This window comes from Anabrus simplex, chromosome 5 (assembly GCF_040414725.1).
Source record: "Anabrus simplex isolate iqAnaSimp1 chromosome 5, ASM4041472v1, whole genome shotgun sequence".
In the NCBI taxonomy this organism is placed as follows: domain Eukaryota; kingdom Metazoa; phylum Arthropoda; class Insecta; order Orthoptera; family Tettigoniidae; genus Anabrus; species Anabrus simplex.
The window spans coordinates 23,938,859-24,054,878 of NC_090269.1; the positions used below are offsets into that span (position 1 = coordinate 23,938,859).

The 116,020-nt window shown below is 40.0% G+C and overlaps 2 protein-coding genes across 4 annotated transcripts; one reads left to right on the top strand and one right to left on the bottom strand.

The window, feature by feature from the left end:
* Positions 1-8,954: 8,954 nt before the first annotated feature.
* Positions 8,955-65,546, bottom strand: LOC136874276 (protein twisted gastrulation). 3 transcript variants are annotated; one of them, XM_067147905.2, is made up of 5 exons: positions 65,468-65,546; positions 23,172-23,396; positions 19,116-19,316; positions 17,422-17,623; positions 8,955-9,303 (listed from the first exon to the last, which is right to left on the bottom strand). In XM_067147905.2, the coding sequence occupies exons 2-5, from the start codon at positions 23,392-23,394 to the stop codon at positions 9,195-9,197; spliced, it is 735 nt and encodes a 244-aa protein (XP_067004006.1). In that variant the 5' UTR covers positions 23,395-23,396; positions 65,468-65,546; the 3' UTR covers positions 8,955-9,194. The 3 variants fall into 3 exon arrangements, with proteins under 3 accessions (XP_067004006.1, XP_067004004.1, XP_067004003.1); XM_067147903.2 differs by lacking the exon at positions 65,468-65,546 and adding an exon at positions 24,381-24,706; XM_067147902.2 differs by lacking the exon at positions 65,468-65,546 and adding an exon at positions 24,344-24,706.
* On the top strand, positions 42,199-112,060 carry LOC136874277 (malate dehydrogenase, mitochondrial). The gene is made up of 4 exons (XM_067147906.2): positions 42,199-42,696; positions 98,737-98,900; positions 107,796-108,024; positions 111,665-112,060. Exons 1-4 carry the CDS (start codon positions 42,199-42,201, stop codon positions 112,034-112,036), a joined length of 1,263 nt encoding a protein of 420 aa, XP_067004007.2. The 3' UTR covers positions 112,037-112,060.
* The last annotated feature ends 3,960 nt before the right edge of the window (positions 112,061-116,020 follow it).

Genomic DNA, 116,020 nt, shown 5'->3' on the forward strand with positions numbered 1-116,020 from the left:
ATCCTCAGCCCTAAGGCTGGTTGGATTCTCAACAGGTCTGCCATCAGCTGTCAGAGATGGCCTAGGCATCACTGAAGAGGCATACTAGGGAAATGAGGAGTGAGGTAGTTTCTCGTTGCTTTCTTTACTGAGCCATAAGTTGCTATTACACATCAGTCTGCCAAGCCCACTGAAATGCATGCATCAACCGATCCTATGAACAACATTTTCACACCATTCATAGCAGGGACTGTCTGCATAAGGAATGGCATTACTAGCATCGCTCAAACCTCAGTCACTTTCACATTGTCAAAGCCAAGGATAAGACTGAGACAGGTCAATGAAGGTAACAAAATTGCTCTAGCCTATACGAGAAGACATAGTGCACTGTAAACACTAGGTCCCGCCAGCAAAGGCACTGCAGGGAAATGATCGCCCAGGAGAGGTTTGCCTATCAAAAATAGTATTGATATTGCCATTTCAAAAGTAACTAATTAATTACTTTAATTCGTATCGAAAGAGAAGAAGCCGTTTTGTGTACAAAAGCAATGTGATCAGATTAGGTAAAATAAAGCAACTATTTTTATGTCCATGTTGTCTGCTCGATTACTACTTTTACGGATAAAAACAGGCCAAGTAACAAATATATTTGTATTAGGTATACTTATTAATTCTGCATGAATTTTCTTTACTTTTGAGGGGTTTGGTTATTGAATTACAGTGATTAAAGAAATGATACAGTATAGCCTATTACCAATAATTTGGTTCTCAAAAGGGAGGAGCCATGGAGGGGGGGCAAGGATCACCTGGGGGGGGTGATCCTTGCCCCCCTCCTCCCTCAAATAAAAATGCTCAAATAACGCCATGACCAAAGATGACAGAACCTTTCCTGTTAAGAGTTCTAAGCTGAAATATGATTACCTGGCTGGCCATGTATGTGCAATGAACACAGGGGGATAGACGTTCAATGGTGTTAAAAATCTATCTAAATCTTATTTTCATTTTTCAAGAGACTTGAAAGGGTATGCATACTTTACATAATTATGCACATTTTATTTGTTCCTGACTGACTGATATTGGGCTACATTTATATTTTATGCACTTGTTTCTTCTGTCAGCCCCAGGTCTGACATTACTGAGCCTACCTCTCAGCTGGAGGCTCTAGGTTCAATTGCCCGTCAGGTCAGGGATTTTTACCTGGACCTAATGTTTGGTTTGAGTTTCACTCAGCCAAATAGAAGCTATTTGATGGCAAGATGGTAACCCCGGTCTAGAAAACCATGAATAAAAGCCGAGAGGATTCGTCACACTGACTGAGTGTCATCTTGTAAAATCAATCAATCAATCAATCAATCAATCAATCAATCAATCAATACTGATCTGCATTTAGGGCAGTCGCCCAGGTGGCAGATTCCCTATCTGTTGTTTTCCTTACTTACTTACTTACTGGTCGGCGCTACAGTCCTTGTAGGTCCTTGGCCTCCTTTATCACCTGCCTCCATTCATCTCGGTCCTCAGCTTTTCTTCTCCAACGTTTAACTCCTAACTTTCTAAGGTCATCCTCAACATCATCAATCCACCTTTTCCTGGGTCTTCCTCTTCTCCTCCTTCCATCAAGTTTCCCTATAAACACCTTTTTTACGGTGCAGGTTTCTGCCATTCTCTGAACATGACCGGCCCACCTAATTCTTCCCTGCTTAATTTTAGCAACAATATCTGGCTGGCCAAACAGTCCTTGCAGCTCTACATTTGTCCTCATTCTCCACCCATCCTGCTCTCTTACTGCACCGAATATCTTTCTCAATATCTTCCTTTCCCACCGTAACAGCCACTGTTCTTCTCTGGAGGTCATTACCCAGCATTCTGAGCCATACATAACTATTGGTCTTAGTACTGTTGTGTATATTTTAATTTTTGTATTCCTGCTGACATTCCTGGATTTAAACATATTTTGCAAGGCGTAAAAGCATCGGTTTCCACTTGTTATCCTCTCCTGTATTTCCACGGAGGTTTTATTGTCCTCTGTTATTATAGAGCCTAGATATTTGAAAGATGTGACTCTTTGATATTCCTTCCCATTTAATCTTACTGGGGTCCTTCCTCTTACTCCCTCTGTATCTCCCATCTTCATATATTTTGTTTTGTTTATATTCACTTCTAGTCCTAGGTCCCGTGCTTTCCCTTCTAATACTGAGTAGCTCTCTTCAAGAGCTCTTTCATTTCTTGCAATTATTGCTACATCATCAGCATATGCTATCACTTGTACTAATCTGTTCAAAATGGTTCCCCCTGGGTTGATGGGCAATTCACGGATTACTTTTTCCAATGCTAGGTTAAAAAGAAGTGTGGAAAGTACATCTCCCTGTCTTAGTCCTCTCTCCACTAAAAACTCCTCTGACAGATCTTGCTCCACTCTCACCTTGCATACCGTTGTTTTCAAAGTCATTTCTGTTAATCTAATCAATTTCCTTGGGATTCCAAATTCTTTCATAATCTTGTAAATTTTACCCCTATCTAGACTGTCATATGCCTGTTTAAAATCAACATACAGCTGATGTAGCTGTTTGTCATATTCATAAAATTTCTCTAGCACTTGTCGTAATATAAATATCTGATCCAGAGTAGAGCGATGTTTTCTAAAACCTGCTTGGTAATCCCCTAATATTCTTTCCATCCATAATTCCAATCTTAAGGCTAGTACCTTACCAAAAACCTTGTACGTTCCATCCAGCAAGGTGATCCCTCGATAATTTCCACATACTGCCTTATCTCCCTTTTTATGTAATGGGTAAATTATACCCAATGTCCAATCCTTGGGTATTTCCTCCTTTGTCCAAACCTCCTTAATCAATTCATAAACAGCCATTTCTATTCCCTCTCCCCCATATCTCAACAGCTCTGACTCCATTCCATCTTCACCTGGGGCTCTATTATTCTTTAATGCATTAATTGCAGCTTTGACCTCTTCTAAGTCTGGCTCTTTTACTGATTCCTCTTCCAATTCTCTTTCTTCCCCATCAACATTTATATTTTCCTCCTCTCTATCATCTTCATTATTTCCATTGAGTAACTCGTAAAAATACTCCTGCCATCTTCCAAGCACTTTGCTTTTATCACCCAGAAGGTTTCCATCTTTATCCTTGAAGAAAACAGCTCTTGGTTGAAACCCTCTCTTAATGTCTTTTGTTCTTTCATAGAACTTTCGTACCTCGTTTCTATCCTTCATTTCATCCAGTTCTTCGATTCTCTTTCTTTCAAAAGCTCTTTTCTTATATCTACATATCTTATCTGCTCTTCTTCGTTTCTCTCTATACTCTTCTACTGTTTGTCTTGTTCTCCTTTGAAGCATTCTGTTCCTAGCATCATTCCTCTCTTGGATTAATGTTGAACATTCCTCATCAAACCATTCTGCTCTCTTTACCAATTTCTTCTTTCCCAAGGTACTATCTGCAACTTCACTGATAGTTGTTTTCAGTATCTCCCATTTATCTTCCACTTCTCCTTTCTCCCATAATTCCCTTTTTATTGCCAAAGATTCAGCTATTTTCTTTTTGTATTTCTCTTGCAATTCCTCATTTTTTAGTCCTTCAATATTGTGCTTTGCCTTTCTTGTTACTTTTTCCGTTCTTGCCAAATCTATTTTTTGTCTGTACTTGACTCTAACAAGATAGTGGTCTGTATCTGCATCAGCACCTCTGCAGCTTCTAACATCCATAATATCTGATGCATGTCGCCTGTCTATGATAACATGGTCTATTTGATTTCTTGTCACACCATCTGGTGAAATCCAGGTCTCCTTGTGAATGTTTTTCCTAGGATGCCAAGTACTTTTAATTATCATCTGCTTTCCACTCACAAAATCAATCAATCTCAATCCGTTATCATTACTTACTTCATGCAGGCTTTCTTTCCCTACTAAGTGTTTGTACACTTCTTCTCTTCCAATTTTTGCATTTAAATCTCCAAGGATAATTTTTACATCATGCCTTTGAACTTTATTAATTTCTTCCTCCAATTTGGTATAAAATGCATCTTTCTTCTCATCTTCTGCCTCCTCAGTAGGGGCGTACACACAAAACACAGTTACGTTGAAGAATTTTGCCCTAATTCTCACAGAGCACATCCTATCATTGATTGGAGTAAAGTTGATCACGCTTTGCTTTACTGACTTATGTATGAGGAATCCTGTGCCATTACTGCCTGCTTTTTCTCCACTGTACATCAAAATATGTTGTCCAGACATCATCATCCCTTGCCCTTTCCATCTTAGTTCCTGTAGAGCTGCTATTTTCACTCCATACTTATCCATTTCATTCCTTAATACTTTTAACTTGCCAGGTCTCTTCAATGTCTTAACATTCCACGTTGCTAATATAATATCATTTTTCCTTCTCTTTAGCCGTTTTTCTCGCCGGTTCGTCACCAAGTTTTCCAGTCCTGCATTATTCATTCTTAAGGTATCCGTAACAGTTGGTTTTTTTACGAGGTAGGGGAGTTAACCCTACGCTCAACCCCCAACCTGGAGGACCAGGGTATCACTCTTAGTCTGGATCATCACCTTAGACCTGTCCGGCTTGGGTGGCCCTACCAGGAGCAGATGCTCCTGCCGGCATAGCTCTAAGGATCATTTGACCACGCAAGCCTCCAATAAACACCCGGCAAAATATATTTTGCCTTCGTCAAGGTGGTGATACCTTCGGGAGGCTGTTGTTTTCCTAGTCTTTTCTTAAATGATTGCAAAGAAATTGGAAAATTATTGAACATTTCCCTTGGTAAGTTATTCCAATCCCTAACTCCTCTTCCTATAAATGAATATTTGCCCCAATTTGTCCTTGAATTCCAACTTTATCTTCATATCTTTCCTACTTTTAAAGACACCACTCAAACTTATTCGTCTACTGATGTCCTCCCACGCCATCTCTCCTCTGACAGCTTGGAACATACCATTTAATCGAGCAGCTTGTCTCCTTTCTCCCAAATCTTCCCAGCCCAAACTTTGCAACATTTTTGTAACGCTACTCTTTTGTCGGAAGTCACCCAGAACAAATCGAGCTGCTTTTCTTTGGATTTTTTCCCATTCTTGAGTCAAGTTCTTGGGTCTTACCAGAGACTTATATGCCCTCTCCTTCACATCCTTACTACAACCCCTAAATACCCTCATAACCATGTGCAGAGATCTGTACCTTTTATTAACAATCATATTGATGTGATTACCCCAATGAAGGTCTTTTCTTATATTAACACCTAGGTACTTACAATGATCCCCAAAAGGAACTTTCACCCCATCAATGCAGTAATTAAAACTGAGAGGACTTTTCCTATTTGTGAAACTCACAACCTGACTTTTAACCCCGTTTATCATCATACCATTGTCCACCGTCCATCTCACAACACTATCGATGTCACCCTGCAGCCGCTCACAATCTTGTAACTTATTTATTACTCTGGACAGAATAACATCATCTGCAAACAGTCTTATCTCTGATTCCACTTCTTTACATATATCATTGATATTGTACCGTGTTGGCGGGGTAAATCTATATATAAGAGTTTTGTCTGTACATTGCTCAGAATTTGAAAAGAATTATATTTCTGTATCGGTCATGTCCATAGCAGCAAGGAAATGCACTTTTTACTTTTCCGTAATTTCTGCCTATCTGTCTGTCTGTCTGTATGTATGTACACGCATCACAAGAAAACGGCTGAAGAGAATTTAATGAAAATCGGTATGTGAAGTCGGGGGATGAGCCCCTACAATCTAGGCTATACATCATTTTACTCACGCTGAGTGAAATGGTAGTTTAGGGGAAGGCCTAAAATTTAACCATCAAATATTTATATTATTAGTGGTCCTATCGATAAATACTACATAATTAAAGTTGTACAGAGTTAAATTTCCGATCATTTATGTCATACATTGTTACTGCATCGGCTTTGATAACACAGATATTCATGAATTTGTATTTTTGTTGGCAAGTCCATATCAACGCCGAGCCACGAGAAAATTAACAGAATTTAATGAAAGTTGGTATATAGAGTCGAGGAATAAGAAACTACAGTCTGAACTGTAAACATTTTTATGCGCCCTGTATGAAATTGTAGTTTAGGGGAAGACGCCTAACATTTAATTTTTTAAATACCTATGTTATTGGTCCTATCGAAAAGTACTACAAAACAAAAGTTATGAAGAATACAATTTCCGAGCATTTATGTTTTATTCAATTTTATCGTACCGACTATGATAAGAGTGGTATTTCAGAGTCGGAAGAAAACTAAATGTGAAGGCCTACAATATTGAAAGCACGTAACATTGATCAACAATAACATTACATTGACCATTGTTTGTTGTAGTGGGCATTGTGTCTTCTGTTGCCACACATCTACGATAGTTAGGATGAAAATTGCCTTACGTCGCACCGACACAGATAGGTCTTATGGCGACGATGGAATAGGAAAGGGCTAGGTGTATGAAGGATGTGGCCTTGACCTTAATTAAGATACAGCCCCAGCATTTGCCTGGTGTGAAAATGGGAAGCCAAGGAATACCTTCTTCAGGGTTGCCGATAGTGGAGTTCGAATCCACCGGATGCAAGCTCACAACTGCGCGCCCCTAACCACACGGCCAACTCGCCCGGTCGTACCCAGTGTAACAGCCTGCCTGAATATTACCGGGAAGTAGCTGGGGAGTTAGATAACTTTCTTCTTTAGCATGCCATTCCTCTGGTTCATAAATTTTCTGATACTACTGGTACATAACACACTGGTTCATCATAGCATTCGAGCTGTTCAATCCTCTGAGGCACTGATTGCTACGAGGAGTTTACATATTTAAGAGAATTATGGCAGAGGAGTGATGACGGATGTCTGTGGCCTGGTCATTCCAGCTCTGGAACTTTGAACTGTTAGATCGGCACCGTAGTACTGTTCGTTAAAAGTGAGAAAATGTGCGGTTTTTAATTTGATTGAGTATTTTATATGATAACATTGTCCGGCTACATGGCTATATGATTAGCGTGCTGGTCTTTGGTCCAAAAGTCCCGGGTTCGATTCCCGGCCGGGTCGGTGATTTTAAACTTAAATGGTTAATTCCCTTGGCTCGGGGACTGGGTGTTCGTGCTGTCCCCAACATCCCTGCAACTCACACACCACACATAACACTATCCTCCACCACAATAACACGCAGTTACCTACACATAGCAGATGCCGCCCACCCTCTTCGGAGGGTCTGCCTTGCAAGGGCTGCACCCGGCTAGAAATAGCCACGCAAAATTATTATTATTATTATTATTATTATTATTATTATAACATCGCTACTTTCCTACTGACGTTTTTGTAATGGCCTTTACCGAGCTCAATAGCTGCAGTCGCTTAAGTGCGGCCAGTATCCAGTATTCGGGAGATAGTAGGTTCGAACCCCACTGTCGGCAGCCCTGAAAATGGTTTTCCGTGGTTTCCCATTTTCACACCAGGCTGTACCTTAATTAATGCCACGGCCGCTTTGTTCCCACTCCTAGCGCTTTCCTGTCCCATCGTCGCCACAAGACGTATCTGTGTTGGTGCGACGTAAAGCAACTAGCAAAAGGAATGGCCTTTGTTTATTTCAGTTAGGAAATCCACAAGGTCAGTCTTTCTGAGAATCCCGTAGCAAAGCACGGGTACATCAGCTAGTAAGTAAATAAATGAGTACAGAACCTGGTAGCGTCCTATTTCTAAGATATATTAACTAAGCACTAAAATTACAGATTCACACACAGACAATATCCGAACTTACAACTTACACAAGTACACTTACACGGTTCGTGCTCTCTCTCGTAGTTTCTCAGTTTCTCCATCTACAATGACACACACACGGAGTCATCGATTATTTACACTACACTCACTCAGCAACTCAGTCGCACTCGTTAGCGTTGTCACGGTCCACAGCCTACACGTCAGTCTTGCAGGTCGGGATAGTATCCGCTGTTCACTCAATCCGTCAAACCCCGTTCGCAGTCTGCACACGTCGGCACCCAGTGTTCCTGTGTTGTAAGAATGAGACCATTGGAGTCATTCACAAGAAGTTGAAACAACTGTATGGAGACGATGTTGACAATCGCAGTAAAGTAAGTCATTGGACAGGGAGGGAGATTATCGGGAAACAATTGTCACATCAAGATTCAAGATTCTCCTTACATTACCGAGCGAGCTGACCGTGCAGTTGGGATCGTGTAGCTGTGAGCTTGCATTTGGGGGATGGTGGGTTCGAATCCCACCATTGGCAGCCTTGAAGATGGTTTTCCAATATTTCCCATTTTCACACCAAGAAAATGTTGGGGCTGTACCTTAATTAAGGCCACCGTCGCTACCTTCCCAATCTTAGTCCATTCCCATCCTTCCGTCACTGAAAATTTCTGTGCTAGTGCAATGTTAAACCATTAGTGCAAACAAATCCTTGCACAAACACCTGAGTATGTACAGAGTGTTAACAATATGGTTTGAGACAAAATGATTCTTCATGGGGGCTGCTACACAAGGGCTTAGACAGGCTGCACCAGAATTTTGCCATGCAGGCATACATGCACTCATTCTGAGGGAGTGTACGACCATTGAAAGGCATGGGGATTATACATGAGTGACACTGCTGACTAAACGATACAGCAATGTACTGTAAAAATAACAAATTGGCTGTGTACATAAATGTGGAGCATTAGTTTTAGAGACCTTCATATTAAAACGATTTATTATAGCATGCAGCAAATCTGATACACATGCACATAAGTATGGTACACACGTTTTATTTATATATTAAGGTATTGTTATGAGTACCATGCTTTTTCATTCTCATGTGCTTCATTCTGAAATCAGTACAGGCTTGATAATGTCTGATTGATAGATGAATCTATAATAACTTTATTTCCAATTACCTCCATTTGGCTTCATATGTGCCTGTCAATATAGTCCTTGTAACTAAAAATGCAAGAGAAATAAGTCACAAATATGTTCAAATTCATATCTTTAATAGATGTTAAAAATGTTTGCTCAGCATAAATATATTCAGTATGACAAAATTCCCTAACATCAGACTGGCCACATATGAAAGAATAAAAGAAGCTTAAAACAATATTAACAAATCTCACATATGAGTAGTATGTAATATAAATAAGAAAAATATTTGCATTGCACTGATATGTATAGTAGTCCGTAATACCACAAACATCCATTGTATCTTTATAGTCCTATTTTTCATTATCCATCATGTCATCATCTTCTGTATCATATATTAAATCATTTTTTTCTTCCTCATCTTCTTCTTCATCATCTCCTGTTGCTGGGCAATTTTTGCATCTGTAACAGGTAAAACAATATACAGTCTGAAACTAGTTTGGTCTACAATATACATACAGAAATAATTCTACAAATTTTAACTGGCTAGGCAGAGAGAACAAATGTTATCCCACTTCTGCTTGAAAAAATGAATTCATGGTTTATAAGGATAAATAAAGGTACAAAGGGCACTAGGAAAGTTTTGCAATGTGAGTGAACGCTTTAGACTTTTTCAAAATAATTTCCACCACACTCAATACATTGAAACTAGTCACTGAACCAACACTGCCACTTTTCTTCGGTTACATTTTCACACTCTTGATCCCATGCTGCCAGAAGATCCTCATCGGATGCAAAATGCCGCCCTTTCAGCTTCATCATCACTTCTGGGAAGAGTGCGAAGTCACATGGGGCACGATCAGGACTGTATGGAGGGTGATCACAGTCAACCCTGATCTGGCCAGAAAATTCATTGTTACATTAGCACGATGTGCTGGAGCATTGTCGTGATGCAAGAGCCAAGTGATGAGCCGTGACCTTGGACGGAGCTGCTTGAGAGCCTGGATGACCTGAGGCAGACAAGTCTCACTGTACCACTTCGCAGTAACTGTCCCTTGTGTTTCTAGCACAACCCCAATCAGGATGCCCCGTTTAGTGAAGAATACTACAATCATCCTTTTCTTCACTGACCTTGACTTTCGCACAGTCCCAGGAGTACCCTCATCTTCAAACAGCGACACCTTGTTCTGGGATTTTGTTGGGACACTGTAATAATAAAGCCAAGTTTCATCACCTGTAACGATGCTACTGACATTATGCGAAGTCCTATTTTCAAACTGTTTTAACATTTTTCGGCACCATTTCACTCGATGTGCCCTTTGTTCCCCTGAAAGTGAACGGGGCACCCAAAGAGAACAAAGCTTTCTAACATGGAGATGGTCATGTAGAACTGAATGAATAGCTGGTGCAGGGATGTGGAGGATCTCTTCTACCTGCTAATATGTCAACCGCCTCTCTTGCTGCAATATTTTCCTCACAGCTCCGATGTTTTCCTCAGTCACTGATTCAGAAAGTCGCCCAGAACGAGGATCTTCTCCAACCCCAAAATTTCCTCTCTGGAACTCTTTGTACCAGCGGAAAATTGTTGTTCGATTTGGACAGTCTTTCCCCACACAAGAGTCATTTCCTCCAGGCAATGGTCAACAGTTAATCCACGAGCAAAACTGTAGCTGATAATTGCGCGGTATTCACCTTTAGACCACAGTGACACCTTAACTTGCTTTCAATCCCACTGCCTGGTAACAACTGGTGTGAAGGTCGTGCCTTGCTGTCTTCTAGACCAGTTTTCACCCCTCATGATAACAGGGGTGTCCAGCCAACTATTTTTGCATGTTGCAAAACTTTCTAGTGCCCTTTTTTATATGAAATTTTGCACCACAGTATTCTAACAATGACAATAACAACCTTAGAAAAAGGATAACCAGTTAGAACATATAAATAAGAAAAATATTTGCATTGCATATTCAATAATAATAATAATAATAATAATAATAATAATAATAATAATAATAATAATAATAATACAGTAGAACCTGTGTTAACTGAAACAAAGGGGATGGGGGGGGGGTTTCAGATAATGATAATTTCTGATAATAATTAAAATATCATTTTTATAGTTATGAAATGTTTTTGACGTTTTTAAAATAAAGTAAATTAAGACAATACATATACAATAATAACAAAGCATTTTAATAAACCCAAACTACTGTACATGTTTAGAACAAACCATGTTCCATAGTACATATACTTATGCCCATTGCCCACAGTAAAATTTGTTGTACAACTAATTTTATAAAAATATGATGAAAACAAGTTGTATTGTTCATAGTAAAATTATTTTATAAAATCCACGGAAGCATCAGGATGGCCATCTATGAACTAAATTCTGAACTAAGATGTGTATGTGCTGCCAAGGATTGAGTTCAAAGCCCGTTTATCTTCGCCTTCACATCAGCCTGGCTTGTGTTCAGCCGAACGTTTGACACAAATTTAGTGATTAAGTTTTCTGCCTCCCTTCTTGCACTTCTGTTGTGATACATTGGCGTTTTAACCTCATACAAACACTAACAACTTCTTTAGTCCATCCAGATCTCGTCATTTTAGAAGTTTTTGTTTATGTTTACGAATGAGCTTCACAACCTTCTCAGTTCGTAGCGCCAGCAGTGCATCGTCATGTCAGCTTTGCTAATTGGTTCATTCTGCAAAATTAATTTTACAGAATGAACATGTCCTATTTTATGAAAAGTTTCATCAAAGGTTTTATAAAACTTGAATATGACCGTGAGCAACATAAATTTTATAAAATTAAATTACTATACAATAAATTTGAAGGAAAATTTTACTGTAAGCAACAGGCATTATACTGTACTATATTTTGAAAATGTCTTCTATTTTCTTTTGTTTTTTTTTTTTCACATAATTTTCTAGCCGCTATGTTATACCACGATTCGTTCGATGAGCAGAACGTCAGAAGATATTCATTCGTCACAACACAAACTGGGCTGGCAACAGAGAAAGGAATGAGGCAGTCAAGGTTGGAATCCACACATTCCATTACTCATCTCCTTTTTCATAAATTAATACAGCAAACAATGGAATTAATGAAAGAGCCAAAACAAACTGCAGCAGAAACACTTTTTCACCTGAATAAACAATCAAAGACTGACAAGACTTCAGAAAATTGAAAGGAGGATTGGAAGAACCTGCATCAACAAAAAATACCAGAAAGATGGACAGTGGCAGATAATACCTAACAAAGTTGTGTACGAATAGCTAGAACCCATTACAGATACTATGCGTAAGAGGAGACTGGGATTCTTTGGACATATCTTGAGGATGCAAGATTCGAGACTTCTGAAACAACTAGTACAACACAATCTCGTCTCAAAAAATACCACAACAGGATGTAAATGGATCAGAGAAGTAAGAGAGGATCTGAAGGAAATAGGCCTTACAACAGAAGACACCACAAATAAGATAAAACTGAATACAAAACTCAAGTATTCAAACCTCCGCTTTACCCTTACATGAAACAAACCAACAACACACATATTTTCAACCGAGGAAAGGACACAAAGATCGGAGCGTCTGAAGAAGTATTGGGAGGACCACAAAGTCCGAACAATCCCTTCAAAGAGACCTGAACGATGGACTGACTAAAGTAATCCTATGCAGTCATAAAAGACGAAGAAGAAACACAAAATTTTTTCATCCAAGATGTTTTAATTGCAAATATTTTACAGCATGAGGAGCTGAATGGACGTTTTCCCACCATTTAAAAATTCAGACTACCTTTGACAGGTCGGAACCCTGGTCTTGGAATCCACAGGCCAACACTCTAACTTACAGGCTTCAAGTCTTTCTATCCATACATGAAGCAGATTTGGAAAGAAAGTTCTGAACGGCATTACATCAGACGAAAGGTTACACAAAAGCTCCATGAAAAAAGACACGTAGTTTGGATAGTGGGAACATCACCAAGGTAGAACAAGGACAAACTTTACAACTTCAAACATTCACAATATCTATGCCTGACTCTATGCTCATTAATTCCTTCTCATCCTCTTTCCTGATTTCCTCTAATTTCTTAACGTTCCAGGGGTAGCCACTTTGTAAACAGATGGTGTTTAACCCTAGAACTAGCAATATTAAATCTTGTGGTGACAGCCATATTTGGCAGCTTTTACTTGTCTCAGTAAAATACAAAATATCCATGAGGTATGAAATAAATTTATGGAGTTGTATGTACCTGTGTAAAGCTAATACACTGAGGATTGTCATATTCACACAAAATTCCATAAATTTTTTGACTAGAAAAATGTACAGCCTGTTTAAAAATTGCAATGCCTAAATTAGTAGTAATAATAATAATAATAATAATAATAATAATAATAATAATAATAATAATAATAATAAAAGCTTTGATTATATGTACACAAAACGGAAACATTTCACAAAGAAACTGAGATATATGGATTGTCAATAATATACCTGTAATGCACTAGCAAAAGTGTTTTTTTTATTATTTACAAGTTGCTTTATGTCGCACCAACACAGAGACACAGACAGGTCTTTATGGCGACGATGGGAGAGGAAGGTGCTAGGAGTGGGAAGGAAGCGGCCGTGGCCTTAATTAAGGTACAGCCCTGGCATTTGCCCGGTGTGAAAATGGGAAACCACGGAAAACCATCTTCAGGGCTGCCGACAGTGGGGTTCAAACCCACTATCTCCCGAATACTGAATACAATACGACGATCCATCAGGAAATTATTCTTGCTATTTATAAAACTGTTACTTTTACTTAGCGTCGGATATAACCGGCTACCGCTACACGCACGTCTGGCTTGCCAGGTTCAACCAAATTCAGTGGCTAGCGATGTATAGGCCTAATCGTGGACGTTGAAAGTCAACAAACGAGTTTGTTGTGCCACGGTATGGCCATTCCGCCCTTGCGTTTTTCGTGCATATAGTTCACAATTTCATCTTCGACTTCTTTAAAGCGTCCTTGTTGCGGACCACTGAATGCATTTTTTGTACAGTACGCATCTTTTTAAACTCTTTGTCTTCACGCTAACGCCAAATATTGGCTTTAGTTAGGCCTATGCCGTATTTTCTTGCAGCTGCACAATTATTCTACATTTCTGAGTGTTTAATAACCATTAACTTAAAATTGGCATCATATTATCGAAGAGAACTCATTGAAAATTTGCTGCCATTACCTTTTCCATGTATCTTTACAATACGACTATCCATCACAAAAATATTCCTGCTGTCTATAAAACTTAATTTTACTAAGCATCAAGTACAATAGACACGTTATAACTCTGGCACTGGGTAGCCGTGGCCTTTCTAAGAATTCGAAGGCTCGCATGTTTTGATGCCATTCTGTAGATTGGAGAAACGTTTTTGTAGTGGCTAATAGAATGCCATTCTCAGTTTACTATTTCCTGAGATCCAGTGACGTTACACACAGGCACTGTACAACCGGTTGTCGCGGCTAGCGATGTATAGTAAAGAGGCGGTCGTTTATTGTCAACAAGTTTTGTGTGTGCGTGCACGTGTGAAAAGAAACAGCATGGTTGCGGCGGTAGTTGCCAGTGGTTCCATTAACTTACTGTTAGGCTGCGAATGCAAGACAACCCTCGAGTTTTCACATGAGATACTGAGAAAAAAAGACTTGGATTCGGAGAAATACGGTATCACTCCAGAGATTTCTGTGGCAAACACTTCAGTTTTCTTCTTCAAACGGCATCACCTCACCTAACCGTATATGTATCATAAAAACATATTTGAAACGCATGTAAAGAAATGATAACCTCCTCGCGAAAAATTTACATGTAAATAGCCTTTCCGAAATTTAACTAGACACAAGAAGACATGAAATATCCTCTGAAATCAGTGATGTACTCTGCCATATCTTGAGGTGTATCACATTCTTACTTAATTTCCATATACAACATTAAAATTAAGATATCATTTACTTCAGTCTTTATTTTTAACGAGTTAACAACTGCTCTCTGCCATGTTATTTACGCATTTATTATAAAAACGTGTTATCGTCTTTCATTTCGAATTTTCTTTAGAGAACAGCAGTCGACGGGTATTACTAATCAACTCCAACATCGCCTTTGAATGTCGACGAGAGAGCTCATAAATGCACAAAGTGAGAAAACTACCGTACCGAAGATGAACAATCGCATTTTGTTGTAAACGTTTCTGTTTTCTTATTCAAACAGTGTCATCTATCCTAACTTAACCGTACTATACGTATGATGAAAACACACTTTAAGTGCCAGTATAGAAATGATAACCTTCTCGCTATAAATTTTTATAGTAGCCTTTCCGTAATTTAACCAGACGCGAGAAAATATAAACTAACCTTTGAAATCAATTAAGCACTCTGCCATATCTCGAGGTGTATCCCATTTTTACTTAATTGCAGTATTTAGCCTCAAAATTAAGCAGTCATTTAGTCAGCCTTCATTTTTAACGAGTTAACATCCGTTATCGGACACGCTACTTACGCATTTATTACAAAAATATGTTCTCTTCATTTTGAATTTTTTTACGGAACAGCAGTCGACGGTATTACTAATCAACTCAGATATCGTGTTCGAATGTCGACGAGAGAACTCGCTAATGCACATAGCGAGGAAACGATGCCAAAGGTAATTGATCACATGCAATATCATCGCTGGGGTGTATAAATATCAATAATGGAAAAAATCGCGCGCGCTTAATCGCTCGTAATAACGGATGCCGCAGTGATAGGGCTCTCGCTGTAACCGAAGGACGATACACAGTTTAATATAGGAATTTTGAAGGGACAGAAAAAGGCCGTCGCTATAACGGAGTTCTCGTTATATGCCGTACTCGCTATAACAGACTTCTACTGTATATTCTTGAAAATATAAGGTAAATTGTATTGACATGACTTGCTCAGGAGGAGTGACCTTAGACCACGTTGTTACAATAGGTCACCGTATGGTAGGCTTGTCATCACGTTTACTTTCTGTCTGACTCGATGGCTGAATGGTCAGCGTACTGGCCTTCGGTTAGAGGATCCCGGGTTCGATCTTAACTTTCATTGGTCAATTCCAGTGGCTTGGGGGCTGGGTGTTTGTGCTGTTCCCAACATCCCTGCTACACACACACCACACATAACACTATCCTCCACAAAAATAACACGCAGTTACCTACATATGGCAGATGCCGTCCACCCTCATCGGAGGGTCTGCCTTACAAGGGCTGCGCCCAGCTAGAAATAGCCACACAAAATTATTATTACTTTTACTTTCTGATATTTGATGCGAAGAAGAAATAGCAGATATACATTCCAAATCCAACTCAAAATCTGTTGGTTCATTCTCAATATCCTCAAAGCCAGATTCGTCACTTTCATCTTTCAAGAAATTTCGCCATACTTCATCATTAATTTTCCGTAATGAAGATGCCATACTTAGGCTCACACTGTACTAAAAATAATACAAACAAGAATACATATACAGAAGTAAATATCCCGCACCGAATGTAAAACTACGAAATAAAATGAAACAGAATAGCAAAGCAGACCCTGGGAATTAACAGCTGTATTATCACTACAGCAATGGCGTTCAAAAAGGTGGTCGGCATACTGCACTCATTTATTTCCATGAAATTGTGGCCAAAGAGGTTGTAACTATGAATGAAACTGACGACTGCTGTGGACATCGAGAACAACAAAAAGTAGACCATCATGACATTGTTGAAGAATTGAGAAAATTACGTGATGAAAGACGAACATATAGTAGGAATTACTCAAAGGATGTTCAACCAATCAACACTCTAAAAGGTACTTTTACACAATTTAATAAATGAGTACCAGTTTTGGTTTGCCTAGAACCATCCTCAACTCAATCAATACATAAACTAAGTTAACACACATTACAAATAGATACGCATAAAAATACACATGATATAGCCAACATATACTATATGTCAGTGAAAAGCATTTTAATCTTGAATCAACTTCCTTAAAGTTGTAAAAACCAAGTCCACAATTAATCAAAGTTTGTCTTACAATGTTACAACACTTGTGACTACAGTTCTTGTAAAGTTCCTGTAAAATAGCAGCATTATATTCGCGAGAAAAATAGTTTGACACACTTATTTACTGTGACTCCAAATAATAAAACACACATTTGTATTGACACTTTTAAAATGTTGTTAAAATGTGTAAAAGTGCCATTGAAACCACTCGAATAGACAATTGTTATTAATGTATGTTGTGAAGACTATGAAACTGAATTCGACCAGCTGATAGCAAGACTTGGGAGAACATCCTTCATTATGCAGTTAAAATGGAACAGCCGATGTGTTGATATTAGGTGGTCTTATCCTATACATATGACGTTCCATACAACTACAGTCGCATCATCATACAACAATCCTTGTCACTTATTTCTGTAATTCCCTCTGGCCAGCATCATATTTATCCATTGTGTTATGTTTTTATCCTCCTATGTAACTTTCAGTCTTTGAACCACTCTCACATTTCCTTTAAGCACCTATATACTGTATATGGTACAAAATGAGACTTACCTACTTTCATTGATACCATAGTTAATGCAATATGAACCAACACATTCACAACATCCATCATGAAACCACCGGTATGAAGCAGAGCCCATAGTTTCACAAGTCTCCATGCATTTATTCCATGTACTACACTGATTCATATACACCACTGTACAGTTTTCTGAAGTACTATTCTTGCCTAGTACAAGATCTTGATCAGCACTTTCTGTAAAATGGCAGGGGAAAAATAAATAGAAACAAAAAAATTCAATAATTTTATGAGACCAATTAATTATCTCTATGTTTAACTTTAAAACAACAAATGTACTATACAGTACAGGAAGATAATGCAATATTATCTTACTCTCACCACATTCATAAAACAAGGAATGTTTATCTTCAGCTAGACAAAGAACGTAGGCTACAAGATACAAAATGAATAGAGATACTGTTAGTGAATATCCTTGATACATATGATAACAGCATATTCACTACAAATGTGTTTAAGTGATGTAGTAATATGACATAAAAGTGGAAACTTAAGACAGTAAAGGAGATTGATTAGAATATTCATAAATGATTATAATCGCTTACAGAAATGTACGTTACTGAGCTGTAGCAAAATACTACTCATGATTTGTTAGCCTGTGTTTTACAATCAAGGGATTTGGAGTGAAGTATATGTAGCATGCTGTAATGCATGCTAAATTGTGAGTTCTCCTACTCACCTTTAGTGTCAAGATTTCAAGTCTCTGTAGGGTAAAATATTTTTGTTTATTTTTTATGTAATTTTCTTTGTTTAATCATGCCATTATTGAGAGAGTGGACTTATATGTGGCTCTGAAAAGGGCCATTGGGTGCACTGCCATTGTGCACGAACTCTTCCAAGCGTGTGGCCACGGAATCAATTAGGGCAGAAGCATACATATTGTCGTCACCTACAACCTCGTCCCAGGTTGCTCTGACAACATCCCAGAGAACGTCATTTGTTGTATTTGACGCAGGATCGGGCCAGGTCTCCAACATTACTCTCTTCACCTCAGCCAACACATTCTCGGTGGGATTCATGTCTGCACCACAAGGAAGCCAGTCAATAAGCTCGACCTGACCTTGCCTTGTGAATCTTCCCTGAATTAATCAGAACGTGAGGTTCAGAGACAGGTACCGCTGAAACTGTATAACAACAGTGGGATGAAGCACCTGCATGGAAGGGCGCCAGAGCGCTAATGCTCGGCCATGTAAGCTGAATTGTGTTGGGTGCCGAAAGGGTGAAACATGTGTACTGACCCATCGTTTGCCGAGTAAAATATGCTCTTATCAGAAAACATGACATTGACAAACGCTTGTTTATATTAAATAACAATGAACACAAATTTTTTTTTTTTATATTGAGGAATTATATTTGGGACATCTTGCATGTAGGATCACATCTGCCGTGATATGGCCAACGAACTAGTTTCATGTCTCCGCGTAGGTGTCCCGCAACAGCACTAACCAATAAACATTAATCCAAGCACGTGCTCGTGTTTACACCATGACTGGTTCTCTGGGTGAAGTCTGTATAATAACAACCATCATCCACAGATGGTACTACATATAGTAATTGTAAACTTATCAATCCTGAAGTCTTGGAACACAGTGTCGAGTTCTGCCTCACCACCAGCACAATGCAAAATTATCACATTCCTCTCTAAGTAAATATCAAAATGCATACATACGTGTCCGATATTTAACTTCTTTCTCTGGTTTTGGCAGGAATGCCATCAAATTAGCATCAACTGGAAACGTAATTGTTTGCCAGCGGGGATCAACATCAGCTGTTAGAGCAGCAAACAGAGAAGGAATTGGTCCATGGAAGTCTTCAACAAGACTCTTTGTGCCCAAAGCACTTCCAGTTTCATTGGGCTTTGGACACATATCTGGAAAAAAACCAATATTTCCATAAATTTCTATACTACAAACATAAGTGACAGAAAATAGTTACAATAATAATGTTTAACAATTACTATAAATAGTTTGCAAAGATATTAGAGTACTGGAACTCTGTTCTGAATTAAGTTTTTCCATACTAAGCAAGTAGGTCACGTAGCTGTCAGCTTGAAATTTGGGAGACAGTGGGTTCGAGCCCTACAGTTCCCCATTTTCACACCAGGCAAATACTGGGGCTGTACCTTAATTAAGACCAAAGCTGCTTCCTTCCCAGTCCTAAGCTTTTCCTATCCCTCTGTTGCTCTAAAACCTGCCTATGTCAGTGTGACATAAAAAGATAAAGTTCTTCCATGAGTTAGTGAATCTATAGACACCAGTCTGTCACATTTAAACATCCTTAAGCTGGGTACAAGTGCTTCCTTTCCAAATCTAGCTCCTATTAATTAAGTAATTTTTAACTAGATGGCACACCAAACAGGTAACATGTATGACCTTACACAGACTAATTAACATTAAACTGTTGGTTGACAAAGTCTCGAAAGTGATGATACTGCTGCAACAATGATAACATAATTCATAATCATTTCATTTGGAGGTGAACATATAAGGGCTATAAGCCTTCTAAATTTATAACAGCACTAAATATATTTTACTACAAATAGTCTCTATATAACAAGGCTAATAGTAAAGTCCAGTCAACAGAAATTAAATTCATCAGAACAACGAATCAAAAGACCAGAAACAACAAGATTAGAAATGAAGCAAACAGGAAGGAGCCTGGCATTAAAATACCTGTTACCAAGCTTTTAGGAAGACACAGGCTACAATGGTTTGGACATGTTATGAGGATGGACAGAAAGAGAACAGCAAGGAATTACTTTGACAGAGAAGTGAAAGGGGAGAGGCCAGTAGGGAGGCCAAGGAATTGATAGATAGACACAGTGAAATCGGAGGTCAGCAAGAGGAATGTTGAGTGGGCGAACATAGAGGAACAAAAACTACACTTTAAAAGGAAGATGTGGCAAATGCTTGTACACCACGCCCGGGAAACTGGAACTGGAAAATTATGATAATGAGTCCCAAGACACATGGATCATGATTTAAACATTTAAAGAAACCTATTGTAATGTTTCAATACTTCAAAATAGAAACAATGTATTTTATCTGCCTTCCATTTAAAGAACAGACAGGCGTCAAGGAAATTGCAGTTAGTATGGGAAGATACTCAACTAGATCACTGCCCAACACCTAAATATCTAGGTGTAACATTGGATCGTGCTCTCACCTACAAACAACACTGCATGAACATCAAGCAGAAAGTGTCGGCTAGAAACAACATCCTTCGCAAGTTGTCTGGAACCAATTGGGGTACACATCCAAAGACGTTGAGAACTACAGCCCTGGCTCTGTGTTACTCCGCTGCAGAGTACACTTGCCCTGTTTGGTACAGATCAAGTCATGCTAAACAAGTTGACATTTCTCTAAATGAAACATGTCGACTCATTACTGGCTGCTTGAGACCAACTCCACGAGATAGAATCTACTGTTTGGCTGGAATCGCCCCACCAGATATAAGAAGAGAAGTTGCAGCCATGAATGAGAGAACTAAAGCACTTGCCTCATGTGCACACCCACTGAATGGATATGAACCTGCCCACCGAAGATTGAGGTCTAGGAGGAGTTTCCTGAATACAACCAAAGATTTAAACGAATCTGCTCAATCCACAAGGTTGAGATTATGGAGAACTAGAAATCCGCAACTTGCTGATTGGATGCTACCAATTGAACATCTCCCCCCAGGACACGAGGAACATTGGTCTACGTGGAAATCGCTGAACAGGCTTCGCACTGGGGTTGGTAGATCAAGAACCAATATGGTAAAGTGGGGCTTTCCTGGCACATCCAGGCAATGCGAATGTGGTGAAGACCAAACCACAGCCCATTTCACGAACTGTAGTAAGTGTCCTTTAAGTTGCACAATAGAGGACTTGATGGCTGCAACACCTAATGGCCCGTGATTTGGCAAAATTCTGGGCAGACACCATTTGATATGTATGTCATTAAGTACCATTATGCTATGTAAAATGTATGCTTCTGATACGAATAAATAAAATCTGCTGAAGTAATGCACAATTTGCCTATGAAACACCAGCACGAAGAAAAATCACAACGCAAGTCTGATTTTCAGGGTAGTTAATTAACAGGAGTGTTCTGAATTGAGCAAAAACAAAAGAAAATTATTGGTAAAACTCTCAATATGAGAGTTACAATTCATTGATGTGATGAATGCTGGGTAACACAGTCAACAAAACTATTGCTTCATTTCAAGCAAACTGAAGCACAAGTGTAAGGGGAGAGACCAGTAGGGAGGCCAAGGAATCGATGGATAGACACAGTGAAATCGGAGGTCAGCAAGAGGAATGTCGAGTGGGAGAACACAAAGGAATAAAAACTATACTTTAACAGGAAGAAGTGGCAAACGCTTGTACACCACACCTGGGAAACTGGCTTCTTTTAGATATATGTGTGTTTATTAATTTACCACCACTGGTTTTTGGCCTTTTTATTAGCCACCCCTGCGGTGTAGGGGTAGCGTGCCTGCCTCTTAACCGGAGGCCCCGGGTTCGATTCCCAGCCAAGTCAGTGATTTTTACCTGGATCTGAGGGCTGGTCCGAGGTCCACTCAACCTACGTGATTACAATTGAGAAGCTATTTGACGGTGAGATGGCGGCCCCGGTCTAAAAAGCCAAGAATAATGGCCGAGAGGATTTGTCGTGCTGACCACACAACACCTCATACTAATCAGCAGGCCTTCTGGCTGAGCAGTGAGCACTTGGTAGGCCGTGGCTCTTCCGGGCTGTTGCACCATGGGGTTTGGTTTTGTATGGTCTTTTTAATGGTATAGGCCTATATGCCAAACAAAGCATAGCACTAGGGGTCAGATTTTGTTGAAGTACCGGTATCTCTCCAGTATTTCCAGACATGACACTTATTCCAAGGACGTTCTTAAAATTAGGTATTCCTTCAATTGCCCCTGTAAGGCAATGCAAAGTAAATACACAGATGCACTTTCCCGCAACAAGGTTGGAGCTTAGCAATGAGAATTTTTTAAAGAACCAATTATTTTATTTGTAAAATAAATGCCAAGTTATTAGAAAAACTAAAGGTCATTACTAAAGTGAAAATGAGGGTAAAAGATAATTTCACAAGTTCCGACCTATCATGTTTAGTCCATCTCTGTACTAAAATGCAAAAACACCATTATCTTTTCCTTGCAGTCGTTTATATTATTCCAGCCCCATGCAAAAAAAGTCAAACGATTTTCTTAAGACTGGCGTTTACTCATTATTAGTAGAAAAAGTTATTTGTAATTGTAATTGAGTATCTTTCTCAGGTAACTATAATTCAGCCCAATTAATTTTTTTCTTGTAGGCCTACTTTTCCCATCACTGTCAATATTGCTGTTGGTCAAAATGAGTAGTTTCCAGTGAATACCAGCAGCACCCACCGGTTGAGAGTTTTCTTGTGTCTGTAGCATGATGCTCTGTATAGTACGCGAACCTTTTCTTGATACCTGAGCTTCCTAGTGCTGAATCAGAACTTGGTATCAAGAAAAGGTTCACGTACTGTAGATCAGTCCATGAAATCTAGCTGTGTTACTAGTTTTTGTCCAAAAACTATGAAGTATCTGAAAATGAAACTGTACTCTCTAAGAGCACAACTTGAAATCAGCATGTGTTGGTCATTATTATAATACCTGCTGATTAACTATAATACCATTATTGTCTAACTCAAACTCTTAGGCCTATAAATAAACCCATCCATAAAGAATATTGTTACCTACCTACACAGGAGCAACATTCACTGTAGAGATGATTAAGGCAGCTGAAACATTCTTTACAACAGGAGCAGTTCTTAAGGTCGCACTTGCAAGACTGTGTTAGCATACATTTACTTACAACACTTGCACATACTGCTTCGTTGCAACCACTTATCTGTCTACACATGGCCAATATAAGAACAAATACTGTCACACCCAGAAGATGGAGCTGCAGCATTCTGAACATGACTGAAACATAATTACATCAATATTTTATTATCAATTACATTTTTGAAATTACAAGATGGAGTAAACATTATAAAGACCAAATACTTAAGAAAAAATCATACACATAATACAGTAACAATAACAATGTGTTGTACATTAAAGTGCTGTAGTTGCAATTTTTCTCTCATTTACAGGTCTCTCTTCGAATGAGAGCATATGGTTGGCTTAAAAACTAGTATGTATCTATTCAGGTAGCATATATCTACTTTCAGTAACCTAGTTCAGAAGCAAAATAAACCAGGAACCACCTACTGCACACAATGGCCACTTGTTTTTACCATTGTTACCTATACCAAATTAAACCGACACACATGCATAATCCATTTGGGAATGAATAAGATTTGGCAGCATTGATAGGATTAATTTCACTCAAGTTGCAAAAAGTGAGTTATCCATAGTATTTTGGAAGTTCGTATTTTTATTATTTCTACGAAATGTTCACCCATACAGGACTAAATGGCATACCATACTTTGCAAAATATTCCTTTTCGAAACTAACAGCAAACTTCAAATTTGAAGTCTCAACTTAATACCGGTATGTGTAACTACAAATCACCATGCGTGTCAGGGTTTTTCAACAATGCGAACCCCATTCAATTCAACAATTAAATATTTAAAATTAAATCATTAGTTTGGTAATGCTACATTGAATTTCTAAAAGTATTCCACAGTTAACATAGAATTCAATTAAATATATTTGTACGAGACTCAAAATCAATAAATCGAAAATTAAAACCCATGGCTAGGATTTAACCGGGGTTGGCCTTTACTTTCTCTAAAACAGATCATCTCAATAGTAGTTGTCAACGGCGTTCAATTTAGGCCTACTATCATTGACATTTCTGAGACGAGTTCAAAGAATACCCATTAGTGGAACTTTGTTAAATTAAAAAGAAGCATGCACTTACCTGAAACAAAAATATGCAAAATAAAGCGATAACGCACCTAATAACAAAACATCAATTTCATATCAGACACTTTTAAGGAAAGAAGTCCTGCGGTGGGAGAACGTCAGGTAACAAATCTCACATGTTTCCAAAATTCCTGTTACTTTTCGAGATGTATACCAAGCCTTTAATCTCTTCTGATTAAAAACACTGAAGATTATAAGCAGTTCTCAGTTTGTTTCGGTACATAAAATATCTGATTTACTCAACGCTTTGACGCATCACGCAATAAACAAATGCACCGCACAGATGCCTACAAGTGGCCTCGGACTCTCGGAGAGAGCTACCCAGAAGCCACCCGCTGACCGCCGCTGGCGATATACCCCCTCGTGCCCTCGACCTTCCATCGTCATTCCTTGTGAAGGGGCGGAGTTTCTTTCATAAGATGACACTGCTGCCAACTTGGCCGTAATCTCACATGTTGCCTCCATTACAGCGATGCAATTATGGTAAACGCAGCCTATCATATGTCCATTTCCCTGAACCGCCACTCGATCATCGCCAATACAAAGACACTGTAAGACAGAGAATTTAATACATTCTGTTCTGTTGATTTCTCGAGGAAAACCCCTGAATTACCGACAGATGTTTTGAGATGATGAACCATAAAAAGTAATCTACCATTTCAAAGTATCTGTGCGGATTACCACAGTTAGCCTAAGTACGAGAAATTCAATTCTCATGGTAATGATGGGCGGATGGTGCTGAGTAGGCCCTAATTGCATTCGTAGCACGACTGGTGCGGTGAATCTGGATGTTAGGATCGGTCGTGCTGCAATAGCACTTTCTGCCCAATAAAAGAATCAATGACAGAATACCTCACTTCTCGTTCTCATTATGCCTTAAAATAGAGCCGCATAATCTTTGTGGTGCCGTTTGAGCTCCTTGAAGAGTTAACCAGCCTCCGGGTTGTTTTGGCAACGTTGCCACCTCGGTGTCTCCGAAAACAATAAATACAGGCAACCGGAATTGAATGTTAAGTCTTCAACCTGAAAGTGGGTTGGATCCCCAACAGCTCCAATATCAGCTATTGCAAACAGCCTAGGCGTCACTGAGGTGGCACACAAGGGAAGTGAGGAGTGAAGCAGTTTCCTGTTGCTTTCCTCAGTGAGCCAGAAATCTCTATTTAATAACAGTCGGTCAAGCCTACTGAAATGGACTTACCAACTGAATCTACGAGCGTCACTTTCACGCTATTCATAACATGGACTAACTGCAGAAGAAATGGCATCCCTCGTATCTCTCACTCAATCACTTTCATATCGTCAAAACCAAAGATGGTCAGTGAAAGCTATTTCTAGCCGAGTGCAGCCCTTGTAGGGCAGACCCTCCGATGAGGGTGGGCGGCATCTGCCATTTGTATGTCACTGCGTGTTATTGTGGTGGAGGATAGTGTTATGTGTGGTGTGTGAGTTGCAGGGATGTTGGGAACAGCACGAACACCCAGCCCCCGGGCCATTGGAATTAACCAATGAAGGTTAAAATCCCCGACCCGGCCGGGAATCGAACCCGAACCGAAGGCCAGTACGCTGACCATTCAGCTAACGAGTCGGACAGAAGACATAGTGCAATGTAAAGACTGTCTTCTGCCGCTGCTTTACCCACGCTCTGGTGGGGACTGTGGCTAATATGAGTATTTGGCCCTGTTTCAAGGCCGGTTGCCCTTCCTGACGCTAGAGGGAGATGTATTCACTATAGCGTGTTTCTGTAGTGGCTGGTCGTGTTGCGTGTTGGCTGTATGTGAGGAGGTGTTTTGAGACAACAAACACCCAATCTCCAAGCCTGATGAATTAAACAGAGGCAGCTAAAATCCCCGATCCGACTAGGAATCGATTACGGGGCCCTCTGAACAGATGACGACGACGTTGACCAGTCAAAGAGCAGGACTGCACTGAAAAATCTCTCTCTCACCAGAAATGAGTCTGGGAGTGATTAACAGGATGTAAAACCTATAATATGACCAGAGTTGGGAAATAATTGAGTAAAAGTAATTGAATTGCTGGTATCGAATACTTTTGTTAGTAATCTAATTTTTACTTGTAATCGTTGCTTTTAACAAAATGCAATTTTTGATCGTATTTTACTTCTTGAAATAACATTGTAATAGTTATAATTATCACAAATAATGTTATTGGTTTCTACGTCCCACTAACTACTCTTACGGTTTTCGGAGACGCCGAAGTGCTGGAATTTTGTCCCGCATGAGTTCTTTTACGTGCCAGTAATTCTACAAACGCGAGGCAGGCGTATTTAAGCACCTTCAAATACCACCGGACTGAGCCAGGGATCGAACCTGCTAAGCTGGGTTCAGAAGGCCAGCGCTGTCCGAGTTCCTCAGCCCGGCATAATAGCTATATTCTGAATTTTTTTAAGGAAAAAATTAAAATCCACAGTATCATGATCTTTAGTCTCACTGATGATAGCAACTTAATGTCCCTATGCTAAAAAAAATCCCCACCAAAATGAAGTAATGTATTTTTTTCCTTGCAAACTTTGATATCATTCCAGCCACATTCCGAAAAAGAATGCGAGTTCTTTGAAGTAATTGTAATTTTACTGATTACCTGTTGAAAAAGTAATGTGTAATAGTAACTGAGTAAAATATTTCTCAAGTAACTGTATTTACATTTTTGTTTGCACCTTCCCCATCACTGAACTGACATATGAAAATGGACTTACCCTGTGGCGAATATTATTTTATTTTACCTAAGTGCATTAAACTTAAATAATCGTCGCCATGAAACCTGTCTGTGTCGGTGCGACGTAAAGCAGATTGTAAAAAATAAAAATAAAAATAAAAATAAAAACTGAAATAAGACACAACTTTTAAAATTCTAAAGTGAATATGAGGAACTGATCACCTCCTGAATACAAGCTTACAGCTACATCCGATTCGTTGATTCAGCAGAAGCAGTTTACATTCGCTTCACAAATGTTTTTATGCGCCTTGACAGCGTTTTCTCCGTGTATAGAAAAATAGTATCACATGGTGAAAATGCAACTTATGTTCTTTACAATTCAGAACATCTTCTGAATGATTGCGACTTGCGAGTGAACTTGGCTGAGTTTTCTGCCCAATGTCATCTTTCAAAGAATTTCGTAGGACACATTACATGAAACTAATTATTTTTGTATCATGCACCAAAGGAGATGGTGTGGTTTTGTTCAGTTAATGCCATGTCATTTTATTAGACCATTAAACATTATGTACCATGTAGCCTACTTACAGTATGTAGGTGGTGTGCGGCTCCATGGCTAAATGGCATTTGGTTACAGGGGTCACGGGTTCGATTCCCGACATGGTCGGGAATTTTAACCATAATTGGTTAATTCCGCTGGTACGGGGGCTGGGTGTATTTGTCACCATCCTCATCACGACGCGCAGGTCGCCTACGGACGTCAAATCAAAAGACCTGCATCTGGCGAGCCGAACTTGTCCTCGGAAATTTCATGTCATGTAGACGGTAAAGGCGTGCTCCGTTCACCTTGAAGGACGTGGGTTCCATTCCCCATCGGTAAGTCGAAACATTTGAGAAACGAGATATCCACTTCTGCAGATGCAGATGGCCCTGAAGTTCACTCAGCCTGCATTTTAAAAAAATTCCGGAGAGCAAAGGCTGACCACTCTGCCCCACCATGTTCCTAGGTCACGGGTAGTGTATGGATTTTTCTTCGAAATGTGATTTTTCTGTTCCGCCAGAACAACATTTTTGCAAGACGAACTCACTACTTAGGAAGTTTTAACATTTACCTTGTTAACTCGTATCCTGAAATACTTGTAGCAGGGAATAACTGAATAGATGAATAGTTCACTGCAAACAAGCTCTCGGTAAATGATAATTAAACATGCAGAGTAATTTCCATACAGTCCATAAAGGCCCTTGGAGTGTGGAAGAGAGAGAAAGAGAGCGAGAGAGAGAGGGGGAGAGAGAGATTGAGAGAGAGGGAGCGAGAGAGAAGGGTGGGGTGGGGTGACTGAAGTGCTCTCAAAATGAAACATTTTACAGTGGACACAATCTCTTTATCATGTTTTCCAGCAACCGTGTTACAGTATAAAGAGTAGGAACAAGTTGAATGTGGAGGAAATTAGTTTGTTTTGCATGATTAGGTGGAATATAACGGTTAGAGGCGCCAACTCTATGGGGTCCTGATCCAATGGTCCCTTCGGACCTCCCAAAACTATAATAGGCAGTTAAGAACATGAAGACCCTGCTTCCAGAGTTGTAGGCCGTTCGTCTCCTACGAACTAAGCTATATCAACTTCTACATCAGTAAATCTGTTCATATTTTTCGAGTTGAGTGTGACGCTGACCTCGTGTACTCCAGAATCTGTGCCATCTGTCTGGGCAGCAGTCGTCTTGGTAGGTCAAGGCCCTAATGGCTCTTACGCCACATGTTGATTATAAATATAGCGGCCGTGGTTTATATTATGTTTATTCATTTTCTACCCGGTCCATATCTTTCAGTTTATTGAGGTCGACAACTGATGTGAATTAGGTCCAGTTTTGATGATAATGATGATGGTGATGCTTGTTGTTTAAAGGGACCTAACATCAAGGTCATCGGGCCCTAATGGTATGAAATGCGACGAAATGTAATGACAATTTAAAAGTACAAAATTCATCCACTGAACAGTATTCAAAACGTGATGATAAAGAATGAATTGATGAATATGAATTTAAAACGATCAGCAAACCCAATTCACAATACTGAAAGTTAAAAATAATTCCAAAATCGATCCACTGACTATAATTCAAAAAGACGACGATGAACAATGGTTATGAACTTAAAACAATCAGTGGGTCCGACCCGCAATGCCCCTCCTTCCCAGAAACAATCTTAAAACTGACCAAGGGACGGCTTCCAAAGCACAGTCCTGAATCGATGATACTTGTTGTCTAAGGGGTCCAAAATCCAGGTCAACGGCCCCTCATAATGGTACTTATCGCTAGTAAAGTAGATCCATGGTATTTCTCATGTTGCGGTACTAATCAAAGGTAGCGTAGAGACTCACGGTGTTCCACACATTATGGTACTACTCACAAGTATTGTACGCCGCACTGGTAACCTAGGGTGTTTCTCAGATAATGGCGTCACTCATACACAACACAAACCCATGGTGTTCCTCGGTGTACTAAGCACGGGCGCCGGTATTCCCATGCTGATCCTCACATAGTGTGTACTAATCACAGGCAACGCAGACCCACGGTGTCGCTCATATAGTGGTACTAATCACAGGCAACGTAAGCCCGTGGTGTTCCGCATATAGTGGTACTAATCACAGGCAACGCCTAGACCGTGGTGTTTCTCACATAATGGTACTACTAATCACAGGCAACGTAAGCCCGTGGTGTTCCGCATATAGTGGTACTAATCACAGGTACTGTAAACCCACAGTGAACTACTCTCTGATGCTACTAATCACAAACCTACTGTGTACCTAACATAGTGGTACTACTCGCAAGTAAAGGCGACCTATGGTGTTCCCCGTGTGATGGTACTAATCACAAGTAGTTTCATGGTTCTAATTCAATCACCCTTTGGTCGTCTCTTTTAGTTGCCTTTTACGACAGGTAGGGGATACCGTGGATGTATTCTTCGTCTGCGTCCCCCACCCACAGGGGGTAGGTCCAGTTTTAAGGCCGGATGTCCTTCCTTTTTTTTTTTGCTAGTTGCTTTACGTCGCACCGACACAGATAGGTCTTATGGCGACGATGGGATAGGAAAGGGCTAGGAGTGGGAAGGAAGCGGCCGTGGCCTTAATTAAGGTACAGCCCCAGCATTCGCCTGGTGTGAAAATGGGAAACCACGGAAAACCATCTTCAGGGCTGCCGATAGTGGGGTTCGAACCTACTATCTCCTGAATACTTTTCGTAACACTACTCTTTTGTCGTAAATTACCAAGAACTAATCGTGCTGCTTTCCTTAGGACCTTTTCCAGTTCTCGTATCAAATTATCCCATACATTAAAACCATATCTACCTTTATTTTTACAATCTTCTTTACTTCGCACCGACACATGTCTTATGGAGACGATGGGATAGGAAAGGGCCAGGAATAGGAAAGAACCGGCCCCAGCATTTGCCTGATGTGAGCATGGGAAACCACGGAAAACCATATTCATGGCTGGGGTTCGAACCCACTACAGTTGAACCTCGATATCTCGAATCACCTCGGGATCTAAATTTTATATCGAGTTATCGAAATGTCGAGATATAGAAAATACCGTTTTTGAGCATGTATAGAACATAATTGAATCATACGTATCTACGGGTTTATACTGAATACAGTATTTAAAAATATACACATTCGTATTATACGGCATCGCTTTAATCATAACCCTTATTATAGTGACTGTTTAGAAGACAATACAGTGCATACAGTAGTGAATCAAGAAACATACCTCCGTTAACATCTTTGGAAAAAATCAGTTAGTCTCTTCCAGTGCCGGATTAAGGTGTTTGCGGGCCCTGGGTTATTTAAAAATATGGGGCCTCTTCTTCGTAACATTACGTAAGACTAACATACTGAAGTCGTTATAGAATTACTTCCACTTAAATTGATGAATAGGGAAGTGTTCAAATAGACTACAATTTTCTGTTTTTCATGTTAATATTTCATAATGCCAAAACATATTTTACATTTGTCTCATCATCACTATCAAATCGACATACGTTTTTTGGCACTGCTAGAATATTTCTATCCATTTTACAAGAACATTACAGTTGTAACTTATGAATGTTTCAATAATCAGAGATGAACTGGAAGTTTTCTTCCTGATGCAAAGATATAGTATAGCATGCGCATTCCACCGTGCTTCCCCTGTCCCCTCCCGCTCACTTCCTAGACCTCTTCCCCCCCCCCCCTTCCCCCTCTGCCCGTACTCGCAAGCTGCCAGATTTAAATTAAATTTTCGTTAACAATAACCTTTACAATAATTACAGTGCGTAAGTAGCGATAATTCGTGTTTCCAGACGGTAATTGATTCTAGCAGTGATGAAGTACTAACGCGGACAGCTGATAAGAAGGAAGGAAGAGTGCATGTTCGATATTTTGCGAGCGTAAATATTCATATACGTGCACGGAGGTGGAGCAGCAGGCCTTTTTATACAATTTTAGGTACGGCCAAGGGCACGCGGGGCTGCAGCCCCTTTAGCCCCCCCCCCCCCCCTAATCCGGCCGCGGGTCTCTTCTGTTTTTTTTTGTTTTTTTTACTGTTAACCTTCATTTTTCCATATACTTTTCAACAACGTCTATTGCTGTGAAAAAACTGTCATTTACATTTGACTGACTCTATATATAGGGTCGAAGAAAATGCATTGCTTTTAACGCCTGGTCTGCTGATGGTACAGGCGAAGGCAACTCTAACTTCTTCTTTTTGGATGTTAAATTCGGTGGCAGAAGACCACGAGCACTGCCTTTACCTCCTGAACGAGCATATTCAAATGAACAGGGACTTATCTACGAAAAGGAGAAATTTCCTCCTTTCGCGTTGAAACTTGTCGTCAATACCTCGCAGCCAAGATTCGTAAATGGAGCTTGTCATCCACCGCTTCCGTGGTTGCTTTCGTACGTGACCGTTAATGAATTCACATCCCAGAGACAGCGAGGCTTTGTCGAGTTTCCGATGATTTAAAGTTTTAGTGTTTCGCTTCCCATTATATTTACCTCCCAGCATCACTGTAACCCTTTCTTTACTTGTTATCTATTCTTCGCAAACCACATATGCTGTATTGCATAGTTAATGTTGTCCAAAATTCGAGTTACAGAGTACATTTTGCTTTAAGAGAGGAAAGGTTTGCTTCGAGAAATCGAGAAATTCGTGGAACCGAATTATGAGTAATACGTGAAGAATAGGAGAAACGGCCGGGAAATTGAAGTTACTTCGAGATATTGGAAATTCGAGTAATGGAATTTCGAGATATCGAGGTTTGACTCTTATCTCTCGAACGCAAGCTCACAGCTGCGCGCTTCTAACCGCACGCCCAACTCGCTCGATTCAAACCACACTTTATTTGGGGTCTTACCTGAGACTTATATAATTGACCTTCTCCTTTACATCCTTACTTCAACCCCTCAATACCCTCATAACCATGTGAAGAGATCTGTAACCTTTCTTTAGTATCTCGTTAATGTGATTAACCCAATGCAGCTCTTTCACACCTAGGTACTTACAGTGATCCCCATGAGGTATCAACACAGTTATTAAAACTGAGAGGCCAGCCTGACTTTTCATCCCGTTTAACAGTCTGCTGTCCATCTCACAACATTGTCTAAGTCTTTCTGTAGTCGTTCACAGTCTAAAGGCCCTTAAAATCGTCGATATTTTACGACCAGAGTAGTTATTTTATAGAGTCCCCGGCCGAGAATCGAACCCAGGGAGTGTTGTGAGTCGAATGCCAGTACGCTGACCATTCAGCCAAGATGGTTATTGCTAGTCCCGAGCACTTTTTATTTTATTTGTGGTTTTGTGTATATGTGGATGACCAACAACTCATCTCGTCACCAGCATTCGTTGTTGCAACCTGCGAAGGCATTTCAAGAGAAATCCTCTTTGCTATGTACCTATTAGCATTCCAGGGTATCCGATGGACCTCTATAGCATGTCCGAGAAGTCTCGTTTTTTAAAATTTTATTACCATCATGTTTCTAAAATTCATTTCAGGCCATTTGTTCTCTGCTCAATTCCTAAATCATTTAAGGGCGATATAAGTTCTCTCGTGGGTTGTTGAAGGGTATTTACTATGCTCTTATTGAAAGCCACATCTCTTATATGATACATATCTGGGCATGCTGCAATAAAGAATCCTTAGGAAGAGAGCACTAAAAATAATTTTCAAACTGCCGATTCTGACACCGACTAAAGATCTGTATAAACATTGTAATATATTATCACTTCCAAACCTCCGCATAAAGGCTTCTATAATTATGATCTATAAAATTCAAAACAAATTGGTCCGCTCAAACACATCAGTAATTACTAATTCACAGATTCATAATTATGAAACAAGAATTATTTATAATATTCACTACAATCAGATTCATTCCACTAGTTATGGTCAAAATTCTCTTCGGCATTTTTCTATAACTATGTATAACTCGCTTCCAAAAAATATTAAAATGTTACCAACTTTATCTATCTTCAAGAGTAATGTAACTAAATACTTGAAGTAGTATGGTAATTGTGGTTAGGAAGCTTTGTCCTATCTTATCTGTTACATCATGTTAAATTATATACTTACTGTACCGTATTTTATTTTTTAATTACATTGTGAATATAGCTGCCATTGTAATTTATTTGTATTGCACGAAGAAGAGCCTTGGCTCAGGTGCATGTATTGAAATGAAATAAATAAAATAAAAAAACATTCGTTTTTGATGCTTTCCGGTCGGTTTTTAAGTTATTTGTGCTTTCTTTGTATTTTATAATTATGTTACTAGACAAATATCAACTATTGTATACTGCATGTATTAAAAATAAGAAAAGATTACAGAAAACAATACCCTCTTCCAGGCCTGTGGTTTCCTATGTTATGGGAGACGGGTATTATGTATTAGCCTGCTGGTCAGCTTTAGATATTCACAGTATTTTTGTGTGTCAGTACGTATTATTTGTCGACAATTTTTTTTTTTTTTTTATGAAACTTTCTTTGTTAAAGGAAAATTTCTTGTAACTTTTAAAAATTGATATGGCCTTTGGTGAGGTCTATCGAGTTGACGCCTGATAGCCGACCTACCTATGAAAATGAAATGGCGTATGGCTTTTAGCCTCCTCGGTTCCCAGGTATCATATATGATAGGCCTAATTATTATCTTTCATTCTTGTCACTGTCCGCCTCCGTAGCGTAACGGTTAGTGTTATTAGCTGCCGTCCTCGGGGGCCCGGGTTCGATTCCCGGTACTGCCAGAAATTTAAGAGTGGCAGGAGGGCTGGTATGTGGTTGAAATGGTACATGCAGCTCACCTCCAATGGGGGTGTGCCTGAAAAGAGCTGCACCACCTCGGGATGAGGACACGAGTTTACTTTATTCTTGTCACTGCTCTGAATGTGAAATTGTGGTTGGGAACTGTAGTAAGTATCATAATTATACGATACGCCGTACGGATTACGTTTTTTAACTGTTTGTAGTACGGTATACTAGAAACATCCAAGTAGGAGGCAGGAGTGAGCAACAATGGACGTTCTTGGCTGTTCCCGCTACCTTGATGGAAATAAAGGTAAATATTTATATCTACGTGTCTGTTGCTTGTATTCGTGTTGTATAATTATACATTTAAGTTAACATAACATGGGGTTATATATAAAACGATAATTATGACAAAATACAATGAAGGATATATTTAAAAAAGTATATAGGTATCACCAGTGATACTTTGGTACTTAAACTATACGAAATATTACTGCAGTTCTTTACAGATGGCAATATTTCAACTCTGCTCAATCACATTGACCCTGATGTTTCAGATTGTGATTAAGATGATAGTGAGGATGAGTTTGAACATCAAATTACGCCAACAGATGTGGTATATGATTCTTCATGGGAATCTTCTGATGAGCAACCTCTAGGTCTAGCAGAATTCCTAGGAAAGTATCCTTTGTGAATGATTTTGCACTGCGAAAGGCCGGCCGCAGGAGCCATGGCCAATTAGTACTCGAAGATGGCAACGTAGCGTTCGTATATGACAACAAAGGAGTTTACTTGGCCTGTACACAGTTTGGTGTTCAGCCTGAAGGCGGGTGCAAAAGATGGTCCAAGAAGGACAATAAATATCTAATTATCAAGCTCCCAATTTTGTGTTTCAGTACGATATCTACATGGGTGGACTAGACTTACTGGACAGAGTGGTAGCTAAATATCATATGCGGACAAGAACTAAAATGTGGGCCAAACGAACATTTTCCATTTCTTTGACGTTTGTCTAGCAGCAGCCTGGCTTACAATATCGAGCAGATGAAAGGAACGCTGCGAGTGGGCTGCAGAAGAAAGACGTCTTAGATTATTTCCATTTCCGGGTCGACATGGCAGAAAATCTTATACATTCCAAAGAGGCTACATTTAAAGATAGCTCCTCAGATGAAGAAGAACGACCTGTTAACAGCCCCGCCACCAAACGACGTAAACCAGTCCCAATCCCACACCAAGCAGCAAGGCAATAAAAAGGAATGCACTTAGTTAATATATCCAAGAAGCAAAAATCCCGCTCTAAATGTCCGGCTCCGTGGCTAAATGGTTAGCGTGCTGGCCTTTGGTCACAGGGGTCCCGAGTCCGATTCCCGGCAGGGTCGGGAATTTTAACCATCATTGGTTAATTTCGCTGGCACGGGGGCTGGGTTTCTGTGTCGCCTTCATCATCATTTCATCCTCATCACGACGCGCAGGTCGCCTGCGGGAGTCAACTCAAAAGACCTGCACCTGGCGAGCCGAACATGTCCTGGCACTAAAAGCCATACGCCATTTCTTTTCCCGCTCTAAAGGGGCCCATAGACGTGCAATATTATTGCGCAATATCGGGGTTTGTGCAATAAAATTGATAGTGTGTATTTAATATTGAAGGGTTGTGCAATATATTGTACGAAATCAAGAAAGTTTGAAATATATTGCGCAAATTGCAAAATACTGTGCTGTGTGTTGGCAATATTGTGCAATATCCCGTCCTCCCGTTAGTTGGTATCAACAAGCGTTGGAGAAGGTATCGTGATGGCAGGCAAAAAGGAGGAGAAAAAGTGTACCATGGCCTTCCGGCTCTGTGGGATGTTAAGAGCAAAGCGAGGAGTTCATCATACAATTCACCATTCATGCGCAGAAAGTTTCGAAAATCATTTGGTTCCCATTTTCTCAGTTCATTGAGTAAATTTTCATGAGTGTACTTTTCTCTGTCTAGAAACCACTGTTTGGTCCTTGTGCTTCTTTTCCGTTTCTGCTTCTTTTTGGCACTTACGCCCACGGCGATCAAAACGCAGCAAAGATCAGTGTCACTCTATATAATCACCAAATAAAATACCGGCATGGACTGACTATATATTGCAACGCATATTGTACGTCTATGACCGCTTTGCACAATATATTGCACAACTATCAATATTATCTCCACACGATTTTATTTATTGCACAAACTCGATTTTTGTGCAGTAATATTGTATGTCTATAGGCAGCTAACAATATATTGTACAATCTATTTTGCGCAATAATATTGCACGTCTATGGGCCCCTTAAATGTATAGGGTGGCCACAAAGTCCCGTTACTCCCTTATAAATGTTAATGCACGTTCGTTTTGTTCTATGTTTCAGACTGTGTGAACTAAACGATGGCTGATACGTCCAGTTACAGTATTGAATTATTGCAAGTTGTTGGGTGCATGAGAGATGGCAAACAGGGAAGACAAAGACAAGAGCACTCGTTCCTACTGACTTTCGGGCACGATTTCAACGAGAGCTTCCTCCAAAACAAATACTTCTGCGTTGGGTGAAGAAACTCTTCGCCACAGGAAGTGTGAGAGATAAGGATAGAAGTGGGAGACCCTCCACAAGAAGAAAAACATGTCAGTTTGTCGAGGAGTCCGTGGAGAGGTCGCCGAAGAAGTCGACGCTTAAAAGATCGGCGGAATTGCAAATACCCCGGTCGACAATGCAGAAGCACATGAAAAAAGACTTAGGCTTGCGCCCATATCGGCCTACGCCCGTCTAGGAATTATCGGATGCTGACATGGACCGGAGAATGGAGGCATGTGCGGCACTTCTTCAGAAAGCAAGCAAGCAAATAGTTTGTTCAATTCCTTCACCATACGGTGAAGGCGGGCCATCAGCCGAACGAGCGGCTCTTCAGCCTTCGTAGTGGGAAGAGTATATGGAGTATACAGAGAAGTATGTTCGTACATACGTAAAGGGAGTGAGTGATAAAGATTTTCTGGCGCAGGAATCCACCGCAACCCTCAAGTGAGCCCCCAGAGTGCACCCGCATCGCACTCGCTATAGTTCCCCCCGCTAGAACCCGTTTATTTGCCAAAGAGAGATACATATTACACCAAAAAATACAAGAAAATAGTGTACAAAGTTGACATAGTGCGCCTCTTCGTATGGCACTGACAGAAAAGAGAAATCAGAGTTCAAAGTAAGCCTTTTGCCGCTTCTTTGGCAGAGAGAAAATCACAAAGATATATACACACAAGATATCACACTAAAGTTCGTGCCACTTCTGCGGCAGAGTAATCAAACGGAAATAAACAAATACATTAGATTACTAAATAAGCACTTCTTCAGATGTTCGACACAATACCAAAACGAGGCAAAGTGGTTTTTTCCTATGAGTGTGCGATTTACAAGAGCTCTCGCGCACGAAATGTGGTCTTCTGGAGCAAGACAAATCCACGCTTTTATGAAGAGTTGGAAAATAACCCGCCGCATGTCATGATATGGGCAGCCATGGACAGCAGACGCTTGTTTGGGCCGTTCTATTTCGACGGTGATGTGAATCAACACAGTTATCTGAACATGTTGCAGGACTGGTTTGTTCCTCTCTTGGAAGAGCACGGAATTAAAGAGACATGTTGGTTCCAGCATGATGGGGCACCTGCCCATTTTGCCATCGCAGTGCGCAAATATCTTAATGAGTTCTTTCAGGACGATCGTGGTCCTCCTGTGCTGCCGGCTCCACTTGCCTGGCCACAACGAAGCCCAGACCTTACCACGTGTGATAATGCTCTATGGGGGTTCATAAAGGGTATCGTTTCACAATACCACGGATGAACTGAAAGTTGCTGTAAGACAAGCTTTCACTAAAGTCACACCAGCAATGCTCCGAAGAATGTCGCACAGTACTTGGCGCCGTATTATCCTTCGCTATGAAAATGATGGTACACAGACTGATGCTTTGGACTCGTAATGCCGTATATTCCTAAGAAAACCTCTCTTAGAAATGATGTACAACTTATTTAACTAGGTTTAGGGGTTTCTATTGGTTATAACAGGGGGGTATCGGGACTTTGTGGCCACCCTGTAGATTGCCATGCTGCATGTCACTTACCTGCATGCAGTGTTCCACATGCAAAGTTTTTCTTTGTTTTTCTTTTTGTTCCTTTAAATGCTATTTGTTCGGGGCGTCGACCCATGTGGATCTTTTGCTCCTACTGGCACCATATTGTGTGAACCTGCGTGTAACTGGAATGGCGGTAGTGTGGAATGTTGTGTGTGAGGAAAGGAAGATTAAGGACGTCACAAACACCCAGTCCCCAGACCAGGGATATTAATTATTGCAATTAAAAACCCTGACCAGGCCAGGAACCGAACCCGGGGCCGCCGGATGACAGGCGGACGCGTCGCCCCCTACACCACGGGGCCGGACGTTTCTCTGTTTTAGTAATGACAAAAATTGTTACACAGTCATTCATTTAGGCCCTTTGTAAGAAAAAGATCGGCATTTTTACATGCTAGTATATGTTTTGTAATCATTAAGGAATAAAAAATCCAAATTTCATCATTTCATTCGTTTTCATTTTACCATGGGTCCGAGGAGAACATATTTTACATGGCTTTACGTCGCACCGACACAGATATGTCTTATGGCGACGATGGGATAGGATGGTAAGGGTTATTCTGCCCGAAGGCAAGTCCGAACCTCCGCAGAGGTGTTCCTGAGCCGGAGTTTACGTATGGTAAGGTGGCCAGTTCCTTTCCGCTCCTCCATTCCCTTACGATGGAATAGGAAAGGCCTAGGAATTGGAAGGAAGCGGCCGTGGCCTTAATTAAGGTACAGCCCCGGCATTTGCCTGGTGTGAAAATGGGAAACCACGGAAAACCATCTTCAGGGCTGCCGACAGTGGGGCTGGAACCCACTATCTCCCGATTACTGGATACTGGCCGCACTTACGCGGCTACAGTTATCGAGCTCGGTGACACAATTTTTAAATATTTTTGAATAATTACTTAGAAATGTACAAATATGTTACATTCTTCACATAATATGTAAAAATATGTAATATTACTAAGAATAGCTGTGCAAAAATATGTAAAATGAAGCACAGGTAAACCATATCAGAATCACAATTCGCCGACATTTTCTGTTGTCTACAAGGAAAGGAACGGCATATGTAATTAAATTACATAAGAATCCGGACCTTAGTTTTCTCTATTACTTCTCAAGATTTTAATTTTTATGTTATTATACATTCAGTATTATAATACATTCACGCTGTATTGAAAAATTAAAACAAGATTACGGTACATCAGTAGGCCTACTCCATGAAAAATGTTTAGAGAATATTCCTAAACTTTCAGGCACGTTTGCAGCATGAGATAGGTCTATGTTAGGCCGCAAATTCTTGAGTCTCAAATTTACGAAGACCAAGAGACGCAACGGCATGATGTCAGAAAAGCAAGGAAACATTTTTGTTAGTTTATAACTTGCTTTACATCACACCGACACAGTTAGGTCTTATAGCGACGGTGGGGTAGGAAAGGCCTAGGCGTGGGAAGGAAGCGATCGTGGCCTTAATTAAGGTACAGGTCCAGCATTTGCCTGGTGTGAAAATGGGAAACCACGGTAAACCATATTCAGGGCTGTCGACAGAGGGGTTCGAACCCACTATCTCCCGAATTCAAGTTCACAGCTGCACGCCCTAACCGCACAGCCAACTCGCGCGGTAGCAAGGAAACAGCTCAGAGGAATCAACTGCTGTACGGTTTACCCTATTCTTCTCACTTCAGGTAAAAGGACGTGGACAAATATTTTAGTACTGGGCTGGTCAGACCGGAAGTGTCTGGCGAGGGTCGACTGGTAAATGGAATGGGGTTACTCAAACGCTGCCGACTTCTACCTGCCGTGAATTGAGTTCTGAGAAAAGAATATATGACCTCTCTGAAAGCCTTTCAGGTACGGACAAGATAAGGTATGCTTGTGAAGCTTCGTCCCTTTTATTATTGCACACATAAATACCATAGGTTGTAGGCTAATTTCGATGAAAACAAAGTGTAGGGCGCCGGCCTTCCAAACTCAAGTTGGCGGATTCGATCCTGGCTCAGTCCGGTGGTATTTCCGGGACAACATCCCGATATACTGGCGTCTTCAAAAACCGTAAAACTGGTTTAGTGGGACGTAAAACCAATAACATAAATTTTTACAATGAACAGAACGTACAGAGCTCTATAAAGTAAAATATATAGTTTTATTTTCACTAAGCTAAGTGGCTCGAGTCGTACAGAGACCTGGTTTTCTGAGCCGGAGGTGGCGGGGTTTGATCCCAGCTCAGTCCGGTGGTATTTCAAGCTTCTCAAATACACCAGCCTCGTGTCAGCAAATTTCTTCTCCTTCCGACACGTTTACGTTTTTTTTTTTTTTTTTTTTAATTTTAGAATTTGCTTTACCGACACAATTAGGTCTTATAGCGACGATGGGATAGGAAAGGGTTTGGATTGGGAAGGTAGCGGCCGGTGGCGTTAATTAAGGCTCAGCCTTGTGTGAAAATGGGAAACCACTTAAAACTATCTTCAGGATTGCCGACGATGGGATTCGAACCCACTATCTCCCGAATGCAAGCTCACAGCTCCGCGACCCTAACCGTGCGGCCAACTCGCTCGGTCGTGTGAGAAGTGAAGTTGCATTTCGTAATACTGAATATTTCTGCCTCTGTGGTGTAGTGGTTAGTGGGATTAGCTGCCACCCCCGGAGGCCCGGGTTCGATTCCCGGCTCTGCCACGAAATTTGAAAAGTGGTACGAGGGCTAGAACGGGGTTCACTCAGCCTCGGGAGGTCAACTGAGTAGCGGTGAGTTCGATTCCCACCTCAGCCATCCTGGACGTGGTTTTCCGTGGTTTCCCACTTCTCCTCCAGACAAATGCCGGGATGGTACCTAACTTAAGGCCACGGCCACTTCCTTACCTCTTCCTTGTCTATCCCTTACAATCTTCTGCGGTTGTCACATTCCCCCGCCGCCTTTAAATATCCGAGAAAATGCAGGGGTAATATACAGAGTGGTCGGAAACAACATGAGTTTTATAGGGTTGGTCATAATGATAAATAATTTGAAAGAAATAATTCGATACCTCGCGCCGTTGTAATTTTATCAGCTGTTGAAGTTAGCCAATCAGATCGCTTCGCGGGCGAATTCAAATGGGCTTTGCGGGGCGGTGTTGCTAAATCTGCACATGACTTAAAACGGGCTTGAAAGCACTAATCGAAGAAAACTAACTTTGCCAGGAGAAAGATTTGAAAACGGACCTCAGAGTTGACAGGATCGCGCCGTAGCAAGTGCGCTACGCTGACACCGGCTGAAACCCTTGGTGCTGATTTCTCAACAGGCTCTCAAGCCGGTCTTAAGCCACATGCAGATTTAGCAAAACACCCCCGCAAAGCCCATTTGAATCTGCCCGTGAAGCGATCTGATTGGTTAAATTCAGTAGATGATAAAATTATAACGGCGTGAGATATCGAATTATTTTTTCAAATTATTTATCAGTATGCCCAACGTTGTTTTCGACCACCCTGTACATCAATAATGGTTCTTTCCGAAAACTGATTAATTGCTCCGTTGAGTACCGGTAGCAATACAAGTTATGTTAACACTCGCACAATAATGATATTCTTGTTGCATTTGTTCTTTAATATTAAGGGTTAGGAATTTCATTGTCACCCCTCCCATGTCACCTACATTCGAGAATACTGGCCACACCCAATATTGCTTAACTCCACAGCTGTAAGTTAAGACACTAAATAGTCGTGCAAATACTGCGGCAGAATCTAGGATATTTTATTTTATTGGTGGTTCTCTGGTATTGTTGATTGTCGTTGCTCGGCAGCGGTGTCTTTAAAATGATTGGGATGACATGCAAGCGATCTTCCGTAAGGCCGCTGGCCACCTGTGGCGACTGGCGGCCATTCCGAGAGCTTTTTATCACGATGACTCGATGGACTGTTACTTCAATCCTCCTGCGAAATTTCCGACACGACGTAGGGAGGCTGGAAAGGTGATCGTTTCCTCCATCAATCCTGCTGCCGTTGGCCCGTGCATTAAACGTTGTCAAGAAGTAAAACAATGTAGGCCTACGGATCGTGCTATGGACAGTACGGATTGTGATGAGGAGGCGGAATGCGAGTCGACTGATTGTCCTGAACCTCGTCGTATTAAGGTGACCCTGTGTGGCTGCAATGGTCGAGTTGGACGGTACGTGGCACTACTACTCAAACAAAGTAGACATATTTCGCAACTGCGCCTCCACGACGTTACTCCAGTGCCAACATATCTAAGTGATCTTTCCCTCATTGACACCGCCTGCGAAGTATTAGTGTTTGCTGGACGACACCAACTTAAAGAGTCTCTTTCGGTGAGTTTTACCATCTTGAGCTATCACTTTTCAGATTACCTCTTCCGTATGATAGATAGCCATTTCTGTTGTGTTAGCCCTAAGCAGTGTAGTGAGTTTTGTGTCACAAATGATGTCGAAAATGATACCATTTTATATGACTGTGAAAATACGTCATTTTGTTGTTATAGAAATGTTGATCAATTATATTTTAAATTTCATGTTTTTTAACATAACGTAATAATATAGGAGAAAATAGTACCACAAAATCGTAAATTGAGAATGTAAAACACCTCTACCGTAAAGTGCGGAAAAGCCGATCAATTATCAATGTTTTTAATCGGGCGCGGCTCCATAATACGATCTGCAGAGATGCAGAACCACCAAAATGAAACACAATATACGGCGATGAGCGATTCTATCCTTCATATTGTGTGTTGTTATCGAGCCAAAGATCGATACCCATTCAGATACCGATGATCTGGCAACCTTGCTTAGATCTGTGAACGGCAGAATATTAGGTTGAAAGCATGAGGGCACGCTTAACTACAGCTTTCTTCGATAGGTGGCTAAGAGTCGCTCATAAGGTTCTGTATGATCTACACGCCTTGCAGGACGACTGGCCTATTCAGTGTACTGGAGGAGCTGTGTCGCTGAGACGTCGAAATTCTCGGAATCATGGAAATTCCTCCACAAGCGCGGCTGTAAATCACACGCTCTCCTCTCTTGGACTATCAGTCTCTTTGGGACGACCTTGTCTTGCTGGGTGTGAAAGGAAGGGCGATAGATACAGAGTGGGTCTCGGCCCATAAGTGGCCACGGCTGGTCCAACAGTTCTGGACTCTGACCGGTTAACCGAGCAGAGGAGGGGTGGTATCGGCTCTACCGTGGCTCTACGCCTCTGCATTCGGGAGACGGGACAGGGCTGGACCTCACGGCTGGCCCCAACCATCGGCTGTCCTGAGAATGGTTTTCCGTGGTTTTCCATTCTCCTGCACTAAGCCGAATGCCGGGACAGTTCCTACCGCCAACCCCCTCACCTTCTCCGAGCATCTTCTTCACCGTAACAAATCTCCCGGCCTGAGAGACGGCGTCACCGTGTAAGAGGTCGCCTCCCCCTTCAGCGGAAGAATCAATCAATCACTACTGATCTGCATTTAGGGCAGTCGCCCAGGTGGCAGATTCCCTATCTGTTGTTTTCCTAGCCTTTTCTTAAATTATTGCAAAGAAATTGGAAATTTATTGAACATCTCCCTTTAACTCCCCTTCCTATAAACGAATATTTGCCCCAATTTGTCTCTTGAATTCCAACTTTATCTTCATATTGTAATCTTTCCTATTTTTAAAGACACCACTCAAACTTATTCGTCTACTGATGTCTGCCCATGCCATCTCTCTACTGACAGCTCGTAACATACCACTTCGTCGAGCAGCTCGTCTTCTTTCTCCCAAGTCTTCCCAGCCCAAAAATTGCAACATTTTTGTAACGTTACTCTTTTGTCGGAAACGTTTTAGTAGTAGTAGTGTGAAAGGAAATAAAGGCCTTTAGACCTGGCTTGACGATTTGTATTGAAATGTCACTGCAGTTACATAGCACTGTGGTGGATAATTATTTCAAGGGTTTAAACTGACCTCCTTTCGACAAAGGTTTTAATACGTAGGTAGTCCTTTGCCGGGCTGAGTGGCTCAGACGGTTAAGGCGCTGGCCTTCTAACCCCAACTTGGCAGGTTCGATCCTGGCTCAGTCCGGTGGTATTTGAAGGTGCTCAAATACGACAGCCCCGTGGCGGTAGATTTACTGGCACGTAAAAAACCTCCTGCGGGACTAAATTCCGGCACCTCGGCGTTTCCGAAGACCTTAAAAAGTAGTTAGTGGGACGTAAAGCAAATAACATTAATTAATTAATTAACAGGTAGTCCTTTACTCTTCGTAATACAGCTGGTAAGATGAGACAAGCCGTGAGATGAATTACATCAATACTGAATGAACATTCTACAAGAAATCATGAAGATGTTTCTCCGTAATGATAGAGAATTCTTCGAAGTTAGGTAGTTATGAAAATGAAAACGGAAACGTTAGCATTATCAGACGCTGTTCCTCTCCATTAAGAAAACCGGCTCCCAAAGTTGTACGCAGGTCTCAGAACCTCTGTAAATATGAGAGTGGTGATACTAGATCAACATTTTTTCGATAAGCGAAAGAAAGGCCTGATTTCTTGTAACTTTTTAACTGTTTTTTGTACAAGTCAGTAATTTATATCCTTGAAGTCCCTCGAAACCAGGGTCTTAAAAATTGAGATGTATATGTACCTGTATTTTTTCTGTAAATTTTCGGAAACTTCAAAGCTGATAGGACATGGAGTAAGGCGTTTGCGCGGGGTTGGAGGACAGGTGCGCATGCGCTCATCTGGCACTTCCCCGTATGAAATACGAATGAAGATTTGTCTATTATATGTAATGCAATGGACTGGGTGCCACCGAGCAGAACTACCAACATAATTCAGCCGAGTCGCCACTGTATTTTATTAAAAGTTATATATTATAACCTGAATTTTGTTCGTGGTGGAGGTTGGGGTGGGGGGCGTGATTAGCTCAGTGGCTTAGCTGCTGGCTCCCCCCTCTCCTCCGGAAGGCTGAGGTTTGAATTCCAGTCAATTCTGGGTTTTCATTTTTTTTAACACGTGGCGTCAGGACATCTGGCCTTAAATTTCGGCCTAAACCAAAACGAACGATCAGCTAGTGCTGAATTTGAATTTTGTGAAAATGTGTTGTTAAAATGTTCAATTTTCCGTCTATTCGGCTGTGTAGGCCTGCGTTGGATTTATTTACCACCTAAAAATTACGATATTTTGAATTATATTAAGCCTGAATCATGATTTTGCTCTCTTTACTAAATTATGCCTTTGCTGGCGAGATGTAGTGTTTACAGTGGGCTATGTCTTCTGGCATGGGCTATATCAAATTGGTTACTTTCATTGACTTGTCTCAGTCTCATCCTTGGCTTTGACAACATGAAAGTGACTGAGGTATGAGCGATGCTAGTAATACCATTCCTTATGCAGCCAGTCCCTGTTATGAATGGTGTGAAAATATCGCTCATAGGGTTGGTTGGTGCGTACATTTCAGTGGGCTTGGCAGACTGATATGTAGTAGCAACGGCTGGCTCGGTGAGGAAAGCAACGGGGAACTACCTCACTCCTCATTTCCATAGTACGCTTCTTCAGCGACGCCTAGGCTATTTATGACAGCTGTTGGCGGAGCTGCAGAGGATCAAACCAGCCTTCGGGCTGAATACCCAACACACATACATTTCTAAATTAAATCAGTAGGCTAATTATCCAAATCCTAATATTCCTCTTTGGCACCAATGAATAAAATTTGGAGTTTTTCGTTTTTATACATACAGTACTCTCTAAGAGAAACATACCTGTATATTCTGTCTTCTCTTTTATTCAACATGGCATTGCTCATAAATTTTGATAGTTTTAGACATCTAAAATGGCTCAACTGAGTTACTAAAATTACAACTAGCGAACTAACATTAATATACTTACTGTAGCTAAACACTTAATTTTAAAGAAGTTATCACGACCTTTTAAGAATTGAAAACAACAACAACGAGCCCAAGTTGAGCAGCAATGTTTTTTGCTACTACTCCACTTGGAATTCGCCGACATTCAAGAAAATATACATACCTACCATGCCTTATATCCCTCCCTTTCTTTTTTATTTGAACAAGTTGATCCTCGTTTACACATATCGTTCCCTAGTAATTTTCGTCTCAACTCACAGAATACCTAGGTCGTTTGTTTGTCGGAAAATTGAATTAATTTTCCATTGCGGATGAATTAAATTAAATAACTCATTAATAAATTTCAACAAAAAGCTAAATAGAAATACTGTGCGACGTGAATTTAGCAGTCCACGCATAGGTGACAACATGTGGAGACTTCAACGCACGTGCACACGAAGCCATGTCAACCCTATATAATAAGGTGATATGTGAGAATCATATCGCAGCTTAAATATACATTTAATACAACTGTTTAAACTCCCGTCCAGCGTCTTATTACCGTACTGTCTTGAGTCATGTCCTAGTTGCTTTACGTCGCACCGACACAGACAGGTCTTATGGCGACGATGGGACAGGGAAGGGCTAGGAGTGGGAAGGAAGCGGCCGTGGCCTTAATTAAGGTACAGCCCCAGCATTTGCCTGGTGTGAAAATGGGAAACCACGGAAAACCATTTTCAGGGCTGCCGACAGTGGGGTTCGAACCCACTATCTCCCGAATACTGGATACTGGCCGCACTTAAGCGACTGCAGCTATCGAGCTCGGTGAGTCATGTCCGGTATAGTGTCGCAGCAGTCTAAGACGGATTGTACCAGTCGTATTAAAAGATGTTTTGGAAATACAGCAGAGCAGCGTTTGAGAGGAAACACTGATTTTTGAATTTGTACGGCATGTACGACTTGTTCAGACCAGTTTAGTGTCTCAGTCGTTATAACATCTAAGTTTTTTATTGACGTACAAAAGTGCACGACAGTATTATTTAACATAATTGGTGATACATGTCTACTTTTATCGACTTAATGGTTATTCTGGTGTGAGTTTTGTTAGGATTTATTAAGAAACTATTATTTTTGGCATAGTCACTGAGTCGCCGTAAGTCAAACTTTATTCTGCCATTGGCTATATATCGTCGTTTGAATGTGAGTGATGATGAAACAGAGGATCATGGTGCGTATGGTGCTTGCTATATTTCCCGTGAATTTATGTTGTGCGAAAATGCGGGAAATGAAATAATATGCGTCGAACGGTTTTATTCCATTTTAAGGCACATACAAGTGAATTGAAATCTGAAAAACCGTTATTGTAGAGAAAAATGCTACAAAGGTGTAATCAAATGCATTATTATGAATATTAAATGGTGAGGGTTAAAGAAGAGATGGTATGTTTTGCAATTGGGCATCAAAAATATTGATTTTACAAGAGTCTAGAAAGTCTAGAAACACTATGATCCAGCACTGAAATTCATTCACAAGATCTAGAAGCCATAATAACAATGAAAATAAATAACACACTAAATAAGCCTTCAAAGGAACCCAGGACCCTCTAAGCCGAAGGCCACTCCGCTGACCATTCAGCCAAGGAGTGTATTTTTAGTCAATGATATTTTTGTATCAACTAGAGTGTTGATATTTCCGTGGTATTTACTTTCTCAGCAACCAAAAGTAAGTTATTTTTCTTAAAAGTTGCTTTACGTTGCACCGACACATATAGGTCTTATGGCGACAATGGGACAAGGAAGGGCTAGGAGAGGGAAGGAAGCGGCTGTGACCTTAATTAATTTTCAACCCCAATATTTGCTCTGTGTGGAAATGAGAAACCACGGAATAAAACACGTTTTCAGGTGTGGTGAGGTAAAAAGAAATGGCGTAAGGCCTCCGGAGAGGCCTGGTGCAGGTCTTTTTCTAGTAGACGGCCTATTAGGCGATCTGCATGTATTTATCTATCTATCTATCTATCTATCTATCTATCTATCTATCTATCTATCTATCTATCTATCTTAATCTGTTTACCCTCCAGGGTTGGCTTTTCCCTCGGACTCAGCGAGGGATCCCACCTCTACCGCCTCAAGGGCAGTGTCCTGGAGCTTCAGACTTTGGGTCGGGGATACAACTGGGGAGAATGACCAGTACCTCGCCCAGGTGGCCTCACCTGCTATGCTGAGCAGGGGCCTTGTGGAGGGATAGGAAGATTGGATGGGACAGGCAAGGAAGAGGGAAGGAAGCGGCCGTGGCCTTAAGTGAGGTACCATCCCGGCATTTGCCTGGAGGAGAAGTGGGAAACCACGGAAAACCACTTCCAGGATGGCTGAGGTGGGAGTCGAATCCATCTCTGAGTGGACCCCGTTCCAGCCCTCGTACCACTTTTCAAATTTCGTGATTGAGCCGGGAATCGAACCTGGACCTCCGGGGGTGGCAGCTAATCACTCTAACCACTACACCACAGAGGCGGACTTTGCAAACATCACTGAAGACTACATTATTAAGAAACAGGTAAATTTTAAGAACAAGGTATACCACATTTTTGCTTTAAACTAATAAAATTTATAAAAAAACATATGGCCATTGAATTGAGATATACTTCTTTATTAAAGCGTAATGTTAAAATATGCTCTGTTGCTAGATTTTCAACCCATTTATTACATGTTAAAAACATTAAAATAGTCTATGTTAGTATGTTGTCTGACGTGCCACGCGTGTCACCTAGTGGTACGCATGTCCTAGGTTCTCCGGATCCCAGTTCTAGGGGCTCTGTCGAGTGGCGGTCCTCTTTCCGGCCTTCACGGAGAGAGGCCCTAGTTTTGCGTAGGCTGAGGATAGGTCATGGGAGATCTACGCACTCTTACCTCCTAAAGAAGGAAGACCCCCAGCGTGTTCTTGTGCTACCGAATTCACCGTGGTCCACAGCCTCACGGAGTGCGCCGATCTCTCTGGCCTAAGAAGAACCTCAGCCTGTAAGAGACAGGTGGTGGTGGTGATTATTGTTTTAAGAGGAAGTACAAGTAGGCAACCATCCTAGCTGAATACTGCTGATCTCGTCATTCGCTTTATGTGTTGTTGTTTGAGTCATCAGTCGTCCGACCTCTTGGCTGAATGGTCAGCATTGAGGCCTTTGGTCCCGGGTTCGATTCCCGGCTGGGTCGGGGATTTTAATCGCTGCTGATTAATTCTTCTGGCTCGGGGATTAGGTATTTGCGTTTATACCAACACTCTACTCTTCATATTCAGACATACCACACTGCCAACCACCACAGAAACACACAATAATGATTACATCCCTCCACATAGGGTTGGCGTCAGGAAGGGCATCCGGCCTTAAAACGGATTCATATCAGCATGTGCGAGACAGTGTTCACCCGCGACCCCACCGGTGTGGGAAAAGCGGTAGAAGAAGAGGAAGAAGTTTGAGTCATCCGTCCATGGACTGGTTTGATGCACCCTATCCTGACCTAACCTCTTCATTTCTACGTAACAACTACATCCTACATCTGCTCTAATTTGCTTGTCATATTCATACCGTGGTCTACCCCTACCATCCTTACCACCTTCACTTGACTTAAAAACAACTGAAAATGAAATGACGTATGGCTTTTAGTGCCGAGAGTGTCCGAGGACAAGTTCGGCTCGCCAGATGCAGATCTTTCGATTTGACTTCCGAAGGTGACCTGCGTGTCGTGATGAGGACGAAATGATGATGCAGACGATACATACACCCAGTCCCCATGTCAGCGAAATTAACCAATTTTGGTTAAAATTCCCGACCCTGCCGAATATCGAACTATGAACAAAGGCCAGCACGCTAACCATTTAGCCATGGAGCCGGAAAAAAATGAAGAAGTCGTAAGATGTGTTGTATCATTCTACCTCTTCTTCTCATCAAATTTAGAAAAATCGATCTCCTCTCACCAATTCGATTCACTAACTCTTCATTCGTGATCCGATCCAACCATCTCACCTTCAGCATTCTTCTGTAACACCACATTTCAGAACCTTCTATTCTCTTTCTTTTTGAGCTAGTTACCGTCCATGTTTCACTTCCATACCACTCTCCAGACGGAAGTATTCAAAGTACATATCTTTCTAATTTGTATAACAATGTTCGAGCTAAGCAAATTTATTTTCTACCGGGCGAGTTGGCCGTGCGCGTAGAGGCGCGCGGCTGTGAGCTTGCATCCGGGAGATAGTAGATTCGAATCCCACTATCGGCAGCCCTGAAAATGGTTTTCCGTGGTTTCCCATTTTCGCACCAGGCAAATGCTGGGGCTGTACCTTAATTAAGGCCATGGCCGCTTCCTTCCAACTCCTAGGCCTTTCCTATCCCATCGTCGCCATAAGACCTATCTGTGTCGGTGCGACGTAAAGTCCCTAGCAAAAAAAAAAAATTCTTAAGAAAGGCCTTCCTTGCTTGTGCTAGTCTGCATTTTTTGTCCTCCTTACTTCTGCCATCATTAGTTATTGTACTACCCAAGTAACAATATTCATTTACTCTCTTTAAGACTTTAATTGCAAATCTAATATTTCCTGCATCGTCTGGCTTCGTTCGACTGCACTCCATTACTTTTGTTTTGGACTGATTTATTTTCATCTTCTTCGTTTCATGTATGGGAGTGGATTAATCAAGGGCGTATAAATTTCAAGTGTTCTGTGCCCTTTCGGTTTAATAAAATAATTTTCGTTTTACTTTTAAATTAATTTTCAAATTCTCCCGTCGAATAAATAGTTTTATTTTATTTCAATATTTGTTTTCATTTAACTTGTTCAGAGAGGATGATTATGATTACCTAGCTGTACTTCCTCTTAAAACAAAAATCACCACCACCACCTCAGCTTGGGAGCGTACAGTGGCAACTACGGGTTTCCGAGCTGAATCTAGCATTGCTTTTACTGACGTGTGCTAGGCATCCTACTTCCTTTTTCCTGTCCGATCTCCCACGGTCAACTCTCGTTTTCTTCCGACCGCAACGGTATTAGATTTGCGAGGCCTAGGGAATCTTTCATTTTCATATACACATCTACTGTATGTCATGATGGACGCCTTTCTCTTGCCGATACTTTCATTTATCGAAGAGTTGTACCTGTACGCAGAGTTAAGAGTTAAGAGGAGATGGTCGCATTGTAACTCTCATTAAAACAATAAGCACCACTACCACCTCCACCACCTGTTCTCCATGGATCTCTGAATCGGTCATGTCTGGGATTATGATATCGGGAAGGTAAGTACACTAGGATGTGCAGTTCTTTACGGAACCTATTGTAGTTTTATTGTTTTCTGTCTTTTATGTGTCTTTTCCGTTGATCTGGATAACATATAATGCATCCCACTGAATTCATTGTTACTAGAATTTTGTGTGTTTGTTAAAAATGAAGCCATGTTTTCCAGTGTTGACTTAGTTAAATGTAACGAAGGCTTTTCAGTCTGTCAAACACACAGCAAATACAATGTAAATTAAAACACTATAAACATATCTGTAAAACACACACTAACATAAAAAGAATGACATGTTTCGTTCTACAAGAACATCCTCAGATTCTATCAAATCACTTAAAAACAAACTTATATATGTACAGTATTGTTTACGTAGCGTAAACTTGTCAATGATAGAGATAACATGAAACAGTAATGATAAAAATAAAATATATACAATTATTAATATAATGAAAAACTTACGTATTTATCTAGACTGCCGATGTTAAGTCCGTTGTCACCAACGGATAACATATAACATGTCATCAATAATTGTATATATTTTATTTTTATCATTACTGTTTCATGTTATCTCTATCATTGACAAGTTTACGCTACGTAAACAATACTGTACATATTTATAAGCTTGTTTTTAAGTGATTTGATAGAATCTGAGGATGTTCTTGTAGAATGAAACATGTCATTATTTGTATGTTAGTGTGTGTTTTACAGATATGTTTATAGTGTTTTAATTTACATTGTATTTGCTGTGTGTTTGACAGACTGAAAAGCCTTTGTTACATTTAACACTAGAATTTTGTGTTCAATTAATTTTTTACAGTTTTATTCCATATCATTTGCAATGTCATGAGTACATTGGCAGTTTTAAAAAAAATTATATCATAATTAACGCGTTCATGGTGGTGGTAGGAATGAAGTTATTAAGTATGGCCACGCACTTAGTTAAAATTAAGCCTTAATGCGAAGCAAATCATGTTGTAAATTTTGAGCGAACTGTATTTCTAAGAAAGATAATTGTAAGGAATTACAGACAGCAATTAGGAGATGTGAAAAGTCGGTCTTTGAGACGACTGCAAGCAGGCATGTGAAAAAAGAAACAAACGGGAACTCACGGGGAAATATAACCATAATACGAAAAATTACCGGAAAATGACAAAAAGCCAAAAGTTTACTTTATATGACCCTTGAAAATTGCATAATTTTAGTCACCGCAGATAAAATCATGCTTAACTTGTATTGTACATCGAAATAATATAAAGAAATAAAATATGACATGTCATAAACATTCGGACCCTATTCATCACATCTGCATGGCTTATATAGGCACTTACAAGTGGAATGAGCAAATGGTATTGCATTTTCTTCGCATTTAATATTTTATCAGACTTAATTGTAATCAAAAATATAATCCGTCTCCCATGTACACAACCTACGGGTACCCACAACAAATATTATACTGTATCTATAGGTTCGATAGCTTTTGAGAAAACTGTATAAGCGAGGAACTTATACAATACCATATGCTTACTGTACGCCTCAAGAGTTGAAAATTTAATTTGAAATTAGCGCGATCTTGAAAACTCTGTTGAGACCTATATTTGTTACGATACAGGGGTCGATGACCTCCATGTTTGGCCCCTTAAAATAACAATTATCGTCGTCATCATCATCATTATAAAAGTTACGTTTTAACACTTTTAATGAGAAAATATAAGGTAATCAGTTCAACGATTCTTAAGGCTATAATCCAGACGCTTACAATGACTCTCCTCTACATTTTTCTGATGTTTTTACATTCGATCTTAGGAATACCACCTTCTTGAGACGTTGCGTCTTTCACAGTTCCAGTTACTAAAAGTATGCGATGACAAATAGCATAGTAATGCAAACGTAAATAGAAGACTATCAAGTAACATTTACATACTGGTAAGCGAGGAACATGAAACTCAATATAGTCACCTTCGTTCTCGAGTCTGCTAAAACGCACACCGTGCTCAATGTAACTGCACCGTGCTAGTACTGTATTGGGAAATCAGGCTGTCTTAAATCCTGGCCTTTATGAAATATAGCGGTCATTTTTTCAACCAGATTTTCTGTGTCAACCCGAGGGTGCCCATCGAAATCCACTACAATTGAGGCGGTCGACGTAAAAAGGGCACATAGACCTATGGTCCCGTTTTACGCATAATACATAGGTTTGTCCCCCATTTTCTCTAGTTAATAATGGCAAAAGATTCAGGGGAATATCTTGAAAACTGATGTTGTTACACCTAACTTATTTAAATTTAGCCGTGCAACTTTTCCCAGTTCGTGATCACAACTTCTCACAGTATGATAGGAACTTAGGACTTGTACATTAACCAGAAAGAAGTGATTGGGAATGCCAAGCCTTATCTTACTGCAGTGGTATTATACCGCAGAAACCCTTCTCCATTTTTGAAGTTGGATGTGGACCTATTGCCAGACTGGGGTAAATTTTTATCTCCATTCTTTCTGAACAAGCCAGTATACAGAAATAATGTCCCATTCACAATAATGCAGTATGTGATCATAAACACAGTGAGAGTTTCTCACATCTTCACTGCAAATTTCAACCTTTTAGCATTTGGAAATTTCCCTATTCTATCTATATACAAGAAACAACACCATTGGAAAGACCGCTCCCGCGGACATCAACCAAAGGAAAGTGAAGGATATAAGAACCAAACAAAACCAAACCCCATGGCACTACAGCCCTTGAAGGGCCTTGGCCTACCAAGCGACCGCTGCTCAGCCCGAAGGCCTGCAGATTGCGAGATATCGTGCGGTCAGCACGACGAATCATCTCGGCCGTTGTTCTTGGCTTTCTAGATCGGGACCGCTATCTCACCGTCAGATAGCTCCTCAATTCTAATCACGTAGGCTGAGTGGACCTCGAACCAGCCCTCAGGTCCAGGTAAAAATCCCTGACCTGGCCTCCGGGTAAGAGGCAGGCACGCTACCCCTACACCACGGGGCCGGCGAAGGATATAAGAAGCTTGTGAAAATTTGTATCTGAAGATGATACTGTGTTTATTGAGGGGATGATAAACCAAGACTGAAAAGTAAATGAAGTAGGACCTTCTGGCATTATTCTCTGACAATAATAATAAACCAAGACTGAACAGAAAATTCTATTCCCTAACAATACTGACCTACTGTAACCACTTAATTTTTGCACAAACTCAATCTTTGGCATTAATATTGGATTACATTTAATTTAAAGCACTATATTTAAGTCTTGTTTATTGAATTTTAGCACCGAAAATGCTGTTCGCGTAAAAAGGGCTCATAATATTGATTTAAAAGTTCTTATTTATTTAATTCATGAGCCATTTAAGTCACATTTTACATGAATTATTCATATCTGAATTAAATATTCTAAATAATGAGAAACACTATAGTATGGAAGAGAAATAAGCACCGAAGAAAATCAAAAATAAATATTTAATTCCCTTTTTTCTCCAAAGTGAGTTTTCACCTATGCACCCTCAATTGATCCTATAGTAATACGGTTTATAAAAATAGAATATAGTTGTATTCTTGGATATTGAAAAGGCATATGATACCATGTAAGCAAATATAAGACACGGAAATAATTGCCAGAAGATATTATACAGTAATTCGAGTAAAACAACTATATCGAGGAACAAAAATCTGTGTGCAAAGGAGGCAAGTCAAGTTGTTTCAAAACCGAGAGCGGAGTCCAACAAGGAAGTTGTCTATCACCACTTATCTTCATTATTATAATGGACGAGATTTAAAAAGCAGTAAAAAGGAAGGATCAAACAACAAATGTGTTCGTATTTATTAATGAAGTTATGTTACGGGGTGAGACAGAAGCAGAAGTACAAACTAAACTGAATCTTTGGCAAGAAGAATTCAAATATTATTTTATAATTGACTAGCTGATGTACCCGTGCTTCGCTACGGAATTCTCAGAAAGATCGTCTTTGTCGTTTTCCCAACTGAACTCAACATACGACATTACAACGGACGCCGGTAGCAATGTTATCATATAAAATACTCGATCAAATGAAAAATCGCACATTTTCTCACTTTTAACGAACAGTACTACGCTGCCGATCTGACAGACCAAAGTTCCAGTGCTGGAATGACAAGGCTGCAGAGAGTCGCGAACACTTATCTGCCGTTATTCCGTTAAATGTACACACTGCTCATGCTAATCAGTGCCTCAGAGTAGGGATTGAATAACTGGGATGCTCTGACGAACCAGTGTGTTATCTACCGGTAGTACCAGAAAATTTATGAACCATAGAAATGGCGCTAAAGAACGGAGAGCTAAGATCTAACTCCCTAGTTACTTCCCGCCAATATTCAGGCAGGCTGTTATACTCAGTACGCAGCAGTAATCCCATCTATCAGAGATGAGTAACAACAGAAGACACAAAGCACATCACAACAAACAATGGACAATGTAATATTATTGTTGATCAGTTTTATGAGCTTTCTGTATTGTAGGCTTTCACATTTAGTTTTCTTCCGACTCTGTATTATTAGGGCATCTTATAAAATTATTTATAGCGTAGACTGTAGTTCCTTATTTCCCAACTTTACATACCGATTTTCATTAAAATCTGTTTACCCATTTTCTCGTAACTCGGCGCTGATATGTACTTAGCAACAAAAATCCAAATTCATGAATATCTCTGTTATCGTAGCCAATACGGCAAAAATATGAGCGGAAATTTAACACTATATAACTATATCGATAGGACCACTAACATAAATATTTGAGAATTACATTTTAGGCCTTCCCCTAAACTACCATTTCACTCAGCGTGAATAAAATTATTTATGGCTTAGATCGTAGCGACTCATTCCCCGACTTTACACACCAATTTACATTAAATTCTCTTCAGCCGTTTTCTCGTAATGCGCGTACATACATTCATACAGGCAGACAGAAATGACGGAAAATTTAAACGTGCATTTCCTCGTTACTGTGGACACGACCGATACAGAAATACAATTCATTTTAAATTCTCAGCAATGTACAGACCAAATTCTTATTTTATATATATATAGATATAGGCCTGAGTAGTACTGTAGTGTAGTTATTTTATTCCTTAGTATCTTGCTTGTTATACGTAGTATACTTGTACGTAGCATTTCTTTACCTTGAGTTTTTTAAATTCACAGAATATGTTATTTTTATTGATTCTGTTTGAAAATATTTCATATTTCTGTGAATAAGAAAATAATGGCTGGGGAAAGCAGTTGTAGGGACCAGTGGCGTATGCTGGGATCAAGACGTGGGCTACCACTAGACTTAGGTTACCCCTTTTCGATAGTTGGTTTAGTGAACGTCAAGCCTTAAGCGTTTTGAGCTGCAGCCAATAGCCAACAGAGAAGCCTGCTGTGTTGTCAAGGCTGCTTCACAAGCTACTGCGTAGGCCTCTGCCACTGCCAATACTCAACACCTGATCAGTCGAGATGGTAGCCTAAGGTTTAGCAAATTGAAGTCCGGCTTTGTGGCTAAATGGATAGAATGCTTGCTTTTGGTCCGATGGCCCCGGTTCAATTTTCAGAATCAACTCCTCATACTGTTAATTCCCTGGCTTGGGGACTGCGTGTTTATGACATCTTCGCTATTCATTTTATCCTCATTCGGTCACCACCAAGCCCAAACAGATGCCATGCACCATTAATGATGATGATGATGATAATAATAATAATAATAATAATAATAATAATAATAATAATAATAATAATAATTTCTCAGCGGTCGTACCCATCGTTCACTGGTTAATTGGCTTCCTCAGGAGATCAGTGGTGGTGTCCGACCCATGATCATGAACACTAAACCTGAAAGATTGCATTTCATTTTAGCAGATCTATCTTTAAAAATAAAACTATATTACTCCTATAACAGCAGCCCTGCAGTATCTTCCTACAAGGATGTAGAAGTAAACGGGAGTGTTAAGTCAGAAGGATGAGGTGAGGAGGTATATACGATGAGTAACGCATGGTTGATAGCAGTGGCGATCTGACGGACCTATCCTTCCCGGCCCCGCGCCTATCAGGCATACAGCAGGAAGCCGCGTGCCGTGAGTCGAGGGGAGAGGGACGAGAGTCTGGGCTGCAATATCAGTCTTCGAAGCCTTGTTCTCAGAAATACGTGCGGCGTTATTTTTCTCATTGCTTTCAAGTTCTGTAAATGGAACAATGTGTCATCTCATTTGAGGTTTGGGCTTCACTGATAGCCTTGGTAGCCCTCATTATACGCCACTGGTAGGGACTGTTGTTGTGAGTGAGCATTAAGGAGTACGATGGAAGAGATAGTGACGTTGCGGGAGATAATTAGGCTTTTAACAGAGGACAGGAATGAAGGTAGGTCTCCCTCAATCAATATACACGGTTCACTAGGTAGGCAAGAGGGAGGGAAAGGAAGGGGAAGCCAAGTGAGCTAATGTTTTAATAGTAATGTTATTTGTTTTTACATCCCACTAACTACTCTTTTACGGTTTTCGGAGACGCCGAGGTGCCGGAATTTAGTCCCGCGGGAGTTCTTGTCCGTGCCAGTAAATCTACCGACACGAGGCTGACGTATTTGAGCACCTTCAAATACCACCGGACTGAGCCAGGATCGAACCTGCCAAGTTGGGGTCAGAAGGCCAGCGCCTTAACCGTCTGAGCCACTCAGCCCGGCAGCTAATGTTTTAAGGGGAAAGAAAAAAAATGAGGGCTACGAGTGCTCGTCAGGGAGTGAGTTCAGGAGAGGTACCGGTGAGGATTCGATCGGCATGAGTCAGTGCAGGTAGAACAGCAGAGAAAAGAAGGGAAAAAAATGTAAATGTTATAGAGGAGGCCCGAGGCAAGAGGATAGGGAAGAGTATGAAAGGGAAATATAAAGTAGAGAATAGGAAGATGTAGGTGGAACAGGTTTGTGAGAGGGAGAGAAGATAGATGGAAGTAGGTAATGCAGCCGTCGGGGAAGTTAGGGGAGAACAGGAGAGGAGGGGGTTTATTGTGAGCCATATCACTATATGCCTCAATATATTTAATGGAACGCTGTGGCATAATTACATTCATTATATCAGGTAGTAGTTGGAGACAAAGGCATGAACCTTGGAAGGCTGTGGCATATGCCAAGTGGACCCCGCTGGTATCCTTTACAAACGGATTTTTCAAGTTTAAATCGAGCCGCTGGCTATGTATTATGTTGTGCAGACCCCACTCTAGATTTCAAATCTAATCGATACGAGCTGGAGGGGATGTTATTTGAACTTGGGGAACCACTTGACAGTTGTTTCAGGCTGGCAAACTTCGATATGCCAGGGCTGTGATCATTGGAATTTTAATGGATATTTCCGCTATTAAGCTTAATTCCACAAGACCAACTACGTCAGCTATTAATAATTAAATTATCATGTATCAGGAATGAATTACAGCCTGTACTTGTGATAAATTAAAAGCTATGCGCTTTGGAATGAAAGTTCGTTGAGTCTTTAAGAGCCGTTACTAGTCAGAGGCCAGTGTTTGATGGGGAATCACCTAGCCCAACTGTCTCGCTGGAAGGCTATTTAAACTACCATGGTGGGGGTAGCGCGCTCATTCGCAAGTTTCTCCGAGCGCTGAGTCGTAAGCTCTCGTTCGTTATTTTCAAAGCTGACGCTCGCATTCATCTGTGTTCGATCGTATCATTCTATGTTATACGCGCAGTCGCTGTGTGAACTAACCGTCGTGGTGCGCGGACTTGCTAAATATTTTTCTTCGTGCGTGTTATTTGAACTTAGCTGAACGCCGAGCACAAACATTTTTATTATTATTACTGTGAAACTTTCAGTAAAGAGAGACGGTGAGTTCTCTATTAACTCATGAAATGTAGAGATAAGCCAAGTGCGGCCTGGCAGATGATTTGAATTTTTTCACCAAGTACTTTGCTTTCGTGAGTCATTTAGATTAGCATCAAATCACATTGGAGTGCGCTCACGAATAAACTATATTGCTAACCAGTAGCATAAACCATCAATACGCGTTCGCGAAATGCGATCTGTCGTGTGCGTTACGTATGCCTACCCTCACCGCTGAGAAGGACTACAATTGGCCGGGAAGTTTCCCTTAATTTAATAACGTGCAACTCGAACTAAAATTTGTACGTAGACTGAAGCAAATCGCAGTCTATCGTTAAGGCCGATATCTGTTGTACGTGCACACAGAGCGGTGCAGCTGATATCCTGATATTCAACATCATTCCAGACGACTCCAACCTCAAGAAGACGGCATCGATGGCAGCGCCAGGAGTCGAGATGAAGACTGTTAAGACCATATTCTGTGCAGCGATGAGGGACTAAATTAGCATGACTTCGAGGTCATGTGAGTTGTCGCTGGTGGCAGTAGCTATGAAGTTAAGTTCCTTTGTCTTTTAAGCATGTGTATTGTGGTAAATGTGTACTCGTTTGTGATTCTTAATTAATTAGTGAATTCATTTAACGAAAGCCAGAGTGGCATTGATTTGTTGATTTATATGTAAAGTAAATTTGTTCAGGGCTGGAATTGCATGTTCAAGCCCCGAGGCAACTGTGTATATTTTAATTAGAGCGAATCAAGGGTAATGATAGGACAGTTTTAGGTACGAGTTTTCTTTGCGATTTTAGTGTATTTTATTTTCCATTATTTCTTATTGTGGATAGAGTTATATAGAGTCATTGCCGTAATTAAAGAGGCTACACGCCAATTCAGCGTTGCGTGATTAAGGGCAGGTTATAAACATCTATAGAACAGGATTTGTTTCTTTGCATGACGCATGTGCATTTACAGTTGTGACAAGTGGTGCGACAGGATGCCATTCGTCGTTGTAATTAGGGCAGAATCTTCGATATTCAGGACAGGAAGGTATAAGGGATGTTAGGACATCGAACCCATGATGAATTATATGTTAGGCTGGAAATGCCAAGAGATATTAAAGGGGATATATTTGTGAAAGATAGACGTGAAGCCATGATATATTGACTGGGAGCATTGACTTGAATACCTTAAGGAGCAAGCCTGTGAATTAGCTTGATTATGTTTTGGGCTATGCGAAGATGTTATATGAAAGAATGTGTTTTCTCGTAGAGATGGAGTCGGTAGTGTCCCGATTTGTTTATTTTTGTTAAGCTCCCCAGTTCAGGTAGTTGCCTTTTGTGCCAGCTGATATGCTGCTAGCCCATTGAGTAAGAGAGAGAGAGAGTGTTTGCAAGTGGTCCGTTAAGATCCTGGAATACCGCTCCCCTCGCCCTAGTTATTTTCCTGTTGTCGCATCACAGCTATTCGCCCAAACCACGTAGAAGAAACGTCAGACTTGTGTCTGGTGGAGACACGAGGCCACGGAACCTGTATAAGTCGGGATTGTCCCCCGAGTACTTTATCTTCAATATTGTGTTTAAATGTATTCTATTTCAGGTCATCATGTGTATTTTGTGCTTTGTTTGTATTTTTGTTTGTATCTTCGTTTGAATTTCATGTGTTTGTCTTATTGTGTTGTGTTATTTTGTCTTTGTTGTGTAAAGGATATCTTTAGCCCGCTCGGCTAACTTGAGGGAAGTCAGGCTTCAACCCTGATCCATTTGCATAATGGGACTGTGCCCATTGTAGAATCTGTGTTATTTTGGAGGGGATATTTAGGGCAGCCCTGAACTAGCATTTATTTTTGTGTATTCGAAAAATCGGATTGTAAATATGTACATTCCAACCCACAACTAGTATACCGATTATTACATGCGCATTCTAACATAGACGTTTTAAGTAGCGAGCCCTCGGGCAACCGACAAAGGAATTTAATGGAACAGTCTACACCACTAGGGGTTGTCGCGCGAATACTATTTTCTATGAAATGCAATATAATATATTTTTTGTGATTTTGACTTACGGGACGCGACCCGTTTTGTTTTATTTTTTCTTGAGTTTATTTTAATTCGTAATTATCTTAGAGTGCGTGTCACTCTCTTGACCAATATTTTTGATGTCGATTCACGTTGATATTTCATTTTTGTATGAGCTATATCGATGTTTTTTTGGATAAATATATCCATACTACCCGTATATCTGCGTTCTTATTCTGTAGCTATGTTGCCATATTTCTTGTCCATATACTTTTTAGTATGTATTATTTTAGTGATCTTCGTGTTGCCCTTTTTTTATCGAAGATAACCATGCGCTTTACCCTGAGCTTAGCCAAATTTGGAGACAGGAAATGGTGCAATTGGGATGGGTGGGGTTGAGGCTCTGGTTATGGGGGCTCTGTTGTTAGGCGGAAAAAAGCGAAGTAGGTTAGATTGTTAACCAGGAATTAGGTTAAGGCAGATGTTGAGGAAAGTAGAGGGGAATTAGGAGAATAACGAGAAGGTCGTAGTTTTTGATGTTGGTACCAACAACATAAAGCAAACAGGAATAAGTACAACTATACAAGGGGATGTGTGCGATCCGGTTATGACAGCGCGGGATAAGTTTAAGGGAGCACAGATTGTTATCCGTGGGATATTGTGTAGGAGGTATTTTGCCTGGAGGGCGATGGGGAATTTAAATGAGACTGTGGGTTAGGTACGTGGGAAACTGGGTATGAGATTTGTAGATCCTAATGGGTGGGTACGAGATAGGGACCTTCGCTCAGATGGCCTTCACTTGAGCCGCAATGGAACGTATAAGTTAGGATGTTTGTTTCGAAGGGTTGTAGGGAGGTACATTAATGGAAACGGCGTGGACTAGAAAGCGCTGATGAAAGTACACGTAGCTGGAAGTTACATAAGGGTGATATAAATTTGCTAGTGTTAAACTGTGTAAGTACTGTAACGAAAGGAATATAAGTAAGGAATTTTGTAGATATTTATATTTAGCAGATATTCTACCCTACGACAAGTTGAATCAAAGCTGAGAAGTGATATTATGGATGCAGACATTTTCTCTCGGAACTGCAGTGCTTATAGTAGAGACGGGATAGATTCAATTGGAGGGGTAGTATTCAGACTGATGAAAGACGATTTTGTAACATACGAGAAAGTTAAGGATGAGAAACATAAAAGTCTAGGTATAAGGCTTATCCATCCATTCCAGGGATCATTAATGAATAATGGGAGTGTATATGTAAGGACTGAAAGAGGGCAAAAGTATTCAGTCAGCAGTATGTAAAGATAATTGGACATAAGGATAATGTCCAGGTAGCGAAGTACTGAAATTTACCTATGATATGATAACAAAGATATTTAATAAATAAATAAATAAATAAATAAATAAATAAATAAATAAATAAATAAATAAATAAATAAATAAATAAATCAATCAATCGATAAATCAATCAATCAATCAATACATAAATAAATACAGAAATAAATAAATAACAGAAATTGAAAACTAGAAAAACAGCAGGAATTGATAAGATTTCTGTAGATATACTAAAGTTGTTTTTTGGGTGAAGTTGCTTCAGAATTATTTGATAAGATAATAAGCTATATGAAGAACGACGGTGATAGTAACGGTTGATCTCAGTTTACCAAATGTTAACTGGAAAGGAATGCGAATGACAGAAAGTATGACCAACAAATGGTAAATAAGTTAATCCGAGCAAGCGGCTGCACGGTTTGGGTCATGTAGCTTCAGTTTGCATTCGGGAGATGGCGGGTTCGAAGAGGTTTTTCTGTGGTTTCCCACTTTGACACGGGCCGATGACCTTCGATGTTAGGCCCCTTTAAACAACAAGCAAGCAAGCAAACAACAACAAACCACTTTGACACGAGGCAAATGCTGGGGCTGTACCTTAATTACCTATATCGCATTGATGGACAACCGTGGCAACTCTGAATATGCAGGTATTACAGTACAAAGCTCCCAGATATGTCAATAAGGTTTCCGTGAGTGTTTTGAATGCCCCTTTTGTTATTTCAGTTATCTGGTTTCTAAATCAAGAATTGAGTTGCTTCGTAATGAAAGCGAGATTATTAGATTTCTAAACGCTTCAAAAGAAGAAAATTGTAACGAAATTGAAAATTAAATCTCAATCGCTGTATTGTCAAAGGAAGCTGTAGGTGTCAGAAAACAATGTGGACAACGAAAGGCAACGCACGTTCTCGGAATAAAAATGTCATATGAGAACTGTGACAGTTCATAAAATTGAAAATTAAGGTTTTTACCAATTGATGGGTTACACTCTACGATGCATCGTTTTCACTTGCTTTATTTATTTATGTCGCCTTTAATATCAGAATGAAATGAAAATGAAAATCCACTGCCTGTTTCCAGTCATTAGACCGGGTCAGGAATGGAATGAATGAAACCCCATCTAGCGGCGAGGATAGGAACTGTGTTGCTGGAATGAAAGATGACAGGGGAAAACCGGTGTACCTGAAGAAAAACCTGTTCCTCCTCCGTTTTGTCCGGCACAAACCTCACATGGAGTGACCGGGATTTGAACCACGGAACCCAACGGTGAGAGATCAGCGCGCTGCTGCCTGAGCCACAGAAGCTTTTTTGCCTCTAATATCTGAATAAAAGTTTTTAAAATTTGCTTTACGTCGCACCGACGCAGATAGATCTTATGGCGACGATGGGATAGGAATGGTCTAGGAGTGAGAAGGAAGCGTCCGTAGGCTTAATTAAGGTACAGCCCGAACATTTGCCTGGTGTGAAAGTGGAAAACCACGGAAAACCATCTTGAGGGCTGATGGGGTACGAACTCACTATCTCCCGAATGCAAGCTCACAGCTGGGTGACCCTAACCGCACGGCTACTTGCTCGGTGATTAACGTTTAAATTTAATTTATATTTACATGAGGCTGTTTAGAGATGACTATCATCACCCTGTCTTGTGTATAGATTAGATATTATGTAGCTATAAATGTATTTATTTATTTATTTATTTATTTATTTATTTATTTATTTATTTATTTATTTATTTATTTATTTATTTATTAACAGGTGGGAACAATGGCAGGAGGGAACTCGGAATGAGGAGATAAAGGCTAATTTAGGAATGAACTCGATGGATGAAGCTGTACGCATAAACCGGCTTCGGTGGTGGGGTCATGTGAGGCGAATTGAGGAGGATAGATTACCTAGGAGAATAATGGACTCTGTTATGGAGGGTAAGAGAAGTAGAAAAACAGCGAGAAGCCGAATTACAGAGTTCCGCAATGAAAAGATATATTTACAGTGGAGTAGCACATTGCAAACATTAAAAAAAAAAAGTGGACGAACTATTTTTTTTTTTTTTTTTGCTAGTTGCTTTACGTCCCACCGACACAGATAGGTCTTATGGCGACGATGGGATAGGAAAGGGCTAGGAGTGGGAAGGAAGCGGCCGTGGCCTGAATTAAGGTACAGCCCCAGCATTCGCCTGGTGTGAAAATGGGAAACCACGGAAAACCATCTTCAGGGCTGCCGATAGTGGGATTCGAACCTACTATCTCCCGAATACTGGATACTGAACGCACTTAAGCGACTACAGCTATCGAGCTCGGTAAGTGGAAGAACAATGAGGAAAATTCATCTAATGATAAAAATAGTGGAAGAAAATTAAAAACTAACAAAATAACTGTAGAGACACAAGAATTAACAGCAAAATATAAAGGTAAAAGAAAAGAATGAGGAAAATTAAAGATTGAAAGTAAAACGAAGTGAAGAACTTATAGCTAGGTACAGTACGTCCCCACTCTGGCAAACTAGCGAAAGTGACAAACTAGGGAATCTGTACTTCTGAAGTTTTGGTGTAGATTTTATTGGTTAAATATTGTCTGCCCCCTGATAAAGTCTCACATCTGCAACTCGTTCTTTATGCCTAACACATGAAACCGATCATCAGATATAAAAATTGATTTGACATGAGTAATCACAACTTCTTTCAGCTCCTCTAACCTTTTGACAATTTGCAGATTCGCTAGTTTGCCAGAGTAGGGACGGGTAAGTAAATACATATATGACATAAGTAACGGTACCGGTATAGTACAGTAAAAATTAAATAAATATTACGTTATGTACAATGAGCCACAAGTTAGCTATTAAATTACGAGTAACACTGATGTTAAGAAATGCAGCGATTATCCTCAATGGGAGAGGCTGCCGACAGCACACCTGGGGCACCTCAAGGCAAAGCAAACAAGCTAGAGGTTCGAGGTCATCCCATCTTCATAATCTTACGCAAACATGAAAATAATGAATACCGCACATGCACTAATGCTGCTTGAGGCTGTTTCTGGTATTCCCAGTTAACATGTCCAATCGATTGAGGTGTTACGAGCATATTGGTCATCAACACCGTATTTTCACCATACTTCACGAATTAGGATATTTTTTGAGCTACTTGCTTTACGTCGCACCGATACAGATAGGTCTTATGGCGACGATGGGACAGGGAAGGGCTAGGAGTGGGAAGGAAGCGGCCGTGGCCTTAATTAAGGTACAGCCCCAGTATTTGCCTGGTGTGAAAATGGGAAACCACGGAAAACCATCTTCAGGGCTGCCGACAGTACGGTTCGAACCCACTATCTTCCGAATACTGGATACTGGCCGCAATTAAGATATTTGGAGTGATTTAATACATATTTCTTTTCATGTATTTGTCTATATTTCCAGCTTTAGCACATGTTTTCACTCATTTGATGAAAGCTCACATGTATTTACAAACTTTTTATTTTAAATATCTTCCATATTTCATGGTTCAAAGTTATTCTTCCTGGAATATAGGCCTATATATTTACCGGGCGAGTGGTGACGCATTTTCGGTCAGGTAGCTGTCTGTTTGCACTCGGGAGATAGTGGGTTCAAATCCCATTGTGGGCAGCCCTGGAGATGGTTTTCCGTGGTTTCCCATTCTCACATCAGGCAATGATTTACCTCAAAACCACCCCTAGGCCTTTGATATCCCATCGTCGCCATAAGAGCTATCTGTGTCGTTGCGACGTAAAGCAAATTGTAATAAAAAAATAAAATAAAAAAGAAAATACTAGCAAAGCTGGATTCTGGTACTTCTATAAAATATGGATACAGACAATTCTGCTCCATGCATATATTTTCCTCCCTTACTGGCTTTGGCCTTGTCACTTACCTAACATTTAAACTCGTGTTATGTGACTTTAATTTAAATCTGTCCGGCTCCATGGCTAAATGATTATCGTGCTGGGCTTTGGCCACAGGGGTCCCGCGTTCGATTCACGGCAGGGTCGGGAATTTTAAACTTAATTGGTTAATTTCGCTGGCACGGGGGCTGGGTGTATGTGTTGTCTTCATCATAATTTCGTCCTCATCACGACGCGCAGGTCGCCTACGGGAGTCAAATCGAAAGACCTGCATCTGGCGAGCCGAACTTGTCATCAGACACTCCCGGCACTAAAAGCCATACGCCATTTCAATTTAAATCTTACCGGGCGAGTTGGCCGTGCGCGTAGAGGCGCGCGGCTGTGAGCTTGCATCCGGGAGATAGTAGGTTCGAATCCCACTATCGGCAGCCCTGAAAATGGTTTTCCGTGGTTTCCCATTTTCACACCAGGCAAATGCTGGGGCTGTACCTTAATTAAGGCCACGGCCGCTTCCTTCCAACTCATAAGCCTTTCCTATCCCATCGTCGCCATAAGACCTATCTGTGTCGGTGCGACGTAAAGCCCCTAGCAAAAAAAAAAAAAAAAAAAAAAAAATTAAATCTTTACTTTTGTAACTTCGTGTTTAAGCAATAAATTTTTAACTGTACAAGTATTAATATTTGACACTATATACTGCAGATACCTTATTTTTCTCCATCTGTATTTTTATAAATAATCCGTATTTCACTCCATATTTTGAAATTTGATAGCCCATATGTATGTATTTAGCCATTTTTATTACATACTACCTGATATACCCATGTTTCGCTACGGAATTCTACGCTGTATACAGAATTCTAGGTTAAGTAGTGTACACTGATTGTATTATATTGTATAGCTCTTAACGTTACTCCACAAACGCGACGGGGAAGTCACCATACGTCTTTTTCCATCTGAAGACTGGTTAGAGAATTTTCAGTGTAATGGCAGGCCCTCTTGCCTACTATCAGTCACAATCAAGTTGGGGAGTTTTCATTATGATGGTGCGCTCACTTGTCTACTGCAAGTCAGAATCGAGTTGGACTGTTTTCCTTATAATTGCACACACTCACTCTCCATCTGCCTTTCTCGTACATCCTCAGAAAGGCTGTTTTTGTGGATTTACTAACTGAAGTCACATAGGTCATTACAATGGCGTCAGTAGGAATGTCGCAATTAAAAGCAATGCTATCATATGAAATACCCGATCAAATTAAAAACCGCACATTTTCTCACTTTTAACGAACGGTACTACGCTGCCGATCTAACGGTCCAAAGTTTCAGAGCTGGAATGTCCAGGCCGCAGACAGCCATGTCATTATTCCGTTAAGTGTGCACACTGCTCATTCCAATCAGTGCCTCCGAGTAGGAGTCGAATAGCTGGAATACTATGATGAACCAGTGTGTTACGTACCGGCAATATCAGAAATGAACGAGAGGAATGGCATACTAAAGAAGATATTTATCTAACTTCCAAGCTACTTACCGCTAATATTCAGACAGACTGTTATACGAAGTACACAGCAGTAATCCCATCTATCGGAGATAAGTGGCAGCAGAAGATATAAAGCACATCACAACAAACAGTGGTCAATGTAATGTTATTGTTGATCAATTTTATGAGTTTTCTATATTGTAGGCCTTCAACTTAGTTTTCTTCCGACTCTGTGATATAGGGCATCTAATGTAAAGTGAGTTCTCCCTCCTTTGGTGACTCCCTCTTGTCTGATTATTCAAGCGGTTGTTCCTTTACGGTTTTTTCTCATTTTTCTAATCATTTTCACAATTTTCCTTGTCGATATGACCATGCGTTTTTACACCTTAAGACAATCATGACAAAATCCATCACTACTTAACTCGATTCAACAATATTTCCATGTCAGCAATGCTCGGCGTTGATATGGACTAAGCAACAAAAGTCTAAATGAATCTAAATTCATGAATTCTCTTCTTATAGTCGTCCCCCTGTGGATGGGGGTGGTTGAATAACACCCACAGTATCCCCTGCCTGTCACAAGAGGCGATTAAATGTAGTCCCGGGGGCTCTGTACTTGGGTTGGCGGGTTGGCGACGACGGAGTGCTTTGCTGAGTCCTGGCATTGCTTCCACTTACTTGTGCCATGCTCCTCACGTTCATCTATCCTATCCGACCTCCCTTGTTCAACTCTTGTCCTTTTCTGACCCCGACAGAATTAAGTACGTATGGAGGCCTAGGGAGTCTTTCATTTTGACACACCCTTCGTGGCTCGTGTCTTTCTTAGGCCGATACCTTCATTCTTCGAAGTGTCGGACCTCTTCCATTTCTCTCTCTGATTAGTGTTATATAGAGGATGGTTGCCTAGTTGTACTTCCTCTTAAAACAATAATCACCATCACCACTCCTCTTAAAACAATAATCACCAACACCAATCTTATCATTGTCGGTACGGTAAAACTGCATAAGACATTATCGGAAATTGTATCCTCTCTAACTTTTGTTATACAGTACTTTTCGACAGGACCAATAACATAAGTAATTAAAAATTTAATTTTAGGCACCTTTCTCTAAACTATCATTTCAACGAGGGTGAGTAACTTTATTTATAGCGTAGACTGTAGTTTCTTATTCCCCGACTTTACACACCGATTTTCATCAAATTCTGTTTACCCATTTTCTCGTCGCTAGGCGTTGATATGGACTTAGCAACACAAATCGAAATTAACGAACGGTAAAAATGTATAAGACATAAATGTCGGAAATTTAATGTTATATAACTTTTAGTTATTCAGTATTTATCGATAGGACCACTAACAACATACATATTTGAGAATAAAATTTCAGGCATTCCCCTAAACTACCATTTTACTCACCGCAAATAACGTTATGGCCTAGATTGGAGATACTTATTCCCCGACTGTACATACCAATTTTCATTCAATTCTCTTCAGCCGTTTTCTCATCATGCGTATACATACATACATACATACATACATACATACATACATACATACATACATACATACATACATACATACATACATACATACATACATACATACATACATACATACATACATACATACATACATACATACATACATACATACATACATACATACATACATACATACATACATACATACATACATACATACATACATACATACATACATACATACTGTGCTTGTTTACTAATTTAAAATAAAACAGAATTAAAATATTCATGAAATAAAATACTCAATCGTCGGACTATGTAGTCTCACTTGATACTTACATGATTACTTACACATACAATTGCTGATTGGCGCCAGCTAAAATAAATGTAACGATAATAGAATAATCTTGAATATTTCTAGGGTGTAGGGTAATAAGCTTACTTTGACAGCATAACACATAGGTTCTGGGAAAAGGACATTGCCGTTTGGTTTCCCAACTAAAATTTGAGGTTATCTGATCTACCATTGAAATAAAACAATTAATTGTATTTTATACTAAACAAAATATATTCTTTAAATTTAGAATTTAAATGGTGAGATTTGCTGCGATAATTTTCATGATAATATAAAACTCTAAAATTACAACTGAAAGAAACTCTAGGCATTATATTTGAAATCGTCTTGACCGGACATTTAAAAGTTATACAAGAAATTTATCCCTCACTGTTTCACTTAACAGTACCTTGAACACTTTGAGTGTTATTACGACGTACCGTATTCCTTTGAATTGGTATCAGGTGTAGGTATCTCAAACCTAATATGGTGAAGTATCCTTTTAGTTTCACAAACGAGATATAGCATGGCTGATCACTGTTAGTCTACATTACGACAACTCAATATTCGGCTGTCACCGAAGCGACACAAGAACTCGACCGAACAAATACACGAAACACACTCCGAACATTTAATCCATTTGGTCACTGACGACTACGTACCCATGTCACTGCTCTACCTCCAACTGACTGACTGACCAACTGTGACCTCACTCTCCATATGACTATCCATCGACCAAGACTCTTTCCAGCTGACTAAAACACTTCATCGTTCGAGGCTGTCCATCCAACTAACTCACGGTTCACCACCCGTCTGACTAACCGCTATAGGACACTGCTCCTTATATTTGTTGTCACATGGTATTACACCCAAGTCACAGTTAAAACAATCCGTGACATCACTCTAACCCAGCTCCAAAGTATTACAGATTGTGTTGAAATAGCCTGAGGCAAACTATGAACTCCCTAAATTATCTCATACTTCTAAATGCATACAATGACAGAGCGATGTTTCGACAGTTACTGTAACAGTATTTCACCATATGTTGCTATATCTTAAAATTTGTTTCACAAATAAATACATATCCTATATAAAGCAGCAAATCTCTGTATACATAATATTAATGCTAACACACAAACATAGTACATAATAAATGCAATAAAATTAAACATGCGATAATTAATCAATAAATAGCGAAATCAGATGATATAATTGAATAAAACAATAATAATAGTAACAATAATAGTAATAATAATTGCACCACGAGGGTACACCCACCCCGTGCATTCAAATCAAGCGCCTTGTGAACTGACATCTTACTGTTAAAGCTTGAAACAACTAGTGAAAGAAGTTTGGACTTTGGACAACAGAGGTCGCTACTAAAGTGATGAAGTAATTTGTTATTTTAAGGTTTCCTAAACTGAGTTGATTCGTTTTTGTTTTTTGTATCACAGTTTTCAAGACTTCAATCTTTTCCCGCCAACTTTAAAATTAACCAATCAGTAATTTTGGGTATTTAATTTTCAATCAATCAGGGTTTTTTGTACATATTTAATTAGTCAATAAAAATTTGGGGGTGTGTCGGGCATTAGTCCAGATCTCTCTCGAACCTTCCTCTCGGGTATAAAAGCTGGCAATTTTTCGAGCTACCTTGTCTTCTTGATCGTCGAGTGTACTAAGTGTGTGCTAATAGTGGAGGCGGGGGCGTTCGCCCTTCATCGAGCAGTCCAGCACAATAAGGTAATGGCAGCCATGTTCTAACCAGGTGATAGCCTCTGAAAGTTAACCCGAGGGGAAGGATTCCTGTTTTTAAGAATATCACTTTAATTTCCTATCTATATATATAAAATAAGAGTTTTGTCTGTACATTGCTCAGAATTTGAAAATAATGGTATTTCTGTATCGATCATGTCCATAGTAACAAGAAAATGCACTTTTTACTTTTCCGTAATTTATGTCTGTCTGTCTGTCTGTCTGTCTGTATGTATGTATGTATGTACACGCATCACGAGAAAACGCTTGAAGAGAATTTAATGAAAATCGGTATGTGAAGTCGGGGGATGAGCCTCTACAATCTAGGCTATAAATCATTTTACTCACGCTGAGTGAAATGGTAGTTTAGGGGAAGGCCTAAAATTGAATTCTCAACTATTTATGTTATTAGTGGTCTAATGAAAATCGGTATGTGAAGTCGGGGGATGAGCCGCTACAATCTAGGCTATAAATCATTTTACTCACGCTGAGTGAAATGGTAGTTTAGGGGAAGGCCTAAAATTTAATTCTCAACTATTTATGTTATTAGTGGTCGTATTTTAAAGAAAATTGGTATGCGAAGTTGGGGAATAAATTGCTACAACCTAGGCTATCAATCATTGTATTCACGCTGAGAAAAATGGTAGTTTAGGGGAAGGCCTAAAATTTAATTCTCAAATATTGTTGTTATTAGTAGTCCTATCTTGATGACAATCGGTATGCAAAGTCAAAAAATAAGTCACTATAGTCTAGGATGTAAATTACTTTATTCATGCTGAGTAAAATGGTAGTTTAGGAGAAAGCCTAAAATGTAATTCTCAAATATTTCTTATTAGAGGTGTAACCGATGAATGCTACATAACTAAGGTTATATAGTATTAAATTTCCTATTATTCATGTCTTATACATTGTTACCGTACTGGCTATGATCACAAAGATATTTATGAATTTGGATTTTTGTTACGTAAGTCCATATCAGCGCAGAGTAACGAGAAAATGGGTAAACGGTATTTAGTGAAAAGCTGTATGTAAAGTCGGAGAATAAGAAACTACAGTTTACGGTATAAAATATACTACAAATCACAGAGTCGAAAGAAAACTAAATGTGTTGGCCTACAATATAGAAAGCTCATAACATTGATCAACAATAACATTACATTGACCATTGTTTGTCGTGATGTGCTTTGTGTCTTCTGTTGCCCCTCATCTCCGGTAGATAGGATTACTGCTGCGTACAGAGTATTTTTTATTTGATTTACGTCGCACCGACATAGATGGAGACGATGGGATAGGAAAGGGCTAGGAGTGCCTTAGGCCTTAATTAAGGTACAGGCCCAGCATTTGATTGGCGTGAAAGTGGGAAACCACGGAAAACCATCTTCAGCGCTGCCGACAATGGGGTTCGAATCCACTATCTCTCGGATGCAAGCTCACAGCTGCGCACCGCTAACCATACGGTCAACTCGCCCATTCGTACAGAGTGTAACAGCCTGCCTGAATATTGATGGGAAGTAGCTGGGGAGTTAGATAACTTTCTTCTTTAGCATGCCATTCCCCTGGTTTATACATTTTCTGATACTACTGGTACGTAACACACTGGACCATCATAGCATTCGGGCTATTCAATCCCTACTCTGAGGCACTGATTGGAATGAACAGTGTGAATATTTAGCGGAATAATGACAGATGAGTGTTCATGGCAATCTGCGGCCTGGTCATTCCAGCTCTGGAACTTTGGACTATTAGATTGGCACCGCAATCTAACCGAAGCACTGTTCGTTAAAAGTGATAAAACGTGCGACTTTCCATTTGATCGAGTATTTTATATGATAGCATTGCTTTTAATCGCTACATTCATACTTACGATTTTGTAATGACCTATGTTGATTTCAGTTAGGAAAACCACAAAGTCAGTCTTTCTGAGAATCCCGTAGCGAAGCACGGGTACATCAGCTAGTCTTCAATAAGGTAAACTTCTTCTTCAAATGTAAAACTCAAACTAGCCTAAAACTTAGCCTAAATTCGGGAATAGAGGGTGCGGCACCCTCTCGGCTTCCCTATCAAGTTGTATTTGAGGTGACTATGTTTTGTAACCGTTTCCTATCTGTAGCCTTGTTACTTAAATTTTCTCCATCTAGTCACCTCCGTAGAGTAGGATTAGCCTATGTAAACTTTGGGCCAGAAGCCCAAATAGGGTTTTTATCTTGTGTGCACATTTCTAGGAGAGCAAATGTCTGCCTCCGCATCATTTTGATTTTCGGGCCAGTAAATTTAACCGGTGTTTTTTCCTTCCCTCCAAGGCCCGGTGGAATGAGTATTCGATACTCCTGTTTTTTTTTTTTTTTTTTTTGTGTTAAGTGAGAGTTTAAGACAGTGAATTCTGTTCGTATTGTAAAATGGATGTTGTGCCTTGAGAAGCCTGAAAGTGTAAATTTTTGTGAGCAAAAATGCTCTGGTTATTGAAGGTTGCCTTGATAAGGCAGTAATGGTATTAGGTTCGGAGTTCAGTCTCCCAGACAATTTATAGAGCATAGATGCTCTTTCTATCCTTGTAGATATCCTATGTAAAGGAAACTGGGAGACCTGTCTCCTTAACTTTTGGATGTATGGAGCAATAGTGCTCAAATAACACTTGCAAAATATTGTATTCAACTACTGTACCTGAAAAGTTGTACTGTCGCTGAGCGACTGGTTTTGTTTATCTTTCCTTTGAAAAAAAGAAAAAAAAAGAAAAAGAAAAAGGTTCAAAAGAAATATAACCTTGATTTTTAAAGCTTTTAATTAATCTTTTGATTGCAGTAGATAGACTCGTTCACCTCTGCCAACCACGGAATCTCCGTAACAATAATAATAATGAAACAACACAGACAGACAGACAGACAGACAGACAGACAGACAGACAGACAGACAGACAGACAGACAGACAGACAGACAGACAGACAGACAGACAGACAGACAGACAGACAGACAGACAGACAGACATTATGGAAAATTAAAAAGTGCATTTCTTTGTTACTGTGGACACTGCCGATACAGAAATACCATTCTTTTGAAATTCTGAACAATGTACAGACAAAACTCTTATTTTTTATAATATAGATAGATAAATCGTAGCCCTGGTGATTATTATTTTTAGAAGAAATATAGGCGATTATAATGATTTCTTCCAAGTCTTTCTTGCAGTGGCGTGGCTTGGGAATTGCCTGGGTGTTACCGGTCCGAAACTGATACAGTTTTACAGGGATTTTTTTTCAGATGTAATATCCAATGTATAGTATCACACGAAGAATAATAACATTTTAGGAATAGTAATAACAAATGTATGCATTTGTCATTTTGGAAGATGTGTCCAAAATATAGGCCTACGCACAGATATAGTGATTCTGATTACCACGATACATTGAAATGCCTTTCGAAACCTCTCCGTGATTTATTCTTCAAATCTTTTAATTCAGTCTATATCCGGCTCCATGACTAAATGTTTAGCGTGCTGGCCTTTGGTCACAGGGGTCCCGGGTTGGATTCCCGGCAGGGTCGGGAATTTTAACCATAATTGGTTAATTTCGCTGGCACGGGGGCTGGGTGTATGTATAGTCATCATCATTTCATCCTCATCACGACGCGCAGGTCGCCTACGGAAGTCAAATCAAAAGACCTGCACCTGGCGAGCCGAACATGTCCAATTTTAACCATCATTGGTTAATTCCGCTGGCACGGGGGCTGGGTGCATGTGTCGTCTTCATTATCTTTTCATCCTCATCACAACGCGCAGGTCGCCTACGGGTGTCAAATGAAAACACCTGCACCTCGCGAACCGAAGTCCTCGGACAACCCCCGGCAGTAAAAGCCATACGCCATTTCATTCCATTTGAAATAGTACTACTTTTCTCACTAGTACATGATCTTTAAGGAACGGGTTGAAAGGCTCTCTATAACACAGTCACAGTCATAGGAGAATCCACTAGAAAGTTTCGAAACCATGCTTGACGAGTTTAGGGTAAGGAAGAAAAAACACCGTTTACCTTTGTGTCTAACCGGCAAATGATGCACGACATCAAAGCGCGACATTCTCTCACCATGACACTGAAGGCCACTGACACCCAACCTGGGCGAGTTTGCCGTTGAAGCGTTGCAGGTAGTATGTAGCGCAAATCGGAAACAGTGAAGACTTTTTCTGTATGTTCTATGTACCAGCTCAATTCCTCCGTACCAAATGGCAACCATATCTTTTTAACATGGATATGTTTTGGGGGTGAGGGTCTAGGCCAGGCATGAAGTGCTCGCAGAAAGACATGACCTAGCACGCGTTCGGGCAGGTAGGGAAGGGAGTTGAACTGACAGAACGTTCGCTCACAGCAGGGTTGAGTAAACCAGATCTCTTCGTGCCACGTGAAACAAAAGGACGATGCAAGACGAGAGAGGTAAGACGAAACGTTACGGTAGATGTGACCCGAAATGTTCGCATTGTTTCCTAAGTCGCTTGATAAATCATTATCAATTATGATTATTGTTAAAGGGGCCTAACATATAGGTCATCGGCCCTTTTAAATCACGAACATGAAGGAGAAGTTCAGCGCTTAGTGTGTAACAAGCATGTCGTCTGCAAAATGTTTAATGTTAGGTCATTATGAGCTGTATCATGCACATCAGTACAGGATAGAAGGTTTCAGGACCTTGATGTTGTGAAAGGGAAGTTGCAGCTCTTTTCCGTACCGTTTAGTGTTCAACCAGAACATGCACCCCAGAATTTACAACCGGAACTTAGAGAGTTAATATGTGACGCGCGGCTGAAGCAAGAGTACAAAGAAAGGGAAATTATTGATTTTTACCGATCATTTGTCCCATTACTCTTCCCACAACTCCGAAAGTTTGCGGCAGAAATCCTGTCAATCTTGGGAAGTAATTACAGATGTGAAAAGTTCTTTTCCAAGATGAAGATCAACAAATCTCGATTCCGATCTCGGCAAACAGACATACGTCTCATTGCAGTAATTAAAATAATGTCTGCCAGCACCATCAAGCCTAACATTGATCGAATAATTGCCAGCAAACACGTCAGCAAGGCTCAGGACATCAGTGAACATAAATGTGTCGCTTTTAGGCAATTTATTTTTTGTTTTCATAGGAAGCAAAACTACGATGTCCAGGGTGTAGACAAGTGCTCACCGGAATGCTTTTAAGTTATTGGACCACACCTTTGTTTTGTCAACGGTAATAATCTTAATTTATTAATTTAATGTACGGTACGGTATCTGGAACATGTCAGAATTTGATTCTTCGTTTAATATTTGGTTAATGTGTATAGTATTTATGTAGCCTACAATTATATTGTCTTTTTATATATCAATAATAGGCCTATGTTTATTAATATTTTAATTAAATTAACAACGTACGCTGACGTGTTCATTATATTGGTAAAGGGCAGCTGTCATTTAGAAGTAGGTCACTTCGCTCGAAATGAAGAAATTAATATGTGCACCCCTAACGTATCTCCTTCGAATTTCTCCGCTCGAGTCAGCGTGTGCCTGCCAAGAGAGCACGGGAGTAAAGACACCCTGCACGCAGCTCGCCTGACGTGCGCTTGATCTTGTGATCTTGATATGTCTGGTCTAGGCTATCCAGAATTAGCGTGAACAGTTCTGCGTCGACAATTTTTCGGCACCGCGGTAACCATGGCAACCAGTGCACGTCATCTATGTATACTAGGACAGGTACAATCATACCCATGCTTCTATGCTTCTCCGTGTAGCAGAGGATATGTGTTATGGAAATATGGTAGGTTTAGATTGTTGGCAAAAATACAAATTATATAGTTACGTGCCAGCCCTGTGGTAGCCCCTTTCGGTACTTCCTTTTCGTGTATTGTTAGCGTCGGCTGGTTTACCTGTGAGTTTCTGAGAGATGCAACGAGACTGTTCCTTCTCAAGCCACGTCGCGAATATTCTGGTACACATCACCCGAGCTATAAAAAGGGAGGCTAGCTGCGGTCAGTCATTCAGTCAGTCAATATTATATTCCGTGATGAAGTCAGTATTAGAGTCACTGTGGGACTCAGTGTTGGAGTCAGTGTGAGACTCAGTGTGTTGGGGTTCGGTGGTTGGGCTGAGGGCGACAGAGGTGTTAGCTGTCGCTAATGTCCCACCGAGGTCTGAACGAGGAGTTGAGGTTGTTGTGTCGTCGGAGTGTCGAGTAAGTAGCTGGATTGAAGACTGCATACTACTTGAGAGTACTCTTTGTGTGTATGTATCCTTTTGTGAACTGAGGATCATTGTAGAGTCAGCGACGGGAGCAGCTATCGAGAGTGTAATTTTAACAGTGTTAATGGTCGTTGTTGTGTGGAGTATTGCCAAATACTTTAATACACCAATACCGGACAGCTGTATCTCAACAGCATTGAGTGGAGTGCGAACAGCGATGGTGGTGACATCTAGCGTGTTGGTGTGAACTGCATACTTGTCTGTGCTACAGCTGAGAGGAATGCACTACACTCATTGGAAATATTTTTGTTAAAATAATTGAATAATCACAATAATTAAGAATGACATTTTAAAATATGAAATTTCTCCTTCATAAACCTTCAAACGAGCATTATGTTCGCCGTGCCTTTCGCTATGTCTTAAAAATTATAAAGCAGAATCTGTTTGAGGATCCACCCAGCCTCTGGGGAAATACTTAATAATTACACTCTCCTCTTCTTTCTAACCTTTTTTCAATTACCTAGCGCAGGATTTTGTATGGACTTAGCCTAGTTTTCCGGCCGGATGCCTTTCATAACAGCAATCATATGTGGAGGGATATATACCGTACTCACTAGTGTTTTTGTGGTTGTTTTTTGCATGTGTTGTATATACTTGAAGATGCGTATGAATACGAACACAAACCCATAGCCCTCGATATACAGGAATTAACACGCGATTAAAATCTCCGACTTAGCCGGGAATCGTACAAGGGCCCTCTGAACCGAAGGTCAGTACGCTGACCATTCCGTGGTGGTGATTATTTTAAAAGGAAGTACAACTGGCCAGTCATCCTCTATTAACACTAATCAGAAGGGAAAGGGGCCGGCCCCGTGGTGTAGGGGTGGTGTGCCTGCCCCTTACCCGGAGGCCCCGAGTTCGATTCCCGGCCAGGTCAGGGATTTTTGCCTTTACCTGAGGGCTGGTTCGAAGTCCACTCAGCCTACGTGATTAGAACTGAGGAGCTATCTGACGGTGAGATAGCGGCCCCGGTCTAGAAAGCCAAGAATAACGGCCGAGAGGATTCGTCGTGCTGACCACACGACACCTCGTAATCTGCAGGCCTTCGGGCTGAGCAACGGTTGCTTGGTAGGCCAAGGCCCTTCAAGGGCTGTAGTGCCAAGGGGTTTGGTTTTAGAAGGGAAATGGAAGAAGTCCAACACTCAAAAGAATGAAGGTATCATAAATGGGGGGGGGGGGGGCACGAAGAGCTAACCAATCAGCCAAAGAGCCAACGGGGACAGATAACCTAACAACATCCATGATTTATTAAGATTTTGGGAAAGAGAAGAAGCTGTAATTAAGAAACAGTAGTTTGGTCCATTATGTTGACTTCTTCTTCTTCTTCTTCTTCTTCTTCTTCTTCTTCTTCTTCTTCGGTACGGCCGATCTTTCCGAACTCTACAGAGCAACTCAACCTCACGCTGCCATCTCGCTTTTGCCGTTCTTTGAATTTTCTGTTTTACCTCTGAAGACAAAAATACATACCGGTAATATATAACACATATTGGGGTTACGTGAGTGAACTACGATGTTCCTGACAAGGATGAAGGGTCCAGAATTTCCTAAAGTCTCTTTCACAAATTAATGCATGAAGAATTAGCATACACACGTTTTAAGTTAATTGGACTGGTGCTCAAGCCTATGCCAATAATGCACTGAAATAATTTTCTTACGCCGGGCTGAGTGGCTCAGACGGTTGATGCGATGGCCTTCTGATCCAATTTGGCAGGTTCGATCCTGGCTCAGTCCGGTGGTATTTGAAGGTGCTCAAATACGTCAGCCTCGTGTGGGTAGATTCACTGGCATGTAAAGGAATTCCTGCGGGATTATATTCCGGCACCTCGGCGTGTCCGAAAACCGTAAAAGCACTTAGTGGGACGTAAATAAAATTATTATTATTTTCTTACAGTAAAAGAAAAGGTGACTGGATTCGAAACTCATGGCTTTAAATTTTCAATTTCAAGACTACCACGATAACCATTACGCTACAGACCCGCAAGTTTTCGATTGTGAAATTTATGGCACTGTTTAACAATATGGACCCTCAAGCTTGAGTATACTAGAGTTGCATATTTGTTAATATTATTGGTTTTACGTCCTACTAACATTTCAGTAGGGTATTTGATTGAATTTCTTAATATAAGGGGCATAGAATGTAACCTCAACACAGATGGAAGGTCATTACTTTTTGTAATACTTGCGGTCCTTATCATTTCCCACGCCCATTATCTTGCTGGGTAATTTGTTCAGCGCATAACACTTTTCTTGGAATATAACTGCAATGTAAGATTATTTAGTGACAAACACTGATACATTATAAACAACACGGCAGTGCGCCAAGAATCATGCAGATGGCAATATGTTTTTGAAGAGTTGGTCACACCAAGCCATGTAGGTAGCAGCACTATCGGCTTTCTCGCTGAAAACAGCAAGCTGTCCGGTATTATCATATTAAAGTATTTGGTATTGCCCTGCTGTTTAACACCGTTGAACTGTTGCTGTTTGAAACATCTATTTATACCGCCGAAACTCTAGCCATCATTGTTGCCGTAAAATATGGTTTCTCTTACCATTTTCAGAACATACTCATACTCACCGACGTGAGAAGTGTCTTGGAAAAACTTAACACCCAACTCAAAACACTACCACAAACCCTTACATTTATGATCTACTTCAAGAGATTCAAGAAGCTAAAACATCCGGTAGTCAAATACAATTTCTATGGATAAAAGGACGCAGTGGAATAAGGGACAATGAAGTTGTAGACCACCTCGCAAAAGGAAGTATAAATCAGTGGTATGTTTCAAGGGATACAGCTTCAATATACTGACTTTATTCCGCTAGTTGAAAGAAGAGCCTATGCCTAGTGGAAAGATAAATGGACAAGAACTAGCCACCAACGAGGAACACATTACACAACACTGCAAACAATACCGAAAAAACCCTGGTTCTGGAAATACGATATTGCAGGGAGACATCTAACAACCATCATCAGGATGAGGCTTGTACACGGATACTACCCTCCCCACCTCAACCGCATCGGAGCGACTACCTCGAAAGTTTGCCCATATGACGATTACGATGATGCGGACCTGAATCACATAGTATTTTCTTGTTCCAGGTATGAGTAACAACGAACAAAGTTACTTGCACAGCTTCGGTCACTACATATCCCATTCCCTTACAAATGTCAACATTATTCTTCAAGACCACGATAACAAAACCTACAGAGCACTTATCCAGTTTTTACAAGACACCAATCTAACTATATAAACCCTGATGCAGAAGCCACCAACTGAAATACTTAATAATCTCCTAACTCTTACACTAAGGCCTTCTCACCCTGTAGCAATGCCATGACTGACCTCACCATCACTACCAGCTGGCCAAATGGTGTATAACCAACGGCTATTATTGTATATATAAAACTGTCGCTGTTTAGTTGTGCACTGTGTTTGGCTGTGTGAATTACTGGATTGTCTCTGGAGTCGACCCAAGGAACTGTTATCGTCTGTTGTGTGATGATTAGCCCTGTGTTCAAACTCGATTGTACGCAGTGACTGGACTGGTGAACGCAAGTGAAAGGCCCGTCAATCAGGTTTATAACGTTCTGCGCAGTTAGAGTCCTTCTGTGAGAGATTTGTAAATAAACAGTACTTGGTAAGTGTGATCATTCATGGTTGAATAGATTTGTTCGTGTATTTTTACGAGGCTGACGTATTTGAACACCTGCAAATACTACCGGACTGAGCCAGGATCAAACCTGCCAAGTTGGCGCCAGAAGGCCAGTGCCTCAACCGTCTGAGCCACTCAGCCCGGCAGAGTAATAAAACGGTCGCCGTTTTATTCGTAACAATAAAATACGAAATATACTTGATTTTTATTTTTCTGTATGTTGCCACGCCCCTGTTTTTTTGATGGCTGTGAAGAAACCAATTTTAGAACGACAAGCTGCCCCACAATGCTGGTGCATCAAGAATTCCAATGCTCCTTGTTGTTATAGAACCTGGCGGTCATTTCTTCTCTTGCTTTCTCGCTAATTTATTGGTCTCGTCTTTGTCGCTGTTGTTCAAAATATCGCGGGCTCCTCATGGACAATACATCGCCACATCGGTCGATCAAGCGCTACATTCTACAAGTCGTCAGTGTCAATTTGGCACTTCTTCAGTGATGGGAAAAGAACAAGAAGTACCTGAGAAATATTTTACTCAATTGTAATTACAAAAAATAATTTTTCAGCAAGTAATCACTAAATTACAATTACTTCAAAGGAAATCATTGACTTTTTGTTTGTTGCCTGGAATAATACCAAAGTTAGCAAGAGTATCATCACTAAGTGAGACTAAACATAAATCTTGGAACTTTCAAAATGATTCTTTCCCATCGTTTTTATTGTAGGTAGTAAAAATTGACGTCCGCCTCTGTGGTGTAGTCGTTAGTGTGATTAGCTGCCACTCCCAGAGGCCCGGGTTCGATTCCCGGCTCTGCCAAGAAATTTGAAAAGTGGTACGAGGGCTGGAACGGGGTCCACTCAGCCTCGGGAGGTCAACTGAATAGAGGTGGGTTCGATTCCCACCTCAGCCATCCTGGAAGTGGTTTTCCGTGGTTTCCCACTTCTCTTCCAGACAAATGCCGGGATGGTACCTAACTTAAGGCCACGGCCGCTTCCTTCCCTCTTCCTTGTCTATCCCTTCCAATCTTCCCATTCCCCCGCAAGGTCCCTGTTCAGCATAGCAGGCGAGGACACCTGGGCGAGGTACTGGTCATCCTCCCCAGTTGTATCCCCCGACCCAGAGTCTGAAGCTCCAGGACACTGCCCTTGAGGCGGTAGAGGTGGGATCTCTCGCTGAGTCCGAGGGAAAAATCAACCCTGGAGGGTAAACATATTAAGAAAGAAAGAAAGTAAGTAAAAATTGACGTTTCAAATATATTGCCATTTACTTTACTATAAAATAATTGGTTCTCAAAGTTCTGATCGCTAAGCCTTGATCCCTCAGGGCAAAGTACATCTTTGCATTTGCTAAATAGACGTCCTACTGTACAGGTGTACTTAGAGTGGTGGTGGTGGTGGTGGTGGTGGTGGTGGTGATCAGGCCCGTATTTAAGTATTTTGTACCCTTGGGCCCGAGCATATTTTTCGCCCCCTACTGCTTGTACATGCCAGCCCCGCGGTGTACGGGTAGCGTGACTGCCTCTTATCCGGAGGCCTCGGGTTCGATTCCCGGCCAGGCTAGAGATTTTTACCTGGTTCTGAGGGCTGGTTCGAGGTCCACTCAGCCTACGTGATTACATTTGAGGAGCTATCTGATGGTGAGATGGCGGTCCCGGTCTAGGAAGCCGAAAATAACGGCTGAGGGCATTCGTCGTGCTGACCACATGACACCTCGTAATCTGCTGGCCTTCGGGCTGAGGAGCGGTCGCTTGGTAAGCCAAGGCCCTCCGGGGCTGTTGCGCTATGGGGGGTGGGAGTGTTTGTACATGCTTCAGATCTATATTCGGTAAGCATAATATAAAAAGTTGATACATCAAAAATATTAAAAGGTTCGTAAGAAACAAAGTAAAGGCAGAAATCTTCAAACCTACTAAATATACAAAGAATGCGCCACATTATTGGTACCAACTTCCAAGACCAATTAATCACTGCAACAACACAGAATTCTCCTAGGAAAATGATTGTCTTGTTGCTTTCGTAGTGGAGAGCACACTAGGTACTCACATTTTCCAAATCTAACGTAATGGATTTTCTCTTATAATAATAGTCGGATGATTCAAGAGCTCCTGAGTTTGAGGTGTACGTCAATTAGTTTAAATATTTGCCACCCGTGGGAATTTGCCGCCCTGTGGCCCATGCGTAAATACGGGCCTGGTGGTGATGATTATTGTTTTATGAGGAAGTACAACTAGGCAACCTTATCTATTACCACTAATCAGAGAGAAAAAATGGAAGGGATCCAACACTTCGAAAACTGAAGGTATCGGCTAAAGGAAGATAAGGACCACGAAGGGTGTGAAAATAAAAGACTCCCTAGGATTCGTAACCTAATACCGTCGGTGTCGAAAAGAACAAGAGTTGACCGAAAGAGGTCCGATAGGATAGATGAAAGTGAGGAGCCTCTCACAAGTAAGTGGAAGTAATGCCAAAACTCAGATAAGGGCCCCGTGGTTGCCAACCCACGTTCCCCCCAGTTCAGAGCCCTTGGGGCTCCTGTTAGTCGCCTTTTACGACAGGTAGGGGATACCGTGGGTGTTATTCTACCGCCCCCACTCACAGGGGGTTGCCCTTAAAGGAATAAGCAAGACAAAGCAAAGTCATCTTTGTGCAGGCCATGAAGGCCCGTGGAGGGGTGGAAGGTAAAGGCTTCCACTATCCGTAACTTCGGCACTTGGTGGGGTAGATAGGTTAGCTCTACGACCGATCGCCTCTGCCCCCAGAAATTAACCTGGTATTCATTTCTGGTGTAGGCTGAGTGAACCTTCGGGTGAACCAAGCACGCCTTTATCGCTTGGGCCAGGCAGCGCCTACTTAAAGGAATGCCTGTCTATAATTTTAAGAACATCCCCAGCAGTAATGGCCATTGTAGAAGAAATTTAATGTCTTTGGCAAGAGTGGGGAAGTAAGGAAGTACTCAACTTTGGAACGTGGATTGGCGATCACGGGGCCAATGCTGAGTCCTAGCATTATTTCCACTTACTTGTGCCAGGCTCCTCACTTTCATCTATCCTAGCCGACCTCCCTTGGTCAACTCTTGTTCTTTTCCGACTCTGACGGTATTTTAGCATTCGTAAATATGTTCAATTCCGTTTCTTTCCATCTGCCTGATTGTTTGTTTATTCGTGTTGTTGACATTACGCAAAAATGGCTGAATATAAGTTTTCGAAACTTGATAAAAAGTTAGGTTCAGGGATAACCGGAGTGAGAACACGCCAACTATTTGATTTGAATACAGCGACGAAGCAGTATAAAGAGCGCCAAAAGAGAAATTACCTGTATGGTATCGAAAAACAGAACATAATACTGTAAAACTTCTGAAAAATATTACATCTGATTTTTTACTTTTCATTTCCTTTTAATGTACGAGGAATAACAGAGATATTTACACAGTTATTACATTTTTCACAGAATTCCATATATAGAGAGAAATATTAGTTCTATGAGATTCTGAAGGTGATCGGGATCAGATACCGTACCGAGAACGAAGAATTATCTACAGTCTGTATATAGAAGTGAGGTAAGGCTGCAATTTGCCCCCCCCCCCCTCTCTTTTTATGTATATAGAACAGGCGCTAAAGAAATCAAGGCGGAATTTGGAAAGGGAATCGCAATCCAAGGAAAGGAAATCTAAACTCTCAGATTTGCCGATGATATTGTTATTTTATCTGAAACTACAGAAGATCTAGACAAATTCCTGAATGGTGTGGACAAAGTCTTGAGGAAGGAGTACAAGATAAAAATAAGTCCAAAACAAAAGTAATGGAGTGCAGTCGAACGAAGGCAGGTGATGCAGGAAATATTAGATTAGGAAATGAAGTCTTAAAAGAAGTAGATGAATCTTGTTACTTGGGTAGTAGGATAACTAATTATGGCAGAAGAAAGGAGGACATACAATGCAGGCTAGCACAAGCAAGGCAGGCCTTTCTTAAGAAAAGAAATGTGCTCACTTCGAATATTGGTATGGGAATAGGAAGATGTTTTTGAAGACTTTTGTATGGAGTGTAGAATTGTATGGAAGTGAAATATGGACGATAACTAGCTCAGGAAGTGAACAGAAGATTTCGAAATGTGGTGTTACAGAAGAATGCTGAAGGTGGGATGGGTAGATCGAATTTCGAATGAAAGGATATTGAATCGAATTGATGAGAGGAGATCGACTTGACTAAATTTGACGAGAAGAAGGGAGAGGCACCCAGGACTTGTTAAGTTGGTTTTTGAGGGAAATGTACGCGGTAAGAACAGTAAGGGTGGACCAAGGTATGAATATGACGAGCAGATGTAGGATGTAGTAGTTATATTGATTTTTTTTTGCAATTGGCTTTACGTCGCAACGACATAGATAGGTCTTATGGCGACGAAGAGATAGGAAAGGCCTAGGATTGGGAAGGAAGCGGCCGTGGCTCTAATTAAGGTAGATGTAGGATCCCTCGCTGAGTCCGAGGGAAAACCAACCCTGGAGGGTAAACAGATTAAGAAAGATTTTTTTTACAATTTGTTTTACACTGTCCCGACACAAATAGGTCTTATAGCGACGATGGGATGGAAAAGACCTAGGAGTTGGAAGGAAGCGGCCGTGGTCTTAAGGTACAGCCCCAGCATTTTCCTGGTGTGAAAATGGAAAACCACGGAAAACCCTCTTCAGGGCTGCCGACAGTGGGGTTAGAACTCACTATCTCCCGATGCAAGCTCACAGCCGCGCGCCCCTAACCGCACGGCCAACTCGCCCGGTTATATGAAAAGATCAGCACATGATAGGGTGGCATGGAGAGCTGCATCAAACCAGTCTATGGACTGACGACTCAAACAACAACAATACAATCTGTGCCCAACAAAAGTTACAGAAACATCAATTCCCGATCATTTATGCCCAAAGATCGTAACCAGGATTACTTTCCGGGGGCCTTCGAAAATCGTAAGACTATAGCAAAAAATAAAACGCATCACATAGATTTTATCAAACAAAAAATTAAAGCATTTTAGAGCAGTATCCTTTATAACTCAATGGATTCAGTGAAAATGTAGCCTAAATTCATAACAGTCTAAAGAGGGATGCGCACGCTATACGGCGAGCATGCATCGCGAGTAAAAACAGTTCTGTCATTTATTTAAAAATGGAGGTAACCAAATTCTTTTCTCTGTAGTTATTAAAAATGTTTATAGGTTTGATAAATTTTTGAAAATTCTTCTAGTGACTTGATAACATGAAAATATTTCTGTATGTTCATTGTTTGTTTGCTTGTCCAACCCTTGTCCCGTTTCTCTACGGGGTCGGGTATGAGGCGAGTTGAATCTGTCGTGGCGGGTTCAACCTTGTCAGAGGAGTTAATGAGATGAAGTGAATGACGTGATATATGATAGTAGGACGGATCACCATAAACAGCGTCATATACCCTTACTCCATATGAGCACAGCGGAGAGGTTAGGAATTCAATCCAGGCTTTTGGCATGCAATCTAGTGATAAGAAATTGTATACCACCACCTCCTGGTACCCTGGCAGCCAACATTCTGATGGTGAAATGTTTTTCAATCAACGGGACTCGAATCGGTTATTTGAATTTTTTAAAATAGCCTATGTGCCTTCTGAGTGTCATATTTAATACAGTAGTTCGTTCTTGTTCATATACACTGACTGACAGTGACAATGCAACACCAAGGAGGAGTGGTTCGAAAGGGATGAAAGTTGGGGAAAAAACAGAGACGGCACGGATGAATAATTGATGTTTATTTCAAACCGATATGCAGGTTACACAATGCGCATGGCATCGACTCAGTAGGATGTAGGACCACCGCGAGCGGCGATGCACGCAGAAACACGTCGAGGTACAGAGTCAATAAGAGTGTGGATGGTGTCCTGAGGGATGGTTCTCCATTCTCTGTCAACCATTTGCCACAGTTGGTCGCCCGTACGAGGCTGGGGCAGAGTTTGCAAACGGCGTCCAATGAGATCCCACACGTGTTCGATTGGTGAGAGATCCGGAGAGTACGCTGGCCACGGAAGCATCTGTACACCTCGTAGAGCCTGTTGGGAGATGCGAGCAGTGTGTGGGCAGGCATTATCCTGCTGAAACAGAGCATTGGGCAGCCCCTGAAGGTCAGTGTATTATACATGAGTTTCATTAATTTACAACTGACATTTTTCAAACACTGCATAAACATTCCTCTATTCATAATTTTGTATACTATTTTGAATTTTGTAAAATAACTATTCTCCTTTTTCTTTCTTTCTTTCTTTCTTTCTTTCTTTCTTAATCTTACCGGGCGAGTTGGTTGTGTGATTAGGGGCGCGCAGCAGTGAGCTTGCATCTGGTAGATTGTGCGTTCGAGCCCCACTGTCGGCAGACCTGACGATGGTTTTCCGTAGTTTCCCATTTTCACACCAGGCAAATGCTGGGGCTGTACCTTAAGACCACGGCCGCTTCCTTCCAACTCCTAGGCCTTTTCCATCCCATCGTCGCCATAAGACCTATTTGTATTGGTGCAATGTAAAACAAACTGTAAAAAAAAACTTTCTTAATCTGTTTACCCTCCAGGGTTGGTTTTCGCTCGGACTCAGCGAGGGATCCTACATCTACTGACTCAAGAGGAGTGTCCTGGAGCGTGAGACTTTGGATTGGGGATACAACTGGGGAGGATGACCAGTACCTCGCCCAGGCGGCCTCGCCTGCTTTGCTGAACAGAGGCCTTGTGTGTGTGTGTGTGTGTGTGTGTGTGTGTGTGTGTAAGGGGGGAAGATTAGAAGGGATAGACAAGGAAGAGGGAAGGAAGCGGCCATGACCTTAAGTTAAGTGCCATCCCGGCATTTGGCTGGAGGAGAAATGGGAATCCATTTAAAACCACTTCAAGGATGGCTGAGGTGGGAATCGAACCTATCTCTACTCAGTTGACCTCCTGAGGCTGAGTGGATCCCGTTCTAGCCCTCGTACTACTTTTAAAATTTAGTGGCAGAACCGGGAATCGAACCTGGGCCTCAGGGGGTGGCAGCCAATCATGCTAACCACTACACCACAGAGGCAGACCAAAATAACTATGAAAGACTAACATGTTTTTTTTTTGTATTCGAGAAATGTTGGTGAAATACGAGGCCACTTCACATATCTTGACTCATTTAAATGATCATGTTCTCTTCAGTCTTCAAGTAGTCCGCTTAGTGGCCATGATCATTAAGGCATCAAGTCTCTGTGGCCAGTTCAAGTCCCGTTGGTCGAAAACACTTTCACCATCAGGATATTGGTTGGTAGGGTAGGAGAGCCGGTGGGATACAATTTCTAATCACTAGATTGTGTGCAAAAAGCTTGGATTCAATTCCAAACTTTCCCGCAGTGTTCGTATGGAGTGAGTGCATATGACGCTGTTGATGATGATTTGTCTGTAGGATGGAGACATTTTAAGCCTTGAGCAGACTCCTTTGTGCTGTTCGACAGGAGTGGGCAATGTACCAGCACCTCTCCCTTTCTACTATCATATAATTATATCATGTCATTCATTCTCCTTAACTCGTATGATGAGGTTGACATTAGAAAGGGCATCCGGTCATAAACACTCGCTACGAAGGTACATTTCATTTCATCCCTGACCCTGTAGAGAAACGGTTCAAGGATGAGAGAGAGAGAGAGAGAGAGAGACACTCTCTCTCTCTTTTTTCTCTCTTCAAGTCTGTCCATCACAAATGAATTTTCCAGAAAAACGCCTAGATTCAAAAAAATGTTTTGCTGTAACTACCAAATATTATGTTTTGATAATTTTGTAAGGAATCATTTTTTTCACACCTTTTCGAGATTTTTCTTTCTTTCTTCTTTGAATAACCCTTTAGAGGGTGCGATAAATAAACTTTCGTTGCTTTTCTTTGCATTTAACTTTCTTCATTTCCAAATCCTGCCTTTCGTATTACTTCTCTGAAATGTGTTCTGTTTTCTATCGTATCCATTTTAATTCTAGCGTTTTTCATATCCTTTTCAATTTCAATTTTCACTGAACCACATTGGCTTGGATTTGTAACTGTTTAATAAGTTGAAGATTTGTTTAGTTAGTCTATATTATTCATTCTATAAATGTGTCCAAAAAACTGGAGTATTCTTTTCCTCATTACAGTTGTCAGTTTTTCAACTTTTAAATATAGCTCTCTGTTTGATCGTAGTCTCAATTCGGCATTGTTGTTTCTTGTAGATCCCAGTATTTTTCTCAAAAAATTCTTCTTTCAACTTTTTCTAATTTTTCAAGATCCCCAATTCTTGTAAGTTTAAGAGTTTCTGCTGCATATAAAATTTCTGGCCGGGCTATTGTTTGATAATGTCTAAATTTCAAGTTCCAGGATAGAGATTTCTTATTGTATATATTTTTTGAAACATCCTTTCCATTTTGTTTACTCTTATATCTGTAGCTATCTTTTCTTTTGTGTATTTTCTTATCCATTCTCCCATGTATTTAAAGCAATCTCTCTGAGATATTATGTTATTGTTAATTGTAATATTTTGAATTTTGTTTTATCAAATGATATTCAATCCTATTTTGGCTGCTTGTTTCTGTAATTCTCATATTTGTTCTTGAGCGTTATCTAATGAGTCTGTAATTAACCCCATGTCAACTGCGAAAGCTAAACAATCTATAATGATTTTATTTGGATTTCTTCCTGTTAAATGTTGTATCATATTGTTACTAGAGTATTTCCACAATACAGCAACTATATTATCTTCCCCAGGAGCTTTATTATGTCTACGTTCGTTCATGATTTCTTTGATGGCTTTCCTCCATTCTTGAACTACCTTCTCTAATGCACAATTGAAGAGTAGAGGTGACAAACTATCTCCCTTTCATACACATAATCTTATTTCAAATGATTTTCAGAGTTCTCCCAAAAATTTTACTTTGGATGTTGTGTTTGTTAATGTTGCTTTAATTATTTCAATTATTTTATTATCAAGTCCAAATTCCTTAAAAATATCAAATAGAGTATTTCTATCAATTCAATCATAGTCCTTTCTGAAATCTACAAAAGTGATTACAAATTCAGAGTTTCTGCTCTTCCTCACAGCTATTATGTTCTTTAGATTTAAAATTTGTTCTGGACTTTCCCTTTCTAAATTCTGTTTGATAGTCCCTTGATTGTGGGTCTAGTATTTCTTGAGCTCTTTTTAAGAGTGCCTTGGACAAAATCTTATACGTAATCAGTAAAAGGGAAATTCCCCTATAGTTGTTAGGGTAGGATTTATTCCCCTTTTTGTGTAGCGGATGTATTAATGTTGATGTCCATCCTGCTGGTAAAGTGCCCGTTGTCCAGATTTTTTCAATGATTTCTGTTAAATGTTGTATCATATTGTCACTAGACTATTTCCACAATACAGCAACTATATTATCTTCCCCAGGTGCTTTATTATGTCTATGTTCGTTTATGATTTCTTTGATTTTCTCTTTTGTTGGTGGTTTTGAGTCTGGTTGTATTGTTGTTGTATTATCAAAATTTAATTTCTCTTCTGGTGGATTGCTGTTATATAGTTCTTCAAAGTGTTCTGCAAGTATCCTATAATTTTTTGTGTTATTATAACTAATTTTCTGTGTTTTTTGATCTCTGAAATGTAAACTCGGTGGTGTGTATTTCCTTACATTGTTTTTAAAAAATGCTTTGTAAAAGTCTCCTGAGTTGTTCTGTTTGAGGTCCAATTCCATTGCTGGTCTTTCATATGTTGTATTTTGATCTTTCTGAGACTTCTGATGCAAGCTTCCTGGCTTCTGTGAAGTTGCTTCTATTTTTATTATTTTTGTTTGCATTCCATATATTCCAAGCTCGTCGTCTTTTTAGAATTAATTGATCATACTCATTATTACACCAAATATGTTTTTTTTTCTTTTTAAGAAGAATAGTTTCTTCTGCTGTCTGTAAAATGTCCTATTGAAGTTGTACCCATATTTTAGATGTCCTTTTTTCCAAGAATATTTTGAAACTATTTTCTCTGGCTAATTTTTGTACATCAAAAGTTTTAGGTTGATATTGATTTTTTTATACTTATTGGTTTAGTTTTTAATTTAATGATTGACAGATAGTGGTCTGAATCCAAACTGGCACTCTTAGCAACCTTTACATTAAGTATCTCTGGTGCAGACTGTCTACTTATGGCAACATGGTCAAGTCGTTTCTCTCCACAGATTGGATTTGGAGAGACCCATGTTGAATGTTTACTCGGAAGTTTTTTAAAGAATGTAGATTTTAGGACTATATTACGTTCTCTGCATAAACTAATGAGTCTTTTTCCATTATCTTCTGTTCTTTGATGAGCAGGGAATTTCCCTACTATAGATCGATGACAACATTCTTTGCCGATTTGAGCATTAAAATCTCCAAGCAATATCGTTCCGGGGTATCTGTGAAATGCAGAGGTGAAAGGAGGTGCAGGCTTGAATGGGTCTAACTACAATGTCAAGAACTGAATTAAAGCTTTAATAAAGGTTATATTTCTTTAATTGAAAAAAAAAAAAAAAAAAAAAAAACAACTTAACAAATTTCCACAGGGAAAAATTACAATCAGGTACAATGAGAATCTTAAAACAAGTCAAGGAAAATACAAGATTAGTGAACGTGACAGATTTTGGGCTTCACGCCCCTTGTTTTACAATTCCGGAGATACCGGATTCAGTTTACACAATTTAAGTTAAAGATTGGGAACCATTAAGTCAAGGGCAGAAATACCCCAAATCAAGAGCACTTGCTCCCAAAATTACAATATCTAGCCTTCCAGAGGCACTCTTTACAATTACAAAACTTGAAAAAGAGCTAACAGGCTCTCCGTTTCTTTCAGCCTCCTCGAGGCAACCTCAAAAATCTTACACTCTCTGGCCTTCCATGGCCCAACTTACAATTTGAAACAGGGGTATCTCGTACCCAACCTATAGGGCCTTTGCGGAAAAGAACAGGTTAAGTAAATGGCCCGAAACACAAACTGAATGGAGGCATACTGCGCTCCAAGATAATGAACACTTAAAAAAAACCTAAAGGGCTCTAGGCCGATGAAACAGGGGCTATTCCCAAACTACTGAGGTGACTCATATAGGAATTGCCTTAACACATTATAGTAGGAAAAACAGTTAGAGAAAAACGTAGTCAACCCAAACCAAGATGAAGGGGAGCTTGAGACGGTACTTCACTCTCTGTCCCCGGTTTACAGTTAAAGATTTCATGAAGTTTTTACATTAGCCGGATTTTAGAAAAGTTGTTACATACTAAAGAATCGGACCTTTCCATTGGGTTAAACTGTGGAGGTAGCAAGAAAGAATAAAGTTATGTGGCCATTTCCTTTTAGATGTTCTAGCTGCTGACGAAAGAGGCTGCCCGCCTCCTGCTTAACACACACACTCAGATAGACGTTGATCAATTGGCCAAGAAACGTGAAAAGCTGCAGTTTATAAACCCTCAGGGAAGGTTCAAGATCATTCAAGACTAAACCAGCCACACCCTCTCATTTTAATTGGTTAATCTCAAAATTACACTTAGAATCGCTAGCGGCTTTACGTCGCACCGACACAGATAGGTCTTATGGCGACGATGGGACCGAGAAGGGATAGGAGTGGGAAGAAAGCGGCCGTGGCCTTAATTAAGGTACAGCCCCAGCATTTGCCTGGTGTGAAAATGCGAAACCACGGAAAACCATTTTCAGGGCTGCCGACAGTGGGGTTCGAACCTACTGTCTCCCGAATACTGGATACTGGTCGCACTTAAGCGACTGCAGCTATCGAGCTCGGTCACTTAGAATCGAACAAGAAGCCTGTGATAGGTTGAAAATTAATTACAGAAATTAGTGATTGGCTAGATTCAAAACTGGCAGAAAGAAAAAGGAAATATTGCCAACCCAAAAAAATGAACATCAATCGGTTACAAAAAACCTAGAAATACAAAACTTTAAATTATAACTTCTTACACCTCATGCCAGGGTGCATGATCATAGTTTTTTGGTAGTGTCATCCATGGGAGAATGTCCAAACTTCTTGATGAATGGCAAACAAAACAAGGAGAAATTCACTCAGTTCGGTACAAATATTATTGTGTTTTTGGATGGAATTTGTTCTAAGGTGTTTGAAACCTCTTGCCAAAATGTTTCTATTTGTTTTCTGGGTTTTATTTTTTCATTTGTAGGTGCATGTACATTTACAATAGTGCAGACTTCATTCGTTGATTTAAGGGTTAGAATGGAAAGTCTTTCATTAGGAGATTTAAACGCTATTATAGTAACTAGTATATTCTTGTTTACAATAAAACCTGTCCCAAATTGAGGTACATTCTTTATATCTCTTTTTCTTGGTTTTCTCTTAAATATCCTGAATACCTCTGAGTTAAAGTTATTTTCATCAGTATACCTTGTTTCTTGAAGTTCTGTTATCAAAATGTTTTTAACTCTTAGAAAATCTGTCAATGTTTTAAGTTTTCCTGTCTTTAAAAGGGAGTTTACATGAAAAGTAGCCAAATCATTTATGTTTCTGTGCCTAATTTTGTATGATTGTTGCTTAAGGAAGGTTTCAGGATGCTCCAACTGATCCTTTGCACAATGTTGTGGGGCCCCAGAATCCGAATCCCCACTTTTCATTTCCTTGGAAATGGGAGATTGTTTACTCCCTGAGGTAAAGTCTCTTACAAAGTGCATATCCATAGTTGATTGTTTGATGAGTTAAGGGAACAAGTCCCTTAAAATTTCTATTCGAGGTTATTAGCTCCGAGGAAAGATTTTCAGCCGCACCTCTGGTGAAGAGACACTGACCATTTAGCTGCTTGTTACAAGTCAGACATAAAATGGATTTTCTTTTTTGCTGTCTCTTCCACTAGTTCCGCCGTATCGAGATCCATTCCCTCCTCCTTCACTACCGTTGAGATTAACGCCTTGCATATTTATAACCCCTGGAGGGAGGGTGTCTCATTATTTTAAAGCCCCCAAGAATTGGGCTACCTGTTGGTCCGCTAGTCCTAAGACCATCCCAGGAGAAGTACTAGGAACCCCCTATAGAAGCTGGGGTTATTTGTCGAGTTTTGAGATTTTATTATAAATGTATTCACTAATATGTACTTTCTAAAATGGGGAAATAATTATACTTTCCACAGAAAAATACTTTGATATACAAATAAATGTAGGCTATAAATATTGTGCGGCATATTTAATTATCTGATTACATCTACTTACCTATACAGGGCTACAAACTATGTATATAATACCCTATTGCTGCATAAAATCTGTTTAAAATCAATTCATCAGCAGACTCCAATAAATATAGGTTAGAGTAATAAATAAATAAATAAATAAATAAATAAATAAATAAATAAATAAATAAATAAATAAATAAATAAATAAATAAATAAAATAACACGTTCTTTTTGCCAGCCTTTTTTTTGTGTTTCTGAGTCATAGATTGGCCTTCCGTTAATTGGCTGACTCAGGTAAGTGTTTTACAAATGCAAACTCTAATGAAAAATTGAAATGACAAAATAATTTTTAAGCAGTCATCACAAAATGTTTAAAAATAATAAATTTAATTTATAAGCATTAATGCATAGGAATTGTTCAGGATGAAGTAGTATAGTAGGACACTGAACCATTTTGTTTCCAAAGATAATTGGTTATTTGAATTCTTTACTAAAGGCTATGAAAACTGCTCTTAAGAATTCATATTTCACACTCTTATGTTTCCTTGGCTGAATGCTCAGGGTAGAGGCCTTCGGTTCAGAGGGCATCGTGTTCGATTCCCGGCTGCGCCAGGGATTTTAACCACATTTGTTTATTCCTATATCTTGGGGACTGAAGTCTGTGATTCTCTTAATCAACATAGTCACCTACACACAACAACCACACTATTAACCACCACAGAAAAACGCAACAGTGCACATATCCCTCCTCATAGGGTTGGCGTCAGGAAGGTCATGAGGTCGTAAAACATGGCTTTTTTAATCCTTGTTACTGCCAACCTCAAATAAATGGGAAAATGTCCGTAAAATTAAAAGAATCTCTTACGTACATGGTGTCCGAAACATGATCCCCATGAACTGATAATACTTAAATGTGTAAAAAACTGGAGAGAGAAAGTATCTTAAAGAATCATACGTCCGCCTTTGTGGTGTAGTGGTTAGTGTGATTAGCTGCCACCTCCGAAGACCCGGGTTCTATTTCCGGCTCTGCCACGAAATCCGAAAAGTAATACAAGGGCTGGAACGGGGTCCACTCAACCTCGAGAGGTCAACTGAGTAGAGGGGAGTTCGATTCCCACCTCAGCAATCAGATCAAAAATTAGATGGAAGGCTTTTCCGGCGTTTGCTCCATTAACCAGCGTTTCAGAGTGGGATGTGTCAGACCCTACCCACTGACGCTGGGATGTATGCAGGTGAACTTATCAGAAGCTTATTTTATGAAGCACAGTCTGATAACTGCATACGGGAGATAAAACTCCACAATGGAATTAATGCCCGCCTAGCAATTCCAAATGGAAATTCTAAGTTCCCATGGAGGGAATTAGATTCTTTTCCACCAATAGAGCATATCAAAAATCAGATCAAAAATTAGATGGAAGGCTTTTCCGGCGTTTGCTCCATTAACCAGCGTTTCGTCTTAGGTCTGACACTAGACTCTTCAGAGTGGGATGTGTCAGACCCGGGCCTAACTTAAGGCCACGTCTGCTTCCTCTTCCCTGTCTATCTCTTCCGATCTTCCCATCCACCCACAAGGCCCCAATCAGCATAGCAGGTGAGACCGCTTGTGCGAAGTACTAGTCATCCTCCCCAGTTGTATCCCCAGACCCAAAGTCCCATGCTCCAGGACACTGCCCTTGAGGCGGCAGAGGTGGGATCCTCTTTACTAAGGAAATAAGAGGTGGGATCCCTCACCAAGTCCGAGGAAAAAAACAACTCTGGAGGGTAAACGGATTAAGAAAGAAAGAAACATACGGTAAGTTCAGATTTGGTTAGTATTTCAACACTTATTATATTAAGACAATATACCTAATATTTTCCATTTTCTATATTTATACAACGCTAATAAAATATTCAAGCAACATATTTTAGAAATAAAAATATTAGTCTGGAGTGTAAATAACTGATTTTTAAATTTCTTATTTCTTTGTACATTTTGCTTTACACTGCACTGACACAGATACGTCTTATGCCGATGATAGGACATGTTTAGAAACAAACAGAATTAATAATTTATCACCAACATATAAATACAGAGGTGTCCAGAAAAATGTACACTCTTTGATAGTTAATATCTTTGGAACAAAATGACATGCAATAACACTAGAATGTTTATATTGTTCTCCCATCTATTCAATACAATACAATCTTAAAAGTTAGGACGTTGTCCATATCAAAATATTAGTATAAAATTATTACATTAGATGGTACAAGTTTCACCTATCGACTGTAGGCATCATCAGCCATATTTTACCTTATGAATAGATCGGGTACCTGATTGGGAATGACTTATGAATACTGTTAAAAACTATAAAATGTAAAAAATTGGAGATCGTTAAACAACTAATACAAAATAAAATGTGGTATACTATTACTTAACAATATTGTGTTAATATTCAACTCTAAAAGGATGACATTCATTTGAAGATCACAACACTGATATTAAAAGATATTATAGTAAAGAAAAAAATCAGAAAGCACATTCCATTTGATTATCACATGTAATAACAAAATGACATATCGTTGCAATTCTTGCACGGTAGTGTAGTCCATTGTTTTCTCAACAGGTGATGAAGGTGACGTGAATGGCACAACAATCTTGGCACTCGTTTTCCAGCAGATGACAGTGCAGCAATGAATGAAGTAAGATTGTCGTCTGAGCATTGCAAGGCCATATTGAAGTGGTACTGGAAGTATGAAAACATGATGGAGGTACAACGGCAATGGTATAAGGTGTACGGAACTCAGCCACCAACATATACAACAATTTATCGTATTCAGGATAAATTTGAAGCTGACGGTACAGTTTTCAGGATGTGCATAAGAAAAGGTCTGGTTGACCAAGAACATCAACAAGTCCAGCTTCCTGTGCTGCCGTGTTGCAACATTTTACTAGGTCACCTCAATAATAATCTGTGAATCAGGGTGCACGTGAAAGCAGGGTTCAGTAAGTCGATCAACCGTATGACGAATTCTGAAGGACGGAAAAGTGGAAAGTTTACATTCCAAGATCGCAGCACGCTATGAATGAGGATGTCCTGGATTGGAGGATGGAGTGCGAGTGGTTTGAAGGCATGCTTCGTGAGGATGAACGGTTTTCAGGGATGGTTATGTGGTCTGAAGAGGCACAATTCAAGCTGAACGGTACTGTAAACCACCATAATTGCGTGTAATGGGCTCCTGAAAATCCTCACGTTCACATGGACAAACATGTTAATCTACCCGCTGTTAATGTGTGTTGTGGTCTGTCACTGCGCGGTTTTATCGGCCCATTCTTCTTTGAAGGTACTGTAACTGCTGCAAACATCGATTTTACCTACCATCCGAGAGGTGTTTGGAAATGGAAGATTTTACCTACAACAAGATGGCGCTCTACCTCATTTTACGATCCTAATGTATTCGAACTTATTGAACGATATTTATATGTTTGGTGGTAAATTATTAATTTTGTTTGTTTTTAACATGTTCACTTTAGCTATTAACTTTGTTTAAATTATTCAGCTGAAGAGGGTCCAATAGGGGTGGAATATGTACTGTTGTGAATATCATATATACAGTATTGTATCAAGAAGGTGGAAGAGTTTTTGTGATTTCTCTATAAGAAATTTTGCCTTACTCTATTGTAAGTCAATACGGATCAGACCATGAAGTTTATCACATGTAAAGATATTGCATGTATTCAAAAGAATCTCGTAAAAATCCAATTTGATATTTGTGTTGACACTGGAAGTATCATGTTGAATGATGAAGTACAAGGCCCTGAAGAACAATGATAAGAAATAATTAGTATACAGGAATTCATCATCATCATCAACCATCTTCCACTGCCCAGGTATGGCTTATGAGCTTCATTCATCTCCAAGGGTTAAAATAAATAATCTTTTCTTCAACCGTTGTCCACTTTTCCAGCCCTCTTATCCTTAGCCTTTGCCTTGGTCTGGTGCCATCCACATTTCTCTCTAGCCAGTCTGTTTGGAACTTTTTTTCTTTACATGGATATGGTACAAGAACTATACAATAAAAATCAAGAAAGGGTAAAGTTCTTATAGACTCTACTTACTTGTTTATCAAATTTCTTTATCACCTCACAAATGAACATCTCTGAATTCTACTTTACAGGATGCTGACATCGTTGTGATGACAGCTGGTCTTTCACGTAATCTTGGACTATCAAAGACAGATCTCTTTATGAAAAATGCTAAGATTGTGGCCGCGATTGCAGAAGCAAGTTCAAAGATGTGTCCACGTGCTTTATTTGTCGTTGTAACCAATCCAATAAACAGGTATATCCACATCAAATTCAACTTATATATTATATTCAGTGGACAAAAGTCCTGGGAAGACACCGAACATGATGTTAATAATGAGTTGCTCCTCCGCAAGCCCTCAAAATGGCAGCAATACGGCAAGGCATCGACTCTACAAGGTGTTGGAATCATTCTGGAGGGATCTGGACCCATGCACTTCTACCCACAATTCATCTTGTATAGTTGGTGCGGGGTTCATGGAGCGGACACCAGCATTGATAGCATCCCATAAATGCTCAACTGAATTAAGGTCAGGGGATCTGGAGGGCCTATCCGTGGTCATAACTTCATTGGAGTGATCCTCCAGCCACCTGCGTGCCACCACAGAGCGGTGACATGGCGCTTTGTCCTGTTGAAATATGGCATCTTCAACTCTAGGGCCAGAAAGGGATGCAGATGGTCTGAAAAAAAATGTCCACATAACGTGCACCTGTCAGCACTCCCTGTAACCAGACAATGGGGCTTAATTGCAGCCATGAGAATGCCACCCAGACCAGAATACAACCTTGTTGACACGCAGGATCCATAGGTTCATGGGGCACACGCAACACTCTCACGCGCCCATCAGCTCGATACTACTGGAACCAGGATTCATCGGACCATACCACATGCCGCCACTGTTCCATGGTCCATTGCCAATGTTTGCGGGCCTATGCACATCGTTGAGCTCTGTGCCGAGGTGTCAGCAAAGGACAAGAGTTGGTTGTCAGCTGGTGAAGCCTATGTAGTGCATTTTCCTCCTTATAGTCCTGGTAGAAATGGGTTCCTGACTTCCAGCATTCAACTGGGCGGTGATCTGACTCACAGTAGCCCGTTGAGCGCCCAGTATGATTCTGCGGAAGTGACGTGATGTTCGTTCGTTAAACACCTGTGGTCTTCCCATGCGGCGGTTTACGCAGGTGGTAACATTCTCTCTGCGATATTAAAGATGCATCATCGACACCTCAGAAACCTGGATTCGCGTGTGATCTCTGCAATGCTATGACCCATGCACCGTGCGCTGATGATCATCCCAAGTTCAAAGGCGGTTAATTCGTGATGTGTTGCCATCTTCACGACACTGATGTCTGTGACAGACTACTCAGTTACGCCGCAGACAGCCGCAACGCTCCTGCACTGCATATTTTCTAATGGGATACCCCTTCCTGTGACTTTTGGCCATTCAGTGTATATGCTTTACTATTCCTGTCCTTATCCTTCTATATAAGTTATAGGATATGGCTTGATTTGTCACCTGCTTGTGTCTTTTCATTACCTGTATTATATTCAACATAGAAAAAAAAAAAAGGAGCTGGGTATGGAAAATGTAATGGGTAAAGAGTGATGGCAAATGCATGCAGGATTTTTGAAATTAGTTGTCATGTCACTGTGTTTTGGATTACACGTAAAAGTGGAGGTCCGTTGGTTATAATAACTATCTTAGCAGTCACGCAAAACTACAAAATTCCTTTTCTCTTCTCTCTCTATCTCCACTCTCTTTCTGTATCTGTATTGGCCTCAAAACCTCACACCTCATTAAACCCATTTGCAGTCCCTCTAGTTTGATAACTTCACTTCTACTAGGACCGACCGACCGACCACAATTGATCTGCATTCAGGGCTGTCGCCAAGGGGGCAGACTCCCTATCATTATTTACCTAGTGGTGTCTTAAATAATTTCAAACATGTTACAAATTACTGAACATCTCCTTTGATAAATCATTCCATTCCTTGCTAAATTCACTAATATTCTTTATTCAGAGAGCATTTGTTACCTTAGATGTGGTTGTATCTGTTTCAGATTTGAATTTTATTCTATAATTTCCTATTTTCAAGATTCTGAAAAAAGAAGAATACCTTAGAGATTTATTTAATTATTCTTTTCCTACTTTCAAATTGTTTATAGCCCTTCTAGATCTGCTAAACATAAAAATAACTTTTGGTAAACACCTAAAAGGATCAGAATATTAGACATAGCGGTCTTTTGTTTCTCTTCCAGGAATGGAGGTGGTGGTCTGGAGATAATGATGGTTTTTGAGGGAAATATTAGACAGTCATCTCATCTTGACTCTTACAATTAAAAAAATTTGAAGAGATCCAACTCTTTGAATACTGGAGGTAATAGCATGAAAAACATTGAAATGAAAGTCTCGCTCTAGACATCACACACTGAATACTGTTAGGGTCATAAGAGAACTTCCCTTTCTTTTTTATTTCTTTTTTAAAAAAAATTTAAATGCTATTTGTTCGGGTTGTCGACCTATAGAGATCTTTTGCCCCCAGGTAACTAGCTTAATAATGCTTTACTTATACCTTTGCATCATATCCTTATCAACTCATAATGATACAGTGAGTGACAAGATCAGTACGGCCTCCAGAAGGAGGCATAGGAATAGAGTAAAACTTAATATAAAGAATGGTAATATATTTATCGGTAAGTGATTACTCAATAATTACTGATCTGCATTTAGGGTTGTTGCCCAGGTGGCAGATTCCCTATCTGTTGTTTTCATAGCCTTTTAAATGATTTCAATGACATTGGAAATTTATTGAACATCTTCCTTGGTAAATTATTCCAATCCCTAACTCGCCTTCCTACAAATGAATATTTGCCCCAATTTTTCCTCTTGAATTCCAACTTTATCTTCATAATGTGATCTTTCCTACTTTTAAAGACACCACTCAAACTTATTCATCTACTAATGTCATTCCACGCCATCTCTCCACTGACAGCTCAGAACGTAATCACTTAGTCGAGCAACTCGTCCCCTTTCTCCCAAGTCTTCCCAACCCAAACGTTGCAACATTTTTGTAACTCAACTCTTTTATTGGACATTATAAATTTTCCAGCTAACTCATTCTTGGCTGCCTGTGTTTCGCCCTTGTGTGCTAAGTTAGGCTCGTCAGTTGGGACTTAGCACACCACCCAAGACGCAGGGCTAGTGCATACCGTGGAGGCCACTGCATAGGCTATTTGAAGCCACCAGGGCTAGTGCATACCGTGGAGGCCACTGCATAGGCTATTTGAAGCCACCAGCACTGCGTCTTGGGTGGTGTGCTAAGTCCCAACTGACGAGCCTAACTTAGCACACAAGGGCGAAACGCAGGCAACCAAGAATGAGTTAGCTGGAAAATTTATAATGTCCAATAACAGACCATTATATTGGTATTATAAATTTACTCATTCAGGACAAATATTTTAGGTTCCCTATGGGAATCAACATCTACATCAACTCTTTTGTCGGAAATCACCCAGAACAAATCAAGCTTTTTTCTTTGGATTTTTTTCCAGTTCTTGAATCAAGTAATCCCAATGAGGGTCCCATACACTGGAAGCATACTCTATTTGGGGTCTTACCAGAGACTTATATGACTTCTCCTTTATATCCTTACTACAACCCCTAAAAAACCCTCATAATCATGTGCAGAGATCTGTACCCTTTAAAGACAATCCCGTTAATGTGATTACCCCAATGAAGGTCTTTCCTTATATTAATACCTAGGTACTTACAATGATCCCCAAAAGGAACATTCACCTCATCAACGTAGTAATTAAAACTGAGAGAACTTGTCCTATTTGTAATACTATCTGACTTTTAACTCCGATTATCATCATACTGTACCATGGCCTACTGTCCATCTCACAACATTATTGAGGTCATTTTGCAGTTTCTCACAATCTTGTAACTTATTTATTACTCTATACAGGAAAAACATCATTCGCAAAAAGCCTTATCTCTGATTCCAATTCTTTACCCTATCATTTATATATATAAGAAAACATAAAAGTCCAATAATACTGCCTTGAGGAATTCCCCTCTTAACCCTTAATCGGGCACGTAGTGGTCTAAATGACCGACCACTAAAAGTTTTGGTCAGGGAATCCGTCTGAAGGTCAGCTATGTCCCCCTCCTCCAGACTATCTCCCCCAAGGGATAATCTAGCTACCTGATAGGGTGGCCCCTTGTCAGACACCCTGCAGACAGAAAGGTACATGTTCGAGTCAGTCTGCGGTCTTTTACACCGATGCGCCCGTTAGTGTAACTCGTGTCTCGGTCATTGTGACCAGTACGCGCCCGGCTGTGTTTTACTAGATTTGTTTAGTTTCGTGTGCATATACATCTCAATATGGATCCTGCTGAAGAAGAAAGGATCTGATTATTGACAGAGAGTGTTGAAAAGGAAGAAAGTGAAAGAATAACTGCATTTGTGAAAGACAGAGACAAAGCAGTAGAATGCCTATTGGAAGAAGTTGATGAGGCAGCAGAAGATACTTCCAGACAGCAGCCACAAAGTGATGATGAAGGTGAAACTGACAATCTTCAGGTTACTGACCATGATACAAATAGTGAGCTATCTGGTGATGATGGATGCGGTGCTGGTGTTTCTGAAGTGAATTTGACAGGCAAGGACGGTAAGACATAACGGCATGCCCACCCAACATTCGCAAGAACTGGTCGTGGACCAGGTCATAATATTGTAACATGCCTGATAGGGCCTAAAGGCTTAGCCAGGAATATTAAAACTCCAATTGGAACCTGGGAGCTATTTTTTCCAGACGATATTGTACAAAAGATTGTCGACCATACCAATATTTGGTTAAAACAATGACAATAATTCTTCAGTGTGTTCATATAAAGAAAATAGTGCAAAACTGAACTTGAATATGAACTCAAATATACGTAAAATATTGTATAATTATCTCATATACATGTTTTTCACAAAGTTGGTAGTTATGCGGTAAGATTAGAAGTTTTTATCATTTGAAATACAAATATTTCTAAAAAAACGGTGTTTTAATTTATGATTACTTATGCCAGAAATATTACAGCGACAATGGATGAAGGGGAGGATAAATATATATCTAGTTCAAACAGCTTCCATTTTACAAACCAGAAAAAATAAATAGAACGGAAAGTTATTTTTCAAAGCTTTCAAAATGTATTTGTAAATCAACTCAGTTTTCAAGAAGTTTTTATTTTTCGAATGCGGTCATTGAGTACGTAAAATGTTTTAAATATTATCTAAATAATAGTAAACTTACTTGCAACAATATTAAACTTCAACATTTTTATTATATTCCAAGGCCGTACAATTTAATAATGAAAATAATCGTTGCTGTCTAAAAGACCGCGCGCGCCCTAGAGTGTTCGTCGGAAGAGCGCGCCAGATTGAGGGTTAATTATTACAGGGTGAGATAAAGTTTTGCCTACTATAATTCTCTGAGATCTATTTTCTAGAAATATAGCCACCCATTTAGTCACTCTTTTGTCTAGTCCAATTGCACTCATTTTTGCCACTAGTCTCTCATGATCTATCCTATCAAATGCCTTAGATAGGTCAATCACGATACAGTCCATTTGACCTCCTGAATCCAAGATATCTGCTATATCTTGCTGGAATCCTACAAGTTGAGCTTCAGTGGAATAACCTTTCCTAAACCCGTACTGCCATGTCTCGAACCAGTTATTAATTTCACAAGCATGTGTAATATAATCTGAAATAATGCTTTCCCAAAGCTTACATACAATGTATGTCAAACTGACTGGCCTGAAAATTTCAGCTTTATGTCTATCACCCTTTCCTTTACACACAGGGGCTACTATAGCAACTCTTCATTCATTTGGTATAGCTCCTTCATTCAAACAAGAATCAAATAAGTACTTCAGATATGGTACTATATCCCAACCCATTATGTTTTGTATATCCTCTAAAATCTTATTATCCAGTATTCGGGAGATAATGGGTTCGAACCCCACTGTCGGCAGCCCTGAAGATGGTTTTCAGTGGTTTCCCATTTTTACACCAGGCAAATGCTGGGGCTGTACCTTAATGAAGGCCACGGCTGCTTCCTTCCCATTTCTAGGCCTTTCCTATCCCATCGTTGCCATAAGACCTATCTGTGTCAGTGCGACATAAAGCAAATAGCATTATTTACAAATCTTATTAATTCCAGCTGCTTTTCTAGTTTTCAACTTTATTTTAGTACTTCTTTAGTGTTAGTCACCTGCCCTAACTGGACATTATCCTTGTAACCAACAATCTTTAAATACTGCTTACTGGATACTTCTGCCTTTTGAAGATCCTCGCTTAAAGTACCTATAAATACCTTCCATTTTTCACTCAAATTTGTATGACTGCCAATTATGCTTGCCATCATATTATCCTTAGCTGACTTATTTGCTAGATTCAATTTCCTAGTAAGTTCCTTCAATTTCTCCTTATTTCCACAGCCATTCCTAACTCTATTTCTTTCCAATCTGCACCTTCTTCTTGGTCTCTTTACTTCTCTGTTATAATATACTGGATGTTTACCATTCCTTACCACCTTGAAAGGTACAAACATATTGTCACATTCCTGTACAATTGCTTTAAACCTGTCCCAGAGTCTGTTTACATTTTTATTTACCATTTTCCTCCAAGTATAGTTACTTTTTCAAAATTTCCCGATGCCTGTTTTATTAGACTTTTAAGACCATCCTATCATTTTTTTTAAACCTACAACAAAAACAGCTTTGTGATCACTAATACCATCTATTACTTCAGTTTCTCCATAGAGCTCATCTGGTTTTACCAGCACCACATCCAGAATATTCTTCCCTGTAGTTGGTTCTACTGGGCGAGTACATATTTTGATGCATAATAAATATTTTGATAAATGTTTCAGTTTTAACATTTTCGTAGCCCACCATGCTGAGCTCTTCAAAATCCCGGCTTCTTGTCCAAGTCGTGTTAGGTATTTTGTAGGCGTATGTTCTAATCTTTCTGCAATTTCATTTACCTTTTCCTCGTTAAGTACACAATTTTTAACACTTTGCTTCTTATCAAGTAAAGAACCAGTTCCTTTCAATTTGTTTACGAGTTTCCACACGGTCTCTCTATGTGGAAGGCATACACCTGGAAATTGTGTTACAAATCGCCTAACGACTTCCTTGCAAGACTCTGTTTTCACATAATTATCGTGCATAAATACCCTTTCCTCTACCGTGTGCACATGTGGAGGCATTATGAGAATTATACCCTGAAGTAACATTCACAACTCGAGAGAATAGTTGGAGCGACAGATCATGTTCTGAACTGCGAATATGGGCATTCCTGTGCTGCCGTTGTACTGTGTAACAGGAAGTGATGAGTCAATGGGAGGTAGATAAGCTGGGCGTGCCTGCCGGCCAACCAATGAAAGAAACTCACTGTAGCTCATGATTGTATAAATGTCAATCAGAAATACCAAGCAAGTGGCTGCACGGTTTGATTCATGGAGCTGTTAGCTTTAATTCGAAAGATAGTGGGTCCAAATCCCACTGTTGGCAGCTCTGAAAATGGTTTTCCATGGTTTCCTACTTTCACACCAGGCAAATGCCGGAAGCTGTACCTTAATTAAGACCATGACCGCTTCCTTCTCATTCATAGCCTTTTCCTGACCCTTTGTTGTTGTAAGACTTATCTGTGTCAGTGCGACGTAAAGTAGATTGTAAAAAAAAAAAAACAACCAGTAACACAAGCTGAGAGTAAATGAACAAGCGCACAATGTATTCTTGGCTTTACACACATAGTGTAATGTCTTGTGAGTGCTGAGCCTCTAAAGTTGCCAAACTTTTGATGTGATGTATATCGATTACTAGAATGCAATCATTGCAATATTATTTCAAGAAGTAAATTACAAGTAAAAATTATTTTTTGTAAAAAAAAATTTGTTACAAGTAATTCAATTACTTTTACTCCATCACTTCCCAGCACTGAACATATCTTTGAAGCAATAACTCTATAAATGTGTTGATTAATTGTGATTAACAGAATGTTTGGTCAAATATAAACTTCGTATTAAAAATAATCAATTAAATGATAATATGCTACAATACCTCTGTGATAGATGCATCACATATGAGGCTTGGTGAAACAGAAACACCAGATTTACGTTACATATTTTGGAAACATGGGTGCACAGGCCTTAGCCAATAAATCTAAATCAATATTTTGGCACATTTCCTTTTAATCAGAAGTTACTGTTGCCTCCATTTCACATTATGTGAGTTTTTATTATTTACTATATTGGTGGAAATATATATGTTTTTAATGTCAAAAGTACATATGTTTGTAGCAGGCTAAATATCATCTATTTCTATGCCACCCCTGTATGAACAACTTATCTTGTCATCACTTAAGTTTCTCACAATGTCTCTAAAATAAATAAAAAGGGTGTAAATAAAATATGGCAACTTGTTCCAGACACTCGCAGATCAGGCATGCACAAATAGGATATGGGAGCGGTCAGGTGGCGCTGTTGTCGATGTATAGTGTGCGTTTGATGGGCATCCAGTACGGAGTGTTGTTGCTGTTTGGCGTTGAAATGAAGAGCGTTGATTTCACTGCTTTAAAGCATGTTTTCAAAAGGTGATCAGCGTTCGTAGATTAAAATAGAATGTTATCGAGGATTGCGTGAAGCCTGTGGTACAGGAAGGTTGCACGATGGGTCGAGGTGTCTTGTGCGAGTCAGAATGAGGTCTTCGAACATCCTCTGTACTCACAAGACGTGAGTCCTTGTGACTTCGACCTGTTTCCGAAGTTGAAAAAACCCCTCCGAGGCCACCGATTTCCTGACGTGGCATCTATATTCCGTGCAGTAGGACGCTCCGTCGCTGTTGTTAACAGAGAATGCCTTGCCAACGGTCTCCAACGGCTTCCTGAACATTTTACGAAAGGTAATAGACTTCATGGGTAACTACACTGAAGGAATGTAAATGCAATTGTACTTGTTAGTTAATTAAATATTGCGTTCTATGAATATTGCCACTATTTTATTTACAGCCCTTGTATATCCTAGTAACTGTGAACCATATCTCAACATTTGGGAAACGTAACATCAAATACACTAGTTTTGTTTGTCTTATTCAGCTTAGTGCCTGTCGTAAGTGAAGTCTTGCATCACCACCACAGCTACGATGCCAATCGTGTGTTTGGCCTAGCTCATACGCATGTGGTACGTGCCTCCACCTTGGCAGCCCGAGCTAAACAACTAGATCCTCAGAAGTTAATAGTGCCGGTAATTGGAGGAAATGACCCTCCCACTGTGATTCCAGTGTTTACTCAAGCTAAACCTTGCTGTTTCGATAAAAATGACCAGGTGAGTTTTTTCCAGGAACAAGTAAATACTTGGTGATGAGCCTGTATATTTCTAAGTCAAACTCTACAGAAGAGCTGGAATCAATTAGCAGAATGGTAGATGAATCAACATAACTGGTGATGGCTGGAACAAAGGAGAATAAAATGAGTTTAGCATACACATGGAGAACTTCCCCAGCTATTTTAGTATTTCTGTCCTCTAAAATATGAAACATGACAGAACTAGAAGCTGAAATTGGGTGGCTAAATTTCCTCGGATGATGTTATACTGTATAGTGTAATAAATAAGTTACAAGATTGTCAGCAACTGCAAAAAGGCCTCGACAATGTTGTGAGATGGACAGCAGGCAATGGGGTTAAAATTTCCTTACAGGGATCACTCTAAGTACCTAGGGTAATCACATAAATGGGATTGTAAATAAAGGGTACAATCCTCTGCACATGGGTATGAGGGTATTTAGGGGTTATAGTAAGGATGTAAAGGAGAGGGCATATAAGTCTCTGGTAAGACACCTACTAGAGTATGGTTCCAATGTATGGGACCCTCACCAGGATTACTTGATTCAAGAACTGGAAAAAATCCAAAGAAAAGCAGCTCAATTTGTTCTCAGTGACTTCACTAAAGAGTAGCATTAAAAAAGTGTTGTAAACTTTGGGCTGGGAAGACTTGGGAGAAAGGAGACGAGCTGCTCGACTAAGTGGTATGTTTTGCAAGTTATAAATTTCATTGATGTTTCATACTGACCTTAAATATTCCGAATATATAGAGATTTGAGAATTTCCACCCAATGAATACAATTTTTTATCACTCTTAGCGATTAATTATATTTAAAAAATATGCAATACATGTTTCATATCCTAGGAGATATCTTCAGCTGCTTCATACAGTTTAAATTAAGATAAACATAACAGACAATGACCTAGTATGGTAGAACTTTTAAGTCCTAGAAACAAACTAATGAGTATGCACTGAATACATTTTTAAAAGCGGCTTAGAACAAAATCTGAGTCATAAAATCAGTCTCAAAAAATAGAAAAATATCCACTGGTTCTTCAAGTTTCAATAATTACACTTTAAAATTTCTCTTTAAAATAAAACTCTTGGTTCTTATGATTAATATAAACTGTTCATAAGTTACCACAATTAATCCTGACTGAAGCGGTGAGAATTCTTCAAGGTTGAAAAGAACGATGTACTGAACAATTATGGTAACAAAAGTTGTGGAATTCATGTGTGCAATGTTCAATAAAGATAAGTATCTTAGGAGATGAAACATGTACTGCATGTTTTAAAAATAAAAATTGCTAAGAGTGATTAAAAATTGTATACCGGGCAAGTTGGCCGTGCAGTTAGAAGCGCGCAGCTGTGAGCTCGCATCCGGGAGATAGTGGGTTCGAACCCCACTGTCGGCAGCCCTGAAGATGGTTTTCCGCGGTTTCCCATTTTCACACCAGGCAAATGCTGGGGCTGTACCTTAATTAAGGCCACGGCCGCTTCCTTCCCATTCCTAGCCCTTTCCTGTCCCATCGTCGCCATAAGACCTATCTGTGTCGGTGCGACGTAAAGAAACTAGCAAAAAAAAAAAATTTTTTTAATATTGTACTGATTGGGTGGAAATCCTAAAATCTCTATATAATCTGAATAAGTGGTATGTTCCAAGCTGTTAGTGGAGAGATGGTATGGAATGACATTAGTAGACGAATAAGTTTGAGTGGTGTTTTTAAAAGTAGAAAAGATCACAATATGAAAATGAAGTTGGAATTCAAGAGGGCAAATTGGGGCACATATTTGTTTATAGAGAAGTTAGGGATTGGAAAAATTTACCAAAGGAGATTTTCAATAAATTTCCAAATTCTTTGCAAATTTCCAATTTTTTAAAATCACTACTATTTTCAGTGCCTGCTTTGGCGGTTTTTTCATACTCAAGACTTGGTATGCACATCTCAATAAATGTTCCTAAATGACAGCAGTTTTCACCCATGTCAGCATGCATTTCAGTGCAACATGTTATGAAGGTGGTGGGGGTGATTGTTGTTCTAACCCTCAAGCACATACACCACATTTTAGAATGCAAAAACATGTCATACCTAAGATTTTAAATATCTATAAAATGAAAGACCTATATTATTTTAGTGTTTTAGGTTACTTTATGTAAAAATGTGAACAGTGAAAGCAAGAACAGTAGTGCTTCACTCTAGGTTGATTTTCTTTTTAGTTTCTTTACTTCGCACCGACACAGATAGGTATTAGTGCGTCATGCTGTGCCATGGTGATGTTATGCATGTATTTCTGGAGTACAGGTCTCCATATATTTGATAACACCACCATGGCACAGCACAACACAGTCAAGAAACTGTCGACAGAGGGCGGTGAATCAGTAACTTCCATTCCAACCCCCAGAGCACAGCACGACGATCCCTGAGTCCAGTTAGTGGAGGGGCCATGAATGGTATGGTCGTGACTTCCACGTTCCTTCGAAGAATTTCTTTGTTCACTGCCAGAGGCAGACCTTCACATGCCCTGACGAAGGCCAATGTAATTTGGCAGAAAGCTTGGCTTTGTTAAATATATATAAGTGGCTTTAATCCAGTAAGCATATTTATTTCTTTATTTTAATACAATGAGCCATAAAAACCTACGTTCATTAACCTTCTACTGCATACTGTTTAGGCAACAAATAACTTTTCACCTGTATAAATGGACAAATATTGTAGACAGAGGTAGTTTTACGGCACACCTTCAACTGTACAATCAATTAAACACATATCCCAATGATGCCTTGTGATGTGTTTTTTTTTGTTATTTTTTTTTTTTTTAAATACATAACATAAGTCAAAACAGCCCTACAACCAACATCCACGCTAACCAACCACCGTTTATTTTACGTGGGCCCTCCCCATCACATTACCACAGGCTTCAGGAGTACCTCTGGCTCAACCTCAAAGACATTACCGACCTACGGTTCTGCAAGTTGTACCCATGGCCAGTAGGTAGTAATGTTCGGTCTTTGAATGTTAAAAGCTTAGCGTAAAATCGTGAAAAATCGTATATATATTCAACTATGGCAATCCACATCACATATGAGTGTTAAGCTATTAGCCCCAGTTAAGAATTGCTGGTACATCTAATACACTGACCGTATGTTGAACATTAAAGCTTGAAATTTTCTTCACCAAACGAAAACGAAAAATAATTCATGCAGTAGAGGGTTAAAATTATTTTTGTTTTCTTTTTTGAATCATTTTCAAAATCATGTTTCTACCATCAGGTGACGAGAGACAAAATCATGACTTATCTGTGAAGAGCACCATTGACCACTTGTCTGCAGTCCAGTTCTGGTAATGACGCACAAAATGTATCGTGCTACTCGGTGCTGGGGAGTAAGCTACATGACAGTGGTGGCACTTAGGACTGAGAAACAGCTCACGGAGTGGCATTTACAATCTCTAATTTCTAAAATAGTTGAATGCATGTTTCTTAGCTCATGAAACCTCCCAAATGGAAGTTGCCTCTGAATGATCGTGTTTGTTTCTGATTGAATTTTTACACAGTGATCCACTTTTAAATTTTTTTTTTGCCAGCTAGTGTATTTAATATGACGTGTTGAAACATTAACAATTAATTTTATTTTATTTTATAGGCTTCTGTGATTAATCTTTCTCATGATGTCAAGAAAGCAGGTATGGATGTTGTACGAGCTAAGAACTACAGAGGCTCATCCAATCTATGCACTGCTTATGCAACAGCCATGTTTGTCATTTCTCTAGCAAAGGGTTTGCTAGGTCATGATTCAGTTACTGAATATGCTTATGTCCGCTCGCATGCAATTCACGGCTGTAAATATCTAGTTACACCTGTTGAATTGGGTGAGTATGGAATTAAATGTAATTATGGGATTCCGAAGCTCAGTGATTATGAAAAAGAACAACTGAAAGAATCAATTTGGAGGTTGAAGATCGATATTGCTTTGGGAGAGAGTTTCTTCAAAAATGAATATCTCTGTCACACTTAATGTATGCTGTAGTGATTGTTTGGTTTTGTCATGAAAATGTATTTGGTTATAGAGTGAAATAAATGTTATTAAAGTTAATTAGTCTCATTAGCCAACAAAGTTTTTATTAGAGATGGGTCAATACCAGTTTTTGTCGATACTCGATACCAATATATGTTGACTGTCTTGATACTTTCATTCTTGAAATAAAATAGTTAAGTACAAACATCTAAATACAATATTATTTATTAAATAAGAATTTTTATGTTAACACTTCAATATCTGTACAACTATAAATTAAATGGAAATATGTTGTGGTATGCTGTTCTAGTTAGTAGTTATGCATCTTTTCACAAACCAAATGTTAAAAAAGTATTCAACACTATTTAAAAAACAAATGAATGATAAACCAGTAACTTAACAGTGTCATAAATTTTCATTAAATACAAGCATTCTCACTCTGTCGAGGTCGAGCCTTTTTCTGTCACATATGAATCCTGCTGAGCTAAACAGTCTCTCAGAATATACTGTACTGTTTCTGGTGGTATACATAAATATTTCACAGCTAGTTTTTGCAGCTTTGTATTTGTTTCCCAATAATTGTCAACACTTGAAAGAACGGGACAATATCCCTTCAGGTATGGAGTGATTTCATCCTCAGAAGTGCTATCTAAACATGAATTTGCTGCCATAGGATAACCGCACACCAGGCTCTGAAGAATGGGTCATCGGAAATAAACCTCAGAAGGAAAATATTTACTATACTATTTTTGGTGAGTAAATCACTGCAATCTATAATTTCAACAAAGATCTGAATACAGAGCATATTAAAATGGAATTACAAGCTTACTTTTCAGTTACAGGTTCAGGACCCTTGTCTTGATCAGCAAGTTGCAGCAGTTTGTCTGTAGCAGAAGCAGTGAGAGCACTCGAACTGTAAAAACCTTGGTTCTTTTAAGCAAGGTCCTGCAACGTTGTGATGGAATATATTTGTTCTCCTCAATGTCTTTGTACCGCATATTAATTGCGCCCAGCAATGACTGTCTTACTGTCACAACTCCTGGTCCACTATGTGATGGCTTCTGAAGATGGGATATGATACTGTTCACAATAGGGATTGTCTCGGACACTGTCAATGTAGAAGAATTTAGGACAACTGTTGCTTGATCAATGTATTGTTCAATAAATCAATATGTTCCCATTGCAATACTGCAAGATTTACTGGAGGGCAAGATCTATGCGAATACAAAGGCTCTCTTCTGTTCTTGAAATCCTTGTAGCACATGAAGAGTTAAATTCATGTTGGTTGTGGTGGATAGGTTCTCATTTACATAAGAAAAAAAAGGAATTGTGGAAGCGACACATTCAAATGCTAGGGAACGAGAGGTATGCCGTGGATGGTACACAGGGTGAAGATATAAATAGTACTGTACAAGTAGTCAGGAAAATACAAGGACACTAGGGGGTGAACAAGAATTGATAACTTCGGATTAACAAAATAGATGTAATGAAACACAAGACACAAGAAGTTGAGAATAGTACAACACTAAAATATCAAAAGATTAAAACACTTTCCACAACAAACCACAAAAGAAATATTACAAAGATCGGTGATAGTGACAATTTGAATTTCACCTCAATAACATTTACAATTACATTCATTAAACAGAACAGATGTTTCTCAACCAACTGTACAATGACAAATAAGAAACATTTGGAAAAGAGGAAAAACAATACAATAAGAGAATGAATTAAAAGTCAACATTTCAAATTACAAAGTCTGGGCATACTACAGTATAAGAATTGAGCTGACTAGAAAGAAGAAAGAAAGAATTGTACCGGGTGAGTTGGTCGTGCGGTTAGGGGTCCACAGCTGTGAGCTTGCATCCGTGAGATAGTGGGTTTGAATCTCACTGTCGGCAGTCCTGAAGATGGTTTTCCGTGGTTTCCCATTTTCACACCATGCTAATGCTGGGGCTGTACCTTAATTAAGGTCACAGCCGCTTCCTTCCCATTCCTAGGCATTTCCTATCCCATCGTCGCCATAAGACCTATCTATGTCGGTGGGACGTAAAGAAAAAAGGAAAAGAAGTGCGCTATTTCAATATCAAGTTCTAGAAAACACTGGATGTAACACAGATGCATTTAGCCCAACAGGATAAACGTAAATACGTTCAAGATAAGACTATTACGTTCCACAAGAATGTAAACAAATTTTGAAGTACCAGAAATCTTTGCGAGTATTGACACACAGAAAGTTCATTTTCAGATAAATTTGAATAGCATTAAAAAAAAAAAAAAAAAAAAAAGGAGGAATTAAACATCCAGCTGCTTCCTTATGGATACATAAATCAAATACAACCCTTCAAAAACATAATCGTGTGAAGTTTGTAATATCTCATGGTTGAAGTATAAGTCCCATACTGGTGTGAAAATTTATATCAGCATAACACAAAGATTGCCCTCTCTCCAACAGCCGAAGAATGCCTTGAAGTAGCAGGCAAAGAGAGCTGCTTATATAGGCCAGATGGAGAGGAGAGGTACAGGGGAAATTGTAACACACAGTACTAGAAATGCCAAGAACATCCATGATGAGTGTAGAGTCGATGATGTCATCCAGTTTTGACGCAGGTAATTGGCTGAGAGTATTCCTGTAGCTGTGGCAGTGTGCAAATGTCAAATGCCAGGAAGAAAGCAGCGAAAAACGACAAATGCGGCGGAGGTGAGTCGGCAATGTTGCAAGGTTCACCTTGAATCGTGCAGTGTTGTGGTAGACAAGGAAATTTCTGTTCAGCTTTGAGAATCTTTGTGGATTTTGAGGAATATTTGAAAGTTCCTGCTCAATTTTTTTAAACAATGCAATGAGATTCTCAATACTCTTTGAACTGAAAATTCCCTCTTTCAGAACAAGTTGCAGCGTGTGAGCTGAACACGGCTAAATGGGATATTTTTCCAAAGTCATGAATCATAGCCATATTTTATTCATTAAACCACAAGTTTGATACCTCCGTGGCACTGTCGGCAGTGCGCCAGCCTCTCACTTATGGATTCTGTGGTTTAAATCCCGGTCACTCCATGTGAGATTTGTGCTGGACAAAGCAGAGATGGGACAGGTTTTTCTATGGGTAGTCCAGTTTTCCCTGTCATCTTTCAACACTCTTTCATTTCATCTGTCAGTCATTAATCATTGCCCCAGAGGAGTATGACAGGCTTCGGCAGCAGGCAGAACTCCTATCCTCGCCGCTAGATGGAGGCTTCATTAATTCCATTTCTGACCTTATCGAATGACTGAAAACAGGCTGTGGATTTCCATTTTCAAACCCCAGGTTTCTAATGTCTTCAAGAAATTTGCAATATTTTCACCTGTGTGTCTTAGTTCTTCAAATGCTATATATGCTGAAGTTTGTAGTGCTGGTCTACAAAGTGAACAGTGGTATTTAGGTAGTTGTCGTTTGCTGCTGATGTCCACAAATCCATTATAACAGGTATGCAATCTGCATTTGGGAGCTCATCTTTTACTCTCGTTTCTACTTCCTGATACAGTTCTTGGAGGATGTCATTTGATATGTGCTTATGAGTAGGCATCGTGTATCTAGGTTCGAAGTGCTGAATCAACTCCTTAAATCTTTTATCTATTACAGTGTATATCATGTAAGCTATTTTCCTTGTAATTACCTTTGATTGATTATTTCCCGGTTTAAATTTGTATTTAACATCCAGGAAAGATATGAAAATAGCTTGACGAGGACAATGACTTTGAAATGGAATGAACGGACACAGGCTCTTCCACTTTCACCGTTGTTAATTTTTTTTGTTAGTGCAATATCATGTTCAGTAATATCAAGTGAAAGGTCATCGTTTCTATTCCTATTCCTGATCCCTACAATGTGGAAGGATGTCATACGAACAGGAATAGAAGCGCTGACACCAACTAGACCTTTCACTTTCTTACAAATGCAATGGTCACTCAGTGGCAGACATTAATGTGTGGACAGTACCATAGTC

Bases quoted from the DNA above. Each gene is read 5' to 3' on its own strand.
- LOC136874277 (XM_067147906.2), top strand. From the start codon at position 42,199: ATGCAAGCGATCTTCCGTAAGGCCGCTGGCCACCTGTGGCGACTGGCG. The intron at 42,697-98,736 runs GTGAGTTTTACC...TCTACTTTACAG, and splicing joins AACTTAAAGAGTCTCTTTCG to GATGCTGACATCGTTGTGAT. The intron at 108,025-111,664 runs GTGAGTTTTTTC...TTTATTTTATAG, and splicing joins GTTTCGATAAAAATGACCAG to GCTTCTGTGATTAATCTTTC.
- LOC136874276 (XM_067147905.2), bottom strand. From the start codon at position 23,394: ATGTTCAGAATGCTGCAGCTCCATCTTCTGGGTGTGACAGTATTTGTT. The intron at 17,624-19,115 runs GTATGTATGCAT...GCCATTTTACAG, and splicing joins AGAAGTTAAATATCGGACAC to AAAGTGCTGATCAAGATCTT. The intron at 9,304-17,421 runs GTAAGTCTCATT...TACCTGTTACAG, and splicing joins TATGGTATCAATGAAAGTAG to ATGCAAAAATTGCCCAGCAA.